The 111,783-nt window shown below is 40.9% G+C and overlaps 2 protein-coding genes across 9 annotated transcripts; both read left to right on the top strand.

The window, feature by feature from the left end:
• Window positions 1-1,193: 1,193 nt before the first annotated feature.
• myoz1b (myozenin 1b) lies at window positions 1,194-16,044 on the top strand. 3 transcript variants are annotated; one of them, XM_085466616.1, is made up of 6 exons: window positions 1,194-1,348; window positions 3,963-4,049; window positions 12,470-12,636; window positions 12,735-12,801; window positions 12,915-13,101; window positions 14,619-16,044. In XM_085466616.1, the coding sequence occupies exons 2-6, from the start codon at window positions 3,965-3,967 to the stop codon at window positions 14,848-14,850; spliced, it is 738 nt and encodes a 245-aa protein (XP_085322742.1). In that variant the 5' UTR covers window positions 1,194-1,348; window positions 3,963-3,964; the 3' UTR covers window positions 14,851-16,044. The 3 variants fall into 3 exon arrangements, with proteins under 3 accessions (XP_085322742.1, XP_085322741.1, XP_085322740.1); XM_085466615.1 differs by having other exon boundaries at window positions 1,195-1,348; window positions 12,732-12,801; window positions 12,918-13,101; XM_085466614.1 differs by having other exon boundaries at window positions 1,195-1,348; window positions 12,732-12,801; window positions 14,619-16,043.
• A 1,543-nt stretch (window positions 16,045-17,587) lies between these two features.
• usp54b (ubiquitin specific peptidase 54b) lies at window positions 17,588-76,972 on the top strand. 6 transcript variants are annotated; one of them, XR_014921996.1, is made up of 21 exons: window positions 17,588-17,741; window positions 29,417-30,014; window positions 39,942-40,034; window positions 47,938-48,072; window positions 49,324-49,437; window positions 49,573-49,655; window positions 51,399-51,504; window positions 54,931-55,077; window positions 57,654-57,803; window positions 58,363-58,555; window positions 58,781-58,963; window positions 59,294-59,513; window positions 61,397-61,777; window positions 61,860-61,987; window positions 62,086-62,244; window positions 66,746-66,893; window positions 69,087-69,919; window positions 72,013-72,140; window positions 72,233-72,358; window positions 72,581-72,720; window positions 74,684-74,747. XR_014921996.1 is itself a non-coding variant. In XM_085466608.1 (20 exons), exons 2-20 carry the CDS (start codon window positions 29,859-29,861, stop codon window positions 74,768-74,770), a joined length of 3,570 nt encoding a protein of 1,189 aa, XP_085322734.1. In that variant the 5' UTR covers window positions 17,588-17,741; window positions 29,417-29,858; the 3' UTR covers window positions 74,771-76,972. The 6 variants fall into 6 exon arrangements, 5 of the variants coding, with proteins under 5 accessions (XP_085322734.1, XP_085322739.1, XP_085322737.1 ...); XM_085466608.1 differs by lacking the exon at window positions 72,581-72,720 and having other exon boundaries at window positions 74,684-76,972; XM_085466611.1 differs by lacking the exons at window positions 17,588-17,741; window positions 72,581-72,720 and adding an exon at window positions 17,754-17,830 and having other exon boundaries at window positions 74,684-76,972.
• The last annotated feature ends 34,811 nt before the right edge of the window (window positions 76,973-111,783 follow it).

Below are 111,783 nucleotides of genomic sequence, written 5' to 3'. Positions count from 1 at the left end.
CTGTTACAAATATGGATTATAGCTGCTTTGAAAATTTTGTTTCATTTTCAGAAACTTTTGTCTATTCCAGATGATCAGTCGATCCCAGAGGGCTTTTCAACCATCATTTCTTACCTGCACAAAACTCAGTGACAGAACACTAAAATACAGAGCCTTTATAGTCTTGTCCCAGAGATGTACCTCCCTGGATAAAATAATGTCTTAATGGTTGATTCCAAAAAACTGAGGTGGATGCAGTTGTAACTTCTGCTAACTTCTTCAAACGCTTGAAGCTGCTGATCACTCCCAAAGGTTTGCGGGGTGAAGGGCAAATGCCTGTCAGAGGGGGAGTAAAAGATATAAATAAGAGGATAAATGGCCTCAGGCAAATAAACTTCAACAAACCTGTTCTATTCTTTTGTGTTTGTTATCAAAAGCCCACATTCACCTGCAGTCTAAAGAGGCTGGAGGAATTCACTGAATTACTCATCTCTGCAACGTTTGTATCATTGCCCTGGCAATGTTGTTGCTTTTAAGATTTAGAATACTGCCTGAGACACAATCAGAAATTCCTCTGGGAATCACGGACTGGATCCGAATTGTTGTTTCAAATCAAACCACCTGTCTCCAAGCTTGTTAACTCCTTTTGTGGATGCTGGCATGGTTTTTTCTGATAATTTTGAAGTCAAGACTTTAGTAGACTCCCTGATGCATTTTTCCAGCTCTGTTTCGACACTGCGTTCAGAAAATAAAACAGTGTTAATCCCAAAAACCTATGTAAGCTTGCTTCTTTAAGCGGAGAAAGGTGTTAAAGAATCAACAAGGGAATCAACGATGACTCAGACTTATAAGCAGGTCTGATAATGGCATTGGCATCAATACCAGCTTGACCTTTTAAAACTGGAACAACAGTCTTGATGAGACTAACCCTTACACATAAAAACACATAAACAGAAACCTTGCTGTTAGTCAGCATTTCAGTGCTGAACATTACCAGCAAAATGCTATCATTTAAGTTGCTTTTCTTGGAAGTTGCTGGAAAATGAGAGACAGATGGGAACAATTATGGTAGAGCGGATAGTTAGATAGATACCTAATACTAAAAAATACATTATTTGTGCTTCATATTACCAACACCACACCCACTTCCCTCTAGACCCCCTACTCAATTCACCCCACCCCACCCCACACCACCTCACCCTGGTCTCCCACCCCTCCTGCAGCCTTCCAGACAGAGTCTCACTCTCTGCAGGGCGAACAGCAGGGCCGGCAGTGCAATATTAGCACTGGGATACAAATCTACCTGGGAATTTAGATTCCTCATCCTCCGGGACCTTTTGCCTTCGTGCGGACACCCTGGGTCTTGTAGGTAAGACACCGGAGAAGTGAAAATGTGCGATAGCGTCGACAAAACCCATTAAAACCTTTCTCACACATGCCTTGAATGTTTGTGGATTATCTGGTATTGATGGCCACTGAGTTGTCAGATAGTTTGCGATCCTCTAAGAACAAGCAGACAGTTCCAGTTAAATTCGCTGACGTCCTGTGGTCAGCAGATTCTGGCTACAAGAGGGAGTCCCATCTGAGGCCTTATGAGCCCTCTGTGGCTGGATGAATTAATGAGTATCAGCCAGCAGCAGATGCTCAGCAGTATACTGCAGACTGGACTGTTTGCTATGGTAAAAGACAGCAACTGTTTAAGACAGCCTTTAAATTAATACTGTTGTGTGCATGAATTTGCAGTTGTGTTACTGTTTACACCCTTTTTCACTTTAAGTCTTGAAAAATCAGTTAAACCATGTCAGATCATGAAAGCCAGCTGGTGGACAGCTTATTCCATCTCCTCTCCTAAACTTCTTACCTAACACTGTAGTCCCTGAGGAATCTGGCCTTCTCCGGTGGAGTTTTTAGTTCACGAGGATGTATGTGTGCATTTGGGAATGTGCTGACTGATAGCCTTCCTCCCCAGCTGTCCCTTCGAGATTTATCTGGAGCTAAAACAGGCTGCTCGTTGGGGACAGGAGCGTGTCTTCACTTAGAGAGGCAGTAACAGGACCCAGGGCTTCACTCTCAGCTCCTGTAGTTGCATCAACGCAGCAGTTTGCCTCCATCTTGCATTTCCCAGAGAACATCCAAAAACACCTGTAATCTCCAGTTTTTAATCCACCAGCCACTGACTCACATTAATCACAAGAGTAGAGCTATTTGAGTGCAAATCTGTGTGTGAGTGTGCTTTTGTTGATGTGTCTGAGTGTGTGTGTGTGCTGAATTTCTATGTATGTTTTATGTCGATGACAGTCCCACTCACCAGAGTGCTATAGAACATGGGCTCATAAAAATAGCTCACACAGGACTGAATCCCCGGCTAGGAAACGAGCTTCAATTACAGCAGATGAAAAGCAATTACATTAACTGTCTCCCTGTAGACAGGCCCTCCTGCTTTTTCTTTTAGTAAGACTCACCTCCAGCTTCGCTTAATTGCTTTCGACCTGAGAAATTGACAACGATATACTGCCAGGCTCGATCTGAGTGGTTAGTCAAGACAGGCATGAGCTTCCACCTTTGCTTAGTGTCCATAAGGGAATGCAGGAGATACACTTTATGTTTAAAGAGCACCTTATTTAATTAGGGAGCCCAGTAAGATTCTGTTGGGGCTGATATACAACTTAAGTTTGCATCTTCTTCTTAAACATTTTACACTTTTGCTGTTTTACATTTCGTTGCCAGCCACTATCTTGTTGCTAATCCTATCATGATGTAATCCAAACTTTGGGCAGTAATTCTTAATATTCATTTAAACCTCTCTTAAAGTATAAAATGAGTCATGACAATTTATTCCTAGGATACAAAGTCTAACACAGAACATAAAAGCAATTATGCCAATGTCAATAATAATGGTAGTTATTAATTCGCCTTTTTGGTGTTTTTTCAAAAGTCATAGTCAAAGTCAAAGTCATATTTATTTATATAGCACATTTAAAACAACAACTGTCGACCAAGGTGCTGTACATTTAAGATAATCAAAAGAGACAAAAACAAAGGAAGACATGATTAAATTAAAGAAAAAGAAGCATAAAAGCAAAGAAATAAAAGTATAAAATGAGTGAAGTCATGGAACCAGTGATGTTGGTGTGTATTTATTGGTCCATATAGTGGTTTATTATAGAAATATTATAAGTATTTTGACCTCCTGGGGTGGTTTAACAGGCTGTAAACTGTGTATAAACTGTCTTTGCCTTTCAAAACAAGAATGGATTAAGTGACTGAATTAAGTTAAAATATCAAAAGGATGAGTCTGATTTCAAGCTGACCCTTGTATCCACCCCAAATGTTTACCTTGGACAGCTAACTATCTTCCACCTCTGCTACATACAAAAGCAGTACTTGTATGGATTGATGTTGAGCTCTCCTTTTAGCTCTATTTTGGTCTCCACCAGCCCCTGAGTGAAATGTGGAAATATGTTAGACAAGAAGCATACAATCTGTTCGTTACAAATTTTTAGGAGAAAGCAACGGTTTGCCTTGGCCAGACTGATTAAAGGAGTAATGAGACTCAACCAAATTGTAAAACTGCTGTGAGTGAAAAGGTTCTCGAATGTGGAACCAGAAGTTGGTGATAATTTGTCCACTTTTCTAATACATGTGAGAACCTGCATGTTACACATATGCCATATAATTTAATTTTAAATCTGCATTAGTACAGTAAACAAAAAAAAAAAAAGAAATATATCATAACTTTAATATATTGTTGTTTCTGTTCATGTTTAAGAACCCGACTTTGCAAGAAGTGGTTTGATAGGAAGTCCTTAAGGATCGACTGTTTTTAAACAGTTGATGCTGACTATTAGATCAGGGAGAAATATTTACCATCAGTATCTCTTTTAGACTGTGCCATGTACTTTTCTCTCTGTGTATAAAAAAGTGGTGGAAGGGTAGACCTGTGATTAATGTTTCAAACATATTTTGTCTGTTCTGTATTTTAGCCATGTCCCTTACAACTCCTGCTCCTTCTAACAAGGGAAACAAGGCCAACAGAATCATCACTGACCTGTCCAACATCAGCCAGAATGGTAAACACACACACACATGCATGCACGCACACATACAGCACAATGGCAAAATATTCAGATGCAGCGTATAAACATGAAACACTCTGCTAGTCATTCCAGCTCCTCAAACACTACTTTATTTCCCAAATGATGTGATTATCCCATCTAGTAAATGTCAAATCTTTAGTGCCTGTCTGCTATCAGCCCACTCTACTCATATAAACTGAACTCTGTGGGTGTAAATCATTGCATTCGGTTGTATGATACCACAATTAAATAAGGACCCGCGCTCATGCACACTTGTTCCAAGCAGTAACACAATATCTAACATGCACGCAGCAATTCCTGAAGGGATGTGGGTCATTATCAGATGGCAGAGCAACCACAAATCTGTCACCATTATGGGCAACACAAAATATCAGAGGGCGACTCTGCTCTCAATATGTTTGTCTGAGGATGTGTGTAAGCTCCAACAGCTAAAAACTTTATAATGTGTGTGCATTTCTTTGTTTTGTTACATTGGCTGCTTAAGTAGTGAGATTTTACTTTCTGTAAGAAAGACACTTTAAAAATAGAAAGTTTAATATGTTCATTATGCCAGATCCACCAGTCCATCTGTTCAAAGTTATGCTGTGCATGTTAAAATTATTCAAAGTCAATAAACATTATTTATAATTTTAGTGGTGATTCCAAAGTTTCCAAAAACACCAGAAGCATAAAAATAAAGACAGGAAATGCCTTATTATATTCAAAAGGAAGAGTATAGTTGCAATATTTATTTAGTTTAGTTCACCTTCTCGGCAGATAGGATGTTTTTTGTAATCTCCATTGATAGAGTAGTATACTGTTGATCGTGTGATCTTCATTTCAAAGCTACACTTTAACTCGCTGTGATGTTAAAATGCTGCACCTCTGCTTCAGATTCACAATCCAAAGACATCCAGGATAACTGGTGACTCTGCACTGCTTTTACTCGTGGTCTAAATGATTGTCTGTATCTGTGTGTCAGCGTCGTGATTGACTGGCAGCTTGTCCATTGTGTACCTCGCCTCTAACCTAATGTCAGTTTGGATCGATTCCAATCTCGTACAAACCTCCAAAGGATAATAGAATAGAATAGAATAGAATAGAATAGCCTTTATTGTCATTGTACAGAGTACAACGAAATTGGAGTGCCACTCCCTTGGTGCAAGTTTCAATAATAAATATAAATGTAAAATATAAAAAGTACAAAAAAAACAATCGTAAGTACTCAAACAATAGTATGTACAATATATACAGGATAGCAGCATTAATATAATGACAGTATGAATAGCAGCATAATATAATGACAGTGACGGTATGGAATAGGTTCAATTGTTTTTGTGCTTATTTACTACGGTGATAGCTCTGGGAAAGAAGCTATCCCTGAATCTGTTTGTCCTGGTTTTATGTGACCTGTACCGTCGGCCTGACGGTAATAGTTCAAACAGTTGGTTGCTGGGGTGAGAGTGGTCCTTGATGATATTGCCAGCTCTGCTGAGGTACCGAGAGTTTGCAGTGACCTCCAGGCTGGGCAGAGAGCAGCCAGTGATCTTCTGGGCTGTGTTGATGACCCTCTGCAGTACTTTCCTGTCTGCAGCTGAGCACCCTGCATACCATGTTGTTATGCGGGCATAGTTTGTTCTCACAGGGGGACAGCTGGCTGGCTCTGTGGTAACAAAGATAGTTACAGCTCATGGAGAGCTTGTTGACTAACCGTGTATCAAGAAGTTGAGTCCTTGTGAATCTGGAGATTCTCTCACTCCTCTAACACCTCTTGGATGTTGGTATTACCCACTGGTTTATTTGTCTACCATTTTAACAAATCATCTTTCCTTGAGAACTGTCTGCTGTATTGTATGTGATACAAGTTCACCCACTGGTGATCGGTCCCTTGAGGTTGCTGGCTGTCACTAGGTGAAATCAGTCACAAAGAAGATGCTGCTACAAAAAAATCTCCTTGCTGTGGTTGCTAGCAGATTGTCATGTAGTTTGCATGCAAAGCACTCACTAACTACTAGGTGAACAATAGTGAAACCTGAATAACTGTGATGCATGGTTGCAGCAAACAAGTTTCAAGAGGTGACAAATGGTCTCCTCTCCCGGTTTCACAACTGCTCAGAGAGTAGCCAATATGTTTTTCTGGGCAAGTTGGCAACTTTTGTGCACACTAATATCTGCCAGTGATCAAAGCAATCACAAGGAGGTTTACCAACTTCTTGGGAAATTCTTCCTTGGCAACTAGTGATCGCCTGGGGGTCACTGACCAGTCCCTAGGTCTGTATAAATGGGCATTTAGCAACTGGTTTCCCAGGGACTACCATCACCCTCCAGCGACATCACTCGACAAACTGGCTGAGGAATGCAAATTTTACACTCTCCAAAAATGATGGACAACTCAATGTCATTTGGTTAACATTCATGTGTCTGCAAAACCTCATTCATCAGCTGCGTAGTGACTCACGTGTCAGCCAAAAGGGGCCTGGCCTCGAATCATGCATAACATAAACCAACACAATTTACCCAAATAGTTATTAACTTGGGCCAAATTAGCTCTAGAGAGAAAAAAATGTTAACATGGCAATATATGGTAATTTAAACAGTATAAAAGATGGATGTAGCCACTATGACCCCACATGTTAGCATTTTGGCCACGGCTGTGTTGTTTTTTAAAGCTAGACACTTAAAAAAATTAGCTAAATTATTAGCTAATGCTAGTTAGCTTAGTTGGGAATCAAACAGATAGTTGCTAATTGACGCTAAGTAGTGGAAAATTAAACTGCTAGAATTTCACCCACCAAAAGCTGAAGCAGAAACATATTAAAGTATACAGGAGGTTAGAATATTATATATATATATAGAGAGAAGAAAAAATATTTCTCCTTTGGCACATCTTCATTGTCTGTTCCTATTCCAGCTCGGACTGTTATTTTAGAAAGTTTTTTACCCGTTTCTTTATATGAGCTGGTAAAATTAGTAGACTCATTGGAACCATTCTCCAAATCTCTTAATCTCTATTTTAGCTGCGTCTTTGTTTTATTTTAAGGATGCTGTCATCCACCCATTTAAAAAACAGAAGAAAACACACCGATGGTGTGTCACAGATGGCTGTTTTGGGGCCTTTATAATTTATGTTATACCTGCACTGTTTTCAGTTCATTTTTAGCACGTTTAAGGACATTTCTTATTATTGCTATTTAGATGGTATCAAGCTGTTTGCCTCTTTATGGCCCCACCATGTTTCTTGGCTACCGATCTTACATAGATGCTGAATTAAAAGTTGGATGGCCGGTAATTTTCTCCAGCTTAATGAAGAGAGGAACCATGGGGTAACTTTTCACTTGAGTTGAGTTCTGCTATGTTGCTCTGAATTGGAAATTGTTATTCATGTTTTTTATTTTGTTACGTCTGGAACATTGTAATTCACCATTCACCTCCCTGGAATGCCTGCAGATTTCTCACTCAGTCTTCTTAGTTACTCTCATGTCACACATCGCTAATGCTAATTCAGTTACACTGGATCCCCAATGAACTTCAGAGTTCACTTTCAGATTCTGGTTTTGACATTTAGAGCTCTGCATGGATCTAGGGTTGCCAACTCCCTGAAAAATAAATAAGGGACACCTCGTGGCCAGGGCCGGGCAACCCAGTTGTCTTCACCCTTCCCAGTGTGGTGAATTTTCTAGCTCTTTTTTTGTGTGTGAAATTATTATTTTTAACCATTTGACTTGAAGTTGATTTAAGTAGATGCATATTCTATTCTTTGTGATATGAACACATGTGAAACAAGTGATCATTTAGCCATTTATTTTTAGCTCAAAATGACAACATTAACACAATAAAACAGGTCTCTTTCTTAAACAGAAGCCTGTCATGCTTAACTTTTGAGAATATAAGTAAATCTTTCTTTAAAAGAACTTTGTCCTGCTTAACTTAAAATAATAGAAAATAATAGAAAGAAAAACATTCTTGTAACAGTGCACATATAGTGCATTTAGTACAATTGGCTTCAGCTGAGGTATTATTTCAGCTTTTCTAATGCTAATCAGCTGCTCCTGTTTGTAAACCCGCTTGTTCCCATGATTACGCATCTTAACTCATCATTATTCACCTATGTATTACTTTTATGTATTAGTCATCTATTTGTTGTAATCATCTATCCTTGCAGTTGTTTATTACACAAAATAAATTATATTATCACACTTCTGGCCACATAGCGCTGATATTCACTGCACATGCCCATATTAACTTTTTCCAGCCAGGTGTTTTCCTTTTCCCATTCTTCCCTTTCTCTGAGGGGAACAAACATTGCTGCTCTAATGCTGGGCTTACACTGTGCGATTTTTGGCCCATTTTGAGACGATTTTTGAGTCGTGCGACCGTTTTGGTGATCGGACCGATTTTGGCCTTCATCGTGCGTCGTGTAGTATACGTGGGGTAACGAGAAGTGATTAACACCTCACGACCAGCTCCCGATCATCAATCGCTCGTGAGGATCTCACCACAGCCGCTCACACTGCTCACGCGCAAACACGTAAACGTTGGTGAAAAAGACGGCGCAGCACGGCTGTGCAGCGTGTGATCTGGACACAAGCGATGGAGGCACAACTTGTAGAACTTTGGAAAGCTCATCCGAGCCTTTTCGATGTGGCATCACAAAATGATCACGACCACAACAACCGTGAAAATAGTTGGATTTACACTGCTGCTCAATCACAGCTGCCTGATCAATGTTTTTCATTAGCAATTTAGCAAAGTTGATGGTGGTGGTGTGTGTGTCTGTGTGAGTGAAAGACAGAGAGGGAGAGAGCGACAGATTTTCTGTTATAACCTTCATTTTATGGACGCACAGGGTGAGCTCTCAGGTCGCATCAGAGCATCGGGCGGTATAGTGTGAGACCTGCATCGTGACCTATGAACTTCTAACCCCTGCGAGTCAATCGTGCAGTTTGAGCAGGAGCTGAATATCGCGACTGAAAAAATCGCACAGTGTCTGCCCAGCTTTAGGTGTACTGTCGTCCGAGACTTGCACCGCAGTGTCGGCGTTTGTTTCCCTGTTGGCCATGCTTCTTGTTGTGGTCACCTGTTGTCTTCCGGTATTTTCTCCGCAAGCGACCTTTCCTCGACCAATGAGATGAGCGGTAATCTGAATTGTCATACTCGAATTGTCATAAGTGTGCTGTCAGCTCATTGGTCACAAAGCAGGAGAGAGGCTGGGAATTATGTTTTCAAACAAAGCGTTAATTCCATTAACATTTATAGACTACTTTTGATTCTCACTGTATTACGGGACAAAGTGCGTCCCTTATTAGCTCAATACGGGACGTGTACTTTTTTTTTCTAAATACGGGACGATTCCGTATTTTAAGGGACGGTTGGCAACCCTACATGGATCACATCCTCATCAGAGGCCTGAGGACAAGTGATCAGGGCCTGCTGGCTGTGCATCATACAAGGCTGAAAACTAAAGGTGACAGAGCTTTTGCAACTGTGACTCTGGAACTCTCTCCCCCTGAGCCCGAGATGTGTGGACTTGGTGGTCTCTTAAAAAGCAGCTAAAACGGATCTTTTTAGAATTGCTTGTAGGTAAACTTTCCTATTACTATTTTAACGTTTTTGTTGTGAAGCACTCTGTGATACCTATCTTTAAAGCTGCTACATGAATACAAATTTTACTTGCTTACTTTAAGCCACTTTCATGTTGACTTCATCTTTCGGAGTTGGAGGTTGGTGTAACCCAAACTAACAGCATTCCCAAAAGCCTCTCTGCAGGCTTTTAAACCTACAACCTTTAAAGCTATTTCAAAAATGTTAAAATTACACGTATCTGTTGCATAATACAGTATTACTTAAAAAAAAAGACACAGCCACAAAATATTATTTGCTAAACTCTGGATATGAACTCTGCAATCTGCTCTGTCTGGGCACATGCTTGTATGTGTCATTTAACAATCTGTTGACTTCTTTCCCCATTTGTGTCCCTTGCTGTTTTCTCTATCAGTCCTTCTGCTGTCACATCTGCAGCCACATCTGTATCTTTCCACCAGTTTGTTTTCAGTTGGTCGCTTATTCATGACTGTTTGTGTCATATCTCTGTCAGTCTCTATGTTGTCCATCTGTCCACCCCCTGCCTCGATCAGTCTTTCCAATTTTCTTCCAGTCAGCAACAGCCAGCTCCAGTTTCACATTCTTCTGAATTAACACTCTAATCAATATCCCCATGGGAGAGTTCGCTCTGCTCAGCAGTCTCAGTTATTCTCTCTCTCCCTCGTGCACGCATGCACACACACACACACACACACACACACACACACACACACACACACACACACACAGTCTACACACCTACTTGCCCAAGTCTGATTTACGAGGTACTGCTAACAGCTCTCTGCAGCATTGCAATGCCAACTCCCTGCTTTATAGATGTGCTTGTGTTTGTGTGTGTGTGTGTATGTGAGTGAGAATGTGCATTGGTTTATGGCTCAACTCCAGGTGTTATGAGTGATATCAGAGTGTATGTAGTGGATGAGAAGAGTGTTTAATGAGGAGCTCTGTGGAGCAGTAAAATCTATCAGATCTCTCCATCACAGAGAGAGGAGAAGCAAGAGGGAGGCAGTGTGTTATAAGGATTTCCCTCCATAAACAGTTCTACCACAAAAGCTGCAGTGAAATCCCCCAGTGCACTTTTCTTCCATATTGCTACGGCCTCTTAGCCCCTAGAACTCCCACAGTTTCACATGAACACATCCTTTAACACCACACAGCAGGTTTCTACTCCAATTTATCACTATAACAATGATCTGGAAGCCTGACAATAAAAACCTACACTTTTGAGACTTGTGCTGTACATCCTTCATTCAATATCAGGCACTTAAATGGACTTTTTAATTTCCCAAATGGGTTTAAGTGAGAATAACTGTACCGCTGACATGGGTGTACAAACCTCTGAATCCACAATGTTAATGACTAAAAATTGTGTAAGGCGAAAAATCATAGCTCGGTTTATTTTATTCAAATGGGAAAATGAAGAAAATGTTAATAAAACTGAATAAAATAAAAAAATCTCTGGAAATATGCTTATTCACTGCCAAATATTTGACCAAACGACCACTTTTTAAATATGAGGGCGTCAGGAGGTGGTTAGCTTAGCTTAGGATAGACTTTTTGGACATTCTTACACTCATTCTGGCAGAAGCAGACTCTTCCCTCTCATTTGCAGCATTTCTGCAAAGTTGAGCAAGTCATCTCTTCTCTGTTGGCACGCAGACATGTTCATTTAATCCAGCCATTCCCACCCTTGGCTCATTTTGAACAATTTTATCTTTCCCACATGATAGCTACCACTTTTGACAAGATATAGGATACTTTTCAGAATAAAAAATAATATGAATTAAGAATAATGTGGATAAAAATGTAAATGTTTATTTATAACTTCCCTGCAACAAAAGAATAAATATATGTATGAACATAACCACCAAGATATCACACATCACTTTTTGAAGCCTTGTGTTGTTTTGACTTTGTGAAATTAACACTTGGAGCTTGATTTGAGCATTTTGCCCACCCCGAGTTCAATCTTTGAAAAAACAAAAGCATATTATTGGTAAGGGATGGATGTGACAGAGAAACCGCCTACAAACATGTACCGACATGTCAATCTTAAAGTAGCAAAGTCTTGAGCTAAGCTTTGTTGGATTTCACTTCCACTGAGCCAGTTGTTGAAATTACTGAAAAATCAGTGACAACAGGTCTATTGGATGGTGAAACATTGTCAGTTTGTATGGAGGAGTTCAGGAGAGAAATGCTATATCTGTCTGTGAAACAAGGTGAAGGCTTCGTCATGGTTGGTGCTGGATTCAGGCCAGTGAAGAATTTGTCAAAATAGATGAAGTCATAAAGGTAGAAAAGTAAAGTCAAATTTGGATCCACATTGCAAAACCATCTGGAAAATGCCAGCGATCCCAAACACACTGCCAATAGAGCAAAACCATACCAGGACAGAAAAACACACAGTGGAAGACTATCAGTCATGGACTGGCCTCTCCAGAGCCTGCACCGCAACATTATTTACTCACCCAACCATTGCAACACTATTAAATCCATTTGAGCTGAAATATTGACATTTCGATGAGTCTTTGCTTTCAGCATTGCCATAATTTCATTGATTATCACTGGTTGCTTTACACTTACAACATTGTATTACACGTAATTTTCTCATGTAATGTATTATAAATTTCTTTTTAGTTAATTTATTGCACATATTTAACAAATAAATAAGAAACTATCACCACTATTCCATAACAAATACAATTAATTTGAATGACTTGTCACTGACATTCACCTTGAAGCACTGCAGCACTGTATTTTTATAATATATGTGTGAGTTAGGGTAACGGTATCTTCTCTCTGCACACTGTCAGACGATGAGACAGACCCTGAGGCCTCTGAGTTCGATCTGGGTACCAAGATCAAGGCACCCAAAGATGTGATGCTCGAAGAGCTCTCCCTCCTCACGAACAAGGGGTCCAAGATGTTCAAGATGAGGCAGCAGAGAGTCGAGAAGTTCATTGTGACCAACGAGAACATGGTGACTGTGTATATGAGGCGCTAAGTGTTTGTGTTGTCTATATATGTTTGTGATCTGATAAGATTATATCCTCTGTATTTTTAAATATATTTCAGCAGAACCTTCAGAACCTGATTATGTCCCCTCCCCCTGTGCCTCCAAAGCCTGAGATGCCAAAGGAAGAAAGTATGATCACAGAAATTCTCTTTTCACTATTTGTGATGCCTTCCTTCTGTTAAAAGTATGCATGTCATATCTGTGGTGCTCACCTCTTTCCTCCCCGTTCCTGTATGTCCCAGTAGTGAAGGAGACTGTGGATGAGAAGGTGGAGAAGCAGAAGAAGAGGAAGGACTATGTACGCACCTACATATCCCCATGGGAACGGGCCATGAAGGACAATGAGGAGCTGAAGGCCACGATGAAGCCTTGCATGCCTGGACCCATCCAGATACACCCAGACCTACATCAGTACAAGAGCTTCAACAGGTACTGTATTACTGAATGACTATTCAAGTATATAATGACAACAACACCCAGTGCTTTATCCCCTTAATCATGAAGCAGTGAATAGTTTCCTACTTCCCATCTGTTTCCATGGCTTTACTCACCACAGACACAGCCTTTACTTGCTGTATAACATTCCTGATATTTCAAAATGTACTTTAACACTTACCACTGAGCAACATTTGGTCCCCGATGTCATTATCTTAATCTTATTTGAACCGTGGATCTCAGTACATTGTAATACAGTTAATAATTCTTGCACAGCTGTGTCCTCTGTGATTAGTAATGGACCTGATTATGCAATCAATCTCGGATGTATAATAAGAAAACAGGCCCCTGGAAACAAATATGTAAAAGTCCCTCATACATGGGAGAACTGATGAGAATGGATCCTATGTCTTTGTGTCTTGTGAAACTTTTAAATCTCTGTTTGGTCATTGAGAGGCTTCTTGAAATTAGTTTAAAACTCTTTGAGGTGTTGTTTTGTCACTATTTGATGTTGATGTTAGTTTGAGACTCTTTGAGGTTGTTTTCAGACTAAGGTTGTTCTGAGACTCTTTGAAGTTACTTTGAGACTCATTGAGGTTGTTCTCCAACTCCTTGAGGTTAGTTTTGGACTTTGGCTATTTTGGATCTTGTTACATGCCAGCAGGCTTGGCTTGATTTTCTCATTTTACTTGAGTGTGAATGACTTCTCCCTTTTAGTATTTAGTATCTCTATGTATATTTGTCCTCTATCTATGCCTGTATGTTGGTGCAGACATAGATAGGGATAGTTGTCCTTTTGCCAATCGGCCCACATTTCAACAGATTTGAGCCAAATGTTGCAGAGTTGAAGATACAGTGAACTTTAGCTTAGCTGTCATCGATTCTCCCATGCAGGAGGCCTTTTTACATATTTGTGTCCAGGAGCCTGTTGTGTTGTAATACAATCAAGGTTTATTGCTTATTCAGACCCATTAGTAATGGCAAAGGATACAGCTGCTCTTATGGTGCTTCGAAAGAATTATAAACAGTATTGCAATGGACTGAGATCCAGGGTTCAAATAAGATTAGGATAATGACATCTGGGGCAAAATGTTTGCTCACAGTTAAGTAGAAAAGTACATTTCTAAATGTTAAAGATGCTGTTTAGTAGGTAAAATCTACATCTCTGCTGAGTTTGATAAAACCAGTAAATTTCAATGAGGTGCTGACACGGCTCTGCATTGAAGTAAGAGAGGTTTTATTAGCAGTTGTGCTGATGTCTTTGTCATAGTTTAGTTGACTGTGTGGCAGAGGTACACTCTGACATGAGGATCCTCACCTTACCACTCTCTAAGCTAGTAATTCTTTCATTCAGTCAGCAAAATATGTTGTGTGGAATGAGTATGTCAACCTTAAAAGAAAATGGGGTTTTTTTGGGGTTTTTTTTGCATTTTGTGTTTGAAAGTTATTAATTTGGAAGTTACTTTACTGTACTGCTTAACACCAAAAATACTTGTCATCCTTTTTCTCAGGATGGCACTGCCATACGGCGGTTATGACAAGGCATCCAAGTTGCTGACCTTTGAGCTTCCAGAGCTCAATGTTGCCACCGAGGAGCCTGAACCTCTGCCCACACTGCAGCCTGACATTCGCTCGCGCCCCTCGTTCAACCGCACGCCCATCGGCTGGGTCTGCAGTGAAGACAATTCACACATCCACACAGATCTCGAGATCCCCTTTGACGGAGAGACAGATGACCTGTGATGAGCTTTTAAATTTGCAGCACCTAATAACTCATAAGTCCAGTGAGAACTCCCAACATGTACTTTAATTGTAAAAAAAAAATAAACAAACATAAATTATTAAAATTGATGTGATGGAACAGGACAAATTATCTCCCCTGCTCTACTGTGTGCTGTCTTAGCTTTTAGCCTTTAGCCTTTACATCTTCACCTATGAATGTCTGTGACTTTGCATATTATGAGATACTGTGAGACCTAAAACAGACAAACACTCTGCACTCTTAGAACAATTTATACAATAAACTTCCCCTTTAGAGAATGTCTGCTGGCTTCTCATTCCATATGTGAAAGTAACAAATTAATAGAAAAGGAAGAAAGCAACTCAAGGTTGAAAACTTTTACACTAACTCTTAATGACCTAACATGATATTGTCATGAACTGAAAGTTCGCCTAAGAAGTGGACCCAAATGCAGACACCAAGAAGCAGAGGAAACTATTTACAAGAGTGTTTATTTGATAGCTGAGATTGTGAGACAGATTAGAAATGGCTACGGGGAAGTGGCAATTGGAAATGAGAAGGGCGGCCCTAGGAAACTGGATCACAGAGGAGGTTATGTCAAGAGACAGAGAGGCAAAAGGGATCCTTTCGCCTCGTCCTAATAGATGGAGAGGGAGTTATTGTAGGCTCTGGGGGGGGGGGGGTCGTCCAAAACGTGGAGACAGTTTCCTCTAAACATAGGGGAGCTGCCTCGTTACCTCCATGGAGAGCATAACGAACTAGAGGCAGGTTGCACAGGTTTAAGTAGCTCTCCCGCTGATTGCTTGCAGAAGAGGCCCAGGTGAGGTACAGGAAGCTCCACCCCAAAGGGATGGACAGGAGACCAACGGCCACGGGTGGAAAAACCCCAGACACTCCCACAGACTATGACATATATAAACACTTTTTTTCAAACTAACCCATCTAATAGTGATTAAAGTTTGTGGTATAGAAAACTACTACATGAGAAAGAATATTCATGCTCAAAACAAACAAGTTATAAATAACAAGATCCCCTGTTAAAACTATTTGAGACTATTCTTTATCCACAATGATCCATCAAAAAGTGAGGTGAGTATATTTACAGCTAACACAAAGTGTCTTCTCAAAACAAAAAATACCAATTTTAAATTATGTATTACATTAATTGGCAAAAAATGTTCCTGAATAAAGTATGTAAGTAAACCACTGTGCAGTTCATTTTTGAGAAGGGGTAAGTGGAGTATAGAAGGAATGTAATGACAGCCATTCCAGTAATTACGAAGTAAACATTGTAAAGACTTTATGACAAGGACATTGTCCTTGGATAGACCAATCAGGCAGTGAATAATACTTTTAGCTTTTGGATCATTTTATACAGGGAGGCCTTTCTGTACAGAGTTGGCATGTTATTTCCGTGCCTGCATGGGTTCTGTCTCGGTGCTCCGGCTTCCTCCCACAGTCCAGAAACATGTTAACTTAATTGTTGATTCTAAACTTCCTGTAGATGAGAATTTGATTTGACCATTAATGGTTGTCTTTCTCTGTTGGCCCTGCATAGAATGGTGACCTGTTGAATGTGTACCCCTTCTGTCCCAGGGCAGCTGGTGTAGGCTCCATCAGCCTGCAACCCATAACTGTTTAAGTGGTTATGGATGATTTTGCATAATTGACCAATAGCTATGGGCATGCTACAACAGTAAAAATGTAAAGTAGCATAATTCAGTAATTTCAGTAATGAGAAGCTTTGATGCATGTAGCTTAAAAGAAACACCCAGCCTGCAAAATGTGCAAACTGAAATCACTGTACACAAGATTAGGATCATATTATTTTAGGTATATTAAAAGCACATCTAGGGACAGGCGTTGTAAATTTGATTAGGTTATAAATGATGCCATGTTGTGCAGCAAGGTTCAGGATACTTACTTAACTGTGTAACTGTGCAACACTTATAAGAATTATAACAGGAATGATTTCATCAGTAGAAAATGTGTAAAATTGGAAAAACAACATATGGCTACTGGGAAAAGGAGCATGGGAGTTATATCTAACTCAACAAAAGGCAAATCCCTAGAAATATTTAACTCCACCTTTCTCTGACATGTAGCCTAATATTCCAATACCTTTTACAATAGTATTAAAACACACTACAGCTACTTAATATTTTCATTTGGAGTGACCTCGGTGGTCAGGATTAGAAATTAGTTAGTACATCACACCGACAGGTCAGGGTTGAGCAGTTAGGATACAAAGTCAGAGAGGCAGGACTGAGATGGTCTGGATATGCGCAGAGGATGGATAGCTATTGGCGGGCAAATTCGATTGACCCTCAAGATAAAGATGCCAAACACGAGTAAAACACATCTCTAATCATACATGTTCTTGAAAGACTTCAAACCGTTTTATTTTCTCACGCGCACCTCCCAGTGTCAAACTAAACGGTGTCCACGTGACCTCTCACCTGCTCCACCAGCAGTCCCTGCTAGTGACTCTAAACTGGTGCTGGCACGTCTCCAGCTACAAAAACTAAACAGATGTCCTCTGCGTGTTGCTGCCAGCGGGTCAGATACGAGAGAAAAACAGGGAGATCAAAAACAGGTAAGGGCAGAAGGTGAGCCGTGGGATGACATCATCACCATCCTCACGCTCCACGCGCCTCGTGCCCAGAAGGCGGCGGCATCGGGCTGAGCAAACAGCGTGATAAAAGCGCTACGTCACATATTGGAGCGGAGAGAGCTGGAGGAGATGGCATGGTATCGCGAGAGCGGTGTACCGCGACCGCAGCGCTGGATGGCGCTGATGGGGGCTGGATGCGCCCACGGCTCGCCCTCTCTCCCGTTAAGTCACACGGTAGGACACGCGATCGGACGGAGACTGGCGGCGACAGCAGCCGGGGTGAGTAAAAACCTGCACACTGCGCACCGCACGGGCTGCATCACCGCTACAAAGACCGGGTCGAAACGCATGTGACCGCACCGGACAGAGTAGGTGTGCGTGCGTCTCTCTTTTGATATTTTGAGAGGAGGCAGTCAGCGTGTCAGCCAGATGTGATCACCCCCCACCCCCCCCACCACCAGATGCGCTCTCGTGACAGTCTCAGAGGATGGCTATCTTTTTCTTCCCCATCACCATAATCTCCATGATTATCATCACTACTTTCATCATCATCATTATCATCATCATCATCAGGAGCAGCAGCAGGGGCGGGATCGGAGCTCGCTCTGTTGCTCTGTCTCGTGTCAGTTTTATTATTTTATCAGGTGGTCTCGGGTCAGTAATTCTCTCTGCGCAGCTGCTCTCCCTCGTGCTGCACGGCGCTCACAGCTTTAATTAGCCTTCCCCATCAAACCAGCCCCGGGTTCGTTTCTCCAGAGTTACAGGTGTTATTGCTCAGGTCGTCCCACTAAGTCCACTCAGGTAAGCTACATGCCACTACTGAGCGCGTGGCTCCTGTGCGCCAGAGCATGTTTTGGCGTTGGCAGTGTTTTTCGTGTACTTGTTGATAGATGGATGACCGAGAGACCGCGGCTTTTTACCGGGACGGATTCACGCTCCGCTGTCATCGCTCGGGGTGGGGGTCTGTAGTGATTTAATGTTGCGGCTTCGATCTGCGTGATTGATGACTTTGGCCCGCATCAGCGCCGGCCCTCAGCACCGTCACATTATAGAGACGGTGACACAGCCTTCTGCCGCGTGCCTCGCGCACGCACACACGTGAATACCTTAGAAAAAAAGGGGGAAATAGGGTACAGGCTGCTGGCAGTTCTCCTTGTTTTCATATAGGCTTGTCATCACGCAGGAGCACGCAGACTTGTTTTTTGTGTGTCTGTTTTGCATTCTGGTGACTCCTGAAGTCCCAACTTTTATGCTTTGACCCGAAACCTGCTAACCTTGCAGAGATGAGCATTGGTTGAACAGGATGAAGCCTCCACATGAGGAGTTCAGATCCCACTCTCTCTCTCTTTTGTGTCTCTCTCTCTTGCACTCAGAAGCCCACCGTCACCCTCCAAACTGAGCTGAAATGTCGCCTTGACATTTAAGTTGGTCTTTCTCATCAGTTTTTGTTTTCTGGAGATGAAAAGCTCTGCAAGGCTCCAAATTTAGTTGAAGTTAAGGTTAATATAAACATAAGGGTGTATGTATTAATGTCATCCCTGCTTATTTGCTGTCTACTCATGGCCACTCTCACTATTTCAGTTTAAAAACACCATCTCAAAGCCGTATCCTTATATGCACTGATTTTTCTGTGTTTTTATGACCTGATTGCTTTGATGTTGTATGCTGTGACACACTCCAAGCGGCAGGGATGCAGCGAAAGATAACTCTGACTGTTTTGTCTTTATTGCCCCCAAACACAAAGCCAGAGAGACATGCTGGCTTCCCCTCTGAGAGAATTTACTTTGCTTTGGCATTATTTAAGTACTCAAACTAATCGGGGTGATTTATGTGACTGAGCAGCTTGACATGTGATATGAACATCCTCAGAGCTAAGGCTAAAGGTTTTCTTTCATGCTTGCATTTAACTTTGAGTTTTGGGTCTGTTTTTAGGTTGCCTTTATTAACACTAGGCTCTCTGGGCTTTACAGAGCATAGGCCTGTGTGCTGTTGGCGTTTCAGTTAAAGTGTTTCTGCCTCTGTGGTTAGAGTTGGATCAACATGCATGCGATTATAAGAGGATTGAGGTATAAGGAAGAGGAGATTAAAGAGAAGATGAAGGAGGAGAGTAAAGACACGACACGCTTATATTGCATGTCTCCCATGACCTTTACCATCCGCTGGAGTGTTCTTTCTCTCATTTTCCCCATAGTTGTTTGTTCAGCGTAATGTCCCACTTATTCCTCTCCTCTCTTTCTTTTCCCTTCTTTTGCCACTTTTTCTCCAAGTCTGCAGTGCCCTTTTCTATTTTTCTTTTTCTCTTCTTCAATCTCTGCCTTGTCTTTTATGATCTCATCTTTCCTTTCCTTTCCTTCTTTTGGTTTCCTTTTCTATCATTGTTTTTCATTTAGTTCCTTTGTTTTCTTTTCTTTTTTGACTTCCTATTCATTTTTTTCTTTTCCATTTGCTTCATTTCATTCCTCTCCTTCCTTTTCATTAATGTCCTTTGCTTTCTTTTCTTTAACTTCTTAATTTTTCTCCTTTCCTTTCCTTTTTTGATTTTCTTACCTTTCCTCCCCTTTCTTTTCTTTTTCTAATTTTCTTCTTTATCTCCTTTCCTTTCTTTGATTTCCTTATCTTTTCTCTCCTTTCTTTTCATTTACTTACATTGCTTCCTTTTCTTTTTTCTTCTTCCTTTCCTTTCCATTCCTGTCCTCCATCAACCCTGAATGCCGTTTCTCGTTCTCTTTTCTCTCTCTCACCAAAACCGCAAAAATCGCACATGATTCCCAGAATGCATTGTAAATATTGATGGTTATGTAATAGCCTAAATATTAAGCAAATATTCACCACTCTTCTTATTTTCTACTAACAGGATCGGGTGAGCTCATGTGCACAGCTATAATGGGTCGTGTGTGTGTTTTTGTGCGGGTGCATGCAATTACATGTATTATTTCACATGTAAACTTTAATGTTGCAGAGTGTGATCAGGAAAATAACCTTGAAGCTTTAAAAAAAAAAGACCCACGTCTCGGTAATATGCTTACACATGCAGCGACACGTGCTCATACAGTATGTTCATACACACATACACACACACATACACATGAAACACACAAATATAAGTTTAGAGCGGGAAAGAGGGGTGAGAAGGAGAAGCACGGAGGGGAGGATGAACTCTGGGCTCTCCCTATTGTCAGCCGGGGCTATTTGAAGTTACACATAACCCAATTACAGGGAAACCACTGTGTGTGTGTGTGTGTGTGTGTGTGTGTGTGCGCGTGTATGTGAGAACATGCATGTGGGGTTTTTTTGGAAACTGAAAGGAAAGAGACAGAGATGAATGGTGGGAGAGAAGTGGAGAGAGTGAATGAAAATGGAAAATAGAGGTCAGTGGAAGAAAGTGAGAAGCAGAGAACAGGAATGAAGTGAATGGAAAGGAGTGAAGAAAGTGCAGCCAAAGGACAAACAAAGGCAGCGTGTAGTTTCTGAAAGATCGAGTCTTTCTTTTACAGCAATATTTAAATATACTTCTCGCCTGTAGGTTTGCTTCAGAGGGAAGAAGACAGCGTCAGAGGCAGGCTATTGTCCTTGGGGACAGTATCAGCTCTTTGTTCAGCTTGCTTGACACCAGTGTCACTGTCACCAAGCCATACTAACCCACAGCAGAGAGGGAGAGAGAGAGAGACAGCAAATAGTGTCAAGTAATACCCTCCCAGTCAGTTTTTAAGATGGGAAATACAACTTAAAAGGAAAAAACATGATAAAATGAGACAGTTTCTGGTTGCCTAGGTAATCATCTAACAATATTTACCATCCTGCCATATCAGTCGGTGGTTTGCTTATGCAAACCGGCAACTGTACGATACATTTGCAGTTATGGGGTGAACATTGTTGACCGTTGGCAGTGCAGACCGTGGGCGAGGTATGAACAGCCTGTTTGTGGGCTACTCTTGGTTGTGTTGTTGCTGGTCTGTCAGCCAGCTGCAGAAGAGCAAAGTTCTAACAGTAAACTAGCTAAAGTGGAACTGAGTGATAAAAACAGTGAAAAGTGTCCTGGCACTCCCTGAACCTCTTTGGCCCACTTGCCAACCAACCAGCATTCGATCTACGCATAGCCGAGCTACATGCTGTTGGGTTTTTGGAGGACTTCACAGGAGCATGCTTGCGTAGGTTGAAAAGCCCTCTTCATAGGCTCTCATCAAAATGACACAATCGTGGTACTGGAAAACAAGCATATCTTAGGATCCAACTGTTGCTTGATGATGCCAGATACCGCTGACTTTCTGTGATCTCTGGTTGTCATGAATCGCTTCCTCTGCGTTCAACATAAATAAATACCAGTATTCACCATCAGTTCCACTTGGGACTTGTCATTCATGTGAATGTAACCATATACTGTATTTAAAAGACAAAGACACTGTGACATCATCTGTTGGTTAGTGAAGTTTCGTTGTGAAGGCCCAAACCGAACACTTTTGTCATTGCCATCTTGGTATTTTAAAACTGAGATAGGATGTTTCTGTGAAACTGAGAGTCACTGCAGGCTCATTTAGTAGAGACTTGTCAGACACAAAGGTAGTCTTGCCAACAAGCTTCCCCTGCTTCATTATATTTTTGTAATCAGAGGAGTCAGCCATGGTAGACAGTTTTAGACCTAAAAATATTCGATTTTTAGGTCTAAAACTGTTTAAGAGGTGCGTGGGTTCTCTCTGTTAGATTATTTGTTGAGTCTACATTGGCTGTAGAGAGGAATACAAGCTGTCTTTCTGTATTAGCCCTGGGACAGACTGGTGACCTGTCCAGGGTGTACCTTCTCGCTCTATGACATTTGTGAAAGGCCCCAGCCCCCATGGCTCCAAATTGGATAAGTGGAAGAAAATGGATGGATGTTGTTGTTCTGCATCCTTTAAACGTATCACTCAGTCTTACTCTGCAGATGGAGCTCTTTCAGTTCTGACAAAACTGCAAATGTTCAGATTTCCAAGCAATTTAAACACATTTTAAGGACTCGAAATCTTGCTGACTTAAAGCTTGGCCACTCCATCTGTGTAAAATGCGATCACAAGCTTCAGAAGAGCTACTGATGTATAATTTGCTCAGATTGTAGTGCGCTTATTGCTTCCAAGTTTTTGGCAACAGTTTGGGAAAGACACCGCCTGGTTTGAACACGACAATAGCCCTGTTCACAAAGTGAGCTCTATTAATAGTTTTCCTACTTGGGTGTAGAAGAGCCAAACTGGCTCTGTGCACAATCCCAACACCTCTGAGAGAGCTGTGGGCCAGACGTCATCACCCAACAGATACAGACGTCACTGAAGTGGCTGAAAATCTGAAGAGTAGCGGTAATAGCAGTGTAGTAATACCCAGGGTTTTTGAATGTGATGCAGAAAAATATCACGACTTTTAATGTTAAATATTAATATATTTAATATTTTGGCCATATTATAACATTTTCTATTATCTGATTTCTCTGGAGGTTGTCGGTATAAACAAAAGGGAGCACACTGCATTTCTGCTTCATAAACTGCTTGTTTTTAATGTAATTTTACTTGGTTTGATTGTTTTTTCTTGCATGAATTCTTTAAAGATTAAACATACTAAAAAAAAAAATCCCTCTAAGGACGATTCTCACCTCATTACATGTGAGGTTAAAAAGGCTTGGGGTCCACAGTTTGACTAAAATTACCATCCTGACCTTCTCAATAATAAAATAATTTTTATTCCTAATTGGAAAACTAATGAAGCCCAAGTTAGCTGAATAGGGAGGAGGGACATAGAAGTGTTGATATGTCCATTCAGTTTTTCCTGGTCGATACATCATAGCTCACATACTTTGAATGAAACCCAACGGCTATAATACAGACCACAGTGAAGCTGTGGACTTTTTTTCCCAAAGCAAAGAAAGATGGAAAGAAGTCTTAGAACAGGACTGAGATTAGAAGAGAAAATTCAATAAAAGCTTGCTGTATTTGCCATACAGTGTCAAATGTTGACGTGACAGAGCGACAGAATAGCAGATGAATGTAGAGGAATGTTTTTCATCGAATGTTAACATTTATATGGATCAAAGACGAGGCTCCACAGTGCACCGGGGACCAAACAGGCATCCATCCATCCGTCAGATTCTGTCCTTGGATAAACTTCTGCAAACCTCCTGCGTATCACTTGATGAGCTGAAGTAAAGCTGAAAAACAGGAAGAAGAGTAAAAGATAGATAAAGGACAGAAGAAGACGAGACAGTTCAAGAGAAAGGGACATCAAAAATATTATTACTGAAAGCAATGTATTATTAACAGCACTAGTGGCAGTAGTGGTAATAGTTTATTAGTTCTAGTGCTAGTATAATGGAGGCTGGCATTGATGGAGCCACTACACAGGTCTACATGGGACAGTGGACAGCTGTGTGCGTTCAGGTGTCATTCATCAACAGCGTTGATACTAGTTGAACAGAACAGAAGATTTCAATAGAGTTAAACTACTATTAAATCAATTTTTTCATTCATCAAAAGTGCTTTTTATTCATCTTGATTGTTTTGGTGTGAGTTACCCAGTTTTTGAGATAGAAATGAATGCCTTCTCGTGTATATGATGGGAGCAGATGGCCTTTTCCTTGCAGTTCTCAAAAATAGGAGTGAACTGTTCCTTTAATTGAATGGATGATGAATATCATTCAAGTAGCTACACAGAGAAAAGATCTAGTACAATAATTGCGCTCCTACATCATTGTGTGCTTTGAAGGCATTTGTTTAAGCTCAGCTCTCTTAAGTTTATTTTAATCACATTTGCCGTTGCAACACCTTGATACTTTTCTTTTTAGCCACTCTGAATCTTTGGCATGCAGAGAAATTCATGGTCGACTTGATGATAGTGAGGCATCCAGGATCAGTGGCTACAAAGCAAGTGCGACTCATCACCCCTCTGCCTCTGTGCATGACAGGTGCTTTGACATTTTCGCACTGATATGCTGTGTTTGGTTTTCACCAAACAGTGCTGTGCATTATGGCCAAAGATATTAACTCTGGTTTTGTCTTTCCAGAAGACAGTGTTCTTGAAGTTTTGCGGCTTGTTCAGATACATCTTTACAAACCAAAGTTGTTCTGCCACATTCTTTTTAGAGAAAAGATATTTTCTCCTGGAAACCTGTTATTTTGCAGATTCTCTGAGAATTGCACAGTCAGACTTCGGGGTCCACTCCTGCCAACTGTCTTGAATGGCTTCCAGTTGTGGATAGGGCTGCCACAAACGATTATTTTGATAGTCGACTAGTCACCGATTATTTATGCGATTAGTCGACTAATCAGATCATCATCCACTGGACGTAAAACTACAGCTTATTGCACCAGCAGCATCTGCTCTTATATAACTATCATTAGCATACAGCTTTAAGCTTTTAAGGTGCTAACTAAAAATAAAGACAAGATGATAGTTTATTCAATTTTAATGAAATTTGCAGATTGTTTCGGTGAAGTTCAATAAACTCCTTGCTATCTAAAATATAACAGGACACCGGAGTATATTCTCCAGCATCTCACACTTCTGATAATCAGTTGTCTGCTTGACGTTTATTCAGCTGTGTAAAAACTATAACTTTAATCTCAGACAAACCGATTTACTCAGGAACAAATAAAATACTAAAAAAAAGCCAAACAACAACATTTTTAATTTATCTAAGTGACTCATATATATTTAACCTGAGTAGCGAAAGACGGCGGTGGGTTTGAAAACAATTTGCCGGGAGTCCGGTGTTCTCACCGTGCTAGTGACCTAGCCCCCGGCTAGCTATCGAGCTAGTGGGTAACAGACGTCTCCGAAAACGTCGGAGCGCTTTTGAAAATATGTGGTGTCCTGATAAACTGAGCCGATATTTGAGGTTTACACAGCTACATTCTCGGCTGAAAATATGTTAAACGTTTATTTTGTGACCCAGAAAGAATAATAAGAGTAATATTAAAACTAACTAGCTGCCGCCATTGTTGGAAACTGAGCTGGGCCGCGCTATGAATTCTGGGACACAGCTGCTTCTTCTTCTTCTTCTTCGGGGTTTAACGGCAGCTGGCATCCTTGTACATGCAGTGCTGCCATCTTCTGTTTCAGTCCGTTATTACACTCTTAAATCCTGCTACTTATTCCTGCGTCTTTTGGGATCTTACAAAGCTTCAAACGACGCGTCGACTATTAAATCAGTCGTCGACGATTTTGATAGTCGACGTAATCGTGACTAGTCGACAAATCGTGGCAGCCCTAGTTGTGGATAAACTTTAAGGAGAATGGTGGACTTTAAATTGTTTTCTAATGGCCTTACGACGCTTCCCACATTAATAGGTAGCGCTTAGGACTTAGTTCTTTAAGCTCATTACTGATGTCTTTGCCCCATACCTTTGTGTTAACACACACCTTTATGCTCCAGACCTGCAAACTGCCAAAACCTCAGCTTTTATAAAGGTCGTCACACTTGCTAAAGATCAGCACCGCTATTATCAACACCAGCATCTATTTTCTATGGAAGCAGTAAGGGTGTACTTACTTTTTCTCTCTGCAATCCTGTGGAAATGACTGTGGTGAGAAACTGGCTATTGCAGATTGTTGTTAGACATCAGAATGAAGTACAAGTTGATCATTGTGGTGAGTAATCACCCTGTAAGACACAGGCAGCTGGCTTAGGTCATGCCAACTGCTAATGCTGTAATGATGTTCCTGCCTACAACAGGTCAGTGAACAACAATATCAGCTAAATGTCAGGCACATGCACTAGAAAATGTTGAAGCAACTTATACATCCGAATCCTCCTTTAGGGAGAGATTTACTAAACAAGGCAAAATAGCATGTGAGTGTGATTCCCAAATAGCAGTCATAGGTGGGGTTACTTTTATGGGTAATTGATAAAAGCTACTGTTTTCTAAACCCAGCTGCAGACAATTCATCTCAATATGAAGCACAAAAAATAAGATATGCCATTTTGTGGCATTAAATATTGGTGCAATTAGCAGAATTGCGTGTCGCAAATCTTAATAAATCATTTTGCACTCTTCAGTTAAATGTTGTCCTCTCTAAGTTTTGTGCCTTGAGAAAAGAACTCCCAGAAATACATATGCAACAGGGTCAGTTACAAAAATCTTCCCACCTCTTACATGCAGCCTTGCCACTTTTCACAGCAGAACCCAACTTGCGGTGGTGCAGCAGGAAATCTGGCCCTTAGTTTTCTCTCAGACTGCAGCAGAACCCGTTGCTGATCCTCAGCTTCTGAAATACTCTGTAAATGTAAAATGGATGCTAATGCACTACTTAAGAAAAAGCTTCGCTGAAAAGTTATTAAATTTAGAAATCTGCAACCTTACCACAACACCACTGAGAAATGTAGTGAAATTATTAGTAGAGCACTACAGCCCTCGCTGCTTATTTGTATCAGAAGCTGGCAGAGATGGATATCTGAAAATGACTACTGACTGCTGAGAAAAGGTGACTGCTCACTCTGTGACAACTGCCTCATGCTCAAAGCCAGGTTGCGCTGACTTCCACCAAGTTGATAAGGCGGACATGAGGTCACAGGTTAGTGTCTTGGTGCACGACACAAAGAGTGTCCTCACCTCAACATCACACGTGGAAAATCTCCTCCATCTGTCTGTGCTGTATCCACAGGTCCTGGTTTCCTTATGCCTGCCAGTGCGTGGTCAGGGAATTTGAATGACTTGTGCCTTGACTCACTCTGGCTTCCAGGAAGTCTCTAGCATCAATACACATCATCATCATCACTTGCCAGCCCCATGTGTGAGTGTGTGTGTGTGTGTGTGAGTGTGTGTGCGCTATCTCAACCAGTGCAGCACAGTGTGTCTCTCTGTAAAATCACATGGTTCGGCTTTTCCCCCGCGTGCCTGCTGCTTGGCCTATTTCCATGGTAACTAGCTGAAGATGTGGGGACACACAAACGCATGAGCACACACACACACACACACACATGCACACACGCATAAACAGCACTTGTGCGAAGGCTTGCCAGAGCGATCTCGGCTGTGTGGGGCTGTAGGGTGCAGTCAGAGAGAGGATGTGTGATCACACACTCTACACAGGCTCAGCGGGACACACACACACACACACACACACACACACACACACACACACACACACACACACACACACACACACACACACACATGCACACTGTATGCTGAGAAAGAAGCTCAGAATGCTGTGCTGTAGAGAAAAAAATGGCACACCAAATCCCTTTTTAAATCCTCAGGCAATTTGGATTTGTTTGTTAACGGATAAACGTATATAAGAGATAGATAGATAGATAGATAGATAGATAGATAGATAGATAGATAGATAGATAGATAGATAGATAGATAGATAGATAGATAGATAGATAGATAGATAGATAGAGTTTGCAGTAGAACTCTGTGACTGTGACAAGTGGATGAACTGACAATGTTGCTGCCTAACAGTTGCATAATGTTTCCTTCTGTATTCGCTCTGATACATTTCACTTGCCATCCTTGTCACGATGTCCCCTCCCCAAGCTCTATCCCACCCCCCATCACCCCACCCCACTGTTACCCATCCCATGTGGCCATCGCCATAGCAACTGCCCACGCTGCTCACCTGCTCGCCGCAGCATCCCTGCGCCCTCTGGCCTCTCGCCAAGGGGGTGCTGTGGCAGTAACGCAACCCAGCAATCAGGCGAGGGAGCATTGCCAAAAGTGGGGAAGCTATAGGGGAAGGAAGGAAGGAAGGGAGGGAGGGTGGAGGGGGCACTGCGGATATGCTAGCTACTGCCCTGTGGTGTTATGCAACTTCATGTACACACACACCCACGCACACATATTGTAGAGTAACAAACACACAGATTGCCTTTTTTTTATCATCTCACACACGCATGTTTAGAAGCCGTGCATATTGATGCTTGAACCAGCATAAGCTCCAGATAATGTCCCTAAGTACTGATTATGAAATGACATAACAGATTTCTTCCTGTGTCCTACCACTGATGCACTGCTACCCTCCCTCATATTATTGTGTTCGTATGATGTTTACATGATGGCAAAGCAACAGCCTTTACCGCCTTTTTAAAATTTGCTGGTTTAAATGTATTTCATTATTTTATTTTGCCTTTTTTATGTGTTGATGCCATAAAAGAGGCCAAGACAGATTTCAGAAGTATACAGTGATCCGCCATTACATTGATACCACTGACATGTGAAGGGAATGACATTAATCATCTTGTTACCACGCAGAGTTCTGCTAGGAAACCTAGTCCTGGCAATCATGTGTATGATACTTTGACACAAACCACCCACTTAATCATAATTATAGACCAAGTTCACCCTCCAACATCATATGGCCTTGCAAAAATTGGTTGTAAATGTCTTGCAGAGTTCCCAACCTGCAACCCATGTGACCCAAAGGATCTACTTAACATGTGCAAGACAATAGGTGTGTTCAACCTGATATCGCGGCAAAACGTGGGACTATTCCCATGCCATGAGACTGGGTTGGTATGTTGTGACTATTGGGCCACATCTAGTCTCAAAGTCTGAGCCAAAGTGCCAAAGTATCCTGATTAGGACCAAATGTTGCTGCTATCTAGGTTAAAGTTGCAGTTTTGCTTTGAGTGATCGAATGTGGTGATTACTTGTTCATGTTGTTTCCATGCTAGCGTGTTGTAATAAGTATAAAGGCAATAGAGGGAATAGTTATCAGTGATATTCTTGTATCTGCCAAACAAACTCTCAGGAGGGGTAGACCAGTCTCACTTTCATTTATCTGGTTAACACCCTGGAACAGAGTTTATTGTTTAAGTCTTTACAAGTCCTCGTCATTTTTTTTCAGCTGCATTGGTACTAAAGGAACATCACTCTGTCTATGGAGTCAACAGGATTTAGTACCACAGTTGTACCTGTTGGTAAACCTGCTAAAGGTTCTTGTTGCTCGTTGTTGTGTGTGCAGAGTCCTAACAGGTTGGTCTTTGTGTCTTGCAGGCAAAGTAAAAGAGGAGAAGAAAGCATCGACGGAGTCCCCACATGGGAGCAGCAGCGCTGTCTAATCCATGTGACAGAATCTGCCAAAGGACGCTTTGGAAACGTTCTCATGTCTTTAAACACAAACTGCTAAATCCGAGGAGCTAAAAACAGAAAAACAAAAAGCCAACCGCTGGCTCATGCAAGTGGACAGATTTTAAAGTAAAAACACGGCTGGAGAGGGGCAGGGTTGTATGGGTGCCAAATCCCCGTCTAAGACACACCGCGTCTCTTCAATCTACGGCCGCCACCTCCCTCCTCTTCCTCCGTCCATTTTGTCCTCCTCTGCTTTTCTCTCATTCTCCCTCGTTCTCTCTCATGGGAGTGACATAGAGGCCGTTGTTTGGTCTGCTGCCCCGCCCCTTCTCCGCCTTGTCGTGGAAACGGGGGCGTCCAGGTAGTGATGTCGTGGAAGAGGAACTACTTTGCGTCGGGCGGTGGAGCGGTAGGTGGGGTGCAGGGGCTGGTGACCCCGAGAACCATGACCTCTATCGCACCCAGCAAAGGCTTGAGCAACGAGCCGGGACAGAACAGCTGCTTCCTCAACAGCGCCCTGCAGGTCAGTCAGATAAACACATGCACAAGCATTTTCTGGGCAGAAAGTTTTAGGCGTTAAAATGTTTTTCATGGAGATTCTTACGACTAAAGCAGTATTCAATGGCACCTGATCTTAATCCACCTGCATGAGTAATTGTCACACTAGTTCAAGTGCTCTAAATTCGTAGGTTTTCTTAGAAGTTAAAAAAAATCTGACTTTATTTGATTATCTGTCACTTTAACTTGTCTGCTGTTCCATTTACCTTCCTCTAAAATATGTAGACTCTGTAAGAAAAGCTGCATTTTTATCTATAGTGATAAAGAATAATAAATTACACAGCTCCAAATACTTTCTGGCTGCTTAACAACTCACTCTTCTATGTAAGAAAAGCACAAAATACAGGTGATTATTTCTCCAAATCTGTGTTTCTCTGAAAGCCTTTACAGTGAAAATGTTTCAGTTTAAGTTTGTGTACTATTGGCAAAAAATAGCAACTACTTTCTTATATAAAAACTCATTTTTCAACATCTGTGTCTATATTTTCACATTTAGGACATAATGCACAATGCTAACACACACTTTCATGAAGCCTGCAGTAAATTACTCTTAAAGCGCGACGGGGATGAGATTAGTGCCATATTAACGAGGGTTTGCGTGTTTCGGTTGGTTTTGGCACGGCTGACCGTCTGGCTTCAGTGTGGACATCCAGTCTGAGTATGTGGATGCTTATGCTGTGCTGCTGCACACACGCACACACACACACACACACACACACACACACACACACACACACACACACACACACACACACACACACACACACATAAAGATTGCTTCCCTCCTCCCAAGACTTCCAGCTGGCCCAAACATACCTGCCCTCACATGAACACACATACGCACACACACACACACACACACACACACACACACACACACACACACACACACACACACACACACACACACACAGTAAATACCTCTTGAGTACTGGCTTGAAAGAGAGCGACGGAGAGAGAGAGAGAGTAAGAAAAGAGAGAAGTTAGCTGAAGAGGGAGGGGGGTGGCGGGGCAGAAGCTTAGGGAGAGTCGGAGAGAGCAGAGGGATAGATGTGAAGAGGAAAAGTTGCTGAAGGAGGAGTAGAGAAGAAAGGGATGAGGAGTATGCAGTATGAAAAAACCAAGGAGAAGACCGAAGGGGATGCCGCTCAGAGGTATAAAGGAATTAAAGAGTCCAATAAGGTAAGAAGAAAGAACAGAATGTTTGTGAAGAGCGAAGAAGGGAGTGGGGGGAGAGGGAGAGAGATGAAAAGACAAAGTGAAGGACATATAGTTTGGTTTTTTTTGCGAAATAAAGAAAATGCCTCAACAGAGGCATGCAGTGCAGCTTCAGCACCAAAGGAAGTGGGCCACTTCAAGGACACACACACATGTGCACACACATGCACACACAGAATGGGGAGAGGATGTTTTTAGCAGGACACAGATGAGTGAGGATAAACTGAGGCAGTGTTAAAGAACTGAGCTGCAGTTGGCAGTACTTTACTGTGTGTGTCTGTGTGTGTGTGGGGGGGGTGCTCATGTGGGCGTTTTTGCTTGTATTAACTGTCTGTTGGCAGGTGAGATTAACAATTAGACATCAGATTTCAGCTTTACAACTTGCTTCATCAGCAGTTATCCTGCAACCAAACATTATTGTTGCAGAAATTATTTTAGTTTTTTTTAATGTAAAAATGTACAAATGCCACGTCTCTAATAGGGAAACATTTTATTTTTACAGAGCCCTACATTTTCTGCCTGAAATCCAAAAATATTCTTTTTTTTTTACACTGAAACAAACCATTATCACATATTATTTATTCATTTATGTTCATTTATTTCATGAATATTTATAAATCACGTTTTTAAGATCTTGTTAACATTAAAAAAAACACTGTCAACCAGTCCATTCAGCAGCTAGCTGTAAAAAAAAGCTTTGCTCTTTGTTCTGTATAGTGTCTTACTGCTATTGTGCATCGATACTAAGTGAGATACTCTCTCTCCTGCTCCTCAAGGCCCCTTGGGCAAAGAAGTTAACCTCCTGCTGCTGCTGCTGCAGTGGAGCTGCTGTGTGACAGCAGCTGCATCAGTGTTTTTTTTTTCTGTATCAATTTATGTAGTATAATGAGCGAGGTGCTCCGAGGTAAAGCGCATGTTCAGCAACTTTTCATTGTGTAAACACAGGTAAAAAAATATCATAGCTAAAGGATGTATGGATAATGCTGGCTTTGATAAAAAAGAAACATGGGTTCACTCATCAGGCATCAGCGTGCACATGTGCGTGTGCTTGTGTGTGTGTGATGCAGTGGTAGGGAAGAGCAAAATTAAGATTGTAGATGTGCAGCGTTTTCTACATGACTCTTATCAAAAACAAAACATGTCTGTATGGATTGCAAAGTTAAATTTTTTATCATACGCTTGCATTGGTTTTCCTGCAGTTATACAGCTGAAGTGAAAGTAAAGTAAGATTTTTCACACTGCACATTGCTGCAGGACCTGTACTGATGTCAGAGTTCAGCACTACCTGCTTGAATCAGAATCTGACCCTGAACAAGTAGAGACTGCTGTAGCACGCCACACTACTTAATAGTAAAGAAAAATATTTAGTGTGTGCAAACAGACGCAGTATGCTAAATATGCCATGGTGCAGGTCAGCATGCTTTACTGGTCACTCTGATCCTGTCGAGGTGGACGCTCAAGCTTCAGTGAAGAGGTGTTTCCGCTGCCTTTAGTCTGTCTGTCAGCAAGATTATTCTGAAAATTCCCAGCCTAATTCCTTGAAACTAGGTGGAAGTGATCCTTCTAATTTTTCACGTATTCACCATCAGGGAACGCTAAGAATAAAGCCAGCCGAGTTGAGGTTGTGGCTTAGCAGAAATAATTCACACAGTTCTTGCTGACTCCTAAGATTTTTGCAGTTTCTGATTGCACTCAACTCTAACATTTTGACATTCTCTAGCTTCTGTTTAGTGGGCATACAGTCAAAGCTAACGCTAATGTTCAGCATTTGGACATTTTATTGCAGAGAAACTTCCATAAAAAATCAAAGTAATGCACTGATTCTTTAGTTCCTTGGTTGCTGTGAGTGCACGAAGACTCTTATGTTCATTCTGACTGCCAACAGCAGAACATTTGTAGCTGAGACGTTTTATAGTTACAGACTCTGGCAAGCAAATAAAGAGGCCAGAGTGCAAGGTAGCTGCTTATTCTTTGTTTGAGGCTGTGCCAAACTAGCCGCTACGTGAGCGTTATGGAAATGTGTTACATAGTGACACTGATAAGTCATAGAAGAAAAGCCTGGACTGCAAACAAGGGATTGGAGGTAGTTTAGCAGCAGTGTTTTCTTTGGGAGACAATGTCTCCTCTTTGTGTTGACTTGTAACTTTGAAGGAATTTGCTTTTTTTAAATATTCAAATAACAGGAGAAATTTAGCATGGTTGTTATTATTATGCCAGTAGCCCTATAAGGCAATATACAAAAAACACTCAAAAAGAAAACATTACTCAATTTCAAGGTCTAGCGGTGGGGACAAGTTTGAGGTTTGCACTTGTTTGAATATGATCCTAGGAACCAGACAACAAAACAGGCTTTTGAAGCATTTCCGATATTTGTGATTTGATGCAAAAGGCAAACTCATCACTGATGCAGGGGGAATTAAAACGAAGGGCGTTTATTGAAAGTCATCATTTAATGAAAGAATTCAGAGCAGGTTTGAGTGTTGGAGCAGAGCTCAGTTGATGATTAAACTTGAGAAATAAAATCAGCATTGGGAAGGTAGAGCAAAAAATTGTAGTGTGGCTACAATTGTATGTAGCTTAAGAACTATTCAAAAGTTGTGAGCCATCCCTCAATTTGATATATTTCGAGCCTTTCCAGATGGTATTGCATGGTGGATGAAAATCTGACTGTACTTTTTCGTGTTCATAGTTCCATCAATTCTGACAAGATCCCCAACACCACTGGCTGAAATGCAGCCAAAACCATGACAGAGCCTCCACTATGCTTTACAGATTATTGTAGCAGCTCACTTTTGTACCTGTCCCCTGACCTCCTTTCGGGACCTCTTTTAGTAGTTTTACTGGACTTTTTTTCCTATCGCTCAAAGACATGAATTTCAGATACTGTTCACCTAAGGTAGACAGGTTTTTCATGCCTGCCACTTCTTTTGTCTTCCAATTGTCCAACTTCCTTAATTTTCTTTGAGGACACACAGCATGCCATGATATGCCAAGTTTTCAGCTGTTGGCTCTTTGGAAATCATTTTGTTTGCAAAGATACATTTTTACTTTATTTTGCTGTATTTTATAGACTCATCTAAAGAAATGGGAACAAATTATGTGTTTGTTCCTAAAAACACACTTCAAAATTGGTTTCCTGCTATGTTTTCTGTTATTTTTTTAATGCTTGAATTATTTAAAGGTCGGTGTTAAGTGGTTAAACAAACCAAAAAATGAAAATGGTCAGGTACAAGGACTGAACTGAAAACGAGTGGAGTAGCAGCCGACGTCTAGAAGATAAACTTTGAAAAACCTCTGGAGAGCCCGGAGAACTACTCAAGACCTCTTTAAAATAGTAGGAAATTCTTGCTCCTTGGATTTAAAATATAAAGGAAAGAGGGGTGGCTTATGACTTTTCCATTATTGTATCACACCTTAGAAAAACATCATATAATTTTAATTTCATGGCAGTATCACCTAATTCAAATCCACAAAACTTTAATTGTGCGTGATATATAATGATAGCATCATGCTGCAAATCAACCGCCTTAGAGACTAAAGTCACTTAGATACTATAGCATGGACTAGAAATACTACAAGGGAGCCTGTTTTGCTCATTTTTAACTTCAAGAATAAAAATGTGAAGCTCGAAGTGAGCATAATCTTCTAAATCAGCAGTCCCCAACCCCCGGGCCTCGGACCGGTAGCGGTCCGTGAGTCGTTTGGTACCGGGCCGCGAGAGTTGAGGCTCAGGTGTGAAATGTGTGGTTTTCAGGGTTTTTAATCGGTTTTCAGCGTTATTTTGTTATCGCTTTTATCGTTAACTCGGTTTTCCTGGGTCTTTTCACGTGTGTTATGAATAAATCTTCTTTTTTTTCGGTACCGGTACTAGTTTTATTTTGTTGTATTTATCCGCGACACCTTAAAGGCCGGTCCGTGAAAATATTGTCGGGCATAAACCGGTCCGTGGCGCAAAAAAGGTTGGGGACTGCTGTTCTAAATGACAGATACACGAGTCAAAAGTACAGGATATTATGAACTCGCTTTTGCGATGACAACAGTATCATGTGTTAAACAAAAAGCACAGGAAATGAGATGGCATTACCAGATGTGGTAATAGGAGACTGGAACAGGAGGAGCTGGGGACATGGAGGGCAGAATTCAGCCAACAGAGTCCTAAGAGCACTTTGAGGCAGGTGGTGCTCCGGTTATCCGATTATGAAGGCCTCCTTATTGTCTTTATTGAAGACTACCGGCGGATGTTTGAATGTGATTGGTATTTAAGAGAGTCAGCTGATGCTGATCAGCTGACGTGCAGGAAATGCCTCAGTGTGACAGTGTTTCCAATTATTAATGACAGCAGCTGTGTGTATGTACATTTTGGAAGCCTTTAAAGTTACAGGAATTTATAATAAGACTGTTTATCAAGGCTTCTAAGTCACAACCCAACGCCATTTATATGTGATGGTAACCTATTTATTTAGCTCTTTATAAGCAAATCAATTGACATTTGTAGGCTTCATTAAAAAGTGGTCACAGAGCTCCACCCACCTGCTGTTTGAACCTTTTGTTTGTAAGGGTCAGCCAATTAGACGCAAGTTAAAGCAAGTGTTCAGACTGATGATTAATAGCACCAAGGCTCAGTGAATTAGAGCTATTTTGAACAGTGAATCATGCAAAACTACTCAAGGTGAGTCCAAGAATGAAAATAAGGCGTTGGGTATTACCATAGTCAGTTCATTTTATGTTGTTCAGGCCATAATGACTCAAAGAAAGTACCAAAAAATGTAATCTATTTGGAGTTTCAACTCACTTTGACTTCTTAAAAAAGGTGAATCTGCATGTTTTTTAAGTAATACGGGAGTTTTGCCAGAGACAGACCACAACCCCCAAAAATTGCAAATCCCATAAAGATGCACACAACAAGATGAGGCAATGAGCCATGAGCTCACACACTGATTTTAACATGAGCATTTAAGCTGTATTATTCCTGTGAATCATGAATAAGTAGAATGATAAAGATTACATGAGTGTGTGGTACTGTATTTGCCAAAATAACACAGATATAGTGGAATGACACATTAAAGGAGAAAAATCCTGATCCCGTGACCTCTCCTGTCAGGGGTCCTGATGGCCCTGCGTACCCCTGCGGGCCATTCTGCTGGCATGTTTTGGGCCAAATCAATACGACATTGCTGATAGTGATCGCCTTTGTCTCTGATATATGGCAAGGCTCCCCAATCCATAGGGCACAAGGGTTCACTGAATGAGTTGATGAGTATAAAATTGTTCTAAAGCCAATCACCACCTCTGTGATGTTAGACAGCGGTCTTCACCACCATCATCAAAGCAGCAAAATCTTATAGATGAATAAAGTTTCCTTCCTGCAGTAGACATTCCTTTGATTTGCCACCTGTCTGTATCTACATTTAGCCGCAGCCAATATTGTTGCAGTCTTTCATGTAATCTGTGTAATCTTGCGTTTCTTGACTTTAGCCGAGGCAGCACAAGTAGCCTTACTAAAACTGCACCAGGTCTGAGCAGAAGTGCTGTCTCAGGGAACCATAAATCTCACAAATATGCAGTGAACACATGAGCGTACTTTGTGCAAACTTTTTCCAAGGCATCATAAATCTGGCACTCGTGCATCAGGTATCATCCTGTCACTTATCACACCAAGTAAAGCATTAGCTGATGAGGTCATCGTTTTTGTCATGCATAGAACTGGTGTTTTTTTTCCCCCCCTAAGATGTTCCTGCAGTCTCACCATTGTTTGCGAGAGAAAGACAAAGAAATGAAAAAGGGGGAAAAAACGAAGAGGAAGGAAAAACAAATGATACAAATGATAGCAGGGGCGAGAAAGACAGGGGGAGGAACAAAGCGAGGGATGTGCTTAGAGGAGGAGAAAAATGAGATGGATAGATACATGCTGATGAAGAGAGATGGGCATGGAGAGATTGTGCCCTCCTTGTGGCTGCTGCAGTGCTGTGCAGGGAGCCGATTCATCACGACCAAATAAACTACAGAAAGAGGAGGAGAAACAGTGAGGAGGGGAAGATAGAAGGGATACACTGGCGTCAGCATGCAGTCTGTTATCAGCTGTCTTTTCTTTCTTCCACTTATCACTCTCTTTATAAGACACACATTCCAGTGTAATGCTCAGGTTTCTTTTGCAATCATACTGTAAGTGCGTGCAGTCTTGTGCATTTGTTCTGCAGATCTCTGTAGAGGCCTAACTGCTATGTTAATATTATCTTTTAACATCATGCTGAATTAATGCACTCAAAGCTCTTTCTTCCAGTTATGCATTGAAGAGAGGGAGAACGGCAACAGCTGGTTTACCTTCCCTTTCTGCAAGTTTTTTTTGTTTTCTCTTTAGTTTCTTTGAGTTTTTTTGCTGGTAGTTTTCCATCGCCATGTCTGCTGACTGTCTTTTATTGCTGAAAATATACAAAGCAGAAAGCACACTCAGTGGAAGCTGATGGAAAAAAACAATTAGCTGAAAATGGCTGAAAGCCATCACGCGCTGCAGACTTGGGTGTTGATTCTCTGCAATCATTTCACATTACTGAAAGTCATTTGATTCAGTTATTTTCAAAGCTACAGTGTGAGTAACCTCTATAAACAGATTTTGCAAATCTGTACGCAGAACTGTTCAGAAAGGACAAGGGAAGAGGTTTACTACCAGAGGTTTCTTGAGGATGGCAGGCTTTGGTTGGATGCAGGTAAACAGATCAGGTTGATGGCAAAAGAGGAAGTCCACTTGCTGAGTGCAATCTGATGTCTGCTTAGCTTTTCAATATGTCATCAGTCTCATTTTCTCTTAAATCAAAGTTAAAATATCACACTAAGCCATGAATTACTGCACTTAACTATAGTTCACGTGGGGTTGAAGCATCCTTTCTCACATATATAAATGATGTATGTACTGCAGGTTTCCACGTTAATACCTGAAAAACATGTTGAAAGAAGTAAAAGAGGATTCCCTGCTGCATCTTTAACTGTCTGTTTGAGCCCATGCATCAAAAGCATTAGTGAGCAGCCTCATCTCTTCAAACACAGAACAAAGCGCTCGTTTTGCCACACTGCTGGGTGCAGATTAAACTCACGGATCTCATTTGTTTTAGATTTTAGTCAAACTTTTTAACTCCAGAAAAACAGAGCACCTGGCCTGCTCTTTTCTTTTCAGCGGTGCTGTCAGTCGCTATTTTTGGCTGCTGTGTACCTGCAAAACCAACATACCAGAAAACATGCTGTGTTACTATGCCAACCTGCAGCCACGAGCTGTCACGCCACCAAACTTAGCCTTACTGCATATTCAAAAATGGTAATTCCACTGATTATGGCGACTGACGCAATTGCAGTTTCTAAGCAGCGAAACCATCAGAAATAAAGAGAACAAATCTTGTGAAAACAGGTCGCTCCAAATCGAGATTTAATTCATATTAATCACGCAATAATTTGGCTGTCCTGGTTTTTAATTTAGTATTTGTTCAAGTTTGGCCTTGTTTTGGTTTAACTGATATTCTTTCTTGTGTTTTTATAGAGTTCATGTTTTCCCAGTGTGTTCTTTCTTTTCTTGTTCCCACTTCCTGTTTTACTCTGGTAATGACTGTGTGTGTTTTTAGCTGCTTTACTTCCTGTTTGCCCTCCTTTGTGATTGCATACCCCACCCTCATTACTTTCACCTGTGTCAGTTGTTTTCAACTTTCTTTATCTTTAATCGACTGCATGTGTGTATAAACTTGTGTTTTCCTCACTGTCTGTTCATCTTTTTCCTCTTTTGTTCCATTTTTAATCCCCTGTTTTTATTTTCTAGTCTTTTGCACTTCCTGTATCTCCTTTTTTCATAACAGCCATTAAGGGCTTGCTTTTTGTTATTCAACCTGCCTCTGTGTCCTGCGTTTGCGTCCTTTCTCCCAGAAGTCCTGACAGAAGGTTTTAAATCAGTACAGACAAAGTGCGCACACAAGCAGGCATTTTGCTTTTAGGTGCAGGTAGTATATGATGGCACAAAAGAGAAAAAGTCTCTATTGGATCTTTTTCAAGGACATAGATCAAAGTGTTGCTTTTCCAAGCATGCTTTAAGAACTAAATAATGAAAGTTCAGCTTTTAAGAATTTTTCCAACATACTGAAGCTTTTAAATCAGTAACCAAAAGAAGGGTGTATTCAAACTTTTACTTATTGCTCAATTAACATCTGATTTATGGATTTTACTTGCGTAACATGGATCTTTGGGCTGTGTGGGTAGTGGAGCAGAATGATTTAATTTTAGATGACATGAATCAAATGCAGTTTCCTGCTATTTCTGATCACTCAATAATCAAAAGTGCATTTTATTTTTTAGTAAATGAAGAGCAAATTAACTAAATGTTTTGCTTTGGCTCTTTGGGAGACTCCAAAATTGCCTTTTTTCAAGAACAACCCTTTGATTAAAAGTCATGTGAAGCACATGAGTTGCAAACAAATAAGAAAACAGATATGTTAAAAATCTAGCTCTCGGTGATGCAGAGCAGGATCAAACCCGCAGAAATAAATAAAAACAAGAAATTTAAACATGCTGAAGCTCAAAGAAGGAACAAGAGGGAACTGAAATCTAAGGAATAAACAATAAAATTAAGACAAAAAGGGACAAAGGACTTGGTTCCAGTTTGAACACTGGATAAATAATAAATTCATTAACTGTCTTTCAGGTTCTTTGGCATCTTGACATCTTCCGCAGAAGCTTTCGACAGCTGACCACTCATAAGTGCATGGAGGACTCGTGCATCTTCTGTGCTTTGAAGGTAAAACATCCCCTCCTTTTGTCCTCTAATGGCTTGTAGTGGTTTTACTGTAAACCTAAAGCAGTGCCCATTACTCTGCTGTATTTCATTGTGGCAGTTTTCCTGGTTGACAGTTTCTGTTGGTCCATTATGGTCCACAATTCACTTATACTTCAGTTTAATGGTTTAACATGCAAACAGTTTATTATTCCATTACATTTATCTGCCAACCAGTGTAGGGCGACAAAACTATGTTATTGTGTTTTCTTTTCATTGGGTCCTTTTGTTATCACGAAAAGACTAATTACAGTAAATGACAGATAAACAGAGGGAGATATGATGCAAATGAAATAAGACAAACTAATAAACAGCAAACAGAAGATTATTAGAAACAATTAGAGCTGCACACACAGGAATGTTTATTTTTACATGTCCTTATATTCATTTATTCATGCTATATAACAACCAAAACCATTTTGGGTTTTTTTAAGCTAATTAAAGACTAAATTATTTTATGGATTTACGCAGTGGTCGGGGAAACCTATCTCTTTCAACTCAGCAGGGGGGATTCTTGCAACTGGTTATGTAACACTCTAATACTTTGGATTATTTGCTTTAAAAGAGGGAAAAAAGCACACCAGATGAACAAAAGTTTTAAACACAACCATTTTCAAAGGAGGTTTGGTCTTGGACATTAGCCTCATTGTTACTAAAGGTTGTACCTCAAGGCATGCCATTACAACCAGCATGGTGCTGTCGCCCAGACTTGATGTTCACATTTCTACCAAGAAGCTGAATCCACTGCTGAAGAGAATTCAGCAACGGTTTGCAGATGCAGTTGCAGATTCTTTTAGCCATGATTTTCTTGCCATGAAAATAAGTCCAATTTCTTTGCTACCCTGTTCTCAAAAAGGCTCCAGGACTTGTGCAAAAGAGGTATCTGAAGCAGCAGGAGTAAGAAGCAGCTCAGGTGTTCGTGTATAAAATGAGTATCACAGATTTGTATTTTCATGTCAGATCACTTTAACCCCTAATGCCTAGTGTATAATATTTGATACATACAGTTTTTGAGACAAAATAAATTGCACAGTACATTTTAAGCAATTTTAAAAAAGGCAGATGTAGGAAATACGATACAAATTAAAAGTCATATATGGAATTATACATATAATTTGTTTTTTAAACAAATTAGTCGGATACTTTAATAAACTGTCCATTATAATAAAACATTTGATTTTTTTGGCAATTTCATGGTTTAATGGTTCACGCTTTAAAGGGTTCAACACTTACTCTAGTCTATCTCAAGCCAAAGACATGCAATGTATAAGCAGTGCTGCTACATTATATATATTTTTTTCTTGCCTGTATTTGTATGATTTCTTTCCACTTAGTGACCTTTATTCTTTTTTTCTTCTTCAAAAACTATTAAAAACAGCTTGTGAAGATGAGGTTTTAACTTGACAACAAACCTACTAATCTACACAATTTACCTGTTTTGTTATTGGTTGCATTTAAAATAGGCTTTTGCTCATATGCAGTATTTTGTCTTTCTGCACATAGTGTAAAAATACAACATGTGGTTCTGTGAAGAGCAGATTTTATTAAGTGTTTAGAAGCAGCACATTTATAGACTTGTGTACTGGTTAAATTAATTTATCATATTTATATGTATGAATATTTATTATATTTCATCATTTCAGCAGTGGCAAAGTAACCAAACAGAAACAGGAGATCGGTGAAATCGTGAGACCCTCGTAGTAAACGAGTCTTATGCAGCACTGTTTCCGCCATTTGTTGCATCAGTGATGACAAATATGTGTCTGAGTGAAGAGAAGTGCTGTGTGTAATGTGGTGTGGTGTGATTCAGTGTGTGTGTGTGTGTGTAGCGGTGTCGATGTGTGTGTTCCACACGCTGCTCTGTCTCCAGTGCTTCTCTGTAATTAATTGGCTGACTGAAAGCGCTGAGCTAGCAGAGCCCACGCTGGGATACTACACACACACGAAGGTCCTACTTGTATGCCGAACACGCTATGCTGCTACACACGTACGTCTTAAGATGCTCACAAATCTTTCTAACACACACACCTACACACACACCTACACACACCCTCAAGCTTTTTGGGGTGCGGTGCAACAGCTGTAGAAATCAAAGGTATTGTCACCATGCTAAGCGTATACATTTTCCTGTCAGTTTCCATTAACCGTCCCACCAAAGAACAGATGTAACATTGTTCTTACACTGTGGCTGTAGTCCCTACAGCAGTGGAGATAAAAGTCTCTGAGCAACTAGCCAAAACACACGCCAGATGAACTTTAATGGTTGCTTAAATTTTCACGCATCACATTTAAAGAGCCAAAGACATAAATGCAGATTGTGGATCCTTTTATTTTGGAGGGGGATCTCTGCAGCAGATGAAGGCGCCTGCCTTCGTAGTAAACATAAGTTCAGAGGCTGCCTGTGGCTATCCCCTTAGAAATCACTGCAACATTTTATCTCTCTCAACAACAACACAAACACATGCGCACACTTGGATGCAGATATACCCGAACGCAACACACACACACACACACACAAACACACACACATGCTGCAATGAGCAAGAAGACAGAGGAAGAAAAAAGAAGGTGAAGAGGAGAAAAACGAGCAAAAGGGAAGCAGAAAGATGAATGAATGTGGGAGTTTGCGTCGATTGCTCCTGCCCTCACACTCGGACTGAGTTCACACACACACACAAACATACATACACGCGCACACACCTTCCTTTCTTACTCACTCTGCCTCATCCCTCCCCCTTCTCCTCCCCCTCCCTCCTTCTCTCCTCCCTCCCTCTCTTTGTAGGGTATATTCCCCCTCCATTCTCCTTGGTGCATTGCTGCAGTCAGCACACACACTCACACCCTATTGCTCTCACTTTTCCGTTTTCCTCTTCTCTCTTTCTCTATTTCCCTTTCTTATTCTCGCTCGCTCTCTCCCTCACTGCGTTACCTTTCCCACTGCCAACCCTCGGCTCGCACACACACAGACCGAAGCCTATTGTTGCCTATTATTTTATAACATGCCCGGCCCACCTGATCACAGCCATCTTGCTAGATCGTGCGTCCACAATTTCAAAAATAACACCTGAAATGAAGAAATCATTAACTTAATAGCACCAGACTAAATCACACTTCACAGCTTCATTAAATGCTTATTTGGCTTAATTAGATCCTAATTTAGGCTAAACCTAAGATTAGTGCTGCAATCAGGCTTGAAAATCCAGTTTAAACTCACATTAATTTTGTTGTGAACTTAATGTTTGAAGTCGGTTGCTCCGTGATTAGGCGTAGGAAGATTAGGTTTGGTGGAAGTGAACTCTCAGCTGTCTGTCAAACAGACTTATTTGCTTTGGCAAATACATTTTGAAGGAACCCGGAGGGTTATTGCAGGGTTCAATGAATCTGACTTTTAATTTGATACGACATTAATAATAATAATTGAAAGCCAGTTTGAGAAATCAGGTCTGTATTATTTATATTTATTTCATTTAGGATTTTTACCACTTCCCCACATTTCATAAAAATAACCTCTAAAGATATAATTAATTTAGGTAAATGGCTTGATGCAAATTAATATATTAATTACTAAAAAAAAAAGTTGCCTGATAAGTTAACTTGTGTTTTCAGAAGCAACTTTTCCCTTTTCTACTGTTTGCTGTTCTTGCTGACTGAAGCTTCAGAAAATTATTGAGCAGCCTCCAGCAAACGCAATTTAATCAAATGAGTGTACGTTTTCCGTCACAGTCTGTACTGAAATGCAACATTTTTCTGTCTTCGATAGATTTACACTTGATGGATAAAATTTCCCTCTGTTCTTTCTGCTGAATCGCCCTTTTGTAATTCAGTCAGGACCACTATAGTCAAAAGACAATTTGTGGTTATAGTTTGGTTTTTGTAGAACAGCACTCAGCACAGAATAGAGCAGACATCAAAGGGTGGCATGAAAGGCAGATTTGAGGTTGAGGTGGGTTGCAAAGTAGCTTGAAGAGAGCAGCAACTGTGGGAAGGCTAGTGCAGCTTAAGAATAGCCCTACAGTATTGTGCAAAGGGCTCAAGCCACCCCTAATTTTTTTCTTTATATAGGAAATAGGTCCAACATGTGCAAACATGGCAATACAGCATATAAGGCAAAAACAATTTTTACAGTTCTAATGAGCTTAAAGGTGAATATTGGGTTTGAGTGCCTTTATTCTGCAACTCAGCGTTAGCTCTCTCAGGCAAACTTTCTTTGAGTAGTCTTCAGGAAGTGTTTTCCAGGCTCCTTTGAAGGACATTCAAAGCTCTTCTTTGGACGTTCTTTGGATGTTGGCTGCCTTTTGTTCTGTTCTCTATAACGCTTCCATAATGTTGAGGTCTGTGCTCTGACTGATAGTGTTTCATTGCGTGTTTTTCTACCCAGGTATGCTTTCAAACACATTTTCACTCGGTGTGTTTGAGATGACTGTCATGCTGGAAAATGTTGCCAATCAATCAGAGGCTGGGTCCAAATCTGATGGTATTTTTCTGGATTCCATGCATTTTTACAAGATCCCCAAAACCACTGGTTAAAATGGAGACAGAGTCTCCACAGAAGCATGTAGACACTCACTATTGTACTTCTTTCCTTATCTACTCTGTACATATTGAAGCAAAAATTTCAAAATTGGATTCATCACTCTGTAAGACTTGTTGCCACAGATTTTCAGTCCATTCCTTGAGTAATTTAGCATAACTCACTCTTTTATACCCGTTTCCCTAGTTGATGAATGGCTTGAGGATCAGCTGAAGGGCATCTCTCCAGGTTTTTCTGGAGTTTTTTCTTAAGGACTGCAGCAGACAGTTTTTTATGTCTGCCACTTCTTTATTTGTCCCCTAATTGTCCAGTTTCCTCAGTTTAAAAAAAAAAAAAGACACAGTCAAGACTTTTGCCCAGTGCTATATGTGATATTTGCCAAGTTGAAGTGCAGAATGGCATTGCAACACAATGTGCAATACTCCATGCAATACAGTGTTACCATATAATTAATATTACCACAAGTACTCTATTGCTTCCCCTCAAGGATCAATCAGAAAATCTTACCACTTTTTAAAATATAGTTTTAATGCCTGTTTTAATATTAAAAAATTATCTTTTATTATGTTTTGCCTGTAAAATGTCAGAAAAGTCACAATTTTATGAAGGTGTCTTTACAAGTTCAACAGAATCTTCATCTACAGTATGAGTATCAAACACTTAAAGAACTGTTAGGCTGAAATGGATGCAAGAGTTTTGAAACACAACAGCTTCTGTTTTCTGTTTTGCATGTAGGTAAAAGTAAAGTTCAATCTGAAACTAACCTGAGGAGGTTCGCTGGCGTCCATGTGGATTTTAAGAAGCTAAGGAATTAACTGATTAACTTTTTTAGCTTGCCTAGCTCTAATCCAGAGCTTCCCAAAGCTCTAATCTATTTAAAGTTATACCCACTCAGAATACTTTAAGTGTCAAATGTGTTTTAGCCCTGCAACAGACTGGCGACCTGTTCAAGCTGGAGCCTGCCTGTCAGCTTGGTTAGGCTCCAGCACACCCTGGACCCTGAACTAGATAAGCATTTGTTGAATGCGAATAAAAAACCTTTACCATAGTGCAATTTATCACATGTAGCAATTCCAGTATTTATCTGCACTGATTCAGTAACATGAGGATAGATGGAAAAACATTCACAAAATAGGAATACTTGCTGGTGTTTAAGATAAATTAACTGTGTTCATGATCTTATATTTCTGTATACCAAACAAAAATGGAACCAACGTGGACATAATCATGACACGTGGATGCTGATGAACTGTGACTATGTTAGAATATTTTTATTTAAATTTTTTGTTTCTAAGTCCTCCAGACACAGAGCACCCGCTGCGTTTCAGCGCAGCCATCTAATCAGTGACTGAAATACCACTGGGACGGAAACCAGCAGAGCACCAACCACTGCTCCGACACGTCAGAGCGACTTATGTTTATTTCTGTTTTGGGCTGTTTTAGCGTTGGTCAAAAATAGTTGCTCGGTTTTGCTTTTTTTTTTTTCTTTCCCCCTACTGAGAATTTTTACCATCAAAAAATTAGGTCATTTTTATCCGTTGGCAGTCTGGAGGAAGTCCATCCATGCTTTTATCTCTCCCTCTTTGGACACTGCAGCTCTCCTTCGTCCAGCTTCAGTCAAAAGTTGCTCTCGGTGCCTCTGCTTGAACTCAATACTGGGTGAAGTGCTTGTGTTAAGACCTACATCACTACGCTTAAGTTTCAGACTGCGTTTTCTTGTGCCACTACTTTTTCTGCAGCTACTGCCACTATTTACAACTGTCTCAGGCCCCTCCCTGCCTAGTTGTGCTGGAGGTTTCTTCCTGTTAAAAGGGACTTTTTCCTTCCCGCTTTCGCCAAAGTGCTTGCTCACAGAGGGTCATATGACTGTTAAGTTTTTCTCTGTTTTTTTGTGTTAATGTAGGGTCTTTACCTTACAACATAAAGCAACTTGAAGCAGCCGTTGTGATTTGGTGCCATATAAATTAAATTGAATGGAAATTGAATTGACAGTTGTTCATCTAATCCCTTAATTTAATCTAATTCAACCTTGACCCATGACCCAAGTAAGTGCAGCGCTATTATTTCTACACAAATATCTACAAAATTACTCAAATATATATATATTTTCTATCACATATTATATTACCAAATTATTAAAACAAATATTCTGTATGTGGAATTATTTCTGGATATATAGAGCTTTCAATTTTATTGGAGCGAACCTGTCAACCACTAAAATTTGGCTGAAATTTCACAATCCCATGTAGGATTTAAGGTATTTAAGTCAAACAGGCAATTTTACAAAAATGAGCTGACCAAATAAGGTAACAAGGTTTGTGCCATTAATCTAATTTTATTTTCAGATACGAGTTAGGCTTCCGAAAATTCCGAAATAACAAGACGATCAGTGTTACTGCTTTGTGCCGTTATTCTCTCGCCTTACTCTGTGTTATAAACACGGCTAATGACTTCCTAAAAGCCAAAATACAGCCCCCGCCAGGCTCCACATCTTCAGTTGCCGATTCTTTGGTTTTCAGATGAATTTTGTTGAATTTAATGCACAAATTTGATGCCAAAAACATCAATTATTAATTGTATTAAATAATCCTGTTAAAATTAATCTGATCAAAAAATACAGAATTATGATATTGTGGCAGGAATTATTTACCTGGAATATTTATAAAGAAATTAGAAACACTTTATCAGTTTTTCCCAGCAGTTAATTTTCCAAACGTATTTAAAAAGTTAGCTGCACAGTTAGAAGAAGAATAGTATAATGCCTAAATCAGGGGATCAGGACTCCAGTGGCTCACCATCTAAAGTCTGAGACGTTGCGTGATGATAAAGAGAGACACAATTTTAACACTTAACACTTGCTACACCTGCACGAGCATAAACATTGCCATCTTCTTCCTCTTCAAAATGACAGATCCTCCCTTCCACTCTGATCGCTGCCCTCAAAACACACTTCGGTGGCCTAGCTTTTCCTCCGAGCCTCCTGCAACAGTTTGATTTGGTTTTACGGCTCCAAAGCACTCTCAGAGCTGTTTTTGTCAGAGAAAAGTGAACTACAAATGCCATTTATTATTGATACTGTCTGATATCGAGGCCAGCTGTGCCGTTTGTTTTAGTCCACTCGGACTTTGTTGTGCAGCACTTTTGTCCCTGACAAGATCACAACTAGCTTTGTTTGTGTGTTTCTTTGTTTTATGGGTCATTTGACAGAACATGGTTCCTCTTTACAGGGCAGCTGTGTTTAGAGGTTTTTGATCTGCTCTGTAAAAAAGTAAAGTAATGGATCTTTGAGGAAAAGAAAAGAAATTAACAGATTCGTGGATGTCTTTCTGTTTGCAGAGTATCTTTGCTCAGTTCCAGTTCAGCAGTGAGCGCGTCTTGCCTTCAGATGCACTGCGGAGCGCTCTGGCCAAGACTTTCCAGGACGAACAGCGCTTTCAGCTGGGCATCATGGACGATGCTGCTGAGTGCTTTGTGAGTCTGCGACAACATTTATCCGTACACACACACCTGCACACATAAATAAGAGGTGAGGGGATGCCTAAAGGCTGATCTGAGCGAGTGTTTGAGGAACTCCCACATCTTTACTGCAGTCGGAAGCCTTCAGGGGAGAGGAGATATCGAGCACAGCAGCCTCAAAGAAATATGCCTTTTGACAAGCGTGGAGTGTTCACTTTTTGTTTAGACTCTCTGTGTTTGTGACTCCACCGCCGGTGCCTGTTGGGTTGTTACACTGTTATGCTGTGAGGGATTCCTTGTCATCTCATCTGATGTATCTTCAAGCTTACGAAAAACATTGAACTTAATGGGAAAACACACCATCTCCCCTGAGTGCCTTTTCAGGAGCTCTGCAACCAAACTTAAACAGCTATCTTATTCTGTCGGCCAACAATCTGACCAAAAGATAAAATCATTACTCCTTTCTGATAGCTGAAGAAAACATAATCATTTAAAACATCCCCTGGCAGCGTTCAGTCGCTAGGGAAAAACATGCATTACCCACAGTAACTACAGTTGGTCTACTGTGGCAGTGTAACTTGAAGATGTGCAACACCGTCTGGAAACTGAGAATGTTCATCTTCAGTTTGAATGTGCTGCAGCCAACACGATTCAAGAGGCACAAATTTAATTTAATGTTCTCCCTTTCTGTTTTTTTCTGGTTTCACAGTTGGTAAGTAGTTCGCAGGTGTTTGCAGTCTTCAAACTGTGTGCTAGCAAACAAAACAATTACAAGGAGGTCTTGGTTCAGAATAGTACACCTAGGGACGGCCAGCAACCTCCAGCAATCACTCCCGATCGGGTTCATGAAACGGTACAGTACATGATTGATCTTTCCAAAATATTTGAGTTCTACGTGCAGCGGATGCTAAAATATTCTGGTGACACTCCACAGGTTCTGTTACTTCACTTCCTCGGCGCGTTCCTCTTTTCAAACCCTCTTGTTGCTTTCTTTTCGCCACTTTTGTGCCTCCCTCTTTCTTCGTGTGCGTTTTATGTGTGTGCCTGAGAGGCGGTGTCTGATCGATTGGTAGTAAATGTGTTCAGTCAGGGAATCCGTCGGCTTCTTATGAAATATAGATGCAGCTCCCACGGTCAGATTAACAAGAGCACCAACAGAGAGGAGCGATCAAACACGCGCTCGCGCACGCACCCACACTATAACCGACCATATTCCCGTACATACCACACACACATTAACTGATGTCTTTCCCACGTGTTTCTCAGGAGAACCTCCTGATGCGAATCCACTTCCATATCAGCGCAGAGAGTAGAGAGGACATCTGCACAGCAAAACACTGTATTCCACACCAGAAGTTTGCCATGACTCTGTTCGAACAGGTAAGGGGATGTTTGTCCCTTCTGCGCCCTCAAAGAGCTGCTACATCTTTCACTTTTTGAATGCATTAATTAAACCGTCCAAACAACATGAGCGCGACGTCTTGGTATGAACCTCAGAATGCTTTTCGTTTCCAGTGTGTGTGTAACAGCTGTGGAGCCACATCAGACCCCCTGCCCTTCATTCAGATGGTTCATTATATCTCCACTACATCCCTGTGGTAAGACAAGACGCACACCTACACACCTAAACACACACAGACACACCTACACACACTGCAGTAAATCTGGCAGCAAGCTGTGGCGGGGTGGCAGTAAAGGAAGGTACAGCGTGTTCCCTACTTCCCTGAACGGGTCCCTTACTGAACCGTGAGTGGCAATCACACATTACGTCCACACACGTGTATCTTCGTGCAAGGGCAGGTGAGGATGTGCAAAACGATTCCCCCATGTACAGGTAGATGATGTTGTGTTGACAAATACACATGCAGGATGTGTGCGTACTCAAAAAAACCCAGCACATGTGCCGAGTCAATGAAATAAGGTGCAGGGAAAGTAATCAATCAGGTGTTTGATTTAGCGGACCCAGGGGCCGACATAAATCTATAAGTGGAAGTGAGGGCCCCGGAAAGGCCAAACAAGACAGAAATAAGAGGACAGATCCTCCTATATCCCGTTTGGAAATGAAACACAGCCGAGGAAATAGAGGAATGAATGGCGGGGAGGGGGCAAAAGTACAAATAAACATGTCAAAGTAGTTGTGGGGCACAGAGGTACCACAGGTCTCTGTTTGTGCCTGTGAGCGCTGCCAAGCTATTTTTACCCTTAATGAAGCCTGTTGTTTACAGTCTAGATAACCAAATATGCAAAAGTCAGCATGAGTAAGATAGTCAGAGGGCACCAAAAAGAGAAAACAAATGTGTGGTTCAAGCACGCGGTGCAAGAGTGTACCCAGCCGGTGTGTTGTTGTCGTTGTATTTTCTGCTTTCTTAGACTCCTCATCTGACTGTGTATCTGAAGAGGAGAGGTTGAGCAAGGGGTTGAAATCGAGTGAGAGAGTGTACAGAGAAGAGGTTGAGTTCATTTCAGGCTAATGGAAGAGGTGAGAGGAGGCGAGGAGAACGGCTAGGAGGAGGACAGGTTTTTAAAATTGTTATTCTTAAAGGAAAGAAATATGTCGCTAGAAAAAGCAAAAAGCAAACAAATAAAAACAAAAGCACAATGCCGAATAAATGCACGCATTATCCCATACTGGGTACCAAGCCTGAGACAGATTTGTAAAGTTTGTTTTGTATTCACAGAGAATTATAACATATATTTGAGCTTGTCCTTCAGAGGACAATTGTACTTAAAAGGGATAAACAGAGCTTAGTATTAGTAAGTGTCATTGTTTTATGCTTTAGTGAAGGAGATTGTCAGAGAAAAATGCATTTATGGTGGACAAGTAAAGCTTTCTGAGTGGATAATTGTAGAAGAACTTCTTCAACAGTAATGCTGATATATGGTTAATGCTCAATTACTACAGTGGGGTCAAAGATCAGCATCAGTCAGACAGGGTTTAGAAATGTTCTCAGACTTAAAAGGTTTTTTCACAGCTGACATGCATGTCTATATAATCTACATCTTTTTCTTATTTATTATTTTTTCATTTAAAGAATATAACGTTTGTGAAGTGAGAGAAATACTGGAGTAAATTTCATTTGGCTTCGTAGTATAGTGTGTTGCACATTTGCCTAATGAGTGCTTGTCTTGCTAAGTTACCCACTGTAGAGGGATTTTTCATTACCAGCATCAATATCTAAATGCAGAGGAACAAACAAACAAACTTATCAAGTTTTCCTTCTTTTGGGTCTAACTCTGGGATGCATTCACTCACCGGGTGTCTGATTTTATTTTGTGTGTGTGTGTGTGTGTGTGTGTGTGTGTGTGTGTGTGTGTGTGTGTGTGTGTATCCAATGCTGCAGTAACCAGGCAGTGAGGATGCTGGAGTGCAGAGAGAAACCCACGCCGGACATGTTTGGAGAACTGCTCCGCAACGCCAGCAACATGGGAGACCTACGCAACTGCCCCGTGAGAGCGTGCACACACAGGACACTTTTGCATGACGCACGTGCACTCCTTTCAACGTGCACAGAAAACGTGCATTTCATTTTGTGCCCTTCCACGCTCAACTTCTTCCCTTTTATCAAGAGAAGAATGTAATCAGGAAACTAAAGCAGGGTGAAAATCACATTCTGAAAATATAATTTGCACTTGTTTCATCATTTCTTTGTTATTTTTCCTCCTTCTCGCTACGGCGGGTCTCTGTTACATAATCAGCGGCTCATTTGCATTTTCTTCCCGTTTTTCATCTCTCTTTCTATTACGGGAAGCATTTTCCAAGTTGTCCTCGTCGACCTCCCATACAGTAAATGATGGCAATCATCAGTTTCTTCTTGTGGGAGAAAACTGTGTTTGGTTGTTCAGAGGAAGATCGGTTTGAAATTATACATGAAGACGGAGTGTTTTTGGAGTAAGAGCCGTGCACGAAATGCGAACTGTAAAAGCAATAACGGGAAGAGAAAAAATGGCGTACGTGAACAGAGGAATTTTCAATGATTCCTTTGTTCTGCAGGCTTGTGTGTTGCGATGCCACATGGGGAAGTGCTGCTGCTGAATAGATCCAGTTTGACCACACACACCCACCTCTGTCTGCCAAAGTATCTGTACAAAGAGCCTCCTCTCTGGGCACGGGCGAGCAGCTGCCCCTCTCGTCACACAGCACAATCACCACTTCCACTGCTGCAGCCACACTAACACACACCCAGTGTTTCTTTAACCACGGTAAACGTTGGCATTGTGTGCGCAGTCCCACGGGAGACACACAACCTGTCTGTGTTTATCTTTCATCACTTGCAGCGCTGATCTTTTGTTAATACCACCTTGGGCGTTGCTCAAACAAAGTGATGGTATTTGGATGGAAGCGAGGCTGCTGGATGATACTGTAAGTGTGAGATTGAAGATAGGACAGTGCAGGGACTGGATAATGTGATTGATGGCGAAGTTTTGCACAGGCGATTTGAAATTTGGCGAGTTGTGAACTAATATCAGTGCAATAAAGTGAATATGTAGATGAGATGATCAGTGTTTTAGCTCTTCAGATGTTCATCAAAATGTAAACATTATACTGGATCACTGTGACATGTGACAACAAAATAAAAATGTTCATGTTTTCTATGTAGTCTTTTAATGTGACACGTTATTTACTCATAGGATTTACTCAGTGCTCCCGTTCATGTTTTTTGAGTAGGGAATGGTGTGTATATATCTATATGAAACATTTAGATCTTATAAGACTTACAGAGTGTATACTGTGATTTATTTCAGAGCACATATAACATAAATGCACTATTTAAGCTGCAGAAATTCTTATCTTCCCCTCCAATGTACTAGTGCTGTTGCTTGGCATCCCTGCCTGCTATTTTCAACCCTTCCACCACCTCAGCATCCACCCACGGGAGGGCTGTTTACTTATTATGCCCCAATTTTATCCATCCATTTTCTTCCACTTATCCAGTTCAGGGTCACAGGGGGGCTGGAGCCTATCCCAGTTGTTACAGGGCGTGAGACACGGTCCATCCAGGACAGGTCGCCAATTTGTCACATTCACACCGGCAGCCAAATTGCAGTCACCACTTAGCGTAATCCCGTGCATGTCTTTGAACTGTGGGAGAATGCTGGAGTATCTATGTGGTGTGGTGTTGCGCGCTAAACACCCCACCTCCATGCCACCCGCTCCCCAATTTTTATGTAACATATTTACATGACACCCATCCTGGATGCCAGCCTGGACGCCAAATTCAAACTATATTTTTGTGCTGTAATAAATCTGTGATGCTTCACTAAAAGATATTACATTTAAACTTTTACTAGTAACCAAGTTTCTTCAGAACCAGCCAGAATTAGACTGCAGTTTTTTTTATATTGCAGCTGATTTAAACAACTCTACACACCATGGGCAGTGCATTGCTATGTTACCCCATCAAAGTAATCCATTACTATAGTTACTGTGATTGTTCATTTGGTAGAAAAAATAAGACATGTCACTATCCAATGTAATGAAAGAAAAAAATTAGAATTATTATTTAACATACTTGGCTGCTGCTGGCTGTGCAGGATTCAAATGTATGTATATAAGTGATCATAGATTTATGGCTTCAGATATCCATTATCTATAATGATACATTTATTATATGCAGTCAGTGACCATGGTGGTGACAAATGACTTGTGAAATGGGCCTGTGTGTTGGATTTTTGTAGTTTTGGCTGTGATCCGTATTGATATAATAAAGCGGTTTACATAATCTAGCTAAACTGTTGGCTTGTTTACAGCCTCTCTCATCAGCTGTGGTGGTTTAGGCGTTTATCAATCCTCCATGAACGATCTCTTCAGTGACTCCATTATTAAAGATGAGAAAGCATTTTCATTCCGCTGCTCTTTGATTTGTCAGGAAGCAACAACAACAAGCTTTGTGTCATTTTAATCTGAAGAATGCCACAATCAGCATACTGCGATCCTACAGTATCATTTGACCAGCAGCCCTGTTATATAACTCTCCGTGTCTTGGAAAGGTCTGCATGGCCACAGTGATTTAAAAAAAGAAAAAGAATGGTGGGGGAAAAAAATCTTTGCATATAAAATTCAACGATGAGGCTGCACCGATCAATGCTGTATTATGAAGCAGAGCGAATCTGTTTGCACAACCGTTTGATGAATGATGTTGTCAGCGGCTGTTCCCCTCAGCGCTGAGAGCTAACTGAAGCTGTGTGTCCCGTCCATGTGTCCTAAGCATACAGATAGCCTCGTGTCTCAGTGCTGTGCTGGTTGGCTGCTGCTCCCTGGCTTGTGTTTGTGTCCCTTTCTGAGAATTGAGAAGCAGACCCTGGCAAAATACCTTCCTGCCATTTCTGGTGCCAGTGCAAGACAGCCCGCCGCCCACAAAGGGAGAGTTCTGTGTGCGATTGTGCTTATGTGTGCGAGTGCTGTGTTTGGCAAAGTGTCTGGTTGCCAGGGTGTTCTCAGGCTGTTTCCGAGCCTGCTCTGCCAGCACTGCGTGCATGCTTGCGTGTGTACATGTGTGTACGTTTGTGTGTGTGTCTGTGTGCACCAGCTCTGTGGTGGGTCATGACTCAAAGGAAGGATTCAGAACACACGGTTCTGAACTCAACAGAAGGCCCAAGGGACAAATACAACTCAGCACAGCACTTCTTCCTCTGTCGTTCTCTCTTACAGTCCTTTCATGATCTCTCTGTTTTTTTTAGCCTTTTGTCTCTGTCCCTCACGCTCCTACTGTTCAGGTTTTCCGTGTGTGTGCGTCTTCATTACTGCCAAATAGGGATGGCTTTAGTGATGTGCACACTCTGTAGCCTCATCACACATGATGAATAAAGCTGTTTAATCACGCACTCTTTTTTTGTTTTGTTTGTTAACCTCCTCTCGTCCTTTCGCTCTCACAGAGTAACTGTGGGGAGGTATTGCGTATCCGCCGGGTGCTGATGAACTCACCGGAGATTGTGTCCATCGGGCTGGTGTGGGATTCAGACCACTCTGACCTAGCAGAGGATGTCATACACAGCCTGGGAACCTGCTTGCGTCTGGGAGATGTAAGCGACCGCACATTATACACTCCTTTGAACAAAATTAGCGTATATCGTGTGTTTCTATCCAAGCAGCTGAGCCCAAACTGACATAAATACACAGATGTAATTTCCCTAATATTCTGTGGCGAAAATAGCTTTGTGTGCAGTGTGTATATGTGAATCAGAAGGGCTGTTAACTCCCAGCAAGCACCAGACGCCCCTGGGCCTTTTCAAGTCTAATTTCAAAACCAGTCAGGGTCGGTAAAAATACTCATAAATACTTGAATTTTATTGAAGTGAAGGTGAAAATTTGTTGTTTTTTTTGCAGAACAATGGAAACGTCTAAGATTAAATTTGTTGCAATTTAAAAAGTTTAGTTGACATCTGCATGACACTTTACTGTTCAAAAATGCAAACGTATGCATATCTTATCTTATTTGCATTGTATTTGGGTGTGAAAGGTTTGCAATTACACAGCAACACATTATTAACAAATAAAACAAAACAAATGCAAAAACTAGTGCTGGATGGGATTTCTTAAAAATGTTTGCTTGCAGAGCTTATTTGTACTGCACTCTGGACAGTCAAAGCCTATTGTTCCCAGATACTCTGGTTGCACAGTGCTGCAGGGGTTTATAGAGTCGTCTCACAGGAAGAAGAGGTCTCCTTTCAAGGTTCAGTCAAATGTAGATATAAAGGGATGTCATTTCAAGGACCAGTAAATTCAACCTTTTTTTTTTTTGCTGGGTTGTCTCAAACTGATTTCAATTAAAAAACAAAAAACAAAACTCACTTTTACTGTAGTGCCACCAACAGGCAAAATTTGCATGTTTTTAAAAGCTTAGAGCCAAATAATTGTAATCTCTTGCTAACAGTGCATGCATACTGGCATACCGAGTGTTTTTGCATGCTAATGTTTTGCAGGAGTGCTGGAGTTTTTTGGTTTTCTGTCCTTTCAAGTAAGGGTTCATGGTAGATTAGTGGCAATGCTCCAGAGCGCAAGCCTGACAATCATACACTGAAATTGGTTTCTCTCTTTTGTTTAAGAGAAAATGCATCACAGTCTACTAGTCCTAGTTTTTACAATAAAACAAAATATTTATGCATATCTCATACCTTTTGGAGAGTTGTTATAAAAGTGAATAAGGTCCAGGGTGTGAAAAATCAGAATACAGTAGAGTCCTAGATTTCCGGACCAAGAGTAGTAATTTGTAATTTGATCTACAGCAAACTGCTTTCTGCTAGATGTAAGCACATGCATAAATTATTTTTCAGCACATTATCACATGCAAACTGTCCGACACAAGCGCATGCATGGATGTATATGTATTTTCAGTGTGTGTGTGTAAACAAATACACAATAACTTGCAATAATGTGCAAGTTCAGCATGTTAAAAAAACAAATTCTGTGCAGATACGACGTAATCTTCCAGACTTTCAATTTTCTTATAAAGAGCTCAGAACGCTACTTCTCCATTTACAGCTACAGCTTTTACACCTCTCTCACACACACGCGCACACACACACACACACACGTGTTCGACCTCTGATAGTCGGCGTCATGACTGAGTAATGTTGATGCATTTTAATGCCCCTGTTACATCTCCAGCCGCATTCCGAAGTGATATCCATGAATAATGGATTAGTGAATATGAATATGTGTTACAGTGACTCAAGTTTTTCCCTCTATCTTCTGTCTCCGCCTGCTGCTCTGTCTCTTGTTTTCATCCTGCAGCTGTGAGGGGAAAAAAAACAAGCTGTTGAATAAGAAAATCTGAGGTGTTATCTATTGAATTTTCCAAATTGTGTTTAGCTATTAAAAGTGTGTGCATTTCCCTCCACAGTTACTTTCACTTGCTGTTTTTCTGTATCTTACCCATCCCCCTTTTTTACACTTTTATGTCCCGTTTCTCCTCAGATTAGATAACTGTAGTGCTGCTGCTGCAGTAAACCAAACTTTATATTCAGTTAACTGTAAATCAGCTGTTAAATTTAAAAGGAATTAATACAGATCTTCGTTGTTTATCTGCAGATTTATGGGCTGCTGGCTGGACAAAAGAGTTGTGGTTGTGCAAACTTGTTAAGATGTATTTTCTGATTCTTTAAAGATTTCAAAATAATAAATAATGAAAGCATTTGCTGGTTGCAGGACTAGATTTATTCTAGCTTATTATGTTGAATCATGGATTTATTTATCGATATACGATTCATCAAAGCACAATGGCTAGAATTATACATATGGCTATCAATACACTGCCTTTGTCTGTGCATGTTACTAGCAGTATCATCTGGAGCAAGTGACCTTACTAAGAGATGAGTGTGAGAGCCGTGCATCATTTCCGCTTGAAAAACTGCAGCGTGTATGCAGCACTGTAGGTTTGTGTGCGCTTCGCAAGCAGAGGAAAGTGAGGAGAGTGAAGAATTACTGCATACAGCATATACTAGGTGAGCAAAAATGTGCTTGTATTCACATTAACTAACTCTTCTGTCTCTCTCTCTCCCTCTCTCTCTCTCTCCTATACCGCACACCTCTCCCCTGCATGCCCCCCTCCCTTCTTGTCTCCTCCCCCTCCCTCTTATCTCTCTCTCTCTCTCGGTAGTTGTTCTACCGTGTGACAGAGGAGAGGGCTCGCCAGGCGGAGCTCTACTTGGTGGGCATGGTGTGCTACTATGGCAAGCACTACTCCACCTTCTTCTTCCAGACCAAGATACGCAAGTGGATGTACTTCGACGACGCCCACGTCAAAGAGGTGAGACGTAGTTTGAGTCCCGAGTCTGCACGCTGCAACACAAGGAGCATCTGCTGCATCTTCACTTGTGCCTGTGAGAGCAGAAATGACAGGAGCTGTGCTGTATGTTAGTTTAAGTGCTGCACAGTCAGGTCTTTTGCAGTAGAGGCAGCTTTAGATTGATTATGTGTTTAAGGTTTAATCCCTGTCTTTGTTTAGATCTATGCGCTTAAATCTCAGTGCAAGAACTGTGTTCATATTATGTATGTAATTTAAGTGTGAGTCCTTTTCTTAAAGGCTAAAAAAATCCTCATGAATACTCAGCAGAAATAAGAGAACGAACTTGTGTGCATGTACCTGTCCTAGGCTATCAATCATAGTTCACAATGAGGGTCATATTAGATTATTGACTGAGATAATATGATATCAATGAAGACACAGCAGCACCAAGTGTATTTGACCTTCTACTTTTAGAGGAATATGAGTAGCGTTATATCCTAAAACAGATAGTTATACTTCCTTTTTATGTGTGTGTGCTTATATAAATATATATTTTTGTGTGTGTGCTCTGCATCTCTAGATCGGCCCTAAGTGGAAGGACGTAGTGTCTCGCTGTATCAAAGGCCACTATCAGCCCCTGCTGCTGCTCTACGCTGACCCCCGTGGGACGCCGGTGATACTGCAGGAGAGCCCAAACCCCTGTACCAGCTCCAACCCGCAGCTGGAGCTCCAGCACTGCAGCAGCAAGGCTGGTTACGACAGTGAAGACTCTGGTACAGCAAAGATGATACACTCTGCTAAATATCAGATCGGGTTGATCTGTCTTTATCATTTGAGAACATGCGGGGTTATAGCTTTAAAGCTCTGACCTTCAACCCTATAATCTGCCTCTGCATACTGCAGAGCCTGTGCTATAGTATTATCATGCCTTTAAGTGGAAACATATGCGCATACAGGATTACCTAAAAGGTCACCTCTCTTTCTCTTTTCTCCCACAGGTCGGGAGCCATCCATATCCAGCGATACTCGCACGGACTCTTCGACAGACAGCTCGAGTCACCGAGGTTCTCGCAGCCGATCCCTCCACCAGTCTACAGGCAGCCACCTCTCCAGTGAATCCCAGACCACAGTGGTCTGTAATTACGACACTGGCACACCGCCGCTTGGTGCTGACGCTGGAGGTAATGCTGCTGGTCCAAATGTTCTTCCCCTTAAAAAAAATGCAGTTGCACCTTCAGTCAAGAAACCCTAATGGTTTAAAAAATAACAGCAAATACTCAAGTGTTTTCAGGGAGATGCAGAAAGTATCATTGTTGATATAGTTAAGAGCAAACAGTTATGCGTTTTCAAGTTTCGGTGAAGGGAAATGGGTTCTGCAGAGTCTTCAGGTTATGCGCCTCGTTAGTGGTTACTCTCACATTTATTAGCACTGCTGCCTGCATAATTGCCCCCTGTGGGATAAATAAAAATGTTATTGGATTTATTTTCTCTTCCTTTTCTCCCGTGTTCAGAGTCAGCAGTGGAGGGTCCTCCGCGCCCTCCCTCTCCTCCGCTGCAGGAGTACAAGGAGACGGCTGTCTTCCTCCTCTCCTCCCGCAGGCCTCTGACCTCCTCTTCCTCTTCCTCCCGTCCTCTGTCCTCCTCCTCTTCTTCCGGAGTTGGGGGCTGCGAGGGGGGGATTGGGGGTCCCCACTGGGAGGATGAGAGCACTAGCAGTGAGAGCAAGTCCAGGTACTGCAGCACTCGTACACATCGGCTGTAGAATTAGGTGAAAGCAAGATGAAAATATTTCACGGTAATGCCTTCTTCAAATCACACGTAAATACTCACATCTCTTCAGGGGAAAAAGTAGAAGTGCTTATTAGATATGGAGCTTATTTTCATGTTGTTAGGCTACTCATTCAATATAACTATAATGTGTATATATATATATATATATATATATATATATATATATATTTCAACACTGTACCCCAGATTGAATTGAAAAGTTAACACGCTGCCCTTCAGCCTGTTAGAAAAAAATCCAGATGAGGAAAAATCTCAGATTCCTCGCTTTGAGTTCATAGTTAAACAGCTCTGCACACTGTGAGACACACAGCAGTCTGTTCCTTCTGATCTTTAAGTGAAAGTTTGAGATAATAACACAACACAGCTTAAAGAAAATAAAATGCACAATATCACAAGAATCGTGGCTGTTAAGTGAACTGTAGCTAGCATCCTATTGTGGGGCACATGCTCAAAGGCTGTGAATGCCCACTTTTTTAAGAGTTTTGGAAGTGAATTTTCAATTTATTTCTGAAATGGCATTTGTGAAATGTCAGTGGAGATTTCCTTATATAACGAGTTTTCAGTTCTGAAACAAGCCAAACAGTTGTGAGGTGAGTCGTGACCATAAAAAGATTTGATTTGGATAAAACGACTAAAAAAAGGCTAAAAGTGCAAGACTATTTACATAATTACGTTTAAAGGTAAAGGAACTTCTCATCCAGCAACCCTTTGTAAATCTAGTTTCCACAACAAAGGACTTTCAACCTTCTTGAATTTAATAGGTTTCATTATCATACTGGTGTATAACAAAAGGTTGGAATATATTTTGTATTTTGTGATGTGTATGTAACAAAGTATAGCCTCATTAGCAACATGTTACAGTCCTTCACTCTTGACTGAAATCAGATTTTCTTGGTAACAGCGACCTCCACCAATCAGAAATGTTGCTGTTTCTATTCAATTTTTCCAGTAGTGACAATATGAATAAAATGTGCGTTTGTTAAGATAAGGTTGATATCATACAGACTTGTGCTTGGTTAGATTGCTTTGGCTTCTCAATCAAAGTCTGTAACCTCACTCTTGAGATCGATCACCAGACTGTTTAGCTGAGTTACGGCTAGCTGACTAACTGGCCCTGCCTTGCATCACTCTGGGCTAGTTCTTTGAAGAAACATTTTCAGTTATACACCTTTGCAAGATTTATTGTTGCATGAAAACAAAACATTATAGACAAGTTAGTATCACGGATCACATTAGCAGGTAATTTGTCAAGCTAGCCAAGTCGCATTTTCACTGAGATTTGAATTTGCCTGCAGTAATGTAAGCTAGCAAGAAAGCTACAGTAAGTAAGTTAGTTGTAGCTTAGCTAGACCGCTTGAATCTGGCAGTGCTTATTTTGTAAAATTTGCTGATAAAGTAATGCAAGGTGGTCATTTTGTTATGTTAGTGATTAGTGTACTCCATATTATGAAAAGATGTCACTTTGGATCTTCTCTAAAACATGTCCTAAATTATGGGCACATAAATAAAGGTATTACTGTTCTGCAGACACACGGCAACTAACGTCATGAGAAACTGTGACAATCATAGAGGCCTAAAGACCAATCAGTGGCCTGACAACCACTGTTCGCTCTCATCTCTTGTGCAATGTGAAATTGGGATTTAACACAAGAAAAATTATACGTGTTGTACTTTTAAGTAAAAGAATGAATCATAAACAAAAGTAGACATTCTGCAGAAAATTTTACTTTCTTTTGCAGTTTTTAAATAATTTTTACCAGAAGACTAATTTTTTTCAGTCAGTAGACATGTTCAGCATTGAATCCTTGTTCTTTGCTCTCTAGTTCTTCTGGAGGCCGCTACAGGCCAACTTGGAGGCCCAGGAGAGAAGCGCTGAACATCGACAGCATCTTCACCCGACAGAGAGGCTCCTCTGTGGGCTATAACACTGTGCCTGGCCCGCCTCTCCCTCCAGGGCCTCAGGACTCACTCCCTTTAGAGGGACCTGCTCCACTGCTCGGATTGCAAGAAGTAGAAGCCAGAGAAGTTGGGGAGTTGGAGGCGGGGTTTGGGCTGGTTGGGCAGCCCAGGTCTCTGGGCAGTGGGCGGACGATGGGTCCCCCTGCCCCTCCACCTCTGAGAGGGGTGGAGCACCAGCCACGTCTGATTCAGAGGATGGAGAGTGGCTACGAGAGCAGCGAGAGGAACAGCAGCAGCCCCGACAGGTAGGAAACTTACAGATACAGATTAGTTTGTTTGCATTATCAACATTTATGCCTTTCGTTTACCCTTTTCCTTTGTTTACAGGGAGGTGGGGCAACAAAAACGGGTGCTGATGTCAGGTCCTTCATGGCGTTCAGTGCCTAAGTCCAAGAGCAGCAGTGCCATCCTGCAGGAGCTGCCCCCACCTACTTGGAGTGGTGGCACTAATGCAGGTGTGTGTTTTTGCTTAATTTCTTCAACATGCATTTAAATTGATGAATATTTTCATTCCCCATATTTCTCGTGTGTGTGTGTGTGTGTGTGTTTTCAGGCCCAGGGCGTAGTGAGCTAGACGAGCTTCAGGAGGAGGTAGTGAGGAGAGCCCGCCTGCAGGAGCAGCAGAAGCGAAGGGAGGCGGAGCGGGAGGCAGCCATGGGATTTAATCCCAAACCCAGCAAGTTCATGGACCTGGACCAGCTCCAACACCAGGGTATGGATGAAATATGGAAACATAGAAAATCAGCAGCTGGAAGTTGGTAGTGAATATGTATGGGAGTTATATGCTTATGAAATACTTCCAGCGGAATGCAATTTGGGCTTCATTTGCCTATGTTTAATTGATCTTTCCTGATATTTCACTGCCTGCATCAACACTGATTTACTTATACAACAGCTGATGAGTAAGAAACCATTTATGTAAATTTAATGTGTTTAAACCTTTACCCCTCAAAATTGCATTTAAAGCTGCGCCAAGCAGAAATCCGCATAGCAAAGGCCCATCTAGACACTTCCATGTCTCAATTTGTGCTTCCAAAAAAGAAAAGGTGGATATATCTTTGGTATTAAAATGTTATGCTTTATGCTGATAACATGTATATTTATGCTAAAATCTTGCCTGGTGCAGTTTTGAGGTCACCTGTGTCTAGATTAACAGTCACAGTGACTTGTACGTCCATGTGTCTGTCTGACCTCGTCTTTGTCCTCGTTCCCATCTGTTGGTCTGTCTCTCCATCTGTCTCTCTCTGATGTTTTTTTTTTTTTTCATCCGTCAGTTAGTTCAGTGTGTTTTATTTCAGAGGACGTGTGTGTTTGTGTGTGTTTGTGTGTGTGGATCTAGCAGTTCCAGCTGTGTTCAGTGTAGCTGAACAGAGCAGAGCAGAGTTTTTACAAAAATGGAAACTCCTGTGGGGCGTTCACTGACCGGCACAGAGCAGGAAACTCTTTCTGGGTGATTCCTATTTAGAATCACAAGCACAATCCAAGTTCAGTGCTCCGATATCCTGGCTATCCTCCAGAGTTTACAGTGTGTGTATTCCTCTGCTTCCAAAAATGTGTTTCTCTACCTTTTTCGTTCTTGTGTGGTCTATAATGATGTGGGTATCTGTGTGTTATGGTGTGAGCTTTAGATTGTGTCTTTCTTTGACTCGAGTCACACTTTAAGGGTCATTCCATTAATTTTACAGTTAGTTTATGAGTATTGCTATGTGGCCTGTAACAAAACGTTCTGTGATTTCTTCTCCGTCTCTGGAGAATCGGTATCGGCTCTGGGATAATTACTCAACTGATGCCCTCTGAGACTTTAAATGTCTATAATAAACTGTGCATATGGACTTCAAAATTTGGGTATGTACCAGGACGTGAGGTTCTAATATTAGACTCTCAGAGTTGCTTCATGGGGAGAGCAGAAGACTGTGGTGCCTGACTCATATGAAGTGGGATCACAAAGTTTTATAATTCCACCTGGTTTAGTTATTATTCCCTCACAGCAAGAGGGTTCTGGATTCTAACTTTGGCGTGCACGTTCTCCGCGTGTATGCCCGGTTTTCTTTGAAAGCTTCAATTTCTTCTGCCAAAAAAAAAAAAAGAATCATGCGAAATTAAATTCTAAATCTTATGAGTTTCATTTCGTGGGTAAAAGTACAGCTAACTTTCACTTTAAGGTTGCTTCCTTGTGCATTTCTGGGCTTTTGCTTGCACCTCTTCGGTTTTAAGATTGCTTCCTGGAAATCCACTTTATTGATAAAGCTTATAGTGGATCAGGTGATGCAGCCTAGGCATCCTTCACCCTTTTCCCCCCTCCCCTTACCCCAAAGCAGTCGCATCATATGGCTTTTCTTCTCTGCTCCTGGTTCTGCCGGAGGTTTCTTCCTGTTAAAAGGGAGGTCTTCTGTCCTACTTTTGCCAAGTGTTTGATCATAGGGGGTTATCTGATTGTTGGGGTTTTCTCTATATTTTTACAGGGTCTTTATCTTACAATATAAAGTTCATTCAGGCAATTGTTGTTGTGATCTGTGGCTATAGAAATGAGATTGAATTAAACTGAACTGGGATCCAGCACACACTGCAGATGTGCAGCTTGTCAGAATGGGACTTCCATACTAGTAGCACCCAGTGCTGGTGCAGTGCTTCACAGGGAGACCGCATTAAACTGGAAATTAGCCAGACATGCATTTTTACCTGTTATACACAGAATCACAAAAACTTTCAGTTGTTCCTTTAATCAGGTCTGAGTATTATATTTTGCACATGCTTTTTAGCCACAACAGCAATGCAGCTCTGTGGATAGCAATGTCAATTAGGCATTTTGGTGTTAATGGAAATAGTATAACTTCTGCTGAAAGCAGATGACATCAGTTACTTTTTCCTTTAGCATGCTCCTTGAGTCAAATGTTTTGTTTTCTCATACTTTCAGCCTCTTTATTTAGCTTTATTTAGCAAATGTTAACACGCTCACACACAAAATCAACATCTTAAATGTTGTTTATGCAATTAAAAACAAATAAGCTCGTGTCGGGCACCACTTACAAAGTCATTCATGCTGTTTAAGTAGTTATACCTAAAACAACCTCAGCTGCAAATCAGCTACCAGCTTTATAAATAGCAGTGAAAGAATTATGTTCACATCTTGTCTCGACTCAACATTCAAATTAAAGACTTGGGCACGGTCTGTGTGACTTCAGGCTTGACTTTAGATCGACTTTGGGAACACATGGTGTTCCCAAAGTATGTGTCCATATTCCTGTGTGTGTGACTTTTTCATGAATATTTGATCAGTTCATCCACAAAAGATATTTTTCTGTCATGTTTTATTGTGAAGACGTGTTTAGGTGTGTGTAAGTGAGAGTTTTATATAAACCGCAGGTGTTCAGGTTTTCCCCTCCTACTCAGAACTAACTAAATCTACATCAGGGATTATTATGTTGTGTCCTGTCTGCCCTACTGTGTTTGCTTCACTGTGTTTAGTCTCATGTACCTGACACTCACCTGTGTGCACATTCAACCTTGATGAAGTGAAAGGACGAGTTGTGAACGAACAGATGGCATCACTATCAGTGCTATTGTGTAACAGAATTTGGGTTCCCACACCCGTATCGATGGATTCGGGCATACTTCAAACAATCTGCCTCAGTGTTTCAGAGGTTACAGCCAACAGCAACAACAGAGCTGCCATCCGCCTTCCTTTCTTCTGCCTCTATCAATCTGAAGTCTATAAACTCAAGCCAAAACGGATGATGGCTGCTCTTTTGTTGTCCACTTGTGCATTCTTTGTAACCAACTAGCACCACTGAGAGTGCACACTAAAAAAAACCTTGGTCTTAGAAATATCTTTGTAGTTTATTCCCTTGTCTGGTGTGTGTGGCTTCATGAACGCAGCCCCAGTTTCAACTCATTTATCTAATGTTCAATTTTTGAGTCACCAACAGTACAAGTTAGTATATTAATGTGATTACATCAGAGTTGCTAAGTGGGAAAAGATGCTGGGTCCCTGCTATGAAATCTTCCTATTGTTTCCTCTTATGATATTGCCAGTGTCTGTCAGCTTGAAAACAAGAGGGTGTCCTCAGAGAAAAAATAACTGCCAGTTTTGTGCAAGTTGAAATCACAGGATCAGGGTAAACAATGTAGCCCAGGCAGAGAAGAGGCACAAACTTTGACTTGACAGTGAGCCTGCATAAACTGGTTGTCATACCAAACAAAGGAAGACTTAAGAAGCAAAACATCTGAGTGCATTAAACGGAGCGGGGGTCTGTTTTCTTTCATGCATCTATAACTTTTCATTCGCTTTTTTTATCTCTTTCATGGTTTCACAATCTCAGTTTTAAAGATTTAACAGGTTTATGTGGTGCAATTTGTTAATCTTCCCTAAAGGGTTGTCTCCTTCTGCACCTTCTGTCTGGGTTTCATTTTGGTGAAGGGGCTGCAAGGATTTAAATCAGGCGAGCATAGTAGTGAGGGTAGGTAGTGTAAGGAACATTATGGGCACATGCAAGTGGTCAGAATGAGACCTCCACAGAGTGATTTAAGTAAAGACCAGCTTTTGAGGCAGCTAAGAGTCTGACAAGTAGACTGCCTTGAAACAGGGAGCAGTCAAATTTAAGTCAGGTGAGATTTTTGCTTTATTTAGAGCATTTTCTGTCAGTTTGGCTTTGGAATAGGCACTAAATGCCAAAATGCTATGACATCTGTGACCCTCGGTACCAGCAGCAGTAGCTGTGGCACTGAAGAAATTTGCAGTAAATTTGGAGGAAACACAGCACTATGGTTTCTACATTTATCTAAAAGCCACTGATCGCAGCTGTTGAGTGTTGGATCCAGTTTCTTCTGAACACAATAGTAAAAACTTGTTGTTATTGCTGCAAAAACCTGAATTGTAAGCTTCTAAGTGATTGGATATTTCTCACCAAAATGATTGGGGATTGAAGTTAGGTTAGGTTTTGAGGACATCCCACTTTGCAACTCTTTACTTATGTAAAATACTCACACATTGATTTACAGCAGCAGAGTGTAATGCATGCTGGCCCCCTCACAAACACTCCTTCTGCTCTGCTTCTCTTTTCTCTCTCCTTTTGTATTATAATCGTTTACTCTCATCCCTCCTCGTGTCTCCTTTCTTGTTCCGTTCCTCAAACTTTCTCTCGCTTCCACTCTGTCGTTATATCTTTCTGTCTTATTCTCCTTTTTATCTCCTGCTCTGTTGTTAACATCCTCAGCTGTGCTCAGACCCCTGCATGAGGCTAACGCTCATAGCGGATTGGCTGTAGCTGCGTGCATGAGGAGCACTGGGGCCCCAATCAAACGCAGGCAGGAACAGGAAATGGAACGGGAGACAGGAAGCGCCCGCCCACAGGGCCCACGCAGGTACCACCACTGTCAACCCTTATGTATCCACAGCGGTGCCTGTCTCAAAATCACCTCAAAACCCCTCACTTCCCTCCCCTTCCTCCCTCACTTCGTGTTTGTCCAAGCTCAAGCTGTCCTCAAACCCACCTCAGGACTCCGCTGTGTGTGTCCTCTGGGTGCTGGCTGTGTAGAAACGCCTCAACACCCTCATGTGTGCGTCTTCAGCTCTGGCTGGACAAAATCCCAGAAAGCTTGATTTTGTAACCCACTCCCCCAGCACTGCACTCTCACATCCAGCTCTGTGTATGTGTGTGTGTGTGTGTGTGTCTGAATGTGTACGTTTTCTCAAACACACACCCTTGACTATATACAGCAACTTATTATCCGCTTTGTGTTTGTGTGTTTGTTGCAATGCAGTAAAAAGCTGCTTTGCTGTTCTCTGTGTTGCCATCAAGAAGAAAAAGAGGGAGAGGGAGAGAGAGTTTCTCTCGGCTTTTCTGTGCTTCACTGCTTCCCTTCATTGTTGTTGTGCTGCTCTTTGTAGCTTTGTGCTGCCAAGGCTTTCCTCTGCTCTTTGTGTGCTGCTGATCTGTCCTTCTGTGCACTGCAAAGCTGCAGTCCATCACTGTGTTTCTGTCCTGTGTGCTGCCACGCGACTGCAGTCACAGATCCTGTGCCGCGCTTTGTTTCCGTGCTCTCTGCTTCTATGTTTGTCTGTTACAAAAATTCAGTCTGCTTTCCTACTGATGTGTTAGTTTTGTTGCGTAAGGAGGGGAAAGTGAGTTTTAACATCAGTTTCATCAGTTTTAATATTCAGAAATCAAAGTATTAAGAATCTGAGATGCACTGATGACTTTTGATAGCCAAACACACATAGTTTTAAAAATTCCCAATTGGATGCAACACACGCAAGAGACACGAGGCTTAATGATGAAAACATTAAAAGAATAGAACTGAAAGTTAGTTGAAAAGGTCAGTTTGGTTATTGACCTGCAGATTTTTTGCCAATTAATCATCCCAACTGTTTTCCTAGGAAAACTCACTGCATTTGTTTGTTAATTTGTTTATAGTAACCTGAATGTCTTTAGATTTTAAAAATATGCAAGTGCAAAAAATGTACAGAATGTCCTAGAAAAAAAGAATGAATATAGTGAGCTTTATTGTGAAGTTCTGGTCTTTTCTCAGGATCTTAGATTCTTACTGAGTCAGGAAATTAGATGTATAATCTCAAATGTGCCTTAAAGGGCGGTCATTAAACTCCTAAAACCTCAAATATTCTTTTGTTAGATCTTGTAATTAGTTTTGCTGCTCCACTCTGAAGAACCAGCACAGACCAGAGACTGATTGAATGTGCAAACTAAGCCATGTTAATATTGATTTTAGTCTGTGTTTCATTAAAACTGAACTTAAACTGGAGTAAAACTTTTTTTTTTCTAAAATAATAAATTGTAAATCCAAACTGTTAACAGCGAGACTGAGGGAAAAGAGGAGGTGGAGGCAAAGCTCTCAGTGTTCTGCCTCTTTTATTACCTTCCTCCTCTCCTCTATTGATCAACATAAGCCTCTGATTTATAGCTCAGTGCTGCAAAGCCTGCTGGGTAATTACTAACGCTGAAAAGAGACAGGAAAGTTAAAGTGGGGGACGGGGGTGGGCGCTCACATAGACACACGTGTGTCTGTGCACACTACACAGAAATGTACAGACTTTCTATTCACACATACAAGCACACACACGCACAAACATTAATAGTGTCTCATGTCTCTGAGAAAATCCACTAATGTTCAACATATATCATATCCCTCATTTATCAATATATGCAAATCAATAAAAGGATATGAGACTGAATTAGTCTATGTCATAGATTGTTTTCAGTGCTGATATACTGCACCAGTGCAGAGTAGTGGAAATCTGATTACATTCTGTGTAAGATGGAAATGCTCAAATCAGACACTTAAGTTTGTCATCAGTCAGTCAGTGCACCTGAGCTTGTGCCTGATTCATAAACAGCATGGCTGTGAAATCTCATACACGAAGCGATGCTTGCACAAGGCTGTTTGTCCGGTATGTAAGTGAGCTTGTGTGTGTGTTTGTTTACCTGATGTGCTGTCGTGACCTTCCCTCTATGCAGTAACTCACCTGACGTCAGAGCAGCTTTGTTTTTCTGTCCTGCTGCCGGCTGACTGACGCGCTCCCTCTTTTGTGTCCTCCAGTGAACAGCCTGGCCCGGTCCAAGTACTGCTGACGCCCAATCAGGAGGAGGAAGAGGACCAGGCAACGCCCAACAGGGATGCTGCTCTGGGCCAAGGCCAGAACCCGCCCCCTCCGCCCTATCGCCCCCCTCCCCCTCGACCCCCGCTCACCCTCAGCATCGCTCACCCTTGCGCACCTTCCAGCCAAGGGGAGGAGGAGGATGGATGCGCGGGCAGGAGAGGGGAGGAGGAGGAGGATGGGAGGGAGGGGACAGGGGTGAGGCTGTGTGAGTTGCTGCAGGCAGGGGGGGTGAGTGTCAGACCACTGGGGAAGCACTTAGCCATCTCTCTGCCCTCGCTTCCTCTGCGTCTCTGGGATACACAAGTCACACACACCTCACACTCCGCACACCTTGAACCCACTCACGCACAGCCTCCCCCACCTCCTCCCCCTCCGACCTCTAATCCACCCCTGTCTTCCCCTCTGGAAGCCTCCGGGCAAAGGAAACCTCTCACGCCGCTCTGGCAACCACCGCGGCCCCATTCCCCCGCGGGCACTGCTCAGCATTGGCCGAGGGAAGAAGCTGCTTCAGAGACACGTCATTGGTCCTCCTGGAGTTTGGACCGCCCCGACGCAGTGGTGACGCCGTACGAGACACCCCCAGACCGCTGCATTCCCATCAGGCCGCAGGCATCCAGTCAAAACTACAGCTACAGTTGCCAGTCCTCTCCAGGTCACTACAGCTCCCAGCATGCCCCAGGGCGACACAGTAATCCCTGCTGTGACCGCAAAGAGGCTGAGTTTTCTGAGCTTGATTCCCTTTACCAGGCCAGTCTGCTGGCTGGAAAGACAGGTACACACACACAGACACACATAGCCACCATAACACAATCTGTAACTATTGGAACATTTAAACCCACCATTCAGTGAAATTAATTGTGCTCAGAATATGACATACCGTTGTGGCGTAATGACTAAATTATTAATTTTCACTATCAACTTAAATTATATTCACGATGCAAATCTCCTGTTCCACCACATCCCAAAGGCCTCTGTTGGATTGAGATTTGGTGACTGTGTAGGGCATTTGAATAAACCAGTTCGAGATGATCTGAGCTCTGTGCTTGCTGGAAGTAGCCATCAGATGGTTGTGTGGGAAAATTCCCAGTAGATCAGCAGTTTCTGAAATACTCAGACCAGCCTGTCTGGCACCAGAAACATCTCATATTTAAAGAGATTTGTATTTTTGTCCATTCTGATATTTGATTTGAACTTAAGTTCACATTTTTGACCACGTTTTATTGCTTTCATATTGTATGGCTGATTCAATACATGTAGTGAGTGTGTTTGGGCCTTTTGATGTACGATAAAGAAAGGAATTAAGGATGTCATACATAGACTCTTAAGATCTTAGAAATTTGTGATAGATTTTTGACAATCTCTGCAAGTTTTATGGATTAAGAAAATTGGCAAAGTGGTGAAAAACACTAAATACAAAGACAGAAAGGAGGGAAATGTAGAACCACAGCGAGGCACATGTGAAAACAATAATAACACAGGAAACAACTAAATGGTGGAGACTACAAGGAATGTGACCGCATGTCTTTTATTTACAACATAGAAAACTCTTTTTGCTTGTAGGCTCACTTTTTGAAGCAAGCTAAAATGCTCCATAGATTTTTTTATTCAGCTGTAGTCCAACTATAAGCACATTTTTAATTTATGTCCTCAAGTATAAAACCGCTACAAAATTATATGTACGATCAACAGAACTTTGTGAACTGAAAATGAGGATTTTACACTGGTTTATACATGGGGACAATTTAACAATTTCAGTATTTTTTTTGGTCTGTTTACTGTAATTAGCAGTGGTAGCTGTTAATTTCCAACATGCACAACAGTATATTGTTGAGATTACCTCATGTTATATACTGTGCATATCAGTATGTAGTATGGAACTGAGACACAGTAAAGAGTACTGCAGTAAACAGGCTACTGCAGCAGATGTTACTGCTTTCCACTTTTATATTGATTTTTCTATAGGGTCACTTCTCTCTGTGTTAAATGTAAAATTTTAGAGACATTAAAGAAATGCTTTAAAAAAAACTTTGGAGTTTCAGTGAAGGCCTCGGTCTCGGTCTGTTTACTGCTTCGCAGGTAAACATCGCGCTGGCTCATTAAATATATACCAAGGATGTGAAACTTATTTTACATTGTGGGCACCACACTGTATCTCCCACTTTGATCCTAAATAGGACAAACCAGTGAAACTCCCCTTTTAGCCAGTGTAAAAAGTTTAATTACACATTTAATCTCTTAAATATGTCAATTTTAAAAAAAAGAAGACTTGCAATTTCAACTGTCTTTTACATGATAAAAAAAATGCTGCCGTAGCAAATGAAAGAAATCTGCATAACTTTTTGGGCATAAATTGTAAGAAATAAATGTTTAAAATGAATAAAATGTAGCTCATTGCCCAGACTGTGCTGTAATTATAAGGTTGTTCATTCACAGAACATTTCTTTTTATTCGTTTTTATCGTGGATCCATTGTAAAAAAACCCAAAAAACCCAGAAATTTCTATGATTGTAACTGATTATCTATTACTTATTTACATTGGTGTAGTATAAATGGCCATGTGGGAGGTCTGCTTTAGTGGGAAAAGTTGCAAAATTTCTGAAAATATAGTCCAAAATGTATTACCTCCTTCTCAAAGCCATCCACTGGGTCAGATTTGAGTCTTTTCCGGGATGATTCTGGCCCTTGTGGCCTTCTGTTTGACACGCCTGATATATACTGTATGTAAACATTTGTCAAATCATAAGCAAAGTTTGTTTAAGTTACTTATTAATGAATTCATGAACGACACAGGAAATGTAAGCTGTCAGTCTGACATAATTTGCAGACCACGCTCTGTTCATATTTTCACCATCTGTGTGTTCCCAGGCTGCAGCCCATCAGAGAGGCTCATATCCAGGGTGGGAGGGCAGGCTCGCTCCAAGACCCCCAACGCAGACATGGAGAGGAGTGCGTACGGGGCGGACTGCACCAGCACCCCCACCTACCTCAACAAGGCAACACCTACATAGTCCTTTGCAGAAACTGTTCATGGGTCATCAGTTGGATCCATTTTCCAGCGTCTGACAGACATTTTCTCCCTCTGCAGCCAATGATGTTGCGGGATTTTGGGGTGGAGCCTGATGATGGGGAAAACCTGAGGAGAATTGGACGCAGCCTGAGCGGCACAGTAGTGACCTCGCGCCGCAGCCGCCTGACTGCAACCCGCAGCTTTGTGAGTGTGACTACTTGGGCTCTGCTGCCTCCTTGCGGCTATGCTGTTAAACTGCACCTGCCTGATGTCTTGCGGTCACATTGCTTTTCCCTGTGCTCTTCTTCCCCCCTCCCTCCCCCCCGCTGTTTGTCTTGTTTCTTCCTTTTGTCCTGCTATTCTACTTGCAATCTGTCCTCCCGCTCTCTTCTTCTCTTCCTCTTCTGTCCTCTGTCTCTCTCAAAGGTGAAGCAGGCTGATGTCAGTGCCTCTCCTTGCTTACTTCCTCTCTTCTGAGTCCCTGTTGCTATTCCACCACTATCATCTCCTTCATCCTCCTCATCACCAACACCTTCTCATCACCACCTCCCTCCACTGCTTCACAGGTAAACACCGCGCTGGCTCATATGATGTTGCACTGTGTGTTTCGCCTGCATCAAGAGTGGATTTTTGGCTGGCTACTTTATGTGCCAGATAAGTCTGTTTTAGAGCAAAGTAAAAGTCTTCTCCTCTTTTTTTTTAAATTATTTTTCTCGTGAATATTCGCCTCCTGGCAAATTGGGCTCATCTGGCACAAAAGTAGGCTGCATATCCATATATCTAAAACCAGGGAATCCTCACTGATTTGCAAAAAATGTGAAGACCCAAAGGTGATTTTAAAAGAAATTTGGCCTGCAAATCTGTCATGTGTCCAGTTCATCTAAAATTCACAGAAGGAAATTTGAAATTCTGAAAAGTAAACACTGATACCTTGATTTAGAGGTTAAAAAAAGACACCTTCCCACTCTCTATAAGGAAAAAAGCTGAAAACAAGAGGGATGTCTTAAAAAGGCCCCCGAAGCAAAAACATTTCAGCCTGTTAGGTTTTCTGTTACGTCAGTATTACACACGACATATCTGCAGATGTGTCGGCTCTGTTTGCATCATATTAGTTTTTAAACTCAAATTGTGGTGAATAGTTTGACAGGCAGAAGTGTCGTTTCAGGTTTTTACACTTCAGCTTCACAGTGCAAAAATAACACCTCGCTGTGGGAGCTGAAGCTAATGCGCATCGATCCAAAGTATTTTTACAAGCTGCTGTACATGTCACACACCAATGGTCTCTCTTAGCAGAGAAAAACATAAGAAGAAATGATCATTTCTAGTAATTAATTAGCAGTGCATTCAAAATTCTCACTAAATCATGGCTTAAAACAATTGGTTTAAAAAAGTCAGCAATTGAGTAATCAGGTTTTCTTCAACTTCTTAATCTAAAAATATACATGCATTAAATATTGGAATATATGTGTAGTTTTTAACATACAATTTCTTTATGTCTTATGGTTGGTTGTATGTTATAGGAAAAGTTATGCATCTGAGCTGTTATTAGCTTATAATAAACAAGCAAGGGAAAAAAAGAATCAACAAGCATGCACGTTGGTCCTTTTGATCTTTTCTGTTTTAAATTCAAGGTGAAATTATGCATAACCTGCCTCCCGGCACTATGCTTTTACTTGCCAAATGCTCTTGGCTGTCTTGCATTGCGCTTCATTCACATGTGCAGGTCTTTAGACTGCCTCAGTTTTATGCATAAACAGTGCTATATGCTGTTTTCAGAAACCAGGATATGCTAGATACAAAAGATCCTAAATAAACCGTGCACTGTTTAGAATATGCATGTATACACAGTGAAGAATGACCAGTTTTTAAATGTTCCATATAAAAAGAATCAAATGTGGAATTTAACAGATTTTACTATTTAGATTATATGAAGCTGAGGGTGATGCACTGATTGGGAAATTCTGCATCCATACTCACAGTTTATAATTTAATCTCCCCATTTGGGCCAAAGAAGCAAATAAATGCTGATTATAAAGAAGTAGCATGGCTGTTCTGAAATTTTAGCCTCTATCACCACAGGTTTTTTTAATTTTTATTTATCAACAGTCAAATATCTGTTAATGACATCTTAAAAAGAGGTGTCACTGCATCCTGCATTGTTTGATATAGATCTTATATATATATAGATATATAAGATTCTGCTTTTGTATCGATATACAAAAAGAAAAGATAGCGTAGTATTTTTAAGGTGTCCCACAGGGATTTCCCCTGGGATGCTGTACAGCTATAGTTTATCAGATTGTATGGGACAAGTTTAAGTAGAGCTTGGGGAAATAATTCTTGAGATCTTTGAAAACTGTGTTTAAAGCATCAGTGTGTGACAGTTTGTGTCTTTTACACTCTGTAAATCCCATGATTGAAGATACATGTGTAAAATCGAAGCATGTGTGCATATTCCTGTGAATGACCACATCTGTCATGTTTGACGTGCACCTTCTTACTAATCTGACCTTTTATCTTCATGTCCAGGAGCTGTCGGACAGTTCAGGGAGTTTCTGGCTGTGTCTGACGGGGGTCAAGCTTTCCTCAGACCATGGTCCTTCAGTGCTTCACTAATATCTTACCGCAACCCGTCCACGTGGGTCCACAACCGCTTCACCTTGACGGACCTGGAATCGGCTCAGGAGGATCGACTCAGCTCCTATCCTGTTCCTCCTCCTCCTCCTTCAGACGACATGCACACGCAAACACATGCACGCACACATGCACATCTGCACTGACGTAGAGCCTCCCTCAGCGCCTGCAGCACCCTGCTTTAGCCCCTTCTTGCCTTCCTCCCTTCCTCCTCCCCCTACTATTCTGTCTATGCAGTCACTCTGACCCCCAACTACAACCTCAACCTTTCCCCCTGCTTTCCGGGACTGTTTCTCGTCTCCCCCTGGGGTTTTCAGAGGGTTTCCAGGTGAGCTTGCTGCTTTTAGCAGTCGCTCACCAGCCGCATCCAACTAGGACTAGAGCTCTCTGTAGACTCGCCCTCCAACCCACAGGACCTTTAGCTCAGGGGGGGACTCTAACCAAGTAGCCACGCCTCTTCCTCTCTCTTCACGGGCATTTCTTGTTGGACGCACACGTAGCTGAACTAGGTCTGTTTCAGATGGACAGCCATATTTTTTTCTCTTTTTGTTTTTGGGTTTGTTTTTCTTCCTGTGTGTGCGCACAGTTAATCTGCCGAGACTGAACTCTCTAATAACTAAGTCGTGTACAGAAAACTCACATATGAAACCTGTATGTTAATTAATAAGACCTTATGGAATGTTGATAATGATAATTAACAAATATTGATAAACTTAAAGTGATACTTCCTCATGTCTGCATTTCAAATAGGAGTGGAGTGCACTTCACAAGTGTCTAGCTGGAGTTTCTGCCCCCAAACCGCTCGCCGACCTAATGACAGCTCTCCCGTTTCTACCGGGAGCTTGAACAAGAAAAGCGCTTCCTTTTTTCTCTGCTTCTTTCCCTCTTCTTTTCTTTCTGCTCCTCTTTTCTTGCTCTCTTATATTCTCGCTTGCTTTCTTTGTTCCAAACAGGAAACAGTAGCACCAGAAATAGGCCAGCAGCGGAGGAAAGTCTAGAAGGAATGAGAGAATGTAGGTTAGGAAACCCTTCTCTTAGGCTTTTAACAATGAAAACAGATGACTCAAGTGCACTTTGCAAGGTGACTCGGCAGAAGTGCACTTTCTGAAGGCTATTTGAACGTGGAGCAGCTGGAGAGAAGTCGATGCCGTTTGTTTTCACTCCAAGGCCTCAGGTGAACTTCAGTGACACTTATGAATTCACACTTTATTATTCCCCTCCCTCCTCCCACTGAAACTGGTTTTGAGACCTCAGATGTGTTCAGAAAAATGCTCATCTTCAACCTAAGACAGTGACATGTCTAATATGAACATGCTTTATATGATAGATATGTATTAGAGGTATATTTTCAGCCAGTGAGCTATCAGAGATGTCAACCATTCCTCAGTTGTATGAACAGTTATTACGACTTAATTCACTCTTCCCTTTATTGGGTAGCATTCTGACGTGTGTAGAGTACTTTTATTATATGCTTTATTCTGTTAAATATCGTATAAACTAACAAAGTCCTTATTAAACAAAAGGCCAATGTAATGTTCTTTAAGAATTTACTGATGTTGAATGAACGTTGTAACTAAACCAAAGGATGGCACCTAACTCAGAGAGTTAAAGTAAGAATTTATTTTTCCATTTAGGTTCAGATTTTGTGGTTGTATTTTTGTTTTTTTCTTCGTTTTTTTTGTGTTTTTGGATTTTTTTTGTTGTTGTTTTTTTGGATGTGGGAGAATGTAGCCAATTGTAGCGCATGAGTCCGCTATGCAAATCAACCTTCCCTCACAGTCCTTTACTGGAGACAGTCAGGAGGCAGACACGCCCACCCCTCACGGGTGCTCTCATGGACTCTGGCAGAGACACGGAGAGGAGGAAGAGAAGATCTCATGTTTATTGCTGCTGGTGAACTTTGTTGTTCTGCATCTACTGCTATGTTTCAACCAATGGAATGCAAAAAGAGAGCAACGAGGACGCAGAGAGCAAGAGGGAGAAAGAGCGAATGAATGTAAACTAAAGGATGAAAGTGTGTGTTTGCGTTAGAGGAGGGTGGGAAGCTAACTGACAAAGATGGTTATTTGTGGGTGTGTGTAGACTTTATGTGTCAGTTCTGGGGTGGTGTTGCTCGGGGAAAGAGGGAACCTGTATTTTTGCAATAAAGTTATTAACAATGCACTCCCAAAGGGGGCGTAACCACCGTAACATGTGTTTCATTATTTGTTTGTGGGGAGGAGAGCGAAAAGAACTTAACTTTCAAGAAAAAAGAAACCAACACCAGTCTGGTCTTAATCCAAATTAACAGGAAAACTAATTAAGCTCTTAAGCAGTGTTTTTCATATATTTACATATAATACACTAATCTACAGCTAAAATATTCCTCAAATATAGAAAATTTAAGAATTTTTGGTCAGTGAAACTAATAGTAATGCTTAAAATTAGTGTTTCAGCTCATCAAACAAATTTAAATATTACACAAAGAAAACACAAAATGCAGTTTCTAATGAAGGTGTTTATTATTAAGGAGGGAAAAATCCAAACTTACATGACCCTGTGTAAAAAACTAATTGCCCTCTAAAACCTCAAATTAAGTTGGTTAGGATGTTCAGGAACAGCCCAGCAACCACCAAGGCTCAAGTCTGTCATGAACTGGAAACTGCTGGAAATCCAGCGTCACTGTCCTCAGTGAAGCAGGTTTTTCTGTACATCACTATGGACCGAGAGCATGCCAACCAAGAAAGATGTCCCAGCTACAAATTCTATACCTTCAAGCTTGATTTCCAGCTGCCCACATGGACAAACCAAATAAAAAACAAGACATATCTATGGAGGATTTAAGGTTAGACAAGCATGGTGGTAGCGTGCTCTGAGACTTTTTTTTTTTTGCTGTCAGTAATCTTGATACATTCCACAAAGTGGATGGAATAATGAAGAAGGAGGACGATCTCCAAATTCTTCAGCTTTACTGCAAATTAACAGCTAGATGCTTGAAACTTAGACATAATTAGCTGTTCCAACAGGACAGTGATCCAAAACTGGTTTTCAAATCCATCAAGCAGGATGACGTTACACTTCTGGAATGGCCGTTCCATAGTGCTGATTCTCAACCCTACCTAAAATTTATGGTCTGTGCTTAAAAGCGGGGTTTTTGCCAAGAAATCAACCAGTTTGAATTAACTCTACCAGTTCTACCAAGAAGAGTGGTCAAATATTCAGCTGTAATTATGCCAGAAGTTTATTGATGGATTTATTTAATCACTTAAATATTCAAAAACGAAATAAAAAATATTCTGTATATTCTAATACAATTTTTTTTTTAATTTATTCAGGGATCATTTATATTGTTTAGGGATCAGTAACTGACCAGCGTTAGTTCCTGCAGTACTTGAAAAAAAACTGCTACAAATTTTTTTTTGCATCATATTTCTCTTAAACAGTGTTTAAATGTGTGTGAAACTGTGAAGCTATATTACTAATGTCTTCCATTAGGTCAGTCTGCAGTTAGCCTGCCTACCACTAGATGTAAGCAGTGATACGCTGGCCTGCCACTTGCATTTACCCGCTACAATCAGTCACTCCCACTCATGCACAGTAGTGTTGATATAATTCATAAGCACCCTCACAAACGCACACACATTGCACTTACCCAGGCAGCCTTTTATTATTACTACTGAACGTATGAAACTGTGTGTTGAGGAAATAAATATTTTACATCTTTAGCAAATGCAAAAGATTCAGAGTGAGATGAAGAGATGACGGAAGCCATGAACAGTGCAATAATCAAGAAGATGCACACTGATGATGAAGTGAATTTTGTATAAGTGATGATTATTTATCAAGAACACAACTGAGCTTCCATAATGAACACATGAAAAATATATTTTTATATAGCTACTCAGAGAAAGTTGATTGATCACATATAAAACACACAACATTGCATTAATTTGATGTCATGCCACTGTTTCTAGTTGGAGTCAGAATAGAAAGTGGGATCCTTTCAAATTTAATTAATGAGATGTTGCTAAGAGAAGTGTGTATCTTCCTTGCAAATGTCTTCAGCATTAGTCAAGCAGTCTGACCACCACAGCACTGCAGAAAAATATTCATGTAAAGATTAATCTTTATCAGTTTGTCAGGTAAACTCTGAGTTTTAATTTTCGGTTACACCTTGTTAGACTGCCTGCATCTTCTCTGCAGCACTTTATCTCTTCATTCTTATAAAACTAAACAATAGAACTGAAGTGAGAACCGCAGTTAGAAGTAATTTCAACCTGAGAACAGTAGTGAAAGGAAAAGTAAAGACAATAAGGCTGCACTAAAGGAAGTGGGTCAGAATAAAGAGAATAAATGGAGATGATACCTTCAACAAAGATACTAGCATAAATGATTCAAGTGTCTTTCAAGGCTTTGGTTTTCTGAAAAAAACAAAACAAAACAAAAAACACTGAAGGAAATTGCAGTGCCACATTTTCACCTTTTAAACAAAAGTGCCGCCGATGGATAACTGAAAGAAGGGGAAAAACAGAATTGTTAAGAAGACTGATGAGTCCCTGGATGAGCAAACGCAAACACTGAAAAGGCAAAGCTAACTGCAAGTCAAAGAATTTGTTGTGAGCCATGAAATCTACATCAGGAATAAAACAAGACTGCTGCCAGCTTCCAACTGTGGATGACAATACATTTAATTTGGGGAAGATAATTGTCTGTAATGATAAAAGCTCTCACTTGCTCACACTCATAGCCCCACTTAGTGTTGATTCTTAACACCGCATACTGGTGTGAGGTTTTATGAAGTTACATGAATCCCATTTTGCAGAAGGCCAGAGCGAACAATTCAAAGAAGAAAAGAAAAAAACTGAGAAAATAAAATTACTTGACGATGGGCTGAAACTAATCCAGACAACCTGAAGGTAATTAGGAACATCTTAACTCCTGAATGCTGATCCGAGGTCAGCGCACAGCACTGAGACAAGAGGTGTGATGAGGCACTTCGAAAATGAGTGTGAACTGTTGCACCTGTATTAAAAAAACGCAACTATGACGTCAATACATCTGTGACACTATCAGGTCATCCGAGCTCAGCAGGAAGAAAATTTCTTTTGCTGTGCAGGGTAAAAATCCCAATCTTGGCATTTTCTTCACTGAGGAAGTGGAGAAACAATTCCACACAGCTGGGGAGAGAGGTGGCATGAATCATAAGTTTTTTTTTAATTTTAGGTTTTCTTGTTCAGTTCTTGTTTGGTTGGATTTAAGTACCAAAACTACTTGGTTAAGTCTAAGAAAAAAAACACAGTTTAGCCATTATCCTTTAGCATCTAATTTAGGAACGTCTACACACCGGAAAATGATACTTGGGACTTAGGTCAGTTTATTTTCCAGAATTTTCCTTTCTCACAATCTCCACAGCAGGAAAAAAATCCACTTCAGATGAGTTTCCACTGCCGGACATATGGTTCGTGTTTAAGGTTTAGTATCGGTAAGACCTTCCAGGTGACATCACACAATGTCCACTTTGCTAGCAGTTAAATGATCTGGACTATTAGCTGCACTAATTGGACTACAGTACAAAAAGAGATCACAGACAGCTCACAGGTTAAAAACTGGCTTGTATGTGAACCTACTGTGCTAGACATTTGAGATCTCACATTCACTTCTGTCGGGTATGTATAACAACAGTCAGTGATAATATGTAAAAGCTGTTCTGAGCTCTAATAATGCTGCAGGCCTAAGCAAGGAAACAGCTTCAACCTACACAGGCTCTTAAGCCGTGCTGACTGTAAATACACAGGCTTTTTGACCTGCCAGGATATTCGAATAAACACCAAAGTGCCAATCTGTGTTGATAGTAGACAAGTCAAAGGGTCATCAGTCAACAGCACTTACCCTCTGATGACCAGAAAATTTATAGGAATTTCTCCAATACCTTTCACATATTTCACTCTGGCTCAAGAGGTCGACAGAAATTACCTTCCCTGGAAGGCAAGCTTCTATTTTGGATATAAGTTACAAGAACAGTGAAGGATTTGATTCAAGAGCCTAGAGTCAACTTAATTTTGAAATTTCTCATTCATGCTAAAGGAAGCACATAGTAATGAAGTGTGGGAACACGATACATCACCACAAATACAGATGACAGCAAACTCAATAACCTGTCAAAGCCAAGCTTAAAAATGTCTGGAGAAGCTCTTTACTGGAGAGATAATATGCTCAGAGAGAAGCAGGAGTCCTGTGGAAGTTAAAGGAACTACCGTGATACCAGGTCACACATAGTGCAAACTCCACATGGGCAAGTGCACAAAATAGAAAATCAGCTTTGAAAATGAATGGCCTACAGGAATTCCAGGATAAATCCAAGAACCCAAATCAAAACACAGTGATAAGAAAGAACAAATTCCAACCCACATCATGCAGAGAGACATGTGTGGTCCCCGGCTCAGGGAGAACCTCAAACCCTTAAGTGAGCAAACAGAGCTGCACTTTATTGTAAACAAACTTCAATCCACGGTTTGAGAGTAAGCCAGCTTTGCAACTTGATGCCCCCAAACTGTTAACTTCATAAAAGAGCTTCTTTTTACTTAAAATCCTTCTTTCTGATCAGAGTGCTGATTTTTGATTGTTTTTGTTGTTTTTCCAGATGCGGCAATGTTTTTTTTTTATTGGCATTTGTTGCCCGAAGCACCAACAGCTGTGGCATTAATGGCCCCTGAAAAATAATTTGCATATTTATTATTTATTCATCCGCATTTTCCACTGATAATTGATCATCCGTTTGACTTAGCATTACCCAGTGTGTTCCAATCAAAATATAAAGGTGTTTCATTACAAAATCCTATTAAGCAGGTGTTGTCAATAACTGGCACTGTGGAGGCATAACCCAAGTGCGCTTGAGCATCTGTGAATGAACTGGTGGCCGGATATTCTGCTTCAGGAATTTCTTGTAGAGATCAGTTACAGCAAAGCAACCCCAGACCATCACACTACCACCACCATGTTTGACTGCTGGTATGATGCTCTTTTTATGAAATCACTCAGACCTCAGATCAGTCAACAGAATATTTTCCCAAGTTTTGGGGATCAATAAGATGTGTGCTCCTTTTTGTCAGCAGTGGTTTTTTCCTTGGAACTCTCCTTGGATTTTATTTTTGTCCAGTCTCTTCCTTATTGTTAATTCATAAAAAGTGACCTTAACTGAGACAAGTGGGTTATCTGTTATCTATCTTTCTTTCTTTTGTAAACCATGGAGGCTGTTTTTATATTCGACAGCACGACATGGTATATTAGCCTCATACACCAGGTAGCCAGGCTCCAGCAATGTAGCTACATTCACAAATAGCTGCTAAAACACGGCTGAAAATGCCGGCTATATTTTTAGTTGTTTGCTTTCTTTGATGAGAAGTAATCTTTCCTCCTCTTCCTCCTCCTCCTCCTCCTCGCTGTCTTTCTTTTCTCTCCCTTCTCGTCTGGCAGCGGTGAGAGTCGTGTCTGACGCCAAAGCTGCCTGTCATAGGGAGAGGTGCACGTGCGGAGGGCTCACGTGCGGTTATCGGTGCGGTGGCAGACAGACGCTCGTGTCATCGTGAGCTAAAAATAGCGCAGAGCGGAGGAGGGAGAGGAGCCTACACGAGAAAGAAATAGAAACTTTGGGGTATTTTTACCTCACGCGTCCCTGTGCTGCACCCAGGCGTGACTTCTTCTCCTCCTCTGTAAACCCCTGTGCCATAAGTATTTATTTATTTATTTATGTTGCTGGTCTATTTTTTTTTTGTCTTTTCTCAATTACATTCTTTTTAAAGTTGAACTTGTATTTTTCTTTTCGTGAATGAAGCGGTGACTCATTCTTATAATCTTACGGCTAGGCTGCAGTTTCAGGGTTTCGGACAAAACACTGTACTTTACCGTAATGTGTGTGCGTGTAGTTCTGAATGAATGAACGTTAACAAGGGGGTAAAATACGCAGTTACAGTATGCATGCAGCTGACAGCATTGTTACCATAGCAACCGCGACTTAAACCCATTAACTCACTACACGTGCACAGACTCAGCCATTCATTTCCAATTTCCTCACTCCTCAATTATCCATTCATCAATAAATGTAATATTTAATGCACTGATGCATTGAACTGTTCATTTGTTTTTGTTTGTTTTTCAGTTTTCGTTTACTTCTCTCTTAAAGGTTTTGTGTGGGTTTGAGGACACTGGGCAAGAATAGATGACAATCTAATAAATAATTCAAACGGTAGCTTTGTGAAGAAGTGTCAGGAGGCTGTTCATTCATCCTCGTGCCTGCTGATCTGTTTGGGGGACTGTAGTATGCTGTTGTTCAGGTGCATTGGCTGTAAATTTGCAAAAGTTAGAAGTGTATTTGTTTTATCGACAGTTGCAGGAACTTGTTTGAAACAAAAGTGGAACTATATTAAACACGCAGCGATGTTGTAACTGTTGAAAAATACTGTAGGTTTATACTTACTGTCCAGTTTTGTGGTGCTATAGTGTAAAAAAAAAATGGGATGACTTAAAGGGACATTCCACTCCAAAACCAAATATACCTTTTTAGTTATTTAGGTGTGAGTCAGGGTTACTCTTGCAGATGTTATATGTAAAGATGTCTTTCCCTTTCTGAAATATAGTGGAAATGAATCAAATGGTCCTCAAAGCACCAAAAGAAAACTCATGACCATCTTACACACATACAACAGCTCAACAAACCTATGAAACAGTTTCATGTAGGACCCATTTTTTTCTAATGAAATTTTTTTTCTAATGAAATCAACAAAATAAAGCATATTTCCACATGTGAGTAGAGGCTTATACTCATAATGGCGTCACAGAATGTAAAAATGAACTGCGTTCCACTTGTCTGAGTTATAATATTAGCAAGCTGCATGCTTTGGTTGGCAGGCTTAGTTAGATTTAGAGTATGGTAATCCAAACAATGGTTGAGAAGATTTCACCACCAAAATTTGGTTTGTTCTGCTGGTGAAAAGTTTGCAGGGCATGGTTTAGCTGGGCACATACAGTCTTATCACCATCCATACAACAACTAAACAGCATGAGAATCTACTGGGAACTACACCTAAGTTGTATAACTTCAAACTGTGACACCAGGCTTTTGTGTTTGACATCACGTCCCCAGCAACTTCTGTAGTCTTATTTAGCTAAGTGTTAGCAAACATCTTCTCTGGAAAAAATGAAGCCTTGACAAAAGTGTATTTTGTGTTGTAGAACAAAATGTGAAAAGCTTTTGTTATTCACCGACTCATTTTAGCCATCTAATCAAAAAACCCATGCAAAAAATCCTGCTGACTTCGAGATGAGGGAGAGCGGATTAGGAGTCGTCCCTGCAGAATCCTATTAGAGGCACATTTTGATATGATAAATCATTCCTCTCATTCCAGTGCCCCGGCCCCTACATAGTCCTGCTTCCACCTCCCCGCTGCCTCTGCTGTTCAGCTGTCTCCTAGAGGTGTCTAGGTCACCCTTAGTTATCCTACGCGTCACTAGTGTGGTGGCGTCATTTTTATTTTTGCTTGTGTTTGCCTGCGGGCGGAAATAAATCCTTTGTTCTCTTACCGTCTCGCTTCCGGGTTGGTTTCTGCACCTGTGTCCATCTCTGTTCCCTCGTGCCGCTGGGCCGTGACAATGTGTTCACAACAACAAGTTGCTGCTAGTTCTCACAACATAAGCAAATAATGTTGCACATACATTTCTATATCGCTCCTAATTTACAAAGAGTTCCTCACTAAAACCCTAATCTAAGCCTACTTATGAAGTACCTCAATCCTTAAAAACCTAACCCTCAAACATCCTTTGATGTTGGAAAGCAAGGATTTGCATCAATGTCCGCAACCCTAAGCTCTAAACCCCAAACAAGTCCTCACAATAATAGCAAACACACTGACACATACACACATGCACTGGACATTTATTTATTTATTTTACAAAATAAAAGTCAAATCTGCCTTTCAGGGGTTTTGATGACATTTTCTGCAGTCCATCTGTGATTCCAGTGCATTGTTTTTTTTTCTTTTCAGCTATCCCTATTGAGAGAGCGAGAGATATTGAGGAGATTTAATGGAGGCTATGCAGTTGGCTTGGGGGGAAAGACATTTGAATAAAGCCTGGGAGATATGCGAACAAGTAGCAATCACTGCGATTATTATCATCACAACTGCTGCTTTTGACTTCAGCCCTCGGTCACAGCAACACAGTCAGTCCTCTCTCTGCATGTGTGCATGATGTATTGCACTCTTCTATTGAGAGCCGCTAGTTGGATGTTAAACCCTTAACGTATCAGAACCATTCACTCCTGTACTGTTTTCTATTTTTGACTGATCTCTGTTGTTCCATCAATCCTGCTTTTATCTGTTTTCCACCACATCACCAAAATCCAGACATTTTATCGACATTTATTTTAATGGATAACACTGACATCAAAGAGGACAGCTAATCAATATCTTACCTCTGTATGGCTTATTGTCATTCGTGACTCCAGCAATCTGTTTCACTTGCTCTTCACACACTCCTTGCCCTCTAAGTCATTCTAAATCTTTTCTAAATCTCTCTGATTCTTAACACTTTTTTCATGTAACAAAAATCCTTCCCATTTCTCACCATCTTCAAACCCACATCCTGTCCATTATCAGGCATTCTCCAACATCTTGCACATGTCTGCACTTCATCCCCACAGAACAAGTGGGTTTGCTGTTTCCTGTCATTCACATTGCCCCAACAGCCAGAGATGTTACTATTAATATTATGAAGCCATCAACTAAAATTTGGCATGCAAAGAAATCTTATTTTATCATTAAAATTGGCAAACTGAGGAAACAAGTCAGGGGAGATCAAATTGAGTCTACTTTACGCTGCCAATATTTTTAACAACAGTAATTATTTCTAGAAAAAACACAGATGAGCTGCTGGGGAGCCATAAAAATGGATAAACAATGTATGATTTCTCCATAAACGATCAAACAAAAAATATTTGCAAAGAATTTTTCTAATGTCTTCAAACAAAGAGGATGGGGGTCAGAAAAAAATAGGCAATGGGTCACTAAGTTGCAGCTTCCATTATGAAAATGATGCCTGTGAGCAAGCGCCAAAAACTGCAGTTCCTGGCATGGACACTTGACGCTCATTATAGAATCAAGTTAATTCTCATTGAATTAAAATGGTCAAGAAAATTAACATTTTACATTGAAAATACTGCACTTCACATTTACACATGTATTGTACAGAAATAGATGATGAATATCAAGTGTGATAATTTATTACTCCAATATTCTCCTTCTCTTCTGGTCCACAGTTCAATGAATTGAACTCTGCTCTTCATGCAGCCTGCTTTTTATTTTTGTCATACTCTTTAACATCTCTTCTTCTCAAAGGAAATAAATAGGAAGTGGCTGTCTCTTGTAGCTCTGCTCCCTATCTTACAATTGTAAATTTATTCTGTGATTATGAACACAATAGATATTGTGCTCGCTCTGTGAGTTTGCAGATGTAAAATTATGTCTGGCAGAACGGCGGATATGAGTGACATTTCTAAAAGCACCAGGCTTCAGTAGTTTTTATTATCTTTGGTCCCATTTGTGTACTCTTAACTTCTTCTGTCATGTGGATTGCTGCCTGTCTGTCAGAGAGGCTTCAATTTGTACGGCTGGAGGGGCCTGCTGTCTGAAGGAGTGGTTAGAAATCCTGCAGCACCGCAGGGGGCAGTCCTGATTTGCACTATAACAGTGAATGACCCACCCACCTCTCTGATAACATTGCAAAAGAGATGATGGTTGACTTCTGGAAGAAAAAAATGTGACTAAACATCATAAGTTAGATGTTACAAACATTAGACAGCTAAAACAGGATAAAGACATGCTGTGGAAGAGAGACAGAGGTTAATAACAGATATGATTCGATGCAGAGAGGTCTATTAACACATAGTGAGTGAGAAAGGTGACTGGAAAGGAAAAACTCAATGCATCATAGGAATCCCTGGCAGCCTACATCTATTGCAGCATAACTAAGGGAGGATTCAGGGTCACCTGGTCCAGCCCTAACTATATGCTTTAGCAAAAAGGAAAGTTTTAAGCCTAATCTTGTATGTGAGGAGCAGGATTTTGAATTCAATTCTGGATTTAACAGGAAGCCAATGAAGGGAAGCCAAAACAGGAGAAATATGTTCTCTCTTTCTAGTCCCTGTAGAATCTACAAATTAATCCACAAGGCTGTAACCATCACTGGCCAGAATCTGGAGGCATTTGAGTCAGTGAGGGACAGGAGGTCACTGAGCAAACTGCTACACATCAAGAACAACCCATAGCACTCCACACGACAGAGGCGATAGAGCTCATCCATCCATCCAGTACAAATGTTCATTTGAACTCAAACATTAGCTGATCACTGTGACCCCCTTCGTTTTAGCCATAACCATGTGACAAGAACAGAAGGTTAAATTATTATCATATGTCATATTTGCTTAGATATTGAAGCTACAGTGCTGATATTTGACATTCACAATGTAAACTGCATCTTAATTGCTTGATGGATTCACACAAATGCCAAGTGCTAATTCTACTTTTGGACTGTTTTAAAACTATACTGGCACCTCCAAAGGGTGACAGCATCACTTTAAGGCACTGGAGGCAGTTTGGTGCACTAAAAAAGTTCTAGCTATTTCTTAATGACTGACTATGTTGGATCTTTCAGTCCAGAACATGCTGGCCAGTTCTTATTCCTCAAGTGACATTTATCTCCCCTTCTTACTTCCATCTTCCACTCATCTATGCTGACCAGCTTATTTGCCCTTATCCCTATCCCCCATGGCACAATCATAATTGGATGAGCAGCAGGACACCATCGAGACTATGTGCGCTTGCGTGTGTGTGTGTGTGTGCAGTGTGCATGTCACATATAACGGGCAATTTTTATTTTGATTAAGATGCCTAAAAGATTTTTGACGACATAAGGATTCCAGTGTGGATGCTTGTAAACCCCATTTAATACCCTCAGTGTGATATGTTTACATTAGAGCCCTAGATAATGTTGATATCACGCCAAAAACCAGATTTTACCCTTGGCATTTTTAGTTGACTCATCTGTTTATGTAAATAAAGTCAGCAGTCCGTTTACCCCACAAGGAAATGCTGTCTGATCCTATAAGAACACAAAAGGCATTGCATGCCACGTGCCTGTCAGTATTGTAAAGCGAGCTTTTAAATGAGTGATTAAAGAAATAATGGACCAAGTTGGAAAACACACCTATTTTCTTGCTGAGAGTTAGATGAGAAGGTCAGTCCTTCTTTTATCTGTCCAGTACTTAAGAAGCTAGATCCAGTGGCCTTTTAGTTCAGCTTTAAATTTGGAATTAATTAAAATGCTCACATTGTTTGTAATATGTCCTTTAAAGTCCCCTGAAAGTTATTTGGCCAAAAAATAACCCAAATTATCCCAGCTATAGAGCTCATTTACTTTTGTGGTCGAAAGTTTACAGACACGTGTCATGTAAATTAATGTAATAGTAATTTTGGTCTTGTGATGAAGGTTCTACAGTGTCTCACAGTATCTTACAGGTCAATTAACCTCTTGTTAGTGATCATGATTGAATACAACCGGTAGTTTTTGTTTGCCAGCATAGAAAGGATTTATTTGACAGTAGTCATTGGACTGACCGACATTCAGAACATCGAGAAAGTCCAAAGAATTCATTAAAGATCTAAGAAGAACTGTAGATTTGCACAAGTTAGGATGGTTTTTTGGTGTCATTTCTAAACAACTGCAGATGTCGAGGTCAAAAATACACATTATACAGATGTGTCGCCATGTTGCCATGGTGTGATTGATTGACCTAAACTGTCACCCTCCAATGAGAGGAAACTGGTTAGGATGATCAGGAACCACTAAAATTCAAGCCTGCCATAAACTGGAAACTGCTGGGACACCACTGTCATTGTCCACAGTGAAGGAAGTTTTACATCGTTTTGGACTGAGAGGGTATCAACCAAAAACGAAGGTCCTTCAAAAGTGAAATCTTCAAACTCAAACTGAAATTTGCGGCTGCCTACAAGACAAATGGCTTCTGGACAAAAGTTTCATGGTCAGACGAGACAAAGACTGAGCTATTTGACCACAATGACAAGACATGTGGTTGGAGGAGTAAGGATGAGGCTTGCGTAAGAACATTGTACCAACTGTCAAGCATGGCGTTGTAGCTGTGTGGATGGAATGCAATCAAATAGCAGCCAGAATTATGCCAGAAGGTTATTAATGGCTACCACAAGAGTCTGGAGAAAATGCATATTGCTAAGGGACATTTAACCAAATATTATTGGGGGTGTATGTGTATATTTGAGCCTGTATGCATAATTTTGATCTTTGTGTGGTTTAGATAAATCCTAAATGAATTAAAAATCTAATTCTTGGTTTTTAAATTCGTTAAAGATGTATGTCTGACCACAACTGTATATTCTCTTTTATTTATTGTCAAATGTTTTAGTAAAGAGTCCCTGAAGTTGTCACAACTGATAGTCAAAGGTTGACTCAAATAGGGGACTGTAGAGTAAACGTTCACAGGTTTACGTGCAACAAAAGAGTTCAAACATCCAATGGAGAAGCTTTCATGCAGTGAGGTTCAAGGCCGGGCGAAGCAGGTAAGTTCACTGTTTCCTTTTCTCCACAGGATTCTCTGCAGATTATCTCTTTTTTTTCCACACCAGAGAGATGGGTGAGCAAAGAGCACAGGAAGCAAACACAAGGGCTAAACTGCTGAACATGAGGAGTCAGCCTTTCACCAACACCACGGGGTTAGTTCAACAACTGGAACTGAAACAATTTCTCCATCTTAAACAGCACATAGTGACGGGTGATTACAAACAGGTGAGATGATTCCCTCTTGTTGCATAGAACCAGAAGGTGGGAACCAAGGTACTGAACCTGCCCCCTGAAATGCAAGATTAATGAACAGACACGCACAGACACACACACCCCGACAGGAAAGAGACATACAATGTTGTGAGCCAGCACAGCAGGACGGGACTATGACAAAGTGTGAATTTATTATAAACATATTCTATTATGTCGACTAGCCACAATGTTTTCTGCTCCAGAATGCTTTACTTTAGGGGTCACCTAGGGCAGGAAGGCTTATCGGGTAAGCCTCTTTTGGAAAAATCTGCGTGCCCTTTAACATATTATCAGTTTTTGCCTTTAACCTCACTGAAAATCAGTTTTTACTTTCCTGTTCATCTGTGTTCGTAAATTTAGTTGCCCACTCTTTTCTAAAACCTGGAGATTATTTTTTTCCTTTAGCTCATTCAGTCCCTCTCACCTAATCTCTTCTTTTCATACACACATACATGCAGAGAAAGAGTCCAAGGTACCGCTTGTTAGTTTCCCTTTTCATCTCAACAGCCAGCTGGATGAAATCTCTTCACCCACTGTTCCATTTTAATCTGTAGTACACCATTTTAAACGAATCTTCCTTTTATTTGCCCTGTTTGTGAGGAGTACAGAGGGTGGGCAGATGCTTTTTTTCTGGTAACACCATTAGATGAAGACACACAGTCCTCATGTAGTGATTAAGCAGTGTCAGCTGTTTCATTCACTGCCATCCTTCAAGTCAGTACCTCATTAGTGTTTCAACAAAAGGTGGTAATATAGGTACACAAACAGCTGAAAGCTGTGTAATAGTCTACCCACCTACACATCTCCAACAGAGGAGAAAATTACTTTATAAACAGTCAACCATCAATACTGCAATTTTCTTAAAATCATTATCAGGCACAATCTACACTCTTTAACCAACTAAACCCTCAGTTTCCTAACTTATTCTCAGGCATCACTCCTGCTCTGCCTATCCTGATGTGTTTTTTATTTTCGTCTTAACAGAATTCAAAGATAAAAAGCTTTTGTCCACTTGTTCTGCTTCGGTCATTTGATTGCAAGATAACGTAACCATCTTTCTGAGATAATTCCAAACCACAGACGCCGAGCAAACTATAATTTTCTCAGCACCAATAATTTCACTGTTGTGCAAAAACATGGCATTGTTCAGCTGTATTGTGTATCCAGTCATAAGAATAATTATTGCTTCTTGTACCTTTGTGGCAAAAACATATGTTTTATTCCGCAAACAACTTAGGAGCAGCATGATCCAAAAATGGGAAATGCTACTGACCACTTAGGAACTATTAAAAGTACGTTTTGGGCCTTTTTTTGTTTGTTTTGTTGAAACAAAATCATAATTTTTCCCTAAATTATGATTATCAATTAATATTAGGTTCTTGTGCCTAAACCATTGCTCATGAGTTCTGCATCAACCTAATCCCTGAAACACAAACTAATCTGAATCACTGTAGGGTGGCAACAATTTTATGGAATTCCATAAAAGCCACCTAGCAACACTCATTTTTTTACTGTCTTGTTTTGAAAAATATTTTAGTGAGGTTCAGATGTCTGGGACCTCACAGGTAGTTATGTGGATGTGAAAAAGGGGTGGGATACCATAGAAAGATCTTTAATCTGCTGTTATTCTGTTGTTAAAAGACTGAGAGGAGGTTAAGGTAGATGCACAGGCATTTTACTCCTCTATTCACATCCTGTCGTTCTGTCAGCTGCTGCTGCAGTTGCAACGATACTTACAAGGTCTCCTTTTGTCAGATTTAATTAAAACAGGTAGACTCAAATGCAGACATGGAACAACTGAGACAAGTTGAAGAATTTCTTACTAAAAGACAGCAGAGTGGAGGGCAAATAAGTGAGCATTTCAAGTCCTCCTCGGAGTGATAGTTTGGATCTAGAAACTCAATTTGTCTGAGCAGGCCAAGGAAAACTGTCCAACACATTGAAAGGAAACCCAGAGAAGCAATGGAGACTCCAAGTTGAGGACATAAGGTAAACAAGAACCAAAAAGCAAGATGAGCCTAATTTACTGAAGCTGTACAATCTTGCACAGAATAGAGGGGAGAACAAGTCCTTCAATACACTGCAGCTGATGAGGGAACAGAGAACAGGTGAAACACTGTTAGCAGCTGATTGAAAGCCACACCCCCAGGAAGACCACACTAAAGTGGGAAACTTGCCACTCTTGGTGCATTGTATTTGAATCAAAAGTCAGACTTTCCGAATTCCCAATCAGAATTGTCACTTGATATGGTTGATCTTAACGTACTGCTTAACAGGTTAGAGCAATGGGTGGGACTCTCAGGAACTGTGCTTATTTGGTTTAAATCTTTTTTTTTTTTTTTTTGCCTGTCCCGTTTGGCTCTTTTGCCATCAGAATTGTTGTCTAAAGGCAAAGAAAGATGCCCAACGGATTTACTTTACCAAATTGACCATCCCAGCCTTGCCATAATGGTCCATTTGATTCACCTTTTATTGTTTATTTTATTTTCACTTACTGAACATGGGACAGACTTGACTGGGGGAAAGAAGGGGAGAAAGAAAGAGGGAAAGAGAAACAGCTGAGAAGAGGGACGGGGGAGAAGGGCAAAAGACAAAAACCAACAGAACGGGCAGAGAAAAAAAAATGCATATATCAATCGCCTGGGTCACCTGCTGAGAAAGAAAAAAGAAAACAAGCAGAAGAGAACAAGAGTAATAGAATAAACAACATCACAATGATATATGGGAATATGACAGTAAATACTAAATGTTAAACATTATTGTGCAGCACATAAGATCAACAGAACACAGTGTGCTTTGAGGTAGGAGCCAAAAAGGGTGTAGTTTGTGGGTGTGATCACCCGTGTGTACACCTGTGAGCATGGACGCGCTTGTTTTTTGTTTTTTAAAAGGTTCCTTCATGTAATGATCTGCTAGAGGGTGTGGGGGGGCCACAGCCCCGTCCTCCAGGGCATGAAGCAGGTATGGAGGAGATCAAAACTCCAGACATCCAGAGGCCCCCAGAACACAAGAGACCAAGGAAGACCAACAGAGGGGCAGCCGCGCCACTGTCCCGGAAAGAGCTGAGGAGAGTCCCAGATGAGGGCTCACTCAGCAGCCACGGAGCAGAAGCCAGGGGGAGTTGCAGTGACGCGCCCGTGAGCTCCGCCGGCAGCCAGCCGTGCCTGAGTGACCGAGCCCCAGGCCGAGAGGCCGGGGGCACCCCACCTCCGAAGTGGCCCGAGCGAGCCCCAGGCTCCAGGCCCCGATAAGCGGCCGCCAAGGAGTGAGCCGGTGTGTACCTGGACGCCCATCCCCGGACACAAAGAACCACCAACGCACCGACGTCTGAGGGAGTCCGCCACTGGCAGGGGAAGTGGTGGTGGGGGGAGATAGGCCTCCATACCTTGGAGGGCCTAAGATGTCCCCAGAGAGGTGGCGCCTGACACCCAACCTGACATATAGACACAGAAATACAGGCACACACAGACACAAACATCCATTCCCACCCTCATGCTCTCATATACACTTACTCCACACTCAACCAACGTGGAGACAGACATAAAGAGACGCTGTACACACGATCACACTCCCCAAGCATACTCTAAGCCCCGGGTCTAGGTACCCTTGCCCCTGGAGGGGGGGGAACTGCACCCAGACCCAGGTGGTGTTACCCTTTTCCCTGCGGTGGGGGGAGGCAGACCGCCCCGACTCCGCAGCAGCAGGAAGGCCCCACACTCCAGACCGCAGTCGGACGGCCAACTCCTCCTCCTAGCCCCCCCGCTCCAGCAGGTCGCAGAGAATGGGGGTGAGAGAAGACTCCAAACCTCCCTCCACCCGCTCATTGTAGTGTTGATGCATGTGTGTTCTAAGGTGCATTTATTTGGTTTAAATCTTATTTGACAAATCGAGATTATTTTGTATCACTTTGCAACGACAGTATAATTCTGACCAAAGAAAGGTTTCGTGTGGGGTCCTCTAGGGTTCTGCTCTTGAACACCTCTGTTTAATATTTTTTTTTTTTTTTTTTTTTTTTGCCTGTCCCGTTTGGCTCTTTTGCCATCAGAATTGTTGTCTAAAGGCAAAGAAAGATGCCCAACGGATTTACTTTACCAAACTGACCATCCCAGCCTTGCCGTAATGGTCCATTTGATTCACCTTTTATTGTTTATTTTATTTTCACTTACTGAATACGGGACAGACTTGACTGGGGGAAAGAAGGGGAGAAAGAAAGAGGGAAAGAGAAACAGCTGAGAAGAGGGACGGGGGAGAAGGGCAAAAGACAAAAACCAACAGAACGGGCAGAGAAAAAAAAAATGCATATATCAATCACCTGGATCACCTGCTGAGAAAGAAAAAAGAAAGCAAGCAGAAGAGAACAAGAGTAATAGAATAAACAACATCACAATGATATATGGGAATATGACAGTAAATACTAAATGTTAAACATTATTGTGCAGCACATAAGATCAACAGAACACAGTGTGCTTTGAGGTAGGAGCCAAAAAGGGTGTAGTTTGTGGGTGTGATCACCCGTGTGTACACCTGTGAGCATGGACGCGCTTGTTTTTTGTTTTTTAAAAGGTTCCTTCATGTAATGATCTGCTAGAGGGTGTGGGGGGGCCACAGCCCCGTCCTCCAGGGCATGAAGCAGGTGTGGAGGAGATCAAAACTCCAGACATCCAGAGGCCCCCAGAACACAAGAGACCAAGGAAGACCAACAGAGGGGCAGCTGCGCCACTGTCCCGGAAAGAGCTGAGGAGAGTCCCAGATGAGGGCTCACTCAGCAGCCGCGGAGCAGAAGCCAGGGGGAGTTGCAGTGACGCGCCCGTGAGCTCCGCCGGCAGCCAGCTGCGCCTGAGTGACCGAGCCCCAGGCCGAGAGGCCGGGGGCACCCCACCTCCGAAGTGGCCCGAGCGAGCCCCAGGCTCCAGGCCCCGATAAGCGGCCACCAAGGAGTGAGCCGGTGTGTACCTGGACGCCCATCCCCGGACACAAAGAACCACCAACGCACCGATGTCTGAGGGGGTCCGCCACTGGCAGGGGAAGTGGTGGTAGGGGGAGATAGGCCTCCAAACCTTGGAGGGCCTGAGATGTCCCCAGAGAGGTGGCGCCTGACACCCAACCTGACATATAGACACAGACATACAGGCACACACAGATACAAACATCCATTCCCACCCTCATGCTCTCATATACACTTACTCCACACTCAACCAACGTGGAGACAGACATAAAGAGACGTTGTACACACGATCACACTCCCCAAGCGTACTCTACAAACCGGGTCTAGGTGCCCCCGCCCCTGGAGGGGGGAACTGCACCCAGACCCAGGTGGTGTTTCCCTTTTCCCTGCGGTGGGGGGAGGCAGACCGCCCCGACTCCGCAGCAGCAGGAAGGCTCCACACTCCAGACCGCAGTCGGACGGCCAACTCCTCCTCCTAGCCCCCCCTGCTCCAGCAGGTCGCAGAGAATGGGGGTGAGAGAAGACTCCAAACCTCCCTCCACCCGCTCATTGTAGTGTTGATGCATGTGTGTTCTAAGGTGCATTTATTTGGTTTAAATCTTATTTGACAAATCGAGATTATTTTGTATCACTTTGCAACGACAGTATAATTCTGACCAAAGAAAGGTTTCGTGTGGGGTCCTCTAGGGTTCTGCTCTTGAACACCTCTGTTTAATATTTATATGCTTCCTTTAGCTTAGATTATGGAGCATTATAATATCTTGTACCGTAGTTATGCTGATGATACTCAGCAGTATATTTCAGTGTCACCTTATAACTTTGGTCTTTTAGACTTATGAGGTTAATGTATTTAACAAATTAGAGTATGGATGAACCAGAATTTTCATCAGCTCAATGCTGAGAAAACAGCAGTAAAAAAAATGCAAGGCTTGAAGTTATTTCCCAAATTTCTTTAATGAATCTCAAAACTACAGATCAAGTTAAAAATATGGTTAGCCATATAAAGACCATTACTAAATCAGCCTTAAAAGTATTGCAAGAACTAAGGGTCGCGTGGTAAAGAAAGATAGTGAAAATCTTACACATGCATTTTTTCAGTAGGTTAGATTATTGTAATAGTTTAGAGTTTTTACTGATCTTAATAATAATAAAAAAAGATTAATCAGTTGCAGCTTATTCAAAATGCTGCTGCTAAGGTCCTGGCCAAGGGTGTACTTAATATTCCTGGGACTGGAACCAAACAAGGTTAGTGTTTATGTGTCTCACTTGTGGAATAATCTCCCCTCACAACTAGAGATGGCACGATACCACTTTTTTATGTCCGATACCGATACCGATATCATAAATTTGGATATCTGCCGATACCGATATGAATCCGATATAGTGTTTTTTAATCAACAAAACTGTTTTTAAAATATCTTTCTGCATTTTGTATAAGTTCATACTCAAGTTTAAAACAACAACTACACTAAAGCTATTCTGTTATACCTGTATGCAAAAAAAAATATTTCATAGTTCAGCAATACTGATCAATCTAATAAACTTAAACCTACACCATCCTCCCTATTCTGGTATTTTAAAGAGTACTTAGCATAAATATTAAGCAACCTAACTAATAGGGTTCCAACTCCCAGCAACAACAAAAATAAATAAATAAAAAATAGGAAACCACCCCTCACGCTCCACCTCATGATGCTTAATCGACGTAATCAACCTTAATTTGATGCAGTGTGAAAAAAAATACACAGAAATCAATTCTTTTTCAAGAAATATTAAATAGATTCAACATCTTTCTTCAACAAAATTGCAGACTGCACAGATGGTACCTTCCCAAAGGAAAAAGTACTATAGCTTACTAGGGTATATATATTAGACTTAATAGTTACTATATACACAATAATGGACTTCTATACATTTTACATCAGATTAAAACTTTGGGTGTAAGATTCAGATAAATATTAAATAATTAAAAGCTCGACATTTTAAATGAGAATAAGAAAGAAAAGTATGTCTTTGTGCCCCCTTTTCCCTGTTAATGCCCTATCGGCCCCCCTGGCTAAACTTTGCTAGATCCGCCCCTGCACAGTTACCAGCCATCAGCTACGTAGAAAAAGATCCTGGAGTAGAAAGTAATAATAAATAAATTCTAACAACAGCTGATCAAGCTTAAACGTGCTGCTGTTGTTTATCCACTGGTTTCCTCTTTCTGGTGCAAAGTGGGCCAAAAGCAAACAAGAGACACGGACTCGCGACAGAAAAGCCGATCAGCTGATCATTAAGCAGTTTCATGATTGAAGTAGCAGCCGGAGAGCGAGAGGCAGTCGTTTGTTAAGCTTAACGCAGGAATGCTTTACAAACATTCAGAGATGGACTTACACACTTGCTTTACTTCTCTCGGGGATAACTTTGTCGGAGATGAAATGCTGGGTTGCTAGCGAAGCTCCAAATGCTATCCAGACCACCGACAGGTCCTGCATGCCACAGCCGCTCTATCACGTGATGCATACTGCTCCGACGTGCTAACGTTCTGAGGTGAGTTACGGCGTGTTGCAAGTTTTGTGAGGTGCTTTCGTGATATTTAATGGATCGGATTACATTTTTTATTTTTCTCCGATATCCGATCCAGTAATTTAGGTCAGTATCGGACCGATACCGATACGTAATATCGGATCGGTCCATCTCTACTCACAACTCTGGTGTGCAGGATTAGAAACTTTTGTATTTTCCGAAGCCTTTCCATGATTCCATTCCACAATTTTATTGTAATTATCGTATTTTTGTTTTGTTCTAATGCTTTAAAGGAAGCAATTTAAGGGTGTTTTATATATATATATATATATATATATATATATATATATATGACTTTGACTCTGGAACACTATCTTAAGTGTGGCGAATCAGACTTGGCAAGTCGGAGCAGCCCCACCAACCCCAACGTCACAATTCAAGATAAGGGCAGTACACGTAAACAGCAGTGAAACTTTAAAATTTCTAATTTTCACTGTTACTGGCTAAATGCGCCACACACACAGCACACTGACCAGGGTCTACCCATGAACATGCAGCAGTGTTCTGAAGTGCAGAAAAACAGGTACCAGGTGATGCATGAATGGCTCTATCTTGCTAAGGAACAAAATTTTCCTTGCTTTTCCGACTTTACTAGTGGAACGTCCCCAGTTTGGGAGCCTTATCAGTCCGAGTTCCAACACCCAACCATCGAGGTAAATAAAACGCAGCATCTCCCACATGCATATAGCAAGGAAAAGAGGGAATGAGAGAGAGAGCAGCGGAAGATACAGTGGGGCAAAAAAGTATTTAGTCAGCCACCGATTGTGCAAGTTCCCCCACCTAAAATGATGACAGAGGTCAGTAATTTGCACCAGAGGTACACTTCAACTGTGAGAGACAGAATGTGAAAAAAAAAATCCATGAATCCACATGGTAGGATTTGTAAAGAATTTATTCGTAAATCAGGGTGGAAAATAAGTATTTGGTCAATACCAAAAATACAACTCAATACTTTGTAACATAACCTTTGTTGGCAATAACAGAGGTCAAACGTTTACTATAGGTCTTTACCAGGTTTGCACACACAGTAGCTGGTATTTTGGCCCATTCCTCCATGCAGATCTTCTCGAGAGCAGTGATGTTTTGGGGCTGTCGCCGAGCAACACGGACTTTCAACTCCCGCCACAGATTTTCTATGGGGTTGAGGTCTGGAGACTGGCTAGGCCACTCCAGGACTTTCAAATGCTTCTTACGGAGCCACTCCTTTGTTGCCCGGGCGGTGTGTTTTGGATCATTGTCATGTTGGAAGACCCAGCCTCGTTTCATCTTCAAAGTTCTCACTGATGGAAGGAGGTTTTGGCTCAAAATCCCACGATACATGGCCCCATTCATTCCGTCCTTAACACGGATCAGTCGTCCTGTCCCCTTGGCAGAAAAACAGCCCCATGCTTCACAGTAGGTATGGTGTTCTTGGGATGCAACTCAGTATTCTTCTTCCTCCAAACACGACAACTTGAGTTTATACTAAAAAGTTCTACTTTGGTTTCATCTGACCACATGACATTCTCCCAATCCTCTGCTGTATCATCCATGTGCTCTCTGGCAAACTTCAGACGGGCCTGGACATGCACTGGCTTCAGCAGCGGAACACGTCTGGCACTGCGGGATTTGATTCCCTGCCGTTGTAGTGTGTTACTGATGGTGACCTTTGTTACTTTGGTCCCAGCTCTCTGCAGGTCATTCACCAGGTCCCCCCGTGTGGTTCTGGGATCTTTGCTCACCGTTCTCATGATCATTTTGACCCCACGGGATGAGATCCTGCGTGGAGCCCCAGATCGAGGGAGATTATCAGTGGTCTTGTATGTCTTCCATTTTCTGATGATTGCTCCCACAGTTGATTTTTTCACACCAAGCTGCTTGCCTATTGTAGATTCACTCTTCCCAGTCTGGTGCAGGTCTACAATACTTTTCCTGGTGTCCTTCAAAAGCTCTTTGGTCTTGGCCATGGCGGAGTTTGGAGTCTGACTGTTTGAGGCTGTGGACAGGTGTCTTTTATACAGATGATGAGTTCAAACAGGTGCCATTCATACAGGTAACGAGTGGGGGACAGAAAAGCTTCTTACAGAAGACGTTACAGGTCTGTGAGAGCCAGAGATTTTCCTTGTTTGAGGTGACCAAATACTTATTTTCCACCCTAATTTACGAATAAATTCTTTACAAATCCTACCATGTGAATTCATGGATTTTTTTTTCACATTCTGTCTCTCACAGTTGAAGTGTACCTCTGGTGCAAATTACTGACCTCTGTCATCATTTTAAGTGGGGGAACTTGCACAATCGGTGGCTGACTAAATACTTTTTTGCCCCACTGTAAAGGGGTGGAGAATGTCAGGCACATGCCATTATGATTAATGGCATGTGGGACTATTCATTTTGTTGCAAAGACAGATGAAATGCCAACTAGCCAAGTGTTTAGCAAAAATTTCCCCCAGGAGTTTAGATATCTAAAGATATCGCTGCTCCAAAGCATCCGAGAAAATCTATTAATACAATATTAAATTTACCCAAAGCATAGCATCAGCAAAACAGAGGTTTTACTAAGCGTGCAATGAAACTAAGGCTACGGCATGAGCACTTGTGGATACTGACCCTTGATTAAATGCGATTGTTCTCCTGGTTTACAGTAGGTAAGAATTCCGGCCTTTATAAGAGCATCTCTGGGAATTGTAAACTGGGAGGAGACACTAATCCTTCGCTCCCATTTTAATGGGTTTTATTTGGGGGTTTTTTTGGTTTTCTTTACACATGACTATAGCTGTTGCATAGATTTATGTTGTGTACACCACTTTTAATTATATCAGTTTCACATGATGAATGCTTATGAGCATTATGACACCCATCAGGCAGAACTGACCCACAGCTGACTCAAAGACTTAATAGATCCTTTTCAACACTAATACAATACTACTAATAATAATCATGATAATAGTCCATGAACACTAATAGATTCTTTAGTTGATAAAACCAAAAAAAAGAAAAAAGAAGAATTATTTTACAGGTACAGAAGAAACAGATCTTTTACACATAAATGTTATTATCACCTCTCGTTTTCATCTTTGCCTTTTTAAATATCCCCACACCTCTTTTCTTCTTCTCTAAACCTGAAAGCACACCTGTTGTTTGCTTGTTGCTATAAGTGAGAAAAAGGATTGCTTTCTAAATCACAAATGCACAAATTTCACCATAGGAAATATCGGACTGTGTGGTCTCTGTCAATACATCACACGTGTGAGTGTGTAGGTGTTTTTATAGGGAATATAGATGTCTGCGTCTTTGTCGCACAGAGATGTGGACGGTTTTAGCTCAGGATTAATGACAATTCTGATAAAATGCACAGATCCCATCTTGCCATTCTGCTGGTAATCCCTGGACTTCCTAATCCCCTGTGACGACCCTGCTGGTGAGCTCAGAGACCTTAGTAACACTTAGTAACAAGTGCATTCCCAACTCTTTATCAGTCTTCTTTGAGTGCTCGTCCCAATATATATATATATTCATACATTTCCACACATACCTACAACTCAAATCCATGCAAAATTACAAACCATGGCAAAAAAAAGCATCTATATTAAAGATATAAAATTGAACTTCAATAATTTAACAGCTAAAAAAAGAAACACAAATGTGGGCCATGTAACAGACAGGTTAGAGACTTCCCTGTTTCTCGTCTCTTTTACATTATTCACTTCTCTGTTTTTTTTTTTTTCAAACAATCTAATGTAACATGAGAGAGTATAGTATCTTATATTTCCTCATACAATACCCATGACAATCAAATTCACTATAACTCAAGTCATTACTACATTATTTTATAGGTTCTCAGTAGTCATGACTCAGACCACATCCCTCTTCGACCTTTATTTTGATCTTAACTGCACACCTGTCAAATCCCGTGTGGGTATCTCGGATGGTTCTGACATTAAATCTGTCCACAGGCAGACATATAAGTATCTGTCAGAGGACTCAAAACCACCTTTGTGATAATTCTCAGGAACACATTTGGCATCATCGACATACAGCACTCTGCAAAGGTCTTGAGCAATGACTCATTTGTTTATATTTTGCTTCCAAGGAGCTTGACTTTCTTGGAATTTTGACTGTCGTCTTGTGCAACAGTTCTCCAGGCTTTCTGAAGGTCGTTTGAAGTTTTTCTTTGTGTTTTTTGATTCATTTAGTCTAATAAGTGCATTTTGGTGCCTTTCAACACAAAACAATAAGAACACTATTAGAAATAGAAATAATCATAATGTCAAACATATAGACCATATAAAAGAAGGATAAGAATAGATGACATTTTTTTGATCATTTTGAAAGGGTTATGCTATCAAAAAACTTTTATCTTTAAATAGGCTTATTTAAAATTAATATAAAGGTTTGTAAAAGTCCCAGAAAGTGTTCTGCGTTCTTCCACGATCATATACTGTATTCCCACTTAAGTCTTTAACAGAACATGTAGTTGTTTCTTCTTTATTTATTTTTAACTGGTTAGTTAGAAATCAACCTGATTTTTTCTACTGTGTTCAAGATTTTGCAAGCGAAGTCTTTGTACTAAGAATTAATTTTTTTTAAATCAATAATTCAATTAATCTAGTTTTGCTTTATGTATTTTGCTCAGCATTCCAGCAAGGAGCCATAGGCTAAGGATTTAATGGTTTCCTCTAATTCCTGAATACGTTTTGTTTTTCTTTTTTTCTTCTGTGATGAGACTGAAATTATTGGTGGAATTACCTTCTTATTTCACAACTTTCCCTGGCTCTCAGAGAGCAGATTCTGATGTTCCAGGCAGGTAATTATAGTCTAAATATAAAGTCCATGCTTATAAAATTTTTTTTTAATAAAGTCTCCAGTTTTTACTTGGCGTAATGACCTTCTTATTTCCTAGAGCTAAAGATACAAGACCATAATCTTTAACAGCTATAGGGAGCATCTCAGTGTCTGAAATGTCACTGAACAGTGAGCTGCTGACTAGGAAATAATCCAGATGTACGGCTTAACTATATTTGTGGACTGACAATTGCAGTGAGTTCCTGCTGTACTGAGCCTGTCCATTTCTTCATTTAGTCTAAAGTTGAGGTCGCCCTTAAGAACAAGTGAGCAATTTAGGTGTTCAGTGAGTGTAATAAAAAAATCGTGGTAGAATGAGTTGTCATCAACGTTTGGTTATATATATGACAAAAGAAATTTTTTTTAGAAAGCTACCCTCTGGGTGTATAACTGGGTGTATAGCTGGTTAACCTCTTCTCTCTGGAGTGGTGAAAGGTTCAGTAAGAGTGCAATATGTAGACATGAGTGGCGCTTAGTATCGTCTGACTATATGTGTGCTCATGAACTTATATGAAAGAGCAGTTGCATGCCTGTGTGTGAGCCCTATATGTCTGTGTGCACTGTGAGGCTGCAGTGGATATTCCAGACAGGCAGGTTATTCAACAAGTACGTTTTCTCCACAGACTCTCTTTCACCAAACTTTTCTCTCAGCTCTATGATCTTGCAGGGATTTCTGCTCAGAAGAATAAACAAAGTAAGTAGCTTATTTGGAACGGGCAGGGTGGTGGTGCCAGCAACAATGGCAACAGCAGCAAGAACAAAGAGAGCACTAAGGAGAGAGCAAAAGATAGAAAGGTGGTGAGCTGGCACAGGTGGATTGAGGGCCAGTGATATTTAGCCTCCTTAGTTTCTGAAGTGTGACTAATACTGGCCGAGCTATTGTCATGTCACAACACTAGGAATTAATATGTGTTGACCTTTCTGCTGTATATCTGCTCAAATTGACGATTAAACAGTTAAACTTACTTGAAGCCTCCAATACTGACAGTCTGTAACCATGTGGAATAAAATACACTTCTTAAAAAATGTGCCTAATGATGACAGTACTGCAAGGGGTGAATATATCTAATGACTTTTTACTGAACTGTGGCATATTTGTGGCTGTTATAAACCCAGTAAAAAATAATAATGATAACGTATCACAAATTAATATTTCCATCCCACCCGTCTTCTCCACTCTCTCTCATGATAATATTTTGCCACATCCTCTTAAACACACTGCAAACTTTTAGGTTTTTGCATATGTTTGACTAATAAGACATTAGAAATGAGTTTGTTTTATGTTGAAATGAAAAGAAATAAAGACTCAAAGCTTTTTTAAAAAATGTTTTTATCAGGGAATACTATCATGAAATGAACTGTAGCAGTTATTACCAAAAGTCTGTAATTAAACTGTGCCTGTGTCAGTAAATGATTATGTGTTTTTACGGTGTCTTGTTTTCCCTTTTTGTAAAAAACGATCAAATTTTGATCAATAGTATGTGGTGTACAGAATACTGTACACAGGCTTTATAATACTTTATTATAATAATAACAGGACAGAATAATAGAATAATATGAAAAATTATGTTCGACAGCTCAGATTTTTGTTCATCAGACTTGAACTGTCTGCCTTTCCCACTTGTCTTTTGTGCATAGTCTTACAGCTTATCTGCCTCAGATGTTGCAATAATAAATGGTGCAGAGAGATAGTCTGCAAATGCCAGCTTGCCTATGGCTATATCCCTCTCATGTCTGACATTAGACCACCGCTGTGATTCTGCTTTGTTTCACTCATTCTAAATATCCGTGCATTTTTCGCAGCAAAGTCTCGAGTATTTGTGCCTGCAGCCCTGTTACAGTAATGGTAGCTCCTTTCATCCAGTTGTGTCAGTCAGCAAAAGCCACACTAACAAAGCTCTGCAACAGCACAACAAAAGGAAATGCAGGTATAATTAATGCTGTCACTCATTCATGAAGCAATTAATTTCGAGTCAAGAGCGTGCTCTTGTGCTTATTTACTCTTTTTCTACACCCCGTTTAACAGACACTCAATAATGTCTTTAATTACAAGTATGAAAATCTTAATTTGTGTTATCACTGAGGAGTGCCACATCACTGTAATTTGCCCGCCTATGAAATGTCACTAATGTGCACGCCACTTGTTTAGTTCATAGTTGGGCCCTGGCTTACTTTGACATGCACTATGCTTCTGTGGCTTAACAAGAAAGCAGAAGCACCCCAGCAGAATAACATGCCCTGCCAAAACACAAAAACAAAACAAAAAGAGTCTGAGGTTTTGACATGGTTGCAGCCTCCCACATCCCACTCCGACCAACATCCACAGTAGCACCAAAACAAAGCTGATCCACGGAGGCATCAGCCTACAACCCACAGGACCCAGTGGACGTGATGACAGACAGCTTTGCCTGCAGCCTATATGATAACGTTCAACTAAAGCAAACCAGAATGATGACAGCGATAAACAACCATAATAGGTTTTTATGCAATATATTGGAATGATGATGCTTGACACTGCAGTTGGACACTAAAGTTCATTCATGGAGTTTTAAAAATGTCTCCAGATATTTACTGATTGGTGGTGCTCTTGTTTCTTCTAATGAAACAATGTTTTCCACAGTTCCTGTTATGCTATTAGATGAGATGTTGTTTTATAATCTCAATGCTTTTAGGAAATTTGCCACTTCAGCATGCTCTCACTCCCACATGTTGTGTATATTGTAATGCACTGAAGAGAGCATTATGTAGCATCACTTTGTGTCCAGGGCAGATTGACAGGGTTCAATAGCAATCTGTCAGCATCTGAAGGAGATGCGAGTCCCTGTGTAAAAATGCTCTGTTAGTATTGTCACCAACGCATAACCATTGGATATATACATATATATATATAGATAGGGATATATGAGGATCTCAACTTGGATACACTTTGAGTGCTCACAATAATTTTAGGTGAGAACAAACAGTCTGTTTTTAAAAATTTATCTTTAATCTGTTTAATGGGGGTTTTTTTTAAAAACACCCACAGATGGAGAATCAATACATAACTATTTTATTTTAAGATAGACTGGTTCTTATATAATGCTAATCTACTTGACCTGATCACTCAAAGCGCTTTATACAAATTGCCTTCACCCATTCACACCCATTTATACAAGCACTTTTTCTATGTAACTGCGTTCTGTCTAACACCGATACACATTCATATTCAAGTGGATGCATCGGACAGCAACTTGGGGTTAATATGCTGCCCAAAGATACTTTATCATGCAGCCTGGAACAGCCACGGATCCAGGAAACTACCAACCTTCTAATCAGTAGATGACCTGCTCTTTCTCCTAAGATACAGCTGAAGCAGTAAGCAACAGTGTTTGCCTAGTTTGTCATGTTTCCTAAACTGTAAATGTATGAAAGAGAACTTCAGACTTCTTTATTGTGACTGCAGATGCTGCTTTTCTGTCTTTCTGCTACTTCCTCTCTTCAACACTTTACCCCTGTTGTGTTGGCGCTCTCTGTTTCCATATCAACCTCAATGAGGTGATTGGCCGGCACTTGCGCTGACTTGTGGGCTGGACTTAAATAGACTAGCCTTTTGTTTAGCTGTGCTCAGCATTCTGCAGCAGCATCCATGAGGCATTTGATATACCTTTTAATTTATGTAATTATCTCTTATCAGTAAACAGTGGCTTGCAAACTTCACTGAAGCTAATCAGCTGAAAGTTAACCAATCTTTCCAGGTAGGCAAGAAACTGGAAAGGTTCTACAATAAGATGGCAGACCATGTCAAACATTTGTTTAAGTGTAGCATGTGGTAGCACATGATGATGTAAATTTTAGATAAAAGTATTCAGGGATGATTTTGTGGGAAAGGTCCAGCAGATCTGCAGTTTCTGAAATATTCAGAACAGCCAATCTGACACTAAGGTATGCCACATTCAAGGCCACTTAAATCCTCTCACCAGTTCTAATGCTCAGTTCAGCAGGTCATCTTAACTACTCCTGCCATTTGCATCACTGATTTGTGTTAACAGCAGTTAAATAGTTATCCCTAATAAAGGGACAGGTGATTGTGTTTATCTAAGTAAAATTCTATGCATGAGGCCCAGATCCTGCTGAACACATGAGGTGAAAACAGTTTGAAGAAACAAAAAATGATTTGCACAGTTTGTTTTTGAAGAATGTTGCTCTATTTCACAGAAACGCTGTCTTACTGAGAAAGATTTAAATGTTGTTTTCCTTGAATTTATTTTGCCCCATCTGTAGAACTGAAATGAAAAAACAAACAAACAAACAACCCACACACCGCTGTGGCTTAAGAGGCTGTGAGCCTCGGAAACACTGTTGGTCAAAAAGAAGGCAAAACAGTTTATATGACAACCTTGGATACTTAGAAAAAAGTATTTTTTCTAAGTACCAAAGTTTTTAAGCATCAAGAATTTGGCTCTAGATCTAATCTACACTCAAATTCTTATGCAACATTGACGTATTTCTAAAAAATACAGTAATTTATGCGTTGAGTTAGATGGGCTTTGAGGCCGTGTGTGTGACAGATCAGATAATTCTGTCAATGTCAGCTGTCGTGTCCTAGAAACTCGGACATCATCGCTGGTGTGTTGTTGAACTGGTTGTTCTGGACTGATTCCAGGTCCCAGAGCAGCTTAATAGTGTCAGCATCTATCTGCTGCCTCTGCCAGATCCACTTATGCAACCACATAGGAATACACGCACAAGCGTGCACACATGCAAGCACACACAACAACCAAATACAGGTCAGTTTTACTGTTAGCATCTGGCTTGATTGTCTAAGTCAAGAATGCGTGAGCAGAATGCACTAGATGTCTGTTTTAGCTGGTTTATCTAATACCAACATTCTGAAAAAAGGGGGGCACAGATAATTACGATCAGCCCTAGAAATTAGTAAATTAAATCCAGCTCTCTGTAGGCAAATGCTGACCTGCATACTTCAGAATTTAGGATCCAGAACGATTGCTTAGTAAATCCTCACTAATGCTGGGCAGGAAAGCGAGCAGATTTACACTGCAGCATAATTTGTACAATACTTAAATTGTTGACAAATACAGGAAGCTTTGAGTAATCTAATCAGGTCCAGTACTCATAAGGTTACAAGTAACGAAAAATGAACCCAAGGGACAGAAATGTAATAAAATGGTCATAATCTAATTTTTTTCCCCCTGAGTTACGTAAATGCAGTCAGTCAAGTGCACATTGTTGTCTTTACCTGTGGCTTTTTTCAGTGTGTCCATTTCTAAACATACACATTTCATTAGTATGCGCACAGCTCAGTGTCAAAAGGGTCAGTGTGACATTCAATGCAGCAAACATAATTGGGTTGTAGCAGTTTTGAAGAGGGTTTATTGAGATTAGGGTTCATTTTAGAGAAAAATTAGCCCAAAATGTAACAAAATGGTTAGTGCGATCTTTTTTTTCAGCTGAGTGCATCCTTTTCTAAACATGATCATTAATGCTGAGTTTATTAGTATGTATGGAGCTGAATGTCAAGAGGGTTAGTGAGCAGTCCAATATTGAAAAACAGATACTAAACAGTGTCGAACACTTCATACACTCTACATAAATTCATCACAGACATACAAATGAAGCATTAATCACACAGTGGGGGAAATAAAATTATTTGCTTTTGTAACATCCAAAGAAATGAACAATGTCTATTTTATAGTAGTTTAATTTTAATGGAGAGAGAATATTATATTCTGTCTCTCTCCAACTCGATATTGCCAAAATATGTAATAGAAATGCCTGTCCAGTGTGTCCATTAGTGTGAAGTGAACATGCATGCGGAAATTGCATTGCTGGCAGGGGGAGATAATATATTTAAAGCCACAAAGTTGGTAGTGGGCAAAAAATTTATGAAGTGCATTCCAGGGTCCTTAATCGCTGGAGGTGATTAAGCTATACGGCTAATACGTATTTATGTGTAAATGTGTCAATAATGTCTGTTTAAACACTTTCCTGTGATTATTTTCACGTTGGACTGAAATAACATATCCCCCTCTCATGTTACTGCAACTTCTGCATGCGTATATTTTCACCATTTAGAGAAGCAAAGGGAGAAATAGACACAGTGGAACTGGCGTGTCTATTGCACGTTTTGCCGTGAAACTGGGTTGCTGTCGCCATTAAATCGAAAACTACCCTAAAAATGAACAAGTGTTCATTTCTTTGTAAGTAAGAAAACATACAAATTCAGCAGGGGATTAAATAATTACTTCCCTAACTGTACAAGCCTTGCACCACATCATCCAAGTTAATGGATGTGCACATTAATTTACTGTAAACTGTAAGTTTACAACTGCTTTAAAACTGTCAAGTCATTTGTGCTAAATTACACCAAAGGTTCTTTATTAGGCAGCAAACAGACCCAGTAATACATCAATTAGACACAAAATTTATGATCTGTTAAAGTGGGGATAAATTAAAAAATATGATATACTTAGGCAGTATAGTTTCACTTTGCTGCTCATTTGTTGCTCATTAGAGGGAAACATTGTTGCCACTTGTCATGTTCCTCACAGCCTGGATGTTGGCCTGTGGAGTCAAACACTCTCCTTCCATTCAACTTAAAACAACTTAATTAAAACCAATACACCAATAATGTAGCTACCGTAAGTAACTTCATAATTTTGGAGACACTTAAATAAAAGAGTGCTATTAAATAAAGTCAAAGCCACTGTTAAATCAACAAGGGCAATTTGTCCATACGTTATTATTATTCTGCTAATTATTCAGTTATGAGTTTTGGTATGATGCTTAAATACAGATGCACAAGACACCCACATAAAGAGAAAGTGAGAAAAGGAGGAAGATCGCAGCTGTACCAATGTTAGTGCAAAGTCCAATTATGTGCTCCACAGAAACTCTATTCAATAAATGATAGCTTTCTTTCTTTCTGTGGCTGAACCTGTTATAGGTGATGTGACAGAGGCCTGTAAGAAATGATTCATTTAGGAAAGAATGTCATTGTAGCACTGAACATCTCAACAAGGCATTGTCCACGGTGACCTTTCACTTCAGCTGCTGCACAAACGCTCCGTGCTCTGCATCCTTAAGACTAATGGAAACGTTGGTGCTGCTGGAGAGCTGTGTTAGTGCACTGGCACCAAAGGTGTTTCACTGAGGCAAACAAACAGCTAAAGCTCAAAAAAGCTGACATGAACGAGTGCTTAAGTTGTTTCAAAAGGATGTTGTGAGGATAAGGGGACGTTTTTGAATCCATAAGAGCAAACTGCTTTCTATCACCATTATTTTTTATCGTCACCGAACAAACCGAAACACGGTTTCTTTGTGTAATATATTGCCTGTACACTGAGTGAAAGATGAAGGGTAGCTCACAATCTAGCATTTGTGGGATATGCAGAAAATTTGAAGTTTGTGGTAAACTTTCAGCAATAAACAAAAGTTTTACTATGATTATTACTCGTTGTGTTCTCAGACAATATTAAACATATTCAGTGACTGATGTTTATTGGATAAAGCAGCAAAAATGAGAAAAAAAAAGCAGTCGCAAAACAGGAATTACGCAATTCTTGAAGTGCCAAGTAGCACCATATTTCAGTTTAAAGAGGTGAAGCATAACTAAGGCTGCCAGTGTAACTGATAATTAATTTGCATATGTGGCCCCGATGAGTGTGTTTGATTGCTCTTATTGTTCATGCCACCTGTGAAGCCTCTCAACCCACCTACAACTACATTTACATGACTGAACTAGAGCAGAGGTGGTGGCACAGAGCAAGGGGAAGCACGCTGAAGTGTCTTTGCCCATTTGCTCTGTGAGTCTGAACGTGGGGAATAGCAGCAGTGAGCTATTATCCACACCTGGACTTTCCTTTCTATTGCAAGACAAAGCGTGAAAAATGTGAAAGCCTCCAGGCAGATGTTTGCATCATTGTAGCTCTGTAGCACCGCTGTAGATTAGATGCAAATTAATAATTTAAAGTTGCTAGAGAACAAAGAAGCCATTAATAGAGCTATTTTATGAGAGAAGCATGGCACTTAAAGAATCCTAAACAGAAATGTGTAACGAATGCCAGTTCTAGATATAGCCATGGGTGACAGCTCATCTAAACCTATTCTAACCCCCCAACGTAACGTTTGACTGGGTGGAAAGTCTACATCTGTCATGGTCTCCGTGCCTGCCCGGTCGGCCCCACAAGGCTACATTTGCTGTTTCGGTTCTCTCCCTCTCTGCCTGGGCGGAGCTCACTGTGGGCTCCCGCCCTTGGCCCACACACCTGACAACAATCACCTGTCATCACCGGGAGCACTATTTGAGGCTGGAACACAGATCCTCTCGTCGCTGGATGATTGTACTACTGACGTTAGTGTTCTCACAGCTCCTGTGGACTTGTGCTTCGTGATTTGTGATTAGTTTGTGACTTCCCTTCTCTTCTGCTTCAGACCTTCCCCCCCGGACCTGCAACCTCCCTGCCGTGTGAACGTGTGTGAGTGTGGGCAAGAAGACATGAGCGAGTGTGAGAGAGCTACCCTGTGATTCCCTGGAGTTTTGGATTCCCTTCACTGTATATATATTGCACTGGAACTGTAAATAAACTGCATTTTGGAGACATCTAACCGCTCTGCGTTTGAGTCCCTATAACCAGATCGTGACAACATCCAAACTCTAAAGTATCCCACTAGCTCAGTCTTAATGAGATCTGAAGTACAAGCTGTGTCTCTCGGAGCATGCAAAGGTGTTCAGCTATGAGCAGAGAGAAAGGCAACAAGTAAAATACCTGCACAGTCCCACTACTTTTATATATCTTAAAACAAACAACAGAATTAGAATGAAAACAACGGAATTTGAATGAAAACAACGGAATTAGAATGCATAGAACAGAGTTTGAATGAAAGCAACAGAATTATAAAACAAACAATAGAATTTGAATAAAAAGAGTGGAATTAGAATGAAAACAACAGCAATTGAATGAAAACAACAGAATCTAAATGAAATGAACGGAATTAGAATGAAATGACTAGAATTTGAATGAAAACAATGAAATTGGAATGAACAGACCAGAATTTGAATCAAAACAATGGAAATAGAATGAAAAGAACAGAATTTGAATGAAAACAACATAATTTAAATGAAAACAACATAATTTGAATGAAAACAATGGAAGTTTAAAACAAACAACAAAATTTGAACGAAAACAACAGAATTAGAATGAAAACAACGGAATTTGAATGAAAACAACGGAATTAGAATGTACAGAACAGAGTTTGAATGAAAGCAACAGAATTCTAAAACAAACAATAGAATTTGAATAAAAAGAGTAGAATTAGAATGAAAACAACAGCATTTAAATGAAAACAACGGAATTTCAATGAAAACAATGGAAGTTTAAAACAAACAACAGAATTAGAATGAAAACAATGGAATTAGAATGAAAAGAACAGAATTTGAATGAAAACAACGGAATTTGAATGAAAACAACGGAATTTGGATGAAAACAACGGAATTAGAATGTATAGAACAGAGTATGAATGAAAACAACAGAATTCTAAAACAAACAAAAGAATTAGAATAAAAAGAGTAGAATTAGAATGAAAAAAAAGTATTTGAAAGAAAACAACAGAATTTCAATGAACAGAATAGAATTTGAGAACAAACAATGGAATTTGAATGAAAACAACAGAATTTGGATGAACAGAACAGAATTTGATCAAAAACCAAAGAATTTGAACGAAAACAACGGAATTTGAAAACAAACAACAGAATTTGAATGAAAACAACGGAATTAGAATGTATAGA

Source organism: Copadichromis virginalis, linkage group LG8 (genome assembly GCF_057382275.1).
Source record: "Copadichromis virginalis isolate Kocher_CV1m ecotype Utaka linkage group LG8, C_Virginalis_male_GT1.1, whole genome shotgun sequence".
In the NCBI taxonomy this organism is placed as follows: domain Eukaryota; kingdom Metazoa; phylum Chordata; class Actinopteri; order Cichliformes; family Cichlidae; genus Copadichromis; species Copadichromis virginalis.
The sequence above is the reverse complement of the archived record's forward strand: the minus strand, read 5'-3'. Positions and strand labels throughout refer to the sequence as shown.

What these genes read in the sequence shown, in the direction of transcription:
- myoz1b (XM_085466614.1), top strand. Translation starts at nt 3,965, where the DNA reads ATGTCCCTTACAACTCCTGCTCCTTCTAACAAGGGAAACAAGGCCAAC. An exon ending in TTGTGACCAACGAGAACATG is followed by an intron (nt 12,637 to 12,731) that starts GTGACTGTGTAT and finishes AATATATTTCAG; the next exon opens with CAGAACCTTCAGAACCTGAT. An exon ending in TGAGATGCCAAAGGAAGAAA is followed by an intron (nt 12,802 to 12,914) that starts GTATGATCACAG and finishes TGTATGTCCCAG; the next exon opens with TAGTGAAGGAGACTGTGGAT.
- usp54b (XM_085466608.1), top strand. Translation starts at nt 29,859, where the DNA reads ATGTCGTGGAAGAGGAACTACTTTGCGTCGGGCGGTGGAGCGGTAGGT. An exon ending in ATCTCCACTACATCCCTGTG is followed by an intron (nt 49,656 to 51,398) that starts GTAAGACAAGAC and finishes CCAATGCTGCAG; the next exon opens with TAACCAGGCAGTGAGGATGC. An exon ending in AACAGCAGCAGCCCCGACAG is followed by an intron (nt 61,778 to 61,859) that starts GTAGGAAACTTA and finishes CTTTGTTTACAG; the next exon opens with GGAGGTGGGGCAACAAAAAC.